Source organism: Urocitellus parryii, chromosome 11 (assembly GCF_045843805.1).
Source record: "Urocitellus parryii isolate mUroPar1 chromosome 11, mUroPar1.hap1, whole genome shotgun sequence".
Lineage (NCBI taxonomy): Eukaryota > Metazoa > Chordata > Mammalia > Rodentia > Sciuridae > Urocitellus > Urocitellus parryii.
Genome location: NC_135541.1, coordinates 31,116,521 through 31,242,342, shown reverse-complemented (window position 1 = coordinate 31,242,342; position 125,822 = coordinate 31,116,521). Strand labels below are relative to the sequence as shown.

The window sequence follows — 125,822 nt, the reverse complement described above, 5'->3', positions numbered from 1 at the left end:
TCTACTTAAATGGGTGTGCAATCTAACAACAATTTTTATTTGCTTTGGATAATTATCTCTTATTATCTAGCCTATAAAATTGTGCCTTCCTTGTTCTGTGCTTATAAAGCCCTTTCATTTCCCCATACTGTCTAACACAAAGTTTAGTGTGCAGTAGGTCCTTGGTACAACATTTGTAGAGTTTTCTTCATTAAAGTTGCTCTTACAAATTTAACAGATCAGTTCCCTTTAAATCTCTTTGAATGTAGAGCAGTGTCTTTCTCATTTATTAAAAATGTCAATTTCAGTACACCTAGACTAATAATAATATCTGGACAGCTTTCAAGTAATTTTCAATTAACTTTCACATCCCTTATGCATTAATTTTTTCATGAAACTGTACAATATGCAAATTATATCATAATTTCAAAAATATTTTAAATATCTAGAGAGATACAAGGTTTTTTGTTTGTTCATTTCTTTGGTACTAAGGATTGAACCCAGGGCTGCTTAACCACTGAGCTATATCCACAGTCCTTTTTTTTTGAGACAGGGTCTCCTAAATTGCTTAGGGCCTCACTAAGTTGCTGAGGCTGGCTTTGAACTGGCAATCCTTATGCTTTAGCCTCCCCAGCCACTGGAATTACAGGCATGAGCCACCATGCTCAGCTGAGACACAAGCTTTTTAGTCACCTCCAAGCTCTTCTAACTATAAAGCTATCATTTCAGTCCCAAAGTGAAGTTGAAATGAAGTTTTTTATTCTGATAAAAGTGTTTACTTAATGCATCACATTAAGTATATACATCCTTTGTAAAAGCCCAGTAATAATAAAGTGTTCAACTGAAATCTTTCTGGTATTTGAGTTATTAAGCAAAAACAAAGACATGTTATTTTAGTTATTAAAAGAATTAGTATCTATATTGTTCAGAAATAGTGGCCAATAAACTTTGAGGCCAGCCTCAGCAACTCAGCAATTTAGTGAGAACTTGTCTCAAAAACAATAAAAAAATAAAAATAAAAAACAAGAACTAGGGATGTAGCTCAGTGGCAAAGCACCTAGGTTCAATCACCCACCCCACCCCACCCCCCAAAAAAGCGTAGTATAAGCTAATAGGTTTTATTTTAAAAAACAGCTTGAATTTTTGTTGGGTACTGTGGATTGAATCCAGAGGGGCTTTACCACTGAGCTACATCCCCAGCCCTTTTTACTTTGAGACAGGGCTGTGTTAAGTTGCTGAGGCTGGCCTGAAACTTGCAATCCTCCTGCCTCAACCTTCCAAAGTTGCTGGGATTATAAGCATGCACCACCATGCTGGCTAGAACAGCTTAATTTTAAATATTTATTTATTTACTCATTTATTTCTTATTTTGTAGTGCTGGGGATCAAACCCAGGTCCTCATGCATGCTAGGCAAATGCTGTACCAGTGTTTAAGCCCCCCAGAACAGTTGTGGATTTTCAGAAAAACTGAGACTATAGTACAAAGTTCTGATACCCTACACTTGATTTTCTCTCTCTTTTAACATCTTATATTAGTATGTACATTTCTTAAAATTAATAAGCCAATATTGATACATTACTACTAACTTAAGTCAATAATTTATTTTGACTGTTTTAATTTTTACTTTGCATCCTTTTTTTAAATTTCATGACCCCGTCCATGATATCACATTAAATTTAGTTGTCATATCTTTTTTAGGCTTCTCTTAACTTTCCCTGGGTTTGATGAAGTTAACTTTTTTTTTTAAGATATAGGAGTTACTTGCAATATTACCCAGGCTGGCAAGTGAAATTATCAGTTCAGTCTCCCAAGTAGCTGGAACTTCAAATGTACAACACCATGCCTGACAAGTTTAATTGTTTTGAAGAGTCCAGGTTAGGTATTTTTTTTAATTATATTTTTAGTTATAGATGAACACAATATGTTTATTTATTTATTTTATGTGGTGCTGAGGATCGAACCCAGTGCCTTACATGTACTAGGCAAGTGTTCTACCACTGAGCCACAATCCCAGCCCAGGTCAGCTATTTTTATAGGATTGCTCATTATTGGAATTTGTCGGATGCGTGTCTTGTGATAAGACAGAGCTATAGACAGAACTATAGGGTATTGGGAAGAAGATCATATAGGAAGTGCCATTTAAAATCACAATTCCCGGGCTGGGGTTGTAGCTCAGTGGTTCGATCCTCAGAACCACATAAAAACAAATAAATAAAGGTATTGTGTCCAACTACAACTAAAAAAAAAATAAATATTTTTTAAAAATCACAATTAACAATAGCTAAATTGTGGAACCAACCTAGATGCCATTCAATAGATGAATGGATAAAAAAAAATGTGGCATATATACACAATGGAATATTACTCAGCAATAAAAGAGAATAAAATCATGGCATTTGCAGGTAAATGGATGGAGTTGGAGAAGATAATGCTAAGTGAAGTTATCCAATCCCCAAAACCAAATGCCGAATGTTTTCTCTGATATAAGGAGGCTGATTCATAGTGGGGTAGGGAGGGAGAGCATGGGAGGAATAGACAAATTCTCAATAGAGCAGAGGAATGGGAGGGGAAGGGAGGGGGCATGGGGTTAATGATGGTGGAATGTGATGGGCATTATTATCCAAAGTACATGTATGAATACATGAGTTGGTGTGACTATACTTTGTGTATAACCAGAGATACGAAAAATTGTGCTCTATATGTGTAATAAAAATTGTAATCCATTCTGTTATCATATAAATTAAAAAAATAATTTAAAAAAGAATTGGAAAAAAATAAATAAAATCACATCACATTAAGCATACATACTACCAACATGACTTAGGACTATTGATTAACTGGAGAAAGGAGTGTTAGGTTTCTCCATTGTAAAATTACCTTTATACCCTTCCTACCCACTTTTCACCTTCTCCCTTTCCATATTGTACACTTTGAGAGAATGTCTTTATGTGCAGCCAACACCTAAGGAATGGAGAATTATATGTTATGCTTATCCTTTCCTTTTTTTAATATTTATTTTTCAGTTTTCGGTGGACACAACATCTTTATTTTATTTTTCATTATTTTTTTTTTTTGGTGGGGTTCTTTTTTTGTCTTTTTTGGAACTGGGGGTTGAACCCAGGGCTTTGCGAATGCAAGGCAGACGCTTTAGCCACTGAGCTACATCCCAGCTTTATTTTATTTTTTATGTGATGCTGAGGATCGAACCCAGTGCCCTGTGCATGCCAGGCGAGCGCATTACCGCTTGAGCCACATCCCCAGCCCATTATCCTTTCCTTTTTATATAATCCATATCATTCTTCCATTTCTTTTCCACATACCTTAAAGTAGCTTTAAAAAATTAAGTAGCAAAGGGCTGGGGATGTGGCTAAAGCGGTATCGCGCTCGCCTGGCATGCGTGCGGCCCGGGTTCGATCCTCAGCACCACATACAAACATGTTGTGTCCGCCAATAACTGAAAAATAAAAAAAAAATTCTCTCTCTCTCTCCCTCTCTCTCTTAAAAAAAAATTAAGTAGCATAAATCATGAGAGGCCTGCACACAGTTCTTGTCTTCTACATCCTAAATTCAATCTGTAATCAAACCCTACTGAGTCTATCTTCAAAATAGAATCCCAACAACTCCCCCCCCACACACACACTCTGTTGCTACCGTTCTGGTTCAAGCCATCATCAATCTCTCTCTCTCTCCTAGGGTATTGTAGTAACTTTCTAACTGGTTTCCTTGCTTCTGCCCTCATCTAAATTATTTTCAATGTAGCAACTAATGATCCTTTTAAAACCTAAAATTAGTTCATTTCAATCCCCTATTTACATTCTCCAATGGCCATAACTTAGGAGTACAGGCAAGTCCTCATCATGGCCTATAGAGCTATTTGTAGTCTGTCAACCCTATTAATCACCTCCATCTCAATTCTTTCTTTTCTTTTTTCTTTTTTTTTTTTTGGTACTGGGGATTGAACCCAGGGCACTTAACCACTGAGACAATCCCCAGCGTTTTAAAAATATTCTATTTTGAGACACTGTCTTGCTAAATTGCTTAGGCCTTGCTAAATTGCTGAGGCTGAGTTTGAACTCGTGATCCTCCTGCCTCAGTGTTGGAATAACTTTCGGTTCACAGCTAGTAGCTATGAGCAGTTCAGAGTGCTAGGAAAACCTATGCTTGTACAGGCCTGACAGGAACACCTGCAGGACAGGGCACTCTGCTCTAGGGAGCCATCCGTGAAACCACATCCTCAGCACTTGTGGTCAGCGTTGCCAAGCTACCAAACTACCAGGTCAGGAAACTGAGAGTCAAATGCTTCAGGGCATGTAACCCCCCAACTCATAACCTCCCTTCCTTAGGGACAAAGACCCTTCCAGACTGCCTTCCATCATGACAGCAATATTCAGTGCTTCCTCATATTGCGGTTACATTAAGCATAAGATGATTGGCTTATAGATGCTAAGGTGCTTATGTGTGATTGGTGGGCATGCCCTCTCTGAGCCCTATAACAGCTCTACGCATTCCAAAAATAAACCAGCTTCCTTGGAGGTCGACTGAGGTTGTCACCTGCCAGCTCTCACCAGCTCCCGGTGTCCATGTGTTGCTCTGACACCACATCTCTACCCCCCACGACTGAGGTAGCCGAATGACCATCGACCACCAGGGACATAGGAACACATACATCTCAGCCTCCCCAGGCGCCTGACCCATCTCGATTCTTTTTTTTTTTTTTTTTTAGTTGTAGATAGACACAATGCCTTTTATTTTATTTATTTTTTAAAAAATACTTATTCTTAAGTTTTAGGTGAACACATTATCTTTATTTTACATTTATGTGGTGCTGAGGATCAAACCCAGTGCGTAGTGCATGCTAGATAAGTGCTCTACTACTAAGCCACAATCCCAGCCCCTGTTTTTTGAATTTTTTTTATGTGGTGCCTGGGATCAAACCCAGTGCCTCACTCATGCTAGGCAAGCACTCTACCACTGAGCCACAACCCTGGCCTTCCACCTCAGTTCTTTTTTTTTTTTTTTTTAAGTTGTAGATGGATTCAATATCTTTATTTTATTTGTATGTGGTGCCTGGAATTGAACCCAGTGCCTCACACATGCTAGACAAGTGCTCTACCACTGAACTACAATCTTGGCCCCCACCTCAGTTCTTATACACTTTTTCTCACTTGCTTTGCTCAAGATATACTGGGCTTCTGCTTTTTCTTGAAGATGCCTGGACACTCCTACCTCAGGACCTTTGCACTTCATATACCCATGGCAAACACTGAGATGTGTACATAAGATCTCTCTCTAAAAAGAACTTGCTGATCAGTTGCAAAATAGGAAGTTGGGCGATAGCCTCTTGCTTGTTGCCTTTGGGATTTGCCTTATCTTTGGTGTTTGTTCTTTTGGGGAAGCTACACATGGTCATCCAGCTCATCAAGAGTTTGGGGCCGCCAGGCGCAGTGGAGTATGCCTGTAATCCCAGTGGCTCTGGAGGATTGCGAGTTCAAAGCCACCCTCAGCAATTTAGTGAGGCCCTAAGCAACTCAGTGAGACCCTGTCTCTAAATAAAAGACAAAAAAGGGCTGGGGCTGGGGCTCAGTGGTTAAGTGACCCTGGGTTCAATCCCCAGTACCAAAAAATAAATAAATAAATAAAAATTTGGAGGGCCTAGCCAATTCTGCCTATTACAGGATTCCTCAAACGGGCAGTCCTTGTTCTGGAGATCATCACTGGTTTGGCCAACAGTTTGTCAGATATACACTGATGTCTGACAAAAAAATTCATAAGGCTCTTTCTGCTGTCACAACAAGAAAGAACACACTAATGTTTTCCCTAGTTTTCAGGAACTTTTCCAGGAAAGCAGAGAATGATACTTTATAAAGCATATATTTCTTGGCTGGGTTGATGCATTTTCTAGGTGAGCGTTCTTGCAAAAGGGTGGATGTTTATTCCACACAGCATAGCATACAGATGTAGCTCAGACTTGAAGACATACCCATGTTATTCAGGAAACTAAAAAAAGTAGAGTTTTGGACTGGGAGTGTAGCTCAGTGGTAGAGTGCTTGCTTAGAATACTCAAGGCCCTGGATTTGATCCCCAGTACTGCCAAACAAAAAAATCTTAAGTCAGCAAAGTATGTGGCATTTATACTTCTGACTCTGTACTAACAGATTAATGGATCTTTAATGTTTTGTCCCTTGTTGAATACATTTGTCTACTTTGTCTGTTAGGAAATCATGTATTGCTAGCCCTTGGTATTCACAGGTTCCACATGCATAAGTTCAAACAACTAATGATTGAAAATATTCTGAAGACAAAATTGCATGTATTGACCATGTTCAAACTTTTGTCATTAATTCCAAACAATACAGTATAACAACTTGCATAGAATTTACATTGTACTAGGTATTATATTTAATTTAGAGATGATTTAAAGCATATATACAGGATGTGCATAGACTATATGCAAACACTACACCATTTTGTATAAGGGACTTTGTGCATAGACTATATGCAAACACTACACCATTTTGTATAAGGGACTTGTGCATCTTCAGATTTTGGAATGGGGGAAAGGGTTTGGGAACCAATCCCTCACCATACTAGCGAGGGCACAATTATCACCTTAGTAATCTGGCTGAGTGACACAGGTCTATAGTCTGTGCTGTTCGAGAGACTGAAGCGGGTGGACCACTTGAGCCTTGGAAACCCAAACCAGCTTGGATAACTTAAAGAACCAGTCACACACACACACAAAAAAAAAAAAAAAAAGAAAAGAAAAAAGAAAAAGAAAAATGAAAGAAAGAAAAGAAAACCGACATTAGCTTTGGAAACAATTATAAATAACCATACCACTATAATACTACCTATAACATGAAAGATCAGTACTATATATAATAACGATATTAGTTGTGCAGACAAGTATAAATGGCTTATAAATTTATCACTTTCTTTTCTGCTCAATGGGAAAATTTTTTAAAATCTGCTATAGAGGAGAGGAGCTTTAAAAAAGAAACTGGAAGAAATCCAATTTCCCCTTTCTTTTCTCCATTCAAGTAAAAGTTGTGGGATCCGTTTTTAGGTTACAGGGCTGCGACCCTCTCGGTGACGATCCGGCTGGCGAACACTTCCGGCTTTCTCGGCTCACAGCCAGCCTGCAGGGTTTTTGATTGCGCGTGCGCAACCACTCCCCCCCCCCCCCAACCTAACCGTTCATAAAATGAAGGTTTAAAATATTCGGAGTACTCTTCCTGGAGCGCCGGTGGCGCCTTCGGTACTCCAAAGAGCCTTGGGATTGGTGGAGCGCGGAACAGTTTCTGGGCTCTGATTGGGTGGCACACCAGCACGTCGCGGCGACTTTGCGTGACGCCTCCAGCACCGCCCCTGCTCCCTGACTGGCCGGACTTCTGACCAGTCAGTAGGCGCAGCGCGCCCTTTGGTTTCGCGAGCTAGTGTTTGCCGCCTCAGTTCCCGCGACCCCAACGTCCCAGAGGCGGGGCCCGGAATCAGCGGAGGCTCTCCTTGGAGTAGCCTCGGTTCTGGCCCAACAAACACACCTCAGTTTTGCAGAGATTGCGGTAAGTGGGGTTTCGTGCTCCTAGTTCCTTTCATGCAGCGGGGAGGGACGGTGGGTAATGTTCCGGGCCCTGTAGTGGGTGGTTTCTGTTCTTGAGGAGCCTGGGGCAGATGACGAAAAGAAATAGGGGGAGAAATTAAATGGACTAGGAATTCTGAGTTCTCGCCTTTGCATTCTTTGCAATATCCGGCCGAGACTCTGATACATATAATAAGGGATCAGTTAATGTTCGAAGTTCGTGGTCTACTGGAAATACTATGTTAACAGCAAGGTGTAAACCATGCTATGTGTGTGAGAGGACACCGTGGTGTCCAGAATATTTCGCAGAGATGTTCGAGTTGGATGATGAAGGGTGACGCGTTTACCAGTGCATTCCAAGTCAAGGGGCAGACTTCGGAAACTGGAGGGCTGCAAGTAGTTCTGTTTCGGATGTAGAATGAGTGGATGGGAACGTGGTTGTAATAATAGGATAGAGTCCCATTGCGAAGGTCCTTTATTCTGTATATAAAGAAGAGCCATGAACTCCTCCCCCCACATGTTTTTATTGGTGCATTCTAGTTGTACATATTGATGGGATTTGTTGTTACATACTCGTAGAAGCACACACTACAACAATATCATATGGCCAGTATCCCTCCCCAGCACTTCTCCCTTCTCTCCGCACCTCCCACTCCTTGCTTGGTCCCTTTCCTCTACTGATCTTCCTTGATTTTTAAGAGATCTACTCCCACTTTTGTTTGCCTTTTTCCTCTCTAGCTTCCATATATGAGAGAAGGATACGAACGACTCTTAACCCTCTGAGTTTAACTTATTTCCTTTAACATAATCGTCTCTCATTCCATCGTTTTTTTTCTGCAGATGCCATAATTTCATTATTATTTAGAGCCATAGACTTTTTAAGCATGAAAATAACTTGATCTGATTTATTCAGATAAACTTCTAACAACAGTGGGAAACTTTTCAGTAAAACTAGTGAAAGCTGATGAAGGGTGGTATGGAAAAGTAATTTATATGGGAAAAGACGGAGAAGACATGAGGATGACTTGATGGTTCTCTTTGATACATGATGGTACCATTTACCAGGGAAGAATATGTTTTGCTAGGAATAGGTGTTTGTGGTTTTAGTTTCAATTTCTTATGTAATACTGTTGGAATAAACTACTTTATGTATGTTTTTTAGAAATTTTTTTTAGTGATATATGGGCACAATACCTCTATTTTATTTGTTTTTATGTGGTGCTGAGGATTGAACCCAGTGCCTCACATTGTGCTAGGCAAGTGCTAAATCACTGAGCTATAACCCCAGCTACTGTATATTGTTTTAAAATGAGAATTGGATCAATAATTTCCATCTTTTCACCCTCATGCACAAAGGAAGAAGAAACAAATATGGAATTTTAAAACACTTCTGTTTAATGAAGGAAATAGAAGCTATTTTGTATACTTTAGAAAGTTATTTTTATTACTCTATATACTGTTATCCATGACAACCAAGTGCTATAGAAGGGTTGTGGTGGGGGGAATATTATAAATATGGTGGGAAGGTCAGTAAAGTATGAGGAGATTTTGAGGAGGAGAGAGGAGGGACAGGAAAGGAGAGGAAATAGGAACTAAACTGGACAAAACTATGCTATGTGCATGTATAACTATACTATAGTGAATTCCACCTTTATGTATACCTATAAAGCACTAATAAATAAATAAGTGGAAGGTAAACCAGTAGTGTAGAGAAAGGAGAAGAAGAGAGCAGGGAGGGAGAATGAGGAACTGGGAACTGAAATGGAATCAATTAAATTCTATGCATGTATGATTATGTCAAAATAAACCCAACTATTATATGCAACTATAATGCACTAATAAAAGAAAAAAACATTAAAAAAAATTTAAAATAAGGGCTGTAGAATTAAAATCTTGCATTCCATAGACATTGCAGATATCTCTAATAGGGACTTTTTAGCCAACCTTACAAGGGTCAATAGGATTTTATTCTTATAGATATTTCCAGCCTCAGATTTTATTAAAAAAGAAAAAAAAGTCTTTTCTAAATGGTTTTTGCACTTATATTAGTAACCCTTCCCTACCTTATCTTGCTTCAGACAATTCCTGTTTGTGGAATTGGAATAATGCACAAAACCTAAAAAAGTATAAGACTTAAAAATATATGGAAAATACTGAACTATAAAGAAAGGGCTATAAGGTCTGTATTTTACTTCAGAAATATTTATTTATTTATTTAAATTTTTTTGGTTCTGGGAATTGAATCCAGGGGTAATTAATAACTGAGCCACATCCCCAGCCCTTTTAAAAAATATTTTATTTAGAGATAGGCCCTCACTAAGTTGCTTAGGGCCTCACTAAGTTGCTGAGACTGACTTTGAACTTGTGATACTCCTGAGCTTCTGGGATTACAGGTGTGCACCTCCACGCCGTGCGCATACTTCAGAGATATTTAGAAGAAGCTATTCAGTGAGCAATTAGAAATGTAGGTTTGAAACTCAGGAAAGATGTGGAAGCTGAAGGTTTGCACACATGGGAGTGAATTAGAATACTAAGAGGGGGCATGCATATGGATCCAAAAAAAGAACACTAATTTTTTTTCAAAGGTATAAGTCAGTTTCTGGGGATACAATATTTATCTTTTATTGCCACAGGACTGAAGGTTCCTTGATGACTTTGTTATAGGCTCGTAAGTTTTCCTCTCTGTAGTAGACTAATAAGGCTTTTGCTAAAAATTTCTTGTATTAAATACTACTTATTCTGTCCAGCTCAAAGCTGAAGTTGATAAAAGATTTTGTGGAAAAATCTGTACTTTCCTTAGTGAATAGATAGATTTTCTTGCCTAACATAAATATTAAAGATTTTGTTGCCTAAAATAAATATTAACACTATTTTATAGGCAGAATGTCTCCACAGAATGAAAATGATCAGCAGAATCTACAAGCGTTTAATTTTATAACTACATAGTTATACTTAGTTAATATAAATAACCTAATTTTGCCTGCAATTTTGTTAAAGTATGGTTAAATCATATTTCTTATTTCTTTAGGATACTGAAGATTTGAAGTTAAGTACATCATTTACAAATGTTATGGAGCCTACATATCCTCTTGCAAGACCCCAGATGAATACCAGGTATAGAAATATTTTTACAAAATGTTTTTTCTTAACTGTTCACATTAACTTAAGAAGATAAGCTGCAAGAGAAGAAAGAATATAATCCTTATCATAAAAATCTGGGTATATAATCCCAGCTCTACCACTTATTAAGTGACTGACCCAAGTTCATTAATTTAAGCCTCTGTTTCTCAGTTGTATAATGGGGATGATAATTGCAAAACAAGAATATTGAGAAGGGATAAATAAGATTACTAAAAGCATCTGGCACATAGTAGGTACTCGGTAAATTATTAGTTACACTCTCTCCATTTATTTCAGTTCCATAAGATATCTCTTATTGATAGGAAATAGTACTTGAACTCCTGAGGCTAAAAATTATATTAGTGTTTGTTTATATCCTAAACAAATGGGAAAGTGGTTGGGTTCTTTTCCTTTTCTAAACACTAATTCCTTGTTTGGAATTATTTCATATTGAATATTCCAGGTTTCCTCAGACTTCTCTATGCCTTTACTAGTAATGTATAGTGAGAAGGAGGAGCTTGCCACCTGTCTTCTGGTTTTCTCAATCTGTCATTACTTTGGGGGTTCAGGCAAATTGGCTTATATTTTCTGGCTCTTTGAATCATTTATTGCTCTTTTTCCCCTAGGGAAGAGTAATTAATGCTGACTTGAATTTTTTTTCTTTCAAACTACACTTATACCCATGGGGTACCTTTATTCTCTGTATTATCTTCCTTTGTGCCAGGTTTTCTTGAAAGACAATAGGAAATATGACCCAAGAAAGCTATCAGATATCTGCCTTAATTTTGGCCCTTCTGTTCTATCCCACTGCCACCTCTTATTCTTTGAATGTTTGTCAACTGCTGTTCTTTGAAAGGTACAGTTGTGTAACAAGGGTCAAATTCATTCCTTATATTCTACATAAGATATTTAATCATATGATTTAAACTCGCTAGTCCTTAACTTTTATTTATTTACTGACCTCTGGTTTTCTGTGATCTCTGGAATTTAGAGTAGCAGTTCTAATTTGTATATGTGTTTAGGAGGGGAGTTAGAGCCCCCTTTTGAGTTTTGATAAAAGCCATGTATCTTATTTCCTAAGAAAAAGCTGTTACATACATACATGCAAATGTTTGCACCCAGTTTCAGGCTGCAAGGTTCAGTTTGTGTCTCTCCTCCCTCCAAAGTCTACCTACAGACTCCAGAGTAAGAAAAAGATTAATAACAACATTTATTGAAGTCTTACTATATATCTGGTGCCAAGCTAAGTGCTTTGCATGCATTATTCTTTTTTTGGAGGGGGGCAGTACTGGGAATTGAACCCCCGGGGCACCCTTCCACTGAGCTACTTCCCCGGCCCTTTTTATTTTATTTTGAGACAGTACCTTGCTAAGTTCAGGCTGGCCTTGAACTTGCAATCCTCCAGCCTTAGCCTCCTGAGTGGCTGGCTTTATAGGAATGTGCCGCCAAGTCCAGTGCATGTATTATTCTTTAATCTTCACAAGAAAACTATGAGATGAGTATCATTATTACCCATACTTTTTTCCCCCCTTAAATGAGAAAAGTGTGGCATAGAGAAACTAGTCAACCCAAAGTCATACAGTTAGTAAGTAATATAGTCAGGATTTAAACCTGACTTCACTTCTTCCCTGTGCTCTGAGTAAGTAAACCTGAATATCATAGGTTGGGCATTAAAGGTACTGTGGACTCCTAAAAGTGAAAAAGAAAGAGCTAAGGCTAAGAGTACTTACAATAAAATAAGAATTATTTTAAGCACTTTATATATATTGACTTATTTAATATTTAGTGTAATGGTAAAGAAGCATTGATACCCCAGTTTAATAAATGAGGAAATTGAGTCAAAGAGAGGTAATTAACTTGAGCAAGGTCACATAGCTTACAAATTTAGACTCCAAGAAGTTAGTTGGTAGACTTCTTGTTTTTTTTCCTCCTCCTTTATTCCCTTACCTTCCTTTCCCAACCAGCCTCCATTTTATGTATTTATTTAGTTTTTTAGCTTTATTTTATTTTTAATTGATATATAATAACTGTACATGTTTATGGAATACAATGTGATGTTTTGAATAATATGTATATATTTCGTATGATTAGCAAATCACAGTATTTAGTATATCCATTACCTCGAACATCTTTTCTTTTTGGTGAGAACATTAAAAATTCTCTCCTAGTTATTTTGAAATATATGCTACAATATTGTTGATAAGTTACCCAGCTGTGCTATAGAACCCCAGAATTTACTCCAACTAAATGTTATTTTGTAGTCATTGATTAATCTCTTCCTAGTCATCTCTTTCCTCCTACCTTTCCCAGCCTCTGATAATCATTACTCTACCAGGTAATTCTGTGAGATCGGCTTTTTCCATTCCACAAATGAGTAAGATCATGCAGTCTTTGTTTTTCTGTCTGGCTTATTTCACTTAAACATAGTGTTCTGCAGTTTCATCCATTTTAGGACAAATGACAGGATTTTTTTTCTTTTTTTTTTTTTTAAACAGTTAAGTAACGTTGCATACCACATTTTCTATATCTGTTGATGAATACTTAATTTGATTACAAATTTTAGTTATTGTGAATAGTACTGCAGTAAGCATAGGAATACAGATAATCTCTTTGAAAAACTGATTTCATTTTCTTTGGATAGTACCCAATAGATTGCTGGATCTTTTTAAATTTATTTATATATATATATATATATATATATATATTTAGTTGTAGTTAGTTGGACACAATATTTTTATTTTATTTATTTATTTTTATGTGGTGCTAAGGATCAGACCCAGCACCTCACACGTGCTAGGCGAGCGTTCTACCACCGCTCAGCCCCAGCCTCAGCCCCAAATTGCTGGCTCTTATGGTAGCTTTATTTTTAATATTTTGAGGAACTCCCCAGGTGTGGTGGCGAATGCCTGTAATCCCAGTGGCTCGGGAGGCTAAAACAGGAGATCTGCAATTCAAAGCCAAGCTCTAAGCAACTCAGTGAGACTCTGTCTCTAAATAAATAAAAAATAGGGTTGGGAATGTGGCCCAATAGTTGAGAGCCTCTGAGTTCAGTCCCTGGTACCAAAATAAAATTTTTTTTTGAGGAACTCCATGCTATTTTCCATAGTGGCCATACCAATTTACATTCCCAACAACCGTCTGTAGGAGTTCCCACTTCTCCATAACCATTATAACCATGCCAGCATTTATTTTTTGTATTATTCAGCACCTTTATCCTTTTTTTTTTTTTTTGATTGCCTCAAGCTCATCTTCCTGTCCCTGTAAGAGATGAATAACTGTTCTTTATAAAATTTCTACCAAGTTTGCTTTTCCTTGTGGTTTAATTATAAATTATTTTTTAAAAAGGTTTCCTTCAAGCAAGATAGTACCTTTCCACTTTCCTCCATCAAAGTATGCACTTTGGAACCCAATGCCAATTGGAGATTTCATCTACTTACATCTCAATCACTACAGGTATAAGATGTTTCTCTTTTAAAATCAAACTAGTATAAACATGAGTCATAAAAGGATATGCAAGTAAAGTTGATTACTATGACCAGGTGTAGGTTGAGTGTCCCTAATCCCCAAATCCAAAGTTCTGAATACTCCAAAATTTCCATGAATGCCAACATGGGAAAATTCCACATCTAACTCAAATGTGCCTTGTCACAATAAAAATGAAGACATACAACACAGTTGTATAAAATTGCCTTTATACTATGTGTATGAGACATGTATGAGACGTCTATGAAACAAATGAATTTCATGTTTAGACTTGGATCTCATCCTCACGATATCTCATCTATATGCAAATGGCTCAAAATCTGAAACACTCTGGTCCCAGACATTTTGGATAAGGGACACTCAATCTATATTCATTTTTCTTTACTTTTCCATTAAAAGCTCTTCATGGATAAAAATTTCATCTTTTTGAGGAGTAATCTTAATCTCATAGTTAAAATATTCTGCAAATTTAAAGTTTCGAGTATTGTAGGAGTTAAAAAAATGTGAAATATCATAAAAACAAAAAGTGTTTTTCCTCATACTAAAGCATGTTGTCTTTGGAGGATATTGAGAAGACTGAACTGATTTTAAGTAGATCACATTAGAAGGAATAAATATAAAATATGGTGGTTTTGTTCAGGACCTTAAACAAAAGACATAGAAGTTTATACTTAAAGTAATTGAAAATTGGTTCGTTGATATTTTATACATAAGCACCTACTTATTTAAAGCAGTAGTCTAAGAAGGATGGATTATACTGGGGAGAGCCTAGAGTCAGCTTAGTCATGAGATGGTTTTATATAATCATAGATTTATACCATAGTGGTTTAAGGTATTATAACTGGAATCAGACTGCCTTTAGTCTGAAATTCTGATTATACAACTGATTTATGTGACCTCAGTATATTAAGTATCAAGAATTTAGTTTCCTTATAAAATGGCTACAATACCTATTTCATAGTACCTTTGTTTTTTGTGATGGGTATTAAACCCAGGCCTCACACATGCTAGGCAAGTGCTCTACCACTCACCTATACCTCCAGCCCCTCATAGTTCTCTTATAAAGAATAAATAAGACAGGTTTTGTAAAGCAGCTGACACTGTGCTTACAATAGAAAGTATTCAATAAATGGTATCTATGAAAGTGTAGTAGTATTCAGATCAAGAGGAAAGAACAAAATAAGATGTTTTGAAAAGATTTTATGGCATTTGATGATTGACTGAATAGAGTGACTGAAGGAGAGATAAAAGTAAAAAAAAAGTATTTAGGTTCTAAACTAGTTGGCAGAGAATAGGGGAGAATCTTGTAGAAGTTTAATTAAATATTTGTTAGACTTGTTCATCCTTTTCTCCATGTTTGTTAACCTCTTTTTTCCCGCTGTATCTTTTATGTTTTGAGTAATTTGTTTCTCAACTGTATTAATGTTTTTTTTTTTTAAGATGTTGATGAACCTTTATTTTATTCATTTATTTATATGTGGTGCTGAGAATTGAACCCAGTGCCTCATAAATGCTAGGCAAGCACTCTACACTAGCCATAATCCCAGCCCTACTAATGTTTTTTTTAGCTGTGCTTAGCTGCCATCTAACCTGTTTATTTAGGGTTTAGTTTTTTATTTTTGCTTTTGTTTTTGTAGAACTGGGGATCAAACCCTGAGCCTCATATGTGCCAGATAAACACTCTACCACTGAGCTATACATTAGCCCGTTTAGGTTTTTTAAATGTAGAAGTACATACCATATATGTGAAAGAATGTTTATAATATATATAAACAATATTTTTATATATATCAGAATAACAACAAACAACTATGAATGGTAGGGTAGTACATACCTGTAATCCCATCAACTTGGGAGACAGAGGCTTCTAGGAGGATTACAAGTTTGAGGCCAGCCTCAGCAACTTAGTGAGAACCTGTCTCAAAATAAAAATAAGGGCTGGGGCTGGGGCTCAGTGGCAGAATGCTTACCTAGCATGTGTGAGCCATTGGGTTTTATTCTTAGCACCGCTTACAAAAAATAAATAAAATAAAGGTATGCTGTCCACCTATAACTCCAAAAAAATCGAAACAAAACAAAAATAAATAAAAAATAAAAAGGGCTCAGATGTGGCTTAGTGGCAAAGCACCTTGGGTTCAATTCCCAGTATCAAAACAAATAAACATTCGTGTATCTATACCCAGTTGATTATATAATCCATTGAAATTTTTAAAAATTTTATTTATGTGTTATTTTTATGTGGCACAGAAGATCAAACCCAGTGCTTCACACTTGCTAGGCAAGCATTCTACCACTGAGCTACAGCCCAAGCCCTAATCCATTTAGGTTTTAAGTGAATATATTTTTTACTTCTGTAAGGCTGAATCAGAACTAATTCTATATACTTCCTTTTCATCTGATCTTTTTTCATAGTTTCTTGTTCTTGAATCATATTTTGGTTTCCCTCTTGTATTTCTTTAAATATTTTAATCATTTTATTTTGTATTCAATAATGCTATTATCTGAAGTTCATAGATATTACTATTGTAAACAAATGGATATGACTGTTTCAATCAAACTTTATTTTGTTTACAATAGTATTGTAAGCAATGAGTATAACTTTCCATCAAAAAAAATGGCCTCATAGTTTTGTCAGTTCATGCTCTGGTTCATAAAGTTAACCAAATTCCTAAAGGACAAATACACCTTGTGTATCAGGTTATTATTATTTTAGTTTCCAGGTGGCCCTTTCTACTCCTTGCCTTTGTCCTTGGGATTTCCTGACAATGATCTTTCTGTACATTTTAAAAATTGTGCTTTATGTTTTAGACAGTATTTCACAATGAGGGTTATTTAAGGATATCAAATCCACTATTCATAAAAGACTTGTTATTTTTCAGAAATCCAAAGCTTGTGGTGACTGAAAAGACCCTTCGACTTGCTTACCGTCATGCTAAACAGAATAAAAAAAATGTGCCATGCTTTTTACTTGGTTCTCTCACAGTAGATGAAGGTAATATACTTTAGAAAATTATTTGATGCCTATAGTAGAATTTACATTTATTGATTCAGACAGCTATTGCATATGCTTTGTGTTTTTGTGGGTTTTTTTTTCCTGTATATCAAGGATATGAAGAAAATTGCTCTTCACAGTCTTTACAATCTAGTTGGGTAGAATATATAAACAAGTCATTTTTATATAAAATGATAATATGCTACTGGATGAGCAAAGTGCTTTGCTATAATTAGCAAAGTAGCCTTGTTAAGGTGATTTATGTGTTTAATTAGCATGCTGTAAATTATTATTTTTTTTCTTCAGATGAAGAAGGTGTTACATTGACAGTAGATCGCTTTGACCCTGGTCGAGAAGTACCTGAATGCTTAGAAAGAACCCCTACTGCTTCTCTTCCTGGAGACTTTGTGATCCTCTGCAAAGTTCATACTCAAGGATGTTGTTCAAGAGAATTGATAGTTCATGATGTAGATGACTTCAGTTCAACTTTTAAGGTGATATTGATAACTTTATTATTCTTAATTTAATGAGAATCACATTATATATAGTATGTAGTATTTTAATAAACCCATTAAAATATATTTCTGATTAAATTATTGAGGAGCTGGGCATGGTGGCACACACCTGTAATCCCAGTGACTTAGGAAGCTGATGCAGGAGGGATCACAAGTTCGTGGCCAGCCTCAGCAATTTAGTGAGATCTTAGGAAATTGGCCTTGTCTCAAAATAAAAAGGACTGGAGATGTAGTTCAGTAGTAAAGTGACCCTAGGTTCAAACCCTAGTACCAAAAAATTAAAAAATAAACTATTGTGGGGCTAAAATCCAATTAAATATGGGTTTCTGAGGGCAAGAGTCCTAGGTAGACAATATGGATAACATTCTGGAAGAGGAAGCAGTGGGACCAAGATAAAGTTTAGAATGTGCCCAGGCTAATAGTAAGGGTGTAGATTTTTTTTTTTAAATACCTTTATTTTATTTGTTTGTTTATTTTTTTTATGTAGTGCTGAGGATCGATCCCAGTGCCTCACGCATGCAAAGGATGTAGATTTTTGCTGAATTTGTGGGCAATCAAACTAGAGTATTAATTTGGAAAGTTTATAAAGAGCCTTGATGGTCATGTTAAGGAATTTAAACTTTGTCATATGGGCCATGTAGCCTTTGAAGGTTTCTGAAAAGAGGAAATACTGTACAATCAGGAACCGATTTAACCTGACAGGGCAAACTGACTGAAGTCAGAGAGAATAGTTAAACGGCCATTTCAGTTGCCAGTAAATCTATTAGAGAGGGATCTATTATCGTATAATAAAGCGGTAGCATTAAGACTAGAAAAGAACACAGTAGGCTTCAGCAAATACAGAGGAAGAACTGACTTGATAATTGGGATTACAAGAAAGGAATTGAAAAGAAATCATCTTGCGATTCTATAAAGCTGAATCAGAACTAATTTGCATCCATTTTTTTCCATGCAGTAAATATATATTGGGGGTAACATTACCCATCAAGAGTTTGAAGTGCTGCTAGGACATATAAGTTGGAAATCCATGATGGAGCTTAGAACAGAAGTCTTATTTGCTTTGATATAGTTATTTACTTTATCTTTTTTTTGGTACCAGTATTAAACCCAGGGGTGCTTACCACTGAGCAACATTGCCAGCCCTTTATTTTTTATTTTGAGACAGGATCTTGCTAAGTTGCTTAAGGCCTTGCTAAATTGATGAGGCTGGTTTTGAATTCAGGATCCTGCTCAGCCTCCTGAGCCACTGGGATTACAGGTGTGTGCCATTGCACCCAACTCACTTTTTCTTTTGATTGCTTAGAAGAAATGAGAATTGAAATGTTGCAAATCAAAATTAATTTTGGTTTGCAGGACCATTTTCTTCTTCTTTTTTATATGTGTATATGCACCAGTGTAAGACAAACTTTAAAAATATAAACACAAGGGGCTGGGGCTCAGTGGTAGAGCTCCTGCCTCGCATGTGTGAGGCCCTGGGTTTGATCCTCAGCACCCCATATAAATAAATAAATTAAAGTCCATCAACAACTAAAAATAAACAAGTAAAAAAACAAACACAATTCAGAATTTTTAAATAATTGTATAATATTGATTTTTTTTTAGGCTCTACAGCACCATGTATGTAGCAAAGATTCCTTGGACTGTGGTAAGCTGCTTTTCCTAAGAGCTCATATTACTTCCAGGGAGAATTTGGACAATGTGGATTTTGACTTGCACTGGACAGCTATAACTCTAGCAAATAACTTTAAATGTGTGCCTGTGAAGCCCATCCCCATTATTCCAACAGCTCTGGCAAGAAATTTGAGCAGTAACTGGAATATTTCTCAAGTTCAAGGGACATATAAATATGGGTAAGTAAAAGATATATTATTCTAAATATTTACATATTGATTGTATTAGTATTTTTTTTAACTGGTTTTATTTTTAAAATACATGACAGCAGAATTAATGACAATTCTTATTACACATATAGAACAATTTTTCATATCTCTGTTTGTATATAAAGTATGTTCACACCAATTCATGTCTTCATACATGTACTTTGGATAATGATGTCCATCACATTCCTCTATCATTGCTAACCCTGTATTAGTATTTTTTGAGGATCTCCACATACACAATATATGTGGAGTCAGGTATAATCTGTTAAAATGAAGTTGTTAATTGGTTGGTTTTGGGGGAGGGGTTGTTTTGTTTTTTAGAGTGGGGGGATTGAATCTAGGGCCTCACAAATAATAATAAGCACATGCTTTACTACCAAACTACAACCCCAACCAATTAAGTTTTGCTGAATATAATAAAGCTTTCTTTCAGAGTTGTGCCCACTATTCTACAAAAATTAGTAGTAAAAATCATATTAAAATTAGTTGTGGATCTGGGGATATGGCTCTGGTAGAATCACTTGCCTAACATTATCTAAATTATTTTGCCCAGGTTTTAGACAATTTTCTTTCTTCTTTTCTTTCTCTCTTATTTCCTTTCTTTCAACTATAACCTGACTATGAACCTAACAGAGTCTGTTGAATTTATTTGTAATATGCAGTCTTAACTATGAATAACAAGCAATGCAAGTTTAGAAAGAAGCAATTAAATAAAAATTTGTAGTACTCTGGCTTACCAAAATGTCAACTTCTTGAGGGTGGAGTTCCTTCACAAAACTGGAGCAGAAACCTCTCCAGCTTCCTATTCCTTAGTGTCTTAGAAAATGCAAGCCAAAACACAAGCAGAGCTGCTTCCCTGAATCCTCATTTCTTTTATTTATTGTCTACTGAACTAGGTTAGACAATGTAAGCACCCTGTGCTTTAAAGTTTGACCAGAGGTAGTTTGAAAGATTATATTTCTTGCTTCCTTTCCCACTACTCCACCCTAGTTCCTGTTAGGTCTATGGAGGCAAGAATGTTTGCCAAGGTATACTCAACTCCAAGTCTTATCCTCTAAAAATTCTGCTTCAAAAAAGGATGAAAAAAAAATTGTTATCTCTCAACAATTCTCTCTCTCAACAATTCTCAACAAAGTCCCTGAAGTAGCAAGAAAGGCCCCATTTTGACTCCCATATTCTTACCAGAGTGTGCTTGCTGATTGGAGTGGCATAAGTGTTACTGCATTACAAAGTCTTAGAATGATCAAATCGTAATGATCAAAAAATGTTACATTTAATTTCTTTGGAATAATGAAGTGCTTTTCTTTTGGAATTATTCATCTAGGATCCTTTAGCATGCTATTCAATTGCCTATTCCCCTTGCCATCTCCTGTTGAGAATTGTCTATTAAATTTGTGACATTTGTCCTTTTTCCAACCATATTCATTTTTTCCACTCTACTATTTATATTAGGATCCATTATAGAATAGGTATTTGTGTAGGAACTAAAAACAGATTTTTACTTGTACATTAAATGTATTGACATTTAAACACCATGTGCTATATTTAATAGAGGTTTATAAACAGTGCTAGGAAGGCAGTAAGGTATGTCTGAATTGCCTGGGAAAATCATAGAAAATTTAAATTAATTCTTTTAATAGGAATTGGAATTTATCAGGTGGACAAGGTAGGGGAGAATTTTTTTTTGAAGAGAGAGAGAGAATTTTTTTTAATATTTATTTTTTAATTATTGGTGAACACAACATCTTTGTTTGTATGTGGTGCTGAGGATTGAACCCGGGCTGCACGCATGCCAGGAGAGCGCACTACCACTTGAGCCACATCCCCAGCCCCGAGGGGGAGAATTTTTAAAGCACATGTGTCATTGTTGATACATAAGTTTAAACCAATTCCAACTTAATCATCATTGTTGATTAATTTATTATATTTGTGTTTTAGGGTTATTGTAGGAATAAAATATATTATCCCCAGATCCCTCCCCCCCAAATATATATATATATGTATATATTTCATATATATATATATAAAATCAGTGGTACTATTAAGATTTAATATCATTAATGCCATTGTTTTTATTTCTGTGATATAAAGCCATAATAGTAATGTTATCTCTCAACAATTCTGTCTCTCAACAATTCTCAACAATATAGAGATTAGAGATTGAACACAGGGGTGTTTTACCGCTGAACTATATCTCCAGGCCTTATTTTATTTTGAATTCTGGGGATTGAACTTGGCACTCAATCACTGAGCCACATTGCCATCCCTGTTTTGTGTTTTATTTAGAGACAGGCTCACTGAGTTACTTAGCACCTCACTATTGCTGAGACTGGCTTGGAACTCGTGTTCTTCTGCCTTAGCTTCCTGAGCCACTGGGATTACAGGCGTGTGCCATAGTATCTGGCTATAAGTTTTAAGTTACTAAATTTTCTTAATCTTTCCATCTTACCAGAGTCTTTTTTAGATTGAGTTTAACACTTAGAACTGTTTGTGTTTATATATGTGTAAGAGGCAGTTGTCATTTGAATTGTGTCCCCTATCTAAAATATGTTTCATAACTCGAATTGTTCTTTTTAGGTGAAAAGTACATACTTTTAATTATTTTTACATTAATGTCTTCTGTTTAGATATCTTACCATGGATGAAACACGCAAATTGTTACTTTTATTGGAATCTGATCCCAAGGTTTGTTCTCTACCATTAGTGGGAATGTAAGTAATTTACATTTATGAAAATCTTTTCAGCCAAATATGTGTCTAAAATGTATATGATAAGCATGTCAATCAAGTTATACTATGAGTATTTAGATCATCTTACAAAATCACAAAGGCCAGTGTTTTGTTTGTTTTTTGGTATTTAGGTTCACTTAACCACTGAGCTACAACCCCAATTCTTTAGTCCTTTTTATTTTTTGTATTTTGAGATGAGGTCTCACTAAGTTGCTGAGGCTGGCCTTGAACTCTGATCCTCCTGCTTTAGCCTTCTGAGTTGCTGGGATTACAGACATGTTCCACTGGGCACTCAAGCCAGTGGAAGTTCTCTTGTTTGTAGGATTAGCTAAAATAAGATTTTTCCTAGTCTTAGGAAGAATTTCATATATAAAACATGTAAAATTGAATTCTTCTGGTTGAAGTTGAAGACCTAGAAGCCCCATTTCTTCAACCTTCTCTTACTACTCATTGTCCTTAAGGTTCCTTGAAGAACCCAGGGATCAAAATAACACTACTTAAAATTCACTGCCAGGCAGTTTTGCAGAAATTCCCTTTAGTGTTAACGACTCTTTCATTAGAGTTAGTGGTTAATGGCATTTAGATAGACTATTCAAAAAGTTATATTCATTCATTATTTATTGAAAACTTTCCTTATACATAGCATTATATTTGCTACTGTGTTGGGGTTTAAAGCTCCTTCTTAAGTACTTTATAATTAAAGGGAGGTGGCAAACTATTCAAATATTCACACATAGAAAAATAATGATGAAATATATGATTTATTGTGAATTCAGTAGTATAGACAATGAATACCTATTAGTATTTGTAAGAGAAATGATGGGGGAGATTTTCTTATAAAAGGTAAATTCATGTTGGAATTTTACTTGTTTGGATAGTAGAAGAGAGGATTAGTAGGAAAGAGCATCCATGTGAAGGAATGGCATGTGCAAAATTAATGAGAATACACATATGTCTCTGGACCATGAAATCTACTTACAGTCTGTTTGCTACGGTTCTGGTGTAGGCTTTGGGTTATTGATGCCTGAGTACACATTTATTAAGAGCCTTCTATATTTTAAGGCTACCTATATGTGTTACAGCACTTGATTCTCTCAACAAAGTTTTCAGTTACAAATTTTGGTCTCCTCTAATTCAGCCCATTCTTTCCAATCTATACTAATTCATTCTTCCCTCCTCCTCACCTCTATGAACCCTTTTCTCTCTCACATCTCAGGTGGAAGAGGACAGAGAGAAAGAAACATGTACTTGTTTTTCTCTTTTTCTCTACATTTGTAGATACATTGCTACAGATGTCTATATATTCTCTAAGTTGTCAGTATTAATTATGAAGCCTTTAATGTATTGCTCGTAAATGTCAAGGGATCTGCCATATTGCCTTGAGAAGGATGTAATCTAAAGTATGTTAATTTGTAAATGATTATGGTTTTAATTTCTTTATTTTTTTCAGTTGGCTGGCTGGAATTATACATATCTACAGTCCTCAGGTTTGGGCTTGCTGCTTGCGATACATGTTCAGTTCTTCTATTCAAGAAAGGCAAGTGATAATTTATTCTGTCATATTTTACTTTGATCTTATCTTTGGTTATAATTTTATTGGTTTCACTTAAAATTCATGTACTGCTTTAATGACTTATAATACTTCTAAATAAGTACCTAAGGAAAACATACCTTATATTAAATGGGAATAAAGCTGAGCAAAAAAGATGAGGTGGCATTATACCTGGGAATTATGAGCAATTTTCTTGCCTCACCACAAAAGATACCATTTTTAGGGTAGGAAAACACCTAGAGATCATCTGTTATAGCATCCTACTTTACAAATAAAGACATTGACTTTCAGTTAGATGAAATGATTTCAGTTAGTTGATTAGAAAAGATTTTGGATTTGTTCCTTTGCAAGTGTTTTATTAAGTTACACTATGCTACTACTAGTACACTAAGAAAAAATACTTGAGATATTTAATTTTCTTCCTAGAACTTAAAGCATAAGTATTAGAATTAACAGGGAAACTTTATGTCTAAATTATCTTCTCTTTAATTTATTTTGTACATGATGCCACTATTTGCTTCTTAGTGTCTTTATCTTTTAATTGAGTCCGTTTGTTATTGTCTATCTGTTAATAGACACTTTTTTCTTGGTACTGGTGATTGAACCCAGAGGCACATTATCACTGAGCTGTATTCCCATTCCTTTTTTATATTTTGAGACAGGATCTTGCTAAGTTGCTTAGGGCCTTGCTAAGTTCTAGAGGCTGGCCTTGAACCTGAAATCCTCCTTTCTCAGCCATATGAGTCCTGTTTGTGCCACCATGCCTGGCTGAAATAGACTTTTTTAAAAATAACTTTTCATTGAAAAGTCAATCCAAGTACATGGCAATGAACTAGATGTATATAAAGATATACAGTAAAAGGAAATCTCCGCCAGACCTCATTTTTAGGGGCAATTATTGTTAAATGGTATCTTGACTTCCTTCCTGAAATATTTAACATGTAGACAAGTGTCACTTTCCCTCAGTCTATAAAAATTAAATCACAATTGAGAGTATTCCATTCTTCCTTTTCTAAATGTTGCTTTTTTTCCCCTATATCTTGGAGATCATTATATCTTAGCATATACAGACTTAATACACATATTTTAACAACTGAATGGTATAAAATATATGTTATGCTTCAAAAAACTGGTCCTTTTGCTTTTACAATAGTAGACTGAACACATTACTCATATCTTTTTGTTTGTTTGTTTTTGGGGATTAAACCCAGAGGCTCTTAATCACTGGACCACATCCCCAGTCCTTTTCATTTTTTATTTTGAGTTAGGGTCTTGCTAAGTTGCTTAGGGCCTCACAAAGTTGCTAAGGCTGGCCTTGAACTTTCAGTCCTTATGCCTCAGCCTCCCAAGTTGCTGGGATTATAGGTATGCACAACCACACCCAGCACTCATACATCTTTGTATGCATATAATAATATATCTGTAGGATAGATTCCTAAAAGTGTTTCTCTGGGCCAAAGAAGATTTTGATATATTTTTAAATTATTGGTAGATATTGTCAAATTCCCTTCTAAAAGACTCTCAATTTATAATTCTTCCAATAGTGTATGAGAATGCTTTTTTTGCCCCACAAATGTAGATATTCATGCAGTACCAACATTGTTCATGGTATTGGGGATAGCAGTAAACAAAATAAAGATCTTGCAGAAATAGGCACTAAACAAAATAAGTAAAACACATTTTTAAAGGTGGTGAGTGCTTTGAAGGAAAATAAAGCCAGAAAAGAGGAAGGATGTGTATATGAATAAAGGTGGCAGGTAGAGTTGCAGTTTGTTGTTGCTAGAGAGATGGGATGAGGGCAGGAGATGAGCTCAGAGATAAGCAGAGGCCATTGTTAAACTTTGATCTTTGCTAATCTAATAGATGGAAATGGTTTTTCCCAGTGTTTTATTACCTCTTATGGGAACTGACTATTGTCTTGAAATTTTTCTTGTAGATTGTTCATTTTTTTAATATTGCTTTGTATTATTGAACTTTTGCTCTTATTTTTCAAACATTCTGCACTTGCTCCCATGCACACATGTGTGTGCTCTCTGTATACATATTAGATATGCTATATATTATATGTGTGTGTATGTGCATAAAATATACATAGCAAAATTTTTCTCAGATTGTCATTTTTTTAAAAAATATTTTATTAGTTGTAGATGGACACAATACCTTTATCTTATTTATTTATTTTTATGTGTTGCTGAGGATCAAACCCAGTGCTTCATACATGCGAGGCAAGCACTGTACCATGAGCTAAAACCTCACCCCAGATTGTCATTCCATTCATTTTGGTTAACAGTATTTTGTCCCAGACTTTTGTTTTTGTTCCTGAGATCATACTTCTCAAATGTTCTACCTCTTAGCTTCACCCTCAGTGTCAGACTTTAAGTCAAATTTTTTTTGGCAGTGCTGGGGAATGAACCCAGGCCTTGTGCATGCAAGGCAAGCACTCTACCAGCTGAGCTACATCCCCAGCCTCGAGTCAAATTTATCAGTCTTTCATCTTTTGTAGAAAGGATTTGCCCTCTCTAAGAGTATTATTGAAATAAAAAATCTTTCCCATTTTTTTTTCAGATGATTTTATAGTTTCTACTTTTTACATTTTTATTTCACCTTTGCAAAAGAATTAGTTCTGTTTGCAGTAAAACAAATGTTTTCAATTTTTTGTTATGATTTAGTATAGCTAAATTTATTATCAATTACTGATCTTACTTTAAATTCATATTAATAGTAAATGCTCAGTAAAATTAATTTTGAATCTCTTTTTTTGTGTTTAGTCTAAAGCATTGGGCGATTTTTTATATCAGAACTCTTAATTACTGCTACAATTTAATTTGTAACTTTACAATATTCTGAATAGTGATTTTAACTGGCCTCAGAATAAGGAACTAAGCAGTACAGGCATTCTGCCTCTCTGTCCTCTGCATTATTTTGTTGGTAGTATAATATCCTCAAGTTATTTTTTTTAATTTTTTAATATTTGTTTTTTAGTTATAGGTGGACACTATATATAGTGTTCACCTATGTATTTATTTATTTATTTTAGTCTTTTATTTTTATGTGGTGCTGAGAATTGAACCCAGGGCCTTGCACATGCTAGGCGAGCGCTCTACTGCTGAGCCACAACCTCCCCCCCCAACAATATCTTTATTTTTATGTGGTGCTAGGAATTGAACCCAGAGCCTCACTCATGGTAGGTGAGCGTCCTGCCTCTAAGCCACAACCCTAGCCCCCAAGTTATTTCTTATTTATTATTTTACAAAGTAGAGATAACTAATAAATACAGTTTAGATGCTTTGGTTTAGTGTATATATATATATTTTTTAAAGAGAGAGTGAGAGAGAGTGAGAGAGAGAGAGACAGAATTTTTAATATTTATTTTTTTAGTATTTGGCGGATACAACATCTTTGTATGTGGTGCTGAGGATCGAACCTGGGCCGCATGCATGCCAGACGAGCGTGCTACCGCTTGAGCCACATCCCCAGCCCCAGTTTAGTGTATATTTTAAGAACCCTTGAGGACTTTACATACATTCATTGAATCATTTAGTGTGACTAATAAAATTAATGTCCATTTTATCAGGGTTTATAGTAGTGGAATATGGTAAACAAATATCCATTTTTAAATGTCTAGGTGAATTAATAATGGCATATCTATAAAATGTAATACTGGGCAATCACTGAAAAAATAAGGTCTGAGGTATAATATAGAATAGTGGCATAGAAAGAGGTACAAAATAGATTGTTTTTAAAAAATAGCATTTGCAATAGTTAGGCCTCATTTTTGTTAATTTATGTAAAATGTTTGTGAATGCCTAAGGTAAAATTCTGGGTGCTTTTTTTTTGAGATAGGGTCTCACTATATTGCTTAGATGGGTCTCTAACTCCTAGGCTCAAGTGGTCTTCCTACCTTAGCCTCCTGAGTAGCTGGCAGTACAGATGTTCACTGCACCCAAATTCAAAATGTATATGCATTAAGTTGAGTTCTGAAAGTTTGCACACCAAATTGGAGAAGGGCAAGGAGGAGTTTTCATTTTATACATTTGTTTTGTTTGATGTTTTTATAAGAAATAGGTATTTCATAATCAAATATATCTTAAATTAAAAATTGATAATATTGGGGTTGGGGCTGTGGCTCAGTGGCAGAGCACTTGCCTGGCATGTGTGAGGCACTGGGTTCAATCCTTAGCAACAAATACAAAAATATGCAAATAAAATAAAGGCATGCTGTCCATCTACAACTTCAAGAAAATAATAATAATAAGTAAAAAAAATTGATAATATTAAAATGGGCATAAGTTTGTTTCCCAGTTCTCTTTAAAAAATTGGACTCCAGGGCTGGGGATGTGGCTCAAGCAGTAGCGTGCTCACCTGGCATGCACAGAGCGCTGGGTTCAATCCTCAGCACCACATAAAAATAAAATAAAGATGTTGTGTCCTCCGAAAACTAAAATATAAATACTAAAAAATTCTCTCTCTCAGCATAATCTGCTCTAATGCCATCCATTTGCCTGCAAATGCCATGATCTTGTTATTTTTTAGTGCTGAGTAATATTCCATTGTGTATAAATGCCACATTTTTTAATCCATTCATCTATTGGAGGGCATCTAGGTTGGTTCCACATTCTAGCTATTGTGAATTGTGCTGCTATAAACATTGATGTGGCTGTGTCCCTGTAGTATGCTCTTTTTAGGTCTTTGGGGTATAGTCCAAGAAGGGGAATAGCTGGGTCAAATGGTGGTTCTATTCCCAGCTTTCCAAGGAATCTCCATACTGCTTTCCAAATTGGCTGCACCAATTTGCAGTCCCACCAGCAATGTATGAGTGTACCTTTTTCCCCCGCATCCTCGCCAGCACTTATTGTTGTTTGACTTCATAATGGCTGCCATTCTTATTGGAGTGAGATGGTATCTTAGAGTAGTTTTAATTTGCATTTCTCTGATTGCTAGAGATGATGAGCATTTTTTCATGTACTTGTTGATTGATTATATGTCCTCTTCTGAGAAGTTTCTGTTCAAGTCCTTGGCCCATTTGTTGATTGGGTTATTTGCTTTTTTGTTGTTTAACTTTTTGAGTTCTTTGTATACTCTAGAGATCAGAGCTCTATCTGATGTTTGAGAGGTAAAAATTAAAAGTTAGCCAGTCCCTAAAAAACAAATGTTGACTGTCTTCTCTGATATAAGGGGGGTGACTCAAAATGGGATAGGGAAGAAGAGCATGAGAAGAAGACTACCACTAAATAGGGAAGAGAGGTGGGAGGGAAAAAGAGGGAGAAGGGGAGTTGCATGGAAGATGGAAGGAGAACTTCATTATTATACAGAATACATATATGATGTTGTAATGAGAAAAAGAAAAAAAAGTGTGTCACATTAGATTGGATAGAGAGAAAGGATGGGAGAGGAGGGGAGGAGTAAGGAGGATAGGAAGGGCAGCAGAATAGAATTGATAATATGATTGATGTATGTACATTCCATGTATGTATCATATGTCAAAATTCATTCTGTTGTCATGTATGACAAGAAAGAAAGAAAGAAAGAAAGAAAGAAAGAAAGAAAGAAAGAAAGAAAGAAAGAAGAAAGAAAGAAAGAATTTAAAAAAAATTCTCTGTCTCTCTCTCTTAAAAAAAAACTACTAGGGCTGGGGATGTGGCTCAAGTGGTAGCGCGCTCGCCTGGCATGCGTGCGGCTCGGGTTCGATCCTCAGCACCACATACAAAACAAAATGTTGTGTCCGCCGATAACTAGAAAATAAATATTAAAGAAATATTCTCTCTCTCTCTCTCTCTCTCTCTCTCTCTCTCTCTCTCTCCCTCTCTCTTTAAAAAAAAAAAAAACTACTAAAAAAAACTGGACTCTGTACTTAATCTAATAATTAGATTGGGAGACTTACCTCAGAGTTCTTTGAGTATAATCTTACTATCATTATTAAATTTTAACTAAATGTTTTTTGTTTGTTTGTTTGTTTTGTCCAGGGTTTTTTCACAATCTGGAAATTTCATCATAGTTCTTTATTCTTTGACACATAAGGAACCTGAGTTTTATGAATGCCTCCCTTGTGATGACAAAGTACCTGAGCTTCGATTTCATTTACTGACCAGCAAGGAAACATTACATCTTTTCAATGTAAGTGATTTGATCACTCACCTACATTGATGACTGTTTCCAATTGCATTTTGGCAGTTTAAGCCCAATGGTCTTTACCCTTTAAAATAATAATTTCATCAATCATTGAATATTAACTTTTCATTTATGGTTAATTTTTGTTCAGTAAATCTTAGACCGTATGTCTAGAACCAAATTATAATAGAAGATAAAAGATTATCCACAGATACCTAGCTTGGGTTTTTCTAAAATTTTTGAGGAATATGTCAATAATTTTTATATTTGTATCATTTTGTACTGGTGAGAATTAATTTTGTGATTTTAGTGTTTTCTTTGCCTTGACTGTTATTTTAAAAATATGTATATAACTAATATATAAAGTTTTCACACTTAAAAGTCGGTGTTTATATAATCCAAGAAGTTGTATCTATTAAAATATATAGAAAAAAATAAAATACATAGAAATTCATTAAGGATGATCAAAGAAAAAGTAGATTTTTTTAAAGTACAGGTGTCATATAAAATTAAATTTAGCCAGCATGGTGGCACATGCCTGTAATCCCAATGACTTGAGAGACTGAGGCAAGAGGATTGCATATTTAAAGCCAGCCTCAATAATTTATCTAGGCCCTAACAATAGTGAGACCTTGTCTCAAAATAAAAAAATAAAAAGGACTGGGGATATGGTACAGTGGTAATGTGTCCCTGGGCTCAATCTCCAGTACCAAATTTTAAAAACTGCTTTTCTTTTTTTTAAGTTTTGATTTTTCTTTTTTGAAACAAAGGTCTTGCTTCTGGGTCTGTAGCCAAGTGCCACTACACCCACCTAAAGACCACTTTTTTTTGTTTGTTTGTTTGGCTATACTGGTAATTGGATATGGTACCACTGAGCTATGTCCTGGTCTCACCACCCCCACCGTCCACCCCTGACTCCGCACATCTTTTTTTTTTTTTTTTTTTGAGATAGTTCCTTGCTAAGTTGTTGAGGCAGTCTCAAACTTGTGATACGCCTGCCTCAGTCTCCCAAATCACTGGGATTACAGGTGTGCACCACTGCACACCTTGTTTAAAAATCATTTTTTAATGAAATTCTTGGTTAGGTCTTAGATCAATAATAAATAAAAATATTCTTTATTTTATTAAAAAAAGTTGAATACCTCTAAATAACCATGTATATCCATTCTGATCTTTTGAGTTCATTTATAGGTTATAGCAGTTCTCATATTGTAGTTATTATTGTCTTAAATGATCTCTGATAATTTGTTTCTACTTTAGAGACATATGTCATTTATCATTTTTCTTTAGATGTCATCCTCAGTTTATAGTTATTTTATATTCATTGAAGTCCTGGTTACTGAGTAAATTACATAATACAGGTGATTGAGTTTTAACTTTCACTTATAGATCTGGGAAATGGACATTTTACAAAAGAAGGTTAGAGTTACAGAAATCAGAAGTTCTCCCACCAATTTACCCAGTATTTCAGAGCTACTTTTTATCTAAATTGAATTCTCTGGTGTTTTTATTTAAGTCACATCTCAAAGTATGACCTACTTCATTTCAGAATGTTGAACCTTCTGACAAAAGTCAAATCCATTTTGAACTGAGCACTGAAAGCCAAGATACAGAAACAGAATTTTTCAGCAAGTTTTCCAAGAGTCTTTCAACTAAGAGGTAAGAGATAACTTTTTATTGTCATATATACTTTATTATATTTATTATTTTTGGGTAATTAAAATAACTAATTATTTTTGATAAAACTGTCTTTGCTTTAAATGTATCCTTTCATAGTCTCTAGAAAGCTGGCTGATAATTTTAATAAAAAGAAAACTCTAATATAATTTTCTTTTGAGTTGATTTATTATGTAGGAAACAAAAAAGGCATTTGTCAAAAAATTATCTTGCCTAAGAAGTAGCATTCTATTTCTTTCCCCACATTTTTTTATTGGTGTGTTATAGTTATACATACTGATGGGATTTGTTGTTATATATTTGTACATGCACACAGTACACAATATAACAATATAGTTTGGCCAATATCACTCAGTGTATTCTATTTTTAATGTCTTTTGTTTGTTCTTCCCTGCCTTATAATTTTAAACCTGGCTCTGTCAGATAAAATACTATTAAAATAACTCCTCTACCTAAAAAATAAATGGTTTGTTTAAAATTTTTCAAAGCAAATACACTTGGAGAATATTAAATAAGGGCTTGTGACTCTTTGTGTCATTGTATCCTACTTTTGTGGTAAAGAGGATACACCCTTGTATTAATGAGGGTTCTCCAGAGAACAGAAACAGTAGGATGTGTATATGTAGAGTGAGATCTTTATATTAAAGAATTGGCTGCTGTAATTATGGAATTTTGGCAAGTCCAAAATCTGCTGAGTAGGCTGGTAAACTGAGATTCAGGGAAGAGTTGTAATTTGATTCCAAAGGCTATCAGCTGGCAGAATTCTCTCTCCTGGGAGATTAGTCTTTCTGTTAAGGTGTTCAGTTGATTGGAGGATGCCCACCCATATTATGGAGAGTAAAATAACATCTACAGAAACATCTAGAACAATGTTTGAGCAAATAGCTGGGTATTCTGGCCTAACCAAATTGACAAATAAAATTAACCATTACATCCCTAACCCAGCTTTATCATTTATTCTACTTATGTGCCAGGTGATGTGATAAGGGTTAGGGACATGATGTTATTAGTTTATTCTTTGATTCCTTAGTTTAGAAACAATTGTTATTTTTAATGCATCATAGCAATTGACTTTTCTGTTAGTCAACTTTTTTACTATAACTCAGATCTATCTTTGGACCTTTAGTGCTATCTGTTTATTAGAATGATAAATAAACAAACAAAAAAATCTTTCTACTGAGTTATAGAAACCAAATTTCAGTCAAATCAAGGCCTTTTCATCCCTTTTCCTCTTTTTTTAAAAAATTTTTTTTTTTAGTTGTAGATGGATGCAGTACCTTTATTTTATTTATTATATGTTGCTGAGGATCAAACCCAGTGCTTTACACATGCGAGACGAGCACTCTACCACTGAGCCACAACCCCAGCCCTCTGGGTTTTGTGTAAAGGATTGTAATGGTGTACCAATACTTGGAATAAGAGTTGACATGATTCTCATCCATCTGTACTGCTGTATATTGAGATGTTATCATTAGCAGCTGATCTTAAGCAGACTTGTGCACATTCCTGCAGTGAAACTCCTATGACCTTATTCTGGTTCCTGGCTCTCTCTGTCATGTCTGTGCTATTCTGAGCACTTGGGATATCATTCTGTATTTCACTTGTCCTTTGACTTGATGGGAGAGCTTTGTGGGTTGGTACAGAACCGTCTGCTTAATCACACTATGCAGATATTCTTGTTGCTTCATTGCAGTACCTTGCAGAGAAAGATCTTTGTGTCTGTCTCTCCAGACTATCAGTTTGGGGGAAAGTTCTCGTCTGCTATTAGAATTTCAAGTCTGCTTTGGAGTTACTTGTTCTATTATCTTCTACAAGAAAGAATTCAACTTGTATAAAACAGGATGCAGGGTCCTTTCTGTTATTTATTTACTTTTGTTTGCTCTGAGATTTTGACTTGTTATAAAGGGAGTGTATAACAAGTGTATTTTGACTTATTATACATAAAGAGAGTATAACTTATTCTAGTTAGGATCCCATTTTTGTGGTTGTACGTGATATGGTGTTATATGCATATCATTTCCCTTTGTCTAATCCAGTGAACTTCTAGTCTTCCCTCCCCACCCCTTATTGTGTGTTAGTATTCACATATCAGAGAGGATATTTGGCATTTGGTTTTTGGGGGGATTGGCTTATTTTGCTTAGCATGATAGTTCCATCCATTTACTAACAAATGCCAGTATTTCATTCTTCTTTATGTCTGAGTAATATTCCATTGCACATACATTCCACATTTTCTTTATCCATTCATCTCATCTATTGGAGGGCACCTAGGTTGGTTCCATAGCTTAGCTATTGTGAATTGAGCTGCTATAAACATTAATGTGGCCACATCACTATAGTATGCTGATTTTAAGTTCTTTGAGTATATACTATGGAGTGGGAGAACTGGGTCAAATGTGGTTCCAGGACTGGGATGTAACTCAGCAGCAAAGTGTTTGCCTTGCATTCATAAAGCCCTGGGTTTGATCCCAGTTCCAGTTAAAAAAAAGAAAAAGAAAAAGTGGTTCCATTCCAAGTTTTCTGCGGAATTTCCATATTGCTTTGCAGAGTGGTTGCAACGGTTTGCAGTCCCACCAGCAGTGTATGAATGTACCTTTTCCCTTACATCCTCACCAATATTTACTGTTACTTGTATTCTTGCTAATTGCCATTCTGATTGGAGTGAGGTGAATTCTCAGTGTAGTCTTCATTCAACTTACTATAATTGCTACAAATATAGAACATTCTTTCATATATTTGTTGACCATGCCTATTTCTTCTTCTGTTCAGTTCCTTTGCCCATTGGAGTTTTTTTGTTGTTTGTTTGGTGTTAAGTTTTTTGGAGTTCTTCATATACAGGATCCTTTCTTAAGAGCCTCTTTAGTTCTAAGCTCTCTTTTAGCTTCCTTTTTTTTGTTGGTTCTTTTTTTGGTACTGGGAAATGAACCTAAGGGGACTTAACCACTGAGCCCCATGCTCAGCCCTTTTTTATTTTGAAATAGGGTCTCACTAAGTTGCTAAGAGGCTGACTTTGAACTTGTGATTCTCCTGCCTCAGCCTCCTGAGTTGTTGGGATTATAGGTGTGTGCCACTGCATCCTGTTCTTAGCTTCCTTTTGACTTTACTTTCCCCTAAAGCATCCTATTGAAACTTTATCTAGTTTAGACAAAAACATGATACATATAGTATTTCAAATCTTTAGTCTTAAACCCTAATTTCAGCTTTTGAAACTTAGTAGTAACACCCAAAATTGTTCTATATTCTGCAGAAGTATGCCATCTGTGATATAATAACCATAGCTAACTAAATGAGAGGTGATACCTCAGTGTATTTTCCCATCACAGATATAACTTCATAGGAAAATGTAATTCTTTAATTATTTTCCTTTTTAGCCTAGTGTTTGTGTCAATGTGCATGCCTATCAACAGATTATAATTTTTTATATTAAGTATACTTGTAGACTCCCTGCATAATCAATCAGAAGGTGCTCAGTTACTATTGATTTATTGTGATGTTAACAACATAGGGATAAACTTGCCATGATCAGGTAAACAAGGTAATCAATTAAATAAGAACTTGAATAGATCAGCTTTCCTGTTCAACTAATATTGATCTGAAAAAAAATCTGTAGTGTTAGATACTAAATTAAATGATCCAAATACTACTTTTTAAGGTCTTCTTCACTCAGTTTAAACTAGAATGAAGTATACTAGGTTGCTGAAATTTTTTCTTGTCTCCTTTTCTGTGCCTTAGTTCTTCCCAGAAGTTATCTCTTGGAAAAATACCAGTAAATGATCATGACTCTGGTGTTGAAGATGAAGATTTTTCTCCAAGACCAATTCCTAGTCCTCATCCAGTGAGTCAGAAGGTATCCCTGATCTTAGTATGAATTCACCTTTGTGATTAGAGATCAAAAAGCCTCTTTTTGTTAAAGCACTAAATAGGACCTAAAATTTATTTATTATTCTAGCTATATATCTCTATATGATTTTACACATATAAACACACACACCCTCAGGGTACATATAATTATTATTACAAGTAATAATGCATATACATATTCTTTATACTTTTTACATATGTGTAATTATATATATATAATGATTATATATAATTGTTATTCTCGGAGAAAAGTGAGGCATAGATTTGTTAAGTTACCTGTCCAAAATCAAACAGTGAGTAGTAAGGCTGGGATTGTTAATTCAGGAGGTTTGGTTTTAGAATCTGACAGAGATTTGTTTGGGGTTTGGTTTTGTTTTGTTTTCTAAGACAGGGTCTTGTTAAATTTCCCAGGCTGTCCTTGAACTTGTGATTCTCCTGCTTCAGCCTCCCTATTAGCTAAGATTATAGGCATGTGCCACCACATTCAGCCCAGAATCTGGTGCATTAAACAACCATATAGCCAGGAACAGTGGCTCAGGAGGCTGAGTGAGGCAAGAGAATCATATGTTTGAAGCCAGCCTTAGCAATTTATTGAGGCCCTGAGAAACTTAGAAAGACCCTGACTTTAAAAAAATAAAAAAGAAAAGATAGAAAGAAAAACTAAAAAGGACTGGGGATGTCGCTAGTTGTTAAAGGCCCCTGGGTTTAATTCCTGGTACCAAAAAAAACAAAACAAAACAAATACAGCCATATAGACTCAACATTCTATACTATTAGCAAAGCTTGATTTTTTTTTTTTTGTTACCATATTCAGAAAAAACATCTTACTTGCAATCAGAGGTTAATTTTCTGATTCCATCATAATTTTTTGTGCTGCCAACGAGTGGATTCTTTTAGAATTGTTGTATACCTCACATGGATTTGTTACTTATTTTATTTATTTATTTATTTTATTGATAATGGGATTGAGCCCAGGGGTGCTGTGTCACTGAGCTACATCCCCCAGCCCTTTTTAGTTTTTTGTTTTGTTACTTATGTTAGAAGAGAAAGGTATGGGAAAGATTTTTTAAATGAATATCAAGGTATAACCAAATTTCCCACAAGGAGCATTTTGTTTAGTCTTCCCTGCTCTTTTTCCAGCCCTTTTAGCTGACATCAGTAAAAGGAATAACAGAATAACATAATTTAGTGGAAAAATATTTTGAAATATTTATTGGAAAATCCCTTGTTATTTGAGATACATAAACATTTGCTACTAGGTCTCTTGAAACATTGTACTTGTGATAACTTCTTTACAGAGTGAAGATGTAAAACTAGTGTATAAAAGTTTCTCATATCCTATGATCTAAGCAACATTAATTAGTGGTCCAATAAAAGAAGTTCCATTATTAAATAAGTCTGGGAGATGCTTAGCTATATTCTTTCAGAACAAAGACCTTGTTTATTTTGCTTACAATTATATTCGTCCTGCCTAACATACAAGATATCCAGAAAATATTTATTGATGGTATAAATTATGAATAATATTTAAATTGCTAATATTAGAGAAATACTAATCTAAGGAAAGTAATGCATATATCTTTTCCTAAGAATTTCTTTTTTCTTTTCCATTTGTAGATTTCCAAGATCCAACCATTAGTTCCTGAACTTTCACTTGTTTTAGATGGCAATTCTATAGAATCAAATCATATGTTGAATCCATTGGAAACGGTGAACACTGAAAATTCTCCTTTGTTGATTCAGCACTCTGAACACTTGAAGGCAATGAAACCTGAGCTTTATGATGAGAAACACAGCCCAGAAGCTGAACCTGGAGAGTCTTCCTTAAAAGGGATATCAAGTCAGTTTAATCAGGACGGTGCTTCTTTGAGGAGCAAGAGTAAGACAGACAGCAAAGTAAGACAGCCAACTACCTGTAACATAGGGAACTCTCATTTTAGGAATAAGAGTGTTCCGCCATCTTCTTTTAATGTTTCACCTCCTAATATAACTGAGAAACTTCAAGCAGTTTCTGCTGGAAATGTACAGAAAGAAGAGTATCCTCTAAGACCCTCCACATTTAATTCAAGACAGTCTTCTCTTGCTCCACAGTCCCATCCACACAATTTTGTTTTTTCACCTCATAATTCAGGAAGACCAATAGAAGTTCAGGTACCTGCTCCCCCACTACCAACTTATTATTCCACAAATGTCTGCAGCTGTTATCAGCATCATGGCCATATTCAATATAGTCCAATAAATTCTTGGCAAGGAGTAAATACAGTTGGATCCATTCAAGACCTCCAGTCTGAAGCCCTTCAGAAACATTCATTGATTCATCCAAGTGGATGTCCAGCTCTATGTCATAAAGCATTCTATTCTTCAAGTAGCCCTGTAGCCTTGAGACCTCAGGGAGGCATGGATAGTTGTTCTCCCCACAACAATGTAGAACCATCACCTGTGGCAAGACCTTCATATATAGACTCTTGTAACCCACATCCTTGTGCAGTGTGTATGCACACAACCAAGACTGAGTCAGATAATGGAATGATGGGACTGTCTCCAGATGCTTATCGGTTCGTCACAGAGCAAGACAGACAGCTGAGGCTACTTCAGGCACAGGTTTGCTTGAAGATTTCTTAATTTTGTTCAATTCTTTGTATTGATATGGTTTCTTAAAAACTGGTTTTATTACTCTTCAGTAATTACGTTTTTATGAATAGAGTTGTCAGAATTAAAAGAAACCTTCGAAACTGAATTCTAGTACCTCTCATTTTATAGATAAGCTGAAATGAGGATTAGAAAGAATAATTTAACCCAGTTCCTCATTCCTAGTTAATAGTAGAACCAGAAAAGAAAGCAAGCCTTCTTTCACACTATCTTGTGATATCCTAACCTACAAGACTATTGCATTTTTCTTTGCTTTTTTGCTCCTATAAAAATGATTGTATAATTCTTCTAAACATTTATATACAACTAAACATTGACACATCTTTACTTTTTCAATAATTTATTATGTATACCGACCTTTAGCCAGTGTACCTTCAGAGAATAGACTAAAACTTGACTTGTTCCGCTCAGTTTGTTCTGAAATGTTCTGTTCCTTAAGGGATTTTATTGCAGAGTTCTTTTTTATTTTTTGTGGTGCCAGGGATCAAATCCAGGACCTCACATATGCCACATCTCCAGCCCTGTGCTTAGTTTAATTTATAAGTATTATGTCTTTATTCATTGACATCCTTCCTGCATATACCCACCCCAAACCAATTGTTCCTCATTTTCATATAGCTATATAGAATATATAATATGTATTTATGTGTGTATGTATATAGTATGCATAAATACATGTGCTTTATAAAATTGGAGGCATCTTGTTTGCAGTTTGGAAAAAAAAAGCAATTTGAAATTGTGCTTAAAAATGCTTTGGATAGGAACACCTGGGAAAAATTCAGCTTTGCTCTTTCTTTCTTTTTCTCTTCTTTTTTTTTTTTTTTTCTTCTTTTTTGTTATTTTTATTTTGAGACAGGGTCTTGCCAAGTTGCTGAGGCTGGCTTCGAACTTGGAGCCCTCCTGTCTCAGCCTCCCAAGTCTCTGAGATTACAGGTGTGTGCTAATACACCTGGCCAGGTTTGCTTTTTTTTGTTTGTTTGTTTTTAATATTTTTAGCTGTAGATTAACACAATACCTTTATTTTTAAAGTTTCATTTTTATGTAGTGTTGAGAGTTACACCCAGTGCTTCACACATGCTAGGTGAGCACTCCTACCATTGAGCTGCAATCCCAGCCCCAGCTTTGCTGTTTTTTTAAACCTAGGTCAAATTCTTTGAAATTATAAAATATACATTGGATTTTAACAAATTGTGATAAATATGTAGCAGAAATTTTAATTTAGTTAAATATTTCTATAATGAAAATAATTCTTTTTTGTCTTGTTCAAAAAAAGAATAATAGAGGCTAAAAGGCTTCTTCAAGCTGTTGAGAAATCTTAGTAACTTGGGACAGGTGCTATAACACATGCCTGTTAGCAGCAGCTTGGAAGGCTGAAACAGAAGGAATGTGAGTTCAAAGCCAGCCTCAGCCTAAGCAACTCAGTGACACCCTGTCTCTAAATAAAATATAAAATAGGGCTTGGGATGTGGCTCAGTGGTCGAGTGCCCCTGAATTCAATCCCCAGTAACCATCCCCCCCAAAATATATGATATAGGAAATCTTCTGTGGTTAAATATAGTATTCTCCTCGTACATGAAATTCTTTTTCTTTTTTAGCTTTTTGTAGGTTTTTTTTTTTTAATATTTTAGGAATTTTCCTTGTAAGTACATATAGAACTCTCATACTCTACATAGGAATTTGCTCTGCTGTACACAGAGTTTTCTAATTGTTCTACTGATTATATCAACAGTTTGAAGTACCTATTATTGCAAAAAATGAAGTGAGCAGTGAGCATCCTTGTATTTGCACCTAACTGCATATGTGTCAGGATCTGTGTACTATAGATTCCTAGAAGTAAAATTGTGAAATTAAGTTATATGACTTTGGACAAATAATCTTACTTCTGTGAATTCAGTTTTTTGTCTTTATGCTGTTGTTGTTTTTGAGTTTTTTTGTTGTGGTGGTTGGGATTGAATTTAGGGGCTTATATGTATGTTAGGCAAGTTTTCAACCCTGAGCCATCCCCCAGCCCTGAATTCAATTTTCTCTTATACAAAATAGGGATATACATGAGTTGTATGGAGTTCTAAGGATTGAATGAGTTACTAAGTAAGGGCTTAGATTCATGCCTGGTATGAAGTTAATGCTCAATAAATGTTAACTGTTACTATTATTTTTATTATCATTATTGTCTCAGTTAATGATCTCATCTGTCATCCAGGCACTCTGGCCAAATTTAAAAAACAAAAAACACCTCCGCTCTTGGATCTGGGGATATTGCCATGATAGAGCACCTGCCTAGCATGCATGAGGCCCTGGGTTCAATCCCCAGCACTACAAAAAATAAAAACAAAAAACTTAGGCTCTACTTTATAGATGCATCCTAAATTTAACTACTCTGTACTGTCTTTCCTGCTATACCCCAGGTCAAACCATTCTTTAATCATGCCCAGTACTGTTCCATATTTCCTGCCCTTGAAAACTCCACAAAAATCTTTTAAAGCACAGATCAGATCATGGCCTTCTTCCTTAAAGCCCTCCAGAGATTTTCCATTACAACTAGAATAAATTCCACATTCTTTACTTTGGCTCTCAAAGACCTTTGTGATTCTGTGTCTGTCTCTCTCTTCCAAATCATCTCTTAACACTCTCTTCTATGTTCACTACATTTCAGCCACAGTGTTACGCTTTTTGTTCTTCAAACATGCCACAACGTGCTTACATTTAATTCTTAAATTTGCATCTCCCTTTGACTGAAATATGCCTCGTTTGGTTCTTATAATGGCTAGTTCCTTTACGTCATTCACGCCTTAATTATATGTTGGTGGTTTTTTTGTTTTTGGGCTGAGATATAAAGTAGCTCTAAGGAGGCAGCTACTTATCATCACTGTTTTAGCACCTTTATTAGTACTTGACTTGTAATTGTTGCTTAATACATGTTTTGTTACTTGAATGAATGAAAGTGACTGCCAGAGAGGTTATACCAGTGTTTTTTTTCTCTCTCTCTCTCTCTCTCTTTTTTTCTTTTTAAATAAGGGGTAGGAAGGAGTCTCTTCCCTTGTCTTTAATAAAAAGAATTAAACCTCTCTATATATTATTTATTTATTATTGTAGTATTGGGAATTGAACCCATGGCCTCACATGATAGGTAAGCACTCTACCACTGAGCTATACCCTCAGCCCAGGTTATTCCAGTTTAATACCTTGTATCTGCAATGTTAGCCATATCAAACTCTAAAATTATCAGGGTTATAATTAGAAACTTTTAATTTGCATTATATTATTATAAGTAACATGAATTATTATGGCCATTTGTATTCCTTTGGTTAAAAATCTGTTATTTAAGCATTCTGTACTAAGTCCTTTTCTAACTAATTTATAAGAGATTATATACTAAGAAAATTTATTCTTTATCACACATGGAATTTTTTACAGTTTGTCTTAAGTGTTTTGCATTTTGGCCATTTGTTTCATGCATAATTATCTAGCTTATCTAAAGTTAAATATTACTCATTGTCTTTCTGAGTTGTATATTATGTTTAGAAAAGTCTTCTTCCCTTCAAGATTATAAAAAAATTTACTCTCCATCCATCCCTCCCCTCTGGGATTGTTGCTTTTATTTTATTTTGTTTGGATGTGGAGATAAGATTTTTTTTTTAATCAGATGACTAGCCCCACATATTTATTGAATAATATATCTTTGTGTGTGTGTGTGTGTGTGTGTGTGTGTGTGTGTGTGTGTGTATGTAGTATGGTATTTAACTCGGGGGCACTCCACCACTGAACCACTTCCCCAGCTGTATTTTGTTTTTATTTAGAGACAGGGTCTCACTGAGTTGCTTAGCACCTTACCTTTGCTTAGGGTGGCTTTGAACTGATGATCCTCCTGCCTCAGCCTCCTAAGCCACTGGTATGTACCACCAAGCCCAGTGTAAAATTTTATTTTGAGACAGGTTCTCTCACTAAGTTGCTCAGGATGGCCTGGAACTTGTGATCCTCCTATCTCAGCCCCCGACCCTGAATATTTGAGATTATAGTATGCACCTCTGCATCTGCTGAGAAAGCACATTGTTAAAGCATACTTACTGATTAACTTTAGGCCCTGAATATGTATAAAAAGTCTCTTATTGAGTGTTTCCTATGTGTTTTTTCTAAATCTCACTTTTCTCATTGTAAAATAGGAGAGATGATTGGTGTATTATCTGTAGATTTGAAGGTTAAATATGTTTATTATAAAATACTTTAGTGTAGGACCTGGCTGTGGTGAGCATTCAACAAGTTAAACTATTTTATTCATCTCTTTTAATATTCACAACAACCTTAGTTTTGGGTGATATTGAAGCTTATAATATCCCAAAGGTAGCAGAGTATAATTTAAACTTATGTCTTCATGACACCAAAGCCCATGCTCAAAACCACTATAAATACATATGCCATTTTATGTTGACTCAGCCTTTATTTCTTCTGATCTTAATAATTTGTTGATAATATTTATACTAAAAATGTTAATCCACTAAAAATTTTTTTTTAGAGTGAGAGAGGAGAGAGAGAGAGAGAGAGAGAGAGAGAGAGAATTTTTAATATTTATTTTTTAGTTCTTGGCGGACACAACATCTTTGTTGGTATGTGGTGCTGAGGATCGAACCCGGGCCGCACACATACCAGGCAAGCGCGCTACCACTTGAGCCACATCCCCAGCCCTAATCCACTAAAATTAATGAGATTAGTTAAATACAGTGTACCATTTGTAGGAAATAGAAAAAAAATCACAGTATTTAAAATCACAGTCCAGGGTTGGGCTGGGGATATGATTCAGTTGAAGGGTTTTTGCCTAGCACCTGTGAGGCCCTGGGTTTGATTTCCAGTACCTCCAGAAAATAAAGGGAAGCTCTTCTGGTATACCCAAGAGAAATGAAAAAAATATTTCCATACAAAAACCTACATATAAATGTTCAAAGCAATATTATTCATGATAGCTTAAACTAAATAATCCAATTGTCCACTAGCTAATGAATAAACAGGGTTTGACATATATTCATAAAATGGAATATTCAGCAATAAAAATTATTAGTAAATGCTATAATATTGTTGAACCTTGAAAAAATGAAAGAAGTCAGACACAAGGCTATATACTGTGTGTTTTTACAAAATGACCGGAGTAGGCAAATTCATAAAGATAGAAAGTATTTTAGTGGTTGCCAAGGATTGGGGGTAACTGTTAATGGTATGGAGTCTATTGGAGTTTGATAAAAATGTTCTGGAATTAGGTAATAGTGATGGCTGCAAACTTTGTGAATATACTAAAACTAATGAATTTTTTAAAGTGGTAAATTCTGTGGTATGTGCATTATATCTCAATTTTTTATAACTTTTTTTTTTTTTATGTGATGCTGAGGATTGAACCCAGGGTCTTGTATGTGCAAGGAGAGTGCTCTACCTCTGACCATAACCTCAGCCCCTATCTCTCAATTTTTAAAGGAAGAGGAGGAGGGGCTATTTGTCTTTAAGCCTCAGTTTTGCTACTTATTAGTTATGTGATCTGGGCAAGAAACTTAAATTTTCAATGCCTTATGTTTTCTTGTTGGTAAAGTGTATTTTATGGTAGTATATTTTTATAGGGTTTTTATAAAAATCATTCATAAAAATTTATGGTATCTTGTCTTGTAAACAAGAAACACCCAAAAGGTGATGGCTATTATTTATTACCGTTTCCAGTTTCAGCATGGCCAAATGTGGGCAACTCTGATTAACATTATTAAGAAAATTTTGTGTAAAATGTTCCATATTTGGTACATGGATTCACAGTATACCATTCTTCCTTGATTTATTAGTGAAGTAGGAATAAAATGTTGAAGTATTAACCATTCAGACTTTTCTATATGAGTGTCAGTTTACAAATGCTAATCTAAACACTTTTATGTTTCACTTTTAAATTTTTACTTAGCTTAAAGTGTTCTTAATAACTAATGATAATGATTCTACACAGAGTTTCATGGTATGTTCTAATTGGAATGTGAGAAAATATAGTTAAAAGTCAGCTCTTTATGTCTGGGACACTTTGTAATTCATTATTAAACTCTCCTGCCAATTTTGTTGATAACTTCACTGTCAATTTAAAGTATGTTTTTAATTGATACAGATTCAGCGTTTGCTGGAAGCACAGTCTCTGAAGCCTGGTTCCCCTAAGACAACTATTGTTGAAGACACTGTGCAAGCTACAAAGCAAATGGAGCTGGTTTCCATGGAAGCACAGTCTTCCCCTGGCTCGAACATGAAAAAAAGTGTAAGCATTGCTGTGAGCACAGGTAATTTCATTTTTTTTTAATTGTAAGAAATTTTTAAGAAATGCTTTTTTATATCTGGCTTTTGGATTTTTATACTAAAATTGGTGCACAGTACAATAGAATAAAACCAAGGTGATGAAAATATAACTTCAGTCTGTTATTTTACTCTTTTTTTAGAAATGTATATACATATATTTTATTTGTAAGTGGACATAGTACCTTTATTTTATTTTAATGTGGTGCCTCATGGGTGCCAGGGGAGTGTTCTACCACTGAGCCCCAGCCCCAGCCCCTGTTATTTTACTCTTTATGAAAGAAAAATGCACCGAAGAACACATAAGAAACCACATAACATGATACATTGTTAGGTTTTACTACTTTTCTAGGTTGGACCTAATTCTTTTTGTTTGCTTTGGTTTGTTTGTTTTAAGGTCTTAGGGATTGAACCCAGGGCCCTCATGCATGCTAAGGCCTGGCTATATCCCCAGCCTTTTTTTTTTTTTTTTTTTTTTAAACTCTGGAGTGCTCTACCACTGAATTATATCCCCAGTCCTTTTTTATTTTGAGATAGGGTCTCAATAAGTAGCTCAGGCTATCCTTGAACTTGGCAATTCTCTTGTCTCAGTCTCCCAAATAGCTAAAATTAGACGAAGTTCTAATAAGATAAATCATCAGTGCTTTGAGGGATCAGGGTAAGGTTTTATCTATGCATTATTATTGAGTGTGGGTATTAGAAGTTATGCAAGATTTCAGTAAGTAGAGTTGAGAAATGGCCGAACAAACTGGGTAAGAAAAATAGTATGGACTCTATGAGAAAACATGGGGCTCTGAATTGTATTTCTGGTGATTAAGAATGAGCAGGAGGGGCTAGGGTTGTGGCTCAAGTGGTAGCGCGCTCGCCTAGCACGCGTGAGGCACTGGGTTCGATTCTTGGCACCACATAAAAATAAATATATTGTGTCCATCTAAAACTAAAAAATAAATATTTTTTTAAAAAAAGAATGAGCAGGAAATGTCTTATAGGATGTTGATAAGATTAGGTAACTAACTGGATGTAGCAGTTGAGGAAGAATGAGGACTGATAAATTACTCCAGCTAAACCCAATGTAGTATCCTGAATTGCATTCTAGAACAGAAAAAGGATACTGGTGGAAAATTGGTGAAATCCAATTAAAGCCTGGAGTTTAGGTAATAGTAATGTACCAATGTTGGTTTTCTTGATTTTGACAAACGTATATTGGTAATTTAAGATGTTATCATTGGGGAAACTGGGTAAGGGGCATATGGGAGCTCTATTTTTTACTACAAATTCAGAATTAATTCTAAAGTAAAGTTTAATGAAAATAAAAGTTAACTCTAAGATTTTAAGTTTGGAATATGGGGGGATGGTAACATCAAGTATAAGGAGTGAAGTTAGAGAAGGCAGAGGAAAGATCATGAAATCATCCTAAATAGATGCAAGCTTGAGCTTGCATGCAAGTGGTTTGATAACAGACTTGCAAAAATAAAAGTTGAAGATTTGAAGCTGGAGAATAAAAATTTAAGAAAGAATAAAGAAGAAAAACAAATTTCTATATTTTTCTGAACCTATTTATTTTGTAGAAGGGAGAAAAGAGGGAGGGAAGCAAGAGCCACATGCATATTTTTAAGTCAAATTCAAAGAAGGGGAATTTTCTACAAGGTTATGAGAATGTTTCATGGAAGACAATGCCAAGGATTGAGCTGAACTTAAGGAAAAGAGAAACCATTGGACACTAGAATTACCATTAAGATAACTCAATTCCCTCTGCAGTCTGGCTTCCATTGTAAAAATGGTTGACTCAGAGCTTTTTAAATATTTTTTTAGATGTTGATGGACCTTTATCTTATTCACTTATTTATATGGGTGCTGAGGATCGAACCCAGTGCCTCACACTTGGTGGGCAAGTAGCTCTACCACTGAGCCACAATTCCAGCCCCTTGGAGCTTTTGTTACAGAAGCTGTTTGTATTATACAGTTCTAGCCATATGTGCAAATCATCTAACTATCCCTCAGTCACAGTTTGAAATTGAAGAAAACCTTAGTGGACTAGTTTGCATTAGGTTTTAATCCCTGGTCCAGTGATAAAGGGGTTGAAAGACACAATAGGAATTTAGCTGCTGGAGTCCCCCCTTTGTGGATTGCAAATGCAAGAGTTCCCAGGGAAAGTGTGTATGTAGGTGGGGTAGAAAAGGAGCTTGTGGGGGGCGGGGGCGGGAGTCGTGGCTCAGCGGTAGAGCGCTTGCCTAGCGCATGTGAGGCCCTGGGTTTGATTCTTAGCACCACATAAAAATAAATAAATAAACAAAGGTATTGTGTCCAACTACAACTAAAAAATAAATATCTTAAAAAAGAAAGAAAAGGAGCTTGTGGGTATTATGAACCAATAAATGTACCAAAGTGCAGTCTTCTACGTTCTTTTGTGAAATTCTGTGTTTACGATATTCCAGTTGCTTAACATCTATATCTATCACTAGACTGTAAGCTTTAGAGATCTGGACCACTGAAACAATGTCTGTTGAGTAAATAAACTGACAATTGAATGAAGTCATTCACATATTCAAAGTGATTATGAAATTGAGACATGTTTTCAGACATAATGTATGAATTCAAATATATTAAAACATCATAGATTCATATTTAGTTATTATTTATCTACATAAAATGAATTATTAATAGTCTTTTTAACCAAATGACTTTTCAAAGCACATTTATTCTACATGTGCTTTAATTCCCTAAAGGTATATATTGATACATAGAGTAAGCAGGACCTTTTTATCTTTTTCAAAATTGTCTTTAATAAAATAATGAATTCTAAGTTACCTCTTGCTTTTTTATTCATTTATTTTATTTATTTTTATGTGGTGCCGAGGATCAAACCCAGGGCCTCACACATGCAAGGCAAGCGCTCTACCACTGAGCTAAAGCCCCAGCCCTTATTCATTTATTTTCATAACACCTAAGTAGAAACCATTTCAACTTGGATTTACTTTTTGGTTTTAATCATATTTTTTAAATCATTATTTATAGCAGTGTTTCCCAAATTGTAGAATGCAGATCACTGATGATACAAAAGAAGATTTGGGATGATGAATATTTTACATTTTACAATGTATTTATTCTTTTTTTTTTAAGTTTTAAAATTTATTTTTATTTGTTCTTTTTAATTATATACAACAGTAGAATGTATTTTTACATATAATACATACATGGAGTATAACTTCCCATTCTTGGGATTATACATGATATGGAGTTATCATGGATCATGTATTCATATATGAACATAGGCAAGTTATATCCAATTCATTCTACTGTCTCCCCTATTCCCATCCCCTCTTCTTTCCCCATTCCTCTCTGTCCAGTTTGGTGAACCTTCACACACACACACTCCCCCACCCTTATTGTGAGTCAGCATCTGCACATTAGAGAGAACATTTTGTTTTGGGGGGATTGGCTTATTTCACTTAGTTTGACAGCCTCCAGTTCCATCCAGTAAATGTATTTATTGTTATAGAGCTATAACTAGCACAGCAAATGTACAACTTCACAGAAACGATGACACTAGGCAAAGGTAAAGTGGGTTAGCCGGTCATGGTAATGCATGCTTGTAATCCCAGCGACTTGAGAGGCTGAGACAGGAGGATTGAGGCGAGCCTGGGCAACCTACTAAGACTCTATCTCAAAATAAAAAGGGCTAGAAATGTAGCTTAGCAGTAGAACGGGGTTTAGGTAGGGTTTAATTCCCAGTAATAAAAAATAAAAATAAAAAAATAGTTAATTTAACAAAAAGTATAAGCAAATATGCAAAAAGCTCTGAAAATATATGCAGATGGTCCATAAATATTGGGGAGTATTTGATTTTTAAATACCTGCCCGTATTACATATGTCTGATGCCTCTCTAATATAGTTTCTTAAATATTCTATTTAAGGATGAAAACCAGAGATCCTAGGGTTTTGTATTTTATGTATTTTCTCCTGCTATTTAGAGCAGCAGTTTTCAACACACAAAGAACCTTAATATGTAAAACAGAGTCATTCCTCTAAAAGAGGCAGGACCCAGGATGTCCCCTTTCCCTTTGTCCCAGTTTTCTTCTTTCTACCTTTCACCTACCTTTTTGTGGCATTTCTGAGGAAATATAATCTGAAAACAGTTGTAGATAATTGTGTTAAAATAATATAGCTAATCATAACAAGCTTTTATTTTCATTATTTTTGTAATTGAATATTTATTTCAGTAGCTGTTAAATCACTTTACCTCCAGGTGCCAGCCTGTTTTGGAATGCAGCAGGCGATGATCAAGATTCTCAACTGAAGCAAGATGACACCAAGATTTCTAGTGAGGACATGAATTTTTCTGTCGATATTAATAATGAAGTCACAAGTCCTCCAGGTAGTGCATCTTCATTAAGAGAAGTTGATATTCCCAGTTTTGAAGAAAGCAACATTGCTGTAGAAGAATTTAATCAGCCAGTTAATGAATCCAGGTAAGGTTTCCTTTCTTCGTGTTTCATCCTATTTTTGTCTTTTTCTTTTTTCTTTTGTTTTCACATTTTATCTTTAAATTGACAATTTTATGGGATACATTTAGATGTTTACAGTGTAGAATGAGCAAATCAGGCTGTTCAACATATCTATCATGTCACATAGTTACCATTTTTTTTTTTGGTATGATGCAAACATTTAAAATACACTCTTAGCAATTTTGAAATATATCATGCATTGTTATTTACTATTATCACCATTCTGAGCAATTTTTTTTTTTTTGTACCGGGGATTGAACTCAGGGACACTCAACCACCGAGCCACATCCCTAGACCTATTTTGTATTTTATTTAGAGATAGGGTCTCACTGAGTTGCTTAGTGCCTCGCTGTTGTTGAGGCTGGCTTTGAACTAGCAATCCTGCCTCAGTCTCCCGAGCCACTGTGATTACAGGCGTGTGCCACTGCGCCTGGCTCTGTGCAATTCTTATTTAATATTTTTTTCAAAAAAAGGGGGGGTGTTCTGGGGATGTGACTCAGGGTTAAGTGCCATTGGGTTCAATCCCTAGTACCCGCACCCCCCACCAAAAAAAAAAAAAAAACTTATATTTTTTGTTACTCTAACATAAAACTATTTATTTTCTACATGGTATTTTCATTGATATATTTCCATAATATGGTGTCTGCATAACTGTCTTTTTTGAGCTTTCTTGAACCATTCCCAGATGTCAGTCACTGGAACAGCCTGAATAACTCAGAACAACTAAAGAAAACTTCAAATTACATACACTCACTCCTCACCTTTGAGATTCTTATAATACTAGGTTCTAGATGGAGATGGGGCTCAGAATTATAGATTTTTTTATGATTCCCTATTAAAATTACACAAAAAAGAATATTTTTGAAAGATAACAACCTGAATACTTATCTGAGATTTGTTTCAGAATAAGCTAATGGAAGATGAAATGGCTAAGAGTTTAAATGAAATAAAATTGTCTTATAATTGATAAGTTTTGAAACAGATGGTATGTGGTAGTTTATTAGATAATATCTTGTTTGAAACTTTTCATTGTGAAATTTTCTATTAAAAAATTCCAAAGTAGGGGCTGGAGATGTGGCTCAAGTGGTAGCACGCTTGCCTAGCATGCGTGAGGCACTGGGTTTGATTCTCAGCACCATATAAAAATAAAATAAAGATATTGTGTCCACCTAAAAATAAAAAATAAAAAAAAATCCAAAGTAATTCAGATCCTCAGTACATTTGGTAATAAATTCAGCAAATTTTCTTTGAACTTGTGATATGTGCTCCCACAGAACTTGGCACTAGAGATCAAGCAGTAGGTTAGACAAAACAACTAATTTTATGAAATATATCCTCATAAGCAACAAAATAATATAATTTCATATGGTGACAGCTACTGTGAAGAAAATGAATGGAGTGATCAAATGTGGTGTAACTAGGATGGTAGCATGAGAATGAGGTGTGATATATTAAATAGGGTGGGAAAGGAAGCCTCTTTGAGAGGTGACATTTGAGCAGTGATTTGAATAATGAGAAGGAACCAGTCATGACAGGATCTTTGGGAAGAGTGTTGTGGTTAGAAGAAATACCAAGTGTTAAGACCCTGAGTTGTGCATGAGCTTGACAGATCTAGAAACAAGCAGGAAAGGCAGTATGACTGGATACAGTGACTGATAAGGAAGAGTGTAAAAAATGAAGGCAGAGATCAAGGCAGGAGCCAAAGCATATAGGGCTTTGTAGGATGTAGAAAGGAGTTTTGGAGTTAATTCCCTATTCATTAAAGCCAGGGGAGGATTTCAGACAATGGTGTGGTATGATCTGATTTTCTTGTTCTTTTTTTTTTTTTTTTTAGTTGTTGATGGACCTTTATTTTATATATTTATATGTGGTGCTGAGAATCAAACCCAGTGCCTCATACATGCTATACAAGCACTCTACCGCTGAGCTACAACCCAGCCCCTGATTTTCTTTCTTTTTAATATTTTTTTTTTAGTTGTAGGTAGACATAATACCTTTATTTTATTTATTTGTATGTGGTGCTGGGGATTGAACCCGATGCCTCATATATTCTAGGCAAGTGATCCACCACTGAGCCACAACCCCAGCTCCCTGATTTTCATTTTTTTGAAGACTCTTTTTGTTGTTTTTTGAACAAATGAAAGAGATTTAAGAGAGGAAATTGGGAGACTGGTTAGAGGACTTAATAAGCAAGTAAGATGAGGATGGCTTGGACCTGTGGAAATCATGGAAAATATCAAATGTAGGATAAGTTTTGAAGGTAAAAGAATAATGTAGATATATAAAATACCTCAGGTAAAAGAGGTGAACTTGCTGGTAAGGTGACATGGGGCAGATAGAAAGTGGATGACCTATTTTTATCCTAAATCTTGTGATAATATTTGACATTTTAAATTGTTCTAATTACAGTGGTGGTTAATGCCCCTCCAGAAAACAACAGAGAACCACAGATCTCCTCATTTTAGTACACAGTGTTTTAATCTTATAAATCAATTAGGGACTCATTGATGTACCACAGTATATTGAAAAGATCTTTTGTGTATATCACCTTGGCCAGATTGAGTTCCTACAGGGTCATGATCATATTAATTTCTGTAATTTTTTCTGTAGATCCACATTTTATTTGGAATATTTACAGAAACTGAGGAGGACAAGGAATGAACTATGGTTATCTCTGTTTATTCTTCTTGACTTAGTTCTGTAAACTGAAGAATATTTTCAAGGATTATGGGAGTTTTCAAGTTAGAACTTTAAATATCTCTATTCCTTTGGTGGTTTTTAACTTTAGAAACACATCTGAGTTAACTGATAGAAAAAACTTAATTGCTTTTTCAGAGCAATTAATCACCTTCATTGATTCTAACATATAACTAGATGTAAATCTAGTCTTTTGTTCAGGAAATGTATTGAGTTGGATTAAATACTATCTCCATTGTTGTCTATGGAGGTTCTGGTGCTTCTCTGGACTCCTCCCAAACATCTGGTCTGACCTGTGCTGTAGTTCCCCTTGCTGAGTATTCATACATGTCACTCAGCTACCTGGGCTCTCAGTCTCCCTTGGATGCCTTACTGGATCAGTCTTTCTGATGTTGAAACAGTCTGTTAAAGATAAGTTTATTTGCCTTGCAGCTTAATTAGTTATTGATTGCTTTTTCCCCATGGAGAATAATGGTATGTGGTATTATAAAGATTTTCTTTTAATATGATTATTTTTTTCAGGAGCCACCCTTGGGAATACCTAATATTCTTTGGCATATAAGAGTCATCTTTTAAGGTTTTGTTTTAATCTTAAATCTTTTGAGAGATCTTTGTAATGTTTTGGTTCTTTTTTAGCTTTTGTTTTTTTCTTGCTAGGTTAGACATCAGGACATATATTTTCAAGTCCTTGAACATACAGTGTAACAGTGAATTAGAGCATGGTCTCTGGTGTTAGACTGCCAGATTTGAATCACAGCAGTATGATTATGGACAGGTCTTTTGATCTCTTGGGACTCTGTTTTCTCATTTATGAAGTGGGAATAATAAAAGTACCTATTTCATAAGATTGTTATGGGAATTAAATGAGTTCATATATGTAACATAATTAGAACAGTGCCTTAGCACCTAAATATTGTTAAGTTCTGGTGTTTTCATTAAAGTGAAATTGGTCAACATGGTTGAAGATAAAGGCTCAATCTGATGTTTGGGGCACAGGGAGAAGGCAGTAGTAGTTGAACTAATAATTACGGATCGCCCATTATGTACATCTGGTACTGTGCTAGGTTCTCTGCATCTCCATTGATTTTATCACAGTTTTTCAACCCAGGAAAGGAAACTGAGGTTCAGCGAGATAAAGAAATTTGCCCAAGGCATTATAAACACACAGATAGTTATAATATAAATAAACACAAATGCAACTTAAAACATAAAAAGAAGGTACTAATGGGAGTTAAAAGAAGCAAGAGAACATATCCAATTAGGGTGCTTCAATTTCTTTGTTAAATGGAGATGATATATAATATCTATCTCATAGACTTTTTTGGTAAGGTTTACATAAGATGATGCACTTGAGGGCTGGGGTTGTGGCTCAGTGGAAGAGCACTTGCCTTACAGACATGAGGCCCTGGGTTTGATCTTCAGCACCACATAAAAATAAATAAATAAAAATAAAGATAATGTGTCCATCTACAACTTAAAAAAAATGTTAAAAAGAAAAAAGATGATGCACTTTAAACTATGCCTGGACTAATAATAATGCTGCTTCTACTAGCTAACATTGTTGCTTTCCTCCATTTTCTATAATCCACAGATTACTGTTCTAATAAGAATATACTACTTCCGGCTGGGGTTGTGGCTCAGCAGTAGAGCACCTGCCTAGCACATGAGAGACCCTGGGTTTGATCCTCAGCACCACATAAAAATAAATAAATTAAATAAAGATATTGTGTCCAACTACAACTAAAAAATAAATATTAAAAAATAAAAAATAGGGCTGAGTTTGTGGCTCAGTGACAGAGCACTTGCCTGGCATTTGTGAGGTACTGAGTTTGATCCTCAGCACTACATATAAATAAGTAAAAAATAAAGGGTACATCAACAACTAAAAAATATTTTTTAATAATAACAATAATAATAATAAACAGAAATATACTACTACTTTCCCTAGTTACTTAAAATGTTTCATATTTTTTACTTTGAAAGTATGAATTATTACTGTATAAAATTGGAAAAAAATACACAAAAGCATAAAGAAAAGAAATACCATCAGCTATATGACTATCAATGGCAACTTATGAACTTTCATTTGACAAGGATCTTGACAATTATTTTAAAACTCAAAGTGAGCAAATTATATATTTTAAATTTTATTGCATCAGGTTTAGAAGAAATTAACAGGTTGTTTTCCAACTTTCAAAGAAAGTTGTCTGAAATCATTACACATAACATAACTTTAAAAGGTGTTATTGGACAAGCCAGGCACATCAGTATATACATGTAACCTCAGCTACTCAGGAAACTGAGGCAGGAGGATTGTAAGTTCAAGGCTAGCCCCAGCAACTTAGCAAGACTTTGTTTCAAAATAGCAAATAAAAAGGTGATGTAGATTAGTGGTAGAGTGCCCTTGGGTTCAATACCCAGTACTACCAAAAAAAAGAAAAGCTATTATTTTCCAGTTTATATGTAGCTTATCAATATGGTTTATTTATATATTCCACCAGCTGAAAATACAAACCAGATGCTGCTTGAGTCTTACCCTTTTCTTCCAAAGTTACTACATTTCAAATATACAGTTAAAGGTACTTTGATACTGAGATACTAACATTTACTTAAATGTCCTATCATGCAGCTCTTCTTCAGATGTGAGAAAAGAACCCGATGTGCCGATATTCTTTCCAAATGCCTTGCTGGCAGAGAGCATGAGCATGTGCTTACAGACCGGGCCAACAGAGGGTGCCAATACCAATACTGAAACGTCTGAGAAACCAAAAATTGAGCAAGTAATGCAACCTTTGTCTCATCAGCCATCAGATAACCAGAACATCTACCAGGATTTATTGGTAAGAACATGGGGAGCATTTCATCTTTTGTGAGATGGTTTTTTAATACAAGTAATATTAGTTAAACTTTCCCTAGATTTAAACTAATAGGGAATTTGAAATAAAAATATTTTTACCTAATGAACAGTATATCATGTATTTCTTTTAGCTTTTTATAAATTATGATAACTTAAATGTAAATATGCCAGTTATCAGATACTCAGCAAAAAAAAAGCTTATTTTTTAAATGTAAGTGTAAGTATTGATATTGTGCTAAATTCATACTAAAGTTAGTAACAACAACAACTAAAAGGCAAAGAGTTTGTAAAAAGCTTGAAAATTGAAAAGTTAGTGGAATATTTATGGTAATACTTATTGACTTCAGGTAAGCAGATGTTTATTCAATTTTTAGCTTAGTCTAAGAAAGGGGATTAAGAAAAGTGGATATATAAAGATGATTACGAGAACATAGGAGAAATAATAATACAAGAACACAAGCAACCACTCTATGACAAGTTGAAAAGTGGTGTAAAGCAAAAGGAGCACAGAATCAGTAGGGATAGCTTTAGTTGGAGTACCTCATTTTCTTAGAAAACTTAGAACATGAACTGGGACTTAAGATGACCCTGCCTATTACTTAGATCCAAAATTTTTGATCTAGGAACATTTGATTTCTCTATTTGTAATTGACAGCTAATTAAACATACTTCACTAGGACTCCATGTATTCATCAGTGAACACATATTTTTTATTTGCCTGCTAGGTCCTAGATTGGTGTTAACCCTGTATGCTCAGAGAATGAAATATGCTTTAATGCCAGGAATGCAGAGATAGTATCACAGGGCATTTTCATTTTTAGAAAGTGAAAAAAAAAAAGTAATTCTGAAAATAACATAAAAGTCTAATTTACAACCCTAAACATATTACTATTTTGTAAATGAAAGCATGGTTTAAAACTTGTTTATACAGAATTTATTATAGATCCTTAAAAACACTTGGAATATTACTCAATATATTTTTAAAATGTTGGTTTAAAAAATGAATATTTTGTTTTTTAAACAGAACAACTCTTCTCTTTCCTGTACGGACTGACAAATAATGAAGGTGGACTTCTTTTGTAAAAACCCCCTAATACTTTCAGATATACTAGATATTTTATAGAATTTGATAAGATAATGTAAATTTGCCTTCCCCTGGTCTTCCTTATGGTATTATTTAGGATCTTATCCTAAGATTGTTAATAGTAATTTTTAAATATGTAATTTTTCTTTTTATCAGGGTCAAGTGAACCATCTATTAAGTAACTCCTCCAAAGAAACTGAACAGTCATCTACTAAAGCAGTACTTATCAGCCATGAATGTACCAGAACCCAAAATGTTTACCATACAAAGAAAAAAAAACACAGTTCAGGACTGGTGGACAAAGATTGTGTTCTGAATGCAACTCTTAAGCAACTAAGAAGCCTGGGAGTAAAAATTGATTCTCCCACTAAAGTGAAGAAAAATTCACATAAAGTGGATCAGGCCAGGTAACCTTTTAAAATTTGTTCTAAAAGATGAATAAATTTTAGGTATATTGTAGCAGTCTCATGGGAGAAGATATAAATTTGTACCTTAATTGATTCATCATTTGTTCAGGGCCAGCTTACCTAGACTGAATGAGATCATCTTTATATTTTAGGTTTTTTTCATTTTTAGTAGGAGAGGTTACATACATAACATATAACATCTGTTATATACATATATGAGAGATATGTATATACTTTGGAGAAGAGAAATGAGATTTATTGACAGAGTTCTTCTGGAGGTGGCAAGGCGATACGCTAGCTAGTAGATGTATGGTTACATAGTTGTGTCATCTAAAAAGCAAAAACATTCCTTTTTCTAGAAGTGTGTCCAACTTATATACCCTGTTCAGATCCCTTTTTATTAAAAATAACCTCAGAATTGGGCATGGTGTTATATGCCTGTAATCCTAGTGACTTGGGTGACTCAAGCAGGAGAATCACAAGTTTAAGACCAGTCTCAGCAATTTAGTGAGGACTTAAGCAACTTTGCAAGATCCTATCTCAAAATAAAAAAAAATTTTAAAAAGGGCTTGGGGATGTTGCTCAGCACATTCAGTCCCTGGTACCCCAAAAAATGAAATAAAATAATACCTGGAAAGTTTTATTGTTAAGGCTAATATGTTTTCTGTTAATTATTTTTTGTTTTTAAAAATCTAATAAAATTTCCTGGTTTAAAAAATAAATAATATGGAAAAATATAAGGTAGAATACAAAAAAACCCTGCCCCCCAAATTTCTCAATCTGTCTCCTTTAGATTGCTTCTCTTAACCATTTCTTTTGTATTCTTCTAGAAATATTTTACATGTTAAAGTATATATATATATATATATATATATATATATATATATATGATAGGGTTTGTGATTTAATTTTTTTAAATTAACATTATTATATCTTTGATATAGTTCTTTCTCATGCATTTTAACAGCTGCATCATTTTCTATTGTACTCATTTACTATATCCAACCCCAGTCCTCTATTGATGGACTTTTTATCCAGATCTCTATTTGTTATTTTAGACAATGCTATGTGAACATCATCTACAGGTAATCATATAGTATCTTTGTTTTTTTGGTTTTTTTTGGGTTTTTTGCAGTGCTAGAAATTGAACCCAGTGACTTACCTAGGTAAGCACTATATCACTAAACTGCATCTCTAACCCCAGTGCAAGTATCTTTGTAAGATAAATTCCTAGGTAGGTAGGCAGGATCAAAGGGTTATATGCATTTGAAGTTTTAGTAGATATTTTTAGGCAATGTATTTTTTAACAGCAGCTATCCTATTTTTTTAAAATATTTTTTGTACTTGTACACAATAACTTTATTTATTTATTTATTTATTTATATGTGGTGCTGAGGATTGAACCCAGGGCCTTGCATGTGCAAGGTGAGCACTCTACCACTGAGCCATAACCCTAGCCCCAGCCATCCTATTTTAATGTCTTCGGTGTCTTGATTTTTTTTTTGATCTGGGAGTTAAACCCAGGGGCACCTTACCACCACTACACTATATCCCTTTCCCTTTCCTTTCCCTTTTTATTTTGAGACAGGATTTCACTAAATTGCTTAAGGCCTTGTTGAGTTCCTGAGGCTGGACTTGAACTTGCAATCCTCCTGCCTCGGTATCCCAAGTCACTGAGATTAGGCATGTACCACCACATGGGGCTTGATTTGTTTTTTAAATACCTCAAATGAAATGGAAAGTATAGCCTTTTTTGTATATCAGTGTGAGGTAGTCAGATTGTTTTTTTTTCTTTTTCTTTTTTTTTGAAGAGAGAGTGAGAGAGAATTTTAATATTTATTTTTTAGTTTTCAGAGGACACAACATCTTTGTTTGTATGTGGTGCTGAGGATCGAACCCGGGCCGCACGCATGCCAGGCAAGCATGCTACCACTTGAGCCCCATCCCCAGCCCTGTCAGATTGTTTTAATCAAGATTGTTCTCCTAATTTAAATTACAATGTGTATTATAAATTTACTATGAAAATAATTTATGTTTATGATTAAACTTTTAGAAAGTGAAAAAGTGTTCTCTGAACTAATAACTTTGCAAAGAAAATCAACTTTTTAGGAAACAGTTGGCTGTTTTATTATATATAGTTTTGTTTATTTTTCTTAACAGAAAACAGGCATTTCCGTTTAGTATTACAAGCAATACCCATTTTTAATTCAATTATCTATGTGTAAGTTAAAATTTCATAGATATGCTAGCTAGTAGATGTATAGTTTCATAGTTATGTCATCTGAAAAGCAAAAACATTCCTTTTTTTTGGAGTGTGTCCAACTGACTTTTTTTTTTTAAATGGGCCTCTCAATTTAATAGGATTTTTTATACCTTTATTTATTTATTTTTATGTGGTGCTGAGGATTGAACCCAATGCCTCACATGCTATGTGAGCACTGTACCACTGAGCCACAACCCAGCCCCCATAGACAGGTTTTTAGTTTCTAAAATTCTAATTAGATTTGTAAATTTACTTGCTCAAGGAAATGGAAACAAATGTGAAAAAATTAAATTCTCACTGGGCATGGTGTAATATGCCTGTAATCTCTGCTACCTCGAAGGCTGAGGCAGGAGGATCATATGTTCAAGGCTTACAAAGGCAACTTAGCAAGATCCTGTATCAAAATAAAATTTAAAAGACTGAGAGTGTAATTAAACGGTAGAGTGCTTCCCTGGTTCTGAGTTCAACCTCTAATACTGGAAAAAAGAAAATTCAATTTTCAGTTCAAAACAATAAATTAAATTAAGTGTCTCTATAAAGGAATCCGTTGGCAAACATTTTATAGCAACATTTAGCTATATCTTCATATGAAAAGTTTAAAAATTTTATAGTATAAACTATTGTATAAAATATTGTAGAATTTTGAACATAGTTTGACATTTGTTCCTGCTAAGTAATATAAACTTATTTTGGAAATGGAAAATTTAGAAGAGTAGACCAAAAAAAAAAATTCTCATATTTTTACCAACCAAACTCAACTATTAAAATTTTGCTTGTATATCTCCTTTCAGTCTTTTTTCTTTAATAATTTTAACAACTCTTAATTGAGTGGTAGACTGTTTGTCTTGAATTTAGTTTTTTAATATACTCTCCTCCTATCACTCCCTACCACATTCTAACTTATCCACCATTGTTACTTGCAGGTATATTTAAAATTAGACCAATTTTTTTTCTAAATATTTTAACATTTTGAATTAGAAGGTTGTATTTCCTTTTATCAAATTATTTACATAAGTATCTATAGACATTACACTTAAATATAATATGTATATGTTTTCTGATTTAAAATGCAAAATGTTTATTATTTTGAGGAATTAGGCAAAGAAAGTAGACTTATATTCACATTTTCACAAAGACATATTCACAAAGCATTTTCATGAAAAAATAATGCCTAAATAAATTGGTAGCATCTCTTCCATTTTATAAAATAGCCTCTGAAGCATTAAGTACCCAGAAGGTTGAGGGAGAATTCCAGGCTAGTTATAAAGATCAACATTAGGGCTGGGGTTGTGGCTTAGCAGTAGAGTGCTTGCTTAGCACGTGCGAGGCCCTGGGTTCAATACTCAGCACCACATAAAGATAAATAAAATAAAGATACTGTGTCTAACTTACAACTAAAAAAATACACACACACACACACACACACACACATTTTTAAAGAATAAAAAATAAAGATTAACATTATTGAGCACTATTCATTGTTTGGTGATGACACCACTGACTTGGGGGAGTATTAATGATTGGAAGTAGCTTCTTTGAAATTTCAGGTGCATATAAGAATGAAAGTACTTGATCATTATTTGGTTTTTGCTGGACTGTATATTTAAATAGTGGCTGGCACATGTAAAACAGCTGGATTTCTTTGTGGGATGACATGGAAAGTCATAGTATGTTCTTTGACCAGAAGTTAATATTTATCACAACAAACAGTGCATGAAGGACTCTCTTATAGCAAAATGCAAACTGCTGAACCCAGTGTAGTGAATCAGTTATTACAGAGCCCCAGAGAGTATGGCAGACATGAGTTTCATTCTCAACTTGCCACTTACTAACTTCAGCTTTTGGGGAAAAGATATGAAGGAAAGGGCAAATCAGTTAATACCAACAAAAGTTAGTTTTAGATTATATAATAAATATTTATGGGGTTGGGACTGTGGCTCAGCGGTAGCACACGTGCCTGGCATGTGAAGCACTGGATTTGATTCTCAGCACCACGTATAAATTAATAAAATAAAGATCTATCAACAACTAAGAAAAAAATTTTTTAAAAAAGTTTTTGTGTGGGGCTAGGGATGTGGCTCAAGCGGTAGCACGCTCGCCTGGCATGCGTGCGGCCCGGGTTCGATCCTCAGCACCACATACCAACAAAGATGTTGTGTCCGTTGAGAACTAAAAAATAAATATTAAAAAAAAAAAAAGTTTACGTGTGTATTTGTAAGGCTCTATCCAGAGACCAATTGATGATTTTATTTATTGCAAATGGAAATCTCTTCTACTATGAGCAATTTAATTTTCTGAGCTACTTACCAAAGCTTGTACTGTCAAATCATCAGATGTGTTTTGTGATTCATTTTACTTGTACATTTTACTTTACATTGAATATTAGCTGTTTAGGGTTAATGGTTGAAAATTAAATGACAGCAATATTGAATAACTTTTACATTTAGAGCCTTGTATTTGTTCTTAAAACCATGACTGATGTACATATATAAGAAAATCAGAGATTGAGGATGTAGCTCAGTGGTAGAGCAATTAATTGTCTGGTGTGCCCAAGGCCCTGGGTTTGATCTTTGGCACCAGAGTAAGTGAACAAACAAATAAACAAATTTAGGAAAATCAATTTGGGGCTGGGGATGTGGCTCAAGCGGTAGCGCGCTCACCTGGCATGCGTGCAGCCCGGGTTTGATCCTCAGCACCACATACAAAGATGTTGTGTCTGCCGAAAACTAAAAAATAAATATTAAAATTCTCTCTCTCTCTCTCTCTCTCTCTCTCTCTCTCTCTCTCTCTCTCTCTCTCTTAAAAAAAAAAAAAGAAAATCAATTTGTATTCCACTTTCAGTCTGTAAATCATGAATTTTACTTTCTAGGTTATCGTATTTATCCCTTGAATGGGCAGATAGGTCACGGAAACTTAAATGTCCGAGTAGTCAGATAAAAAGCACCATGCACTTAAAGCTGAAATCTTTTGTTACTTTCATAGACAGGAACGCATTTAGATGAAACTCTATTACTCAAAATGATGACTTATTATTTTGTGTCTTTCAGTGTGTTGGCATGCATCAGCCCAGAAGCAGTGATCTCTGGATTAAACTACATGTCTTTTGCTAATGTTGGCGTGAGTGGTTTAAGCCCCACTGGTGTGGATTTGAGCATGGAGGCAAATGCTATAGCACTGAAATATTTAAATGAAAATCAGCTGTCACAACTGTCTCTCACTAGATCAAACCAAAATAATTGTGATTCATCTTTTAGCCTTCTACATATTAATACAGACAAAAACACAGTGGGACTTAGCTTAATTTCACCAAGCAACATGTCATTTGCAACCAAAAAATACTTGAAGAGATATGGACTCATACAAAGCAGTGATAATAGTGGAGATGAAGAGGATCCTCCCACCTCTGCAGATAGTATGAGTAACCATTCATTGAATCAGACCCCTACTTCCATACCTGCACAAGTTGGTCATCAGAAAGAACCTTTGAGGAATACCTATGAAACAACTAATTGCTATAACTGTGAATCTATGGACACTAACACAGATGTACCAGTATTGAGAAATATCACAAATGAAGTTGTGCAGCCTAAAGTAACTCAGCAGTTGAAGGAAAACCCAGCTTTCTTATTAAAGAACCTCAGGCCTGGTCCTGCAGTGAACCTCCGGCCTGCAAAAGCCGAGTTTACTCAACATCCTGAGAAAGAAAATGAAAGGGATGTCCCAATTTTTCCTGAAAGTTTACAACCTTCTGAAACTTTAAAGCAAATGAATAGCATGAACTCAGTAGGTACTTTTTTAGATGTAAAACGTCTCAGACAGTTGCCAAAATTATTTTAAACCTTTAACTCTTTCTTTTCTGATACAAGAACTGGTGTCTTCTGAAGGTACTTAGAGAAGCCAGAGCCTTTGGGTAGTTTTGGATTCCTAATCACTGTAGGAGTCAATCTCTTTCTTGGTAACAGCTGATTACAAAGAGCTGAACAAATGACTTGATTGTCTGTGAGATAACTGGCTAATGAGGAGGCCAGATTCTTATTCAGCATCACTGAAACCTTTTAAAAAAGAAAAAACTCCTAATAGTTATTTCAACAAATTTAGATAAATAGATGCTCTTCAACTCTCTCAACTGCTGTTTTATGTTGTGTGTTTTAAAAAGTCCATTTTCCTAGCATGTTGCATTTAGGCATCTACCCAGTAGCAGTAAAAAACCATAAACTTACCCTGACCCTGGCTGAATTAGCAAAATCAGCCCTTCTTGAGTTTAAGGGGAAAGTTACTTTTTAAAATATTTTAAGATATTTCATATAAGGTGTGTATTTCCTCTTAAGTATATTAGTTAAACTCTGCAAGTAAAACTTGAGATCTGGTGGGTTGATGTTCAACATACAGCATTAGCTATTATTAAATAAGAAAATTATTGGGTATGAGTATGTTTTATAAACTTTGTGATTTTTTTCAACTGTCTTAATATTTTTAAATACAACAATAAAAATGTCTAAATTGACTGTTTTCCTTTGTCTTCTGCTATAGTTTTTCCTTTCCCACTTTTTTTTTTCAACTCCTGCAAGATACAAAAATTATACAGAGGCCAAATGCACACATGCAATCCAAGTGACTTCGGGGCTGAGGTGGGATGATCACAAGTTCTAGGTCAGCTTCAGCAATTCAGTGAGACCCTGTCTCAAATTTTTTAAAAAATTAGTCAAGTCATGCTGGATTCAATCCCTAGTATAAATAAATAAATAAAAATCACAGAATTCAGGAATACCCTTTACCTAGTGTCCCCCATGATAACATCTTACAGAATCATAGTAAACTATCAAAACCAAGAAATTGACAGTTGGTTCATTATTAATAAATAAACCACAGACCTTTTGAATCTCCTTTTTTTGTGTGGGGTAGGGGGCTGGTAATCAAACTCAGGACTTCAAGCATGCTAAGCATGTGTTCTGCTGAACTATACCCCCAGCCCACAAATTTTCATATGTACTCATTTAATATTTATAAAATTTTATCACTCAGATTCACACAACTATCTCTACCCTTTTGAAACATACTCTACCTCCAGCCCTTATCCTTCATCTGTTTTACTAGAATTTTATAATTTTAAGAATGTCCTATAAACAGAATCATACAGTGTATAACATTTTGAAATTAGCTGTTTTCACTCAGCATAATGTCTTGAGATCCATCCAAGTGTTATCAGTAATTATTGCCAACTTCCACCTGTTTAAAAATTAAGTTTTAAATTGTTATTTCTGAATATAAATGAAAAAGCCCTCATTCATTTCATAGATAATAAACCTTACTGAAGTTAAGATGTGATTGCTTTATATTAAAGTTTGATATGTAAACTGAAAGAAATAGACTTTGGATCTCTAAATTTCCAATCCAACTAAATCCAGGGATGCTCTACTACTGAGCTACATGCCTAGCCCTTTTATTTTGAGACAGGGTCTTGCTGAATTGCTGAGCTGGCCTCTAACTTGCAATGCTCTTATCCCGGCCTTCCAAGGCACTGGAATTTCAGATGTATGCCACCATGCCTGGCCAACTCTGGCTTTCTGGGACAATAGCATGGTAAAACAAAGTTTGCAAGCCCATATATAGTAACATGGTAATTCCCCACTGGAACCAGGGACTAGTTAGTGGGTCTTTCTCTACATTGTTGTTTTTACAACAATTCATAAAAGGTAATGTCTTTCCCTTTGGTTTCATGTGCATCATTCAGAGCTTTAATCATTTGAATAGTAGCAAAAAAAATCCACTTGCATGTTTCTTTGGAGTAAATTTAAGTAATGTCACTTTCAGATATGCTTTGTTTTAACTTTAGCACTCATCCAAGAAGTGAGTGTGGGTACCATTTGTTTTGCACACTATTGAAAAAACAGAGTGTTACTGAATTAACTGACAGCCTTATCATTTGTCTTACCTTTATTTCTGGGAACCCTGTAATTTTTATACTATATAAGAAGCTCTCTCTGTACAACAAAAACTGAGCCTGAGACTTAGGCAAAATTCAATTTGATCACTTATTACCACATCTAACTTAAGACCTCTGATAAAATATTTAAGCAGTTTTGGAGACTGAATTTAGACTGCAGATTAATTCAACAAAACACATCTTTTATTGTACATGCCAAGAAAAGAGATGATCAAAAAAGGCTACTCTAAGAAGAGTGTTTGCTATGGAAAGTTAACTGCTGTGATGGTCTTTAGGTATCTTTGGAAAACTCATCAGTACTGGGAAAATTGGATTAAAAATTGAGGTATTCTTCTCAAGTGATATTTCTCTGCATTTCTTGCTGAGGGCCATTGCCAAGTGGGAATGACGCATCGAAATTTCCTTGCCAGCGTACCCCATGTTAAATGGACTTGCCTTGGAAATCCGCTGTGACATTGCATGTGTGTTTGAGAAAGGTGACCCTGCTCAAGGACCAGGGTGGATCCAGGTTTAGGGAGTATCCTGCAGGTTTTGGGAAGTATCTCGCTCTTTGGGTTTAGGGCGTTCCCGGTTTAAGACAAATTTAAGGCATTCCCGGTTTAAGACAATCTGGGTTTAGGGAAGTTCCAGGTTTAAGGATATTGCTGCTGGGAATAGGGTGTTCCTGCTGCCTGAGTTCCCGTTGAGTTCTCGTGGAATTCAGAAAGTATTTGGGACGTGAATTGTGCGGGCAGAACTTGGATTTCCCCAGAACGTGTGTGTAGAGACCGGTGTGAGTTCGGGAATAAAGAATTGCTGTTTGAATCTACAAGGTGTGTGGTGGCTCGTGATTCTGTGCCCAGCCAAACTTCGGCAATTTCTGTCATCCAGTCCTGCAGCATCATAAGGTACATGAGTGCTTCTTCAAATGAAATAGGAAAATGATTGAGCTTCTCTTACCCAACATCTGAGAAATAAACCCATTAGTCTGGTTTTTGGCCAGCTGTCAACCTACCCCTTCCCCACTTCAGATGTCCCTCACTCTACTGGTCAATTGAAATCAACAATACTCCATGTTAATGTGCTCTTCCTTCCCTTGCCCTGTGCTAAGCCCCCACATAAGTGAATATAAACATTAGATAAGCCTTGTGAAGGCTCTGGAGCCTGGGGAAAGTTGCAAAAGTTATGAGAGTGTAGAATAAAAAGCCAATTGTGTGATATTTTAAGAAGCCTCAACAGAGTAATTGTGACAGCTTCCATCTTTTTAGAGGTTTATATGTGCTCACAAGGGCACTGTGCAGATCATTCCATGTGCAGTAGTTAGTTTAAGCTTCCTTGCTGACCACAGCTGGTAACATCTCCTTAAGGATAAGGGAATACCCAAGGGGAAAGAACTTACCCAAGTAGGTTGACTCAAGCTCATGTATAACTCCAGAACCCAAGAGTCTCTGAAGCCCCAAGTATTCAGGAAGAACTTCCTGCAAGAAATGGATCTGGAGCTGAATGAATGATTTCAAATACTATAGCCAGTGCTATTTTTCATTCCTGCACAGTCCTATAAACTGCCTCACATTCTTTTCCTTCAGCAAGGAGCCTCTTGCCCTATAACCTCAAGCACAAAACTAGTTATTTACTTCTATACCCTGAAGGAGGTAACTGCAGCTCTTTTAATGATCAAGGGTTCACTTAAATGACTATAGTGGAAAGTTAATACTGAGTCTGTACCATGAGGGCTCCTGGAAATTAGAGGAACAAAATCTGTTCTTTGCTCTTGTTTTCAAGTCATGGCTCACATGGGTAGAACTTTCCATAGCCTCCCAAATTAACTAAGAGGTCTTTACCTGTAATATAAATTTCACGGTAACATCTCGCATTTGCACTTTTCCAAGTGCTATCCCACATATTTTCTCATATAAGCCTAACAACAAAAACCCTACTGAAATATGTATGGCAGGCATAATTAACTCCTCTTTACAGATGATGAAACTGATACAATGTATAAACTGGGCCTAAGTCAGACAGTTGGAGTTAACCAGGCCGCCCACCTACTGTTCATCCACAGCTTTTAGCCCAATAGCAGCCACTCCCTCCATCTTTCCTCTCCATTCTGGCACCTTCCTTATACCTCAGTAATATCACATTGATCTTGCTGGGCACTGAGCTAAATGCTGAGCAAGACAACCTTACCTTCTGCTACTGAACTTAATGAGGGAGAAGCATGCAAACACTAGCAATAGTCAGATAAGTACTTGAAATAAAACTGCATAAAATGGAAGACTATGGTAAGAGAAATGAGGAAAGTTATTTTGAGAATGTTCTGCAAAGATGGTGACTTTTTTTTTTTTAACAGAATCAGGAACAATAGGAAAAGGGGGAAGAATGGATATTTGTGATAGAGGGAGAAGGCTTGTGCAAAAGCATGGAGATGTGAATAGCTATAAGTGCTGGAGGAGGGGGCTTTGGACAGGGAGCCAATGATAGGAAAGAAAAAATACAAGTAAAAAAAAATAGCATTACCCTAGATTAAGTAGAGAGAAGGGAGGGGAGGGGAGGGGAGGGGTTGGGGAGATACGAAGGATAGTAGAATGAAATAGACATTATTATTACTGTGTGTATATATGTGAATGCATGACCAATGTGATTCTGCAACCTGTATACTCAGAAAAATGAGAAATTATATCCCATCTGACTCAAATGTATGATATGTCAAGGTCATTGTGTACTGTCATGTGTAACTAATTAAAACAAATTTTAAAAAAAAGAAAACTCATGGACATTTCATCTCAAGATACCCCTTACTTTTTATATTTATGGAGGCTGTAGGCAACTATTATCAACTCTTTTTCTTTACAAAGTTTTTGGTAAAATAGGAAAAAAAATAAAAAATAAAAAATAGGATATAAATAAAGAAAATATAATAAAATGATAAAGGAAAAATAAAAAGGGGTTTCATTGTAAAAAAAAAAGAAAAAAGAAAAAAAAAAAGAAAAAGGAAAAAGAAAAAAGAAAGATCACCAAATTAGGAGTCAGCAAAAACTGAGTTCCTATCATCACTGTCATCCAAACTCAGACACTGGGCAAATCATGGGCTTTAGTTTTCCAGTTGTTGAAATTAAGTGTTACCACTGTGACCCCTGACATGCTGTGACTGCATGAAATGATGGTTCCAGAAATAGGGTTGAACAGTAGTTTTAAAGACCAGAGAAAGGAAAGTCTTGCTACCAGAGAGAGAAAGCTTTGTAGGTAGGCCCCGAGAAAGATCTTGAAGGAGTTCTACAAGCAGAGGTGAGGAAAGGATTTTCCTACTTTTTAAATTATGTTTAACATACTTCACAATTGAAAAGGAAAAAGGGACTTCTGTTCTCTCTACTGAGAGACTGAGCAATCATTTCTGTTTGAAGGGATACTGGCATGGCTTTCTCCAGTTCTGAATTATACCTTCCCTGTTTTTAAGGAGCTCAAGTCTGAGTGAAAAGAAAAGAAAAGAAAAAATCATAAAACATACCCCCCCCCCAAAAGGTGCTTTAGTGTTTGGAGGCATGGGGGATGCTCCCTATCTCTTCCTCCCCACTTTTGTAACCGGAACTGTCTGGGTCACAAAGAACATCCTCAGAGGAAATCCTGTTTTCCCACTTCCTGGTGGGGCTGAACTCCAGGAAAAGGATGGATTTGGGGAGGGCTCTGTGTCCTGCTTCTTCATGGGAGGTCTGGGGCCTCCAGGGCAAGGGGCATTAGTTGAAAACATAACAGAAAAGATGATATCAGGTATTCAGAGGACCTCAGAAGACCACTTGGCCCTCGTGGTACATGTGAGGACACAGGCCAAAGGAGAGAAGGGACTTGCTCCAGTGCACAGAGCTGGGACTTCACTCAGGACTCCAGCCAGCCTCCCAGAGCGCACTATTGCCTGCCATGGAATTCGAGTCAGCAAATTAGAAATGGAGCAATAAAACCCAGGCCCTCTCTGATCCCTGTACATACCACAGGAAAGGAAAGTCAGTCCACACATACCTACGCAGTCAGTTCCCAGCCTTCCTGCCTTGATCAGTATTGTTTCTTTGGCCTCCAAACTCTCCACAGGTTCAAAGCTCTTCAAAGCCCAGCTTAAATGCTCCCTCCCCAACTCCTGCATTGATTTCTCATCTGGAGCAAACCCTCTGGAATCTTCATGTGGAAGAAATATTTTTCTTCTTTGAAACTCCATAACCCAGGCTGGGGTTGTGGCTCAGCCTAACATGTAGAGCGCTCACCTAACATGCTCCAGGCTCTGAGTTCGATCCTCAACACCACATAAAAATAAATAAACAAAATAAAGGTATTGTTTCTAACAAAAAAATAAATATTAAAAAAAAGAAAGAAACTCCATAACCCTTTCTCCAGTCCTCTTCTTGAAGAATTCAATACAACCAGATTGTACGTTACTTACGTGTACCCAGGACTGGAAACTACAAGGGCAGGAACCATGCACAGTCACAATCCCTTTATCCAAAAGCAACATGAAAAAGGTCTGCTTCACTCTCCTGCTATGCTAGGGGCCTTGCACTAGACTCTGGGGAGCACAATGAAGAATGAAAAGACACCATTACACTCTGCCTTTACAGGTGTGCATTTAGTGCTCACTCCTATATGTGCAGAATTATATTCATCTATCACTGAGCAGAGTCCTACTCAGTACCTCATTCAGACTTCACAGCCCTCCAAGGTACACAAGCATTCAGCTTCACATGCAGATATAGAAGTGCACAAAATTACAGAGAACTGGGACAAAAGCAGGCGAAAAGACCTGCAACAAGTAAAAACGCCCTGGCTTAGGACAGTGGAATGAAGTTGAGATTGAGGGGAAGATGATGAAATTATTTTTAGAGGCCAGAAACTGCTCGCTAGGGGGCCCATTCTGTTTGCTTGCTGCATTGTGGATCCTAAGGAAAATACTATTTCATATATTCTCTCATCTAATTAGCATAACAACTCAATGTTATGATAATAAGTTACACACAACGGCTCTATGAGGTAGATATTATTATTGTTCCTGGTTTTATAGGGTAGAAAATAGAAGCAGGGATATTAAGTAAATTGCCCCAAGGTCCCACAGCCAATATAAGAAGCCAGGATTCAAGCCCAGTCGTCTGGCTCCAGAGCCCATGCTCGTCACCTCAGCAGCAGGTCAGGATTATTCCTGGGATGCAATAGAGTCTCAGGTACGAAGGTGATTCCTACCCCTGCCCCCACCGCTAGGTCACACAGGTAAAGTAAGTGGTCAAGTCAGAAGGTGAACTCGGGACTGTTGTTGAACTTCAGAGCCCATGTGGGCTGCTTCTCCTTTTTCTCCTTCTCCTTCTCATGGGTAGGGCAGAGAGACAGCTGAGGTAGGCATGTGCTTGGGTTCCATAAAGCCCGTGTCCTGCCTTGATAGGTGACATCAGGTCTTGGCCTTGGATGGAAGGCAGGGTGTACCACAGCTGAGTGGCTTCTGATGAGTGCTCCAGACCCCTAACCAGGCTCTGTAACTCTACCGGCCCTGCTTGCCATCCCCTTCCTGCCCAGCCCAGAGACTATCAGTGGAGATAGAATCTACCTCTCACCTCCAGGGAAGGGCTGCCCCAGCAAGGGCTGCTGCTCCACAGCGCCTGTAATCATGGAACCATTGATCTCTCCTCCCAGGCCATACAGGATGCACTTTCACACTTCTCTGTGGCTGGTTCTAGGACCCAGAGGGCTAGCTAGTTCCAATCAAAAGCCCAGGTTCTTACCTAGTGGTTTACCTCTCTCTCTCAGACAGAGATGTCCCTCCAATGTCTTCAACATACATCTGTGGTGTTCCTACTGCATCTGGGAATATGCTGGGTCAAAGTCAAACCATAGACATGGTCCCTTTCTGGGAGGGTTTTGGCACATAAGGCAAACACTCAAGTGTGGGGCAGCACCATGTTGTGGGGATGCTTAAGGGATACAGGAGTTTCTGCTCTGCCCCAAATACAAGGGCAACCAAACCCCTTGGCTCTCTCTGTTCCTGGAGCTTCACTTGGTCTTCACTCCTCTCCCTCCTGCCACCCAGTTCAGCTAGGCCCTATTCCCCCAAGACTCTGGGGAAGCAAGATAATGATGAGACTAACCTGGGAGAAAAAAAAAAGTCCATCCATGTGCCACCAGAGGCCTGAGTGCATGATGCAATTACATTCAATTCATTTTGATTCTCCTAGGCCTGTAGTGGGCTCCGAGTCCTCCCACATCCCCAGTAGGCAGCATGGGGCTCAGCACTGCTGCTCAAAATGTGTTTGTTTAAAAAGGACCAGTAAGCAGGGGCTGTGTCCACTGAGCAAATGAGGAAACCAAGTTCTAGAGAGGATAAGTGACTGTCCTCCCTCTCAGGTTTTAGGATCAAAGTTGGAAAAAAACCTCAGATTTGTTAACCTAGCACAGGGCATGCATTCCAAGGCAGGGAGCACAGATATTCATCTCTGATATCCAGGCACAGAGGATATTTTCTGGCACAAACTAGATCCTTAGTAAATGTGGAATAAAATGAATGGGTGAAGCTGGGTATGGTAAGCTGAGTACGCTTACCCCTAGTCTACACTCTCACCTCACCTACCAAGAGCCCCTTCATACAGCTGTTGAGCCTCAGCCTCACTGAGCTTCTCGCAGTCTCCACACGGGCCCTCCACTCCCACCACTGGACTTTTGCACTTGCTATATTTTTCTTTCCTACTATCTCCTCTTGCTATTCACAGTCTAAGGCAAATGATACCAGTTTCACAAAATCTTGTCTGCTCCTCCCCTCCGAAAATACACAGACACACACAGACACAGACGCACACACTACCTCTCTTAGACTCCAAAGCACTCTGCACATCCTTCTTTAGTAGAACAAATATTAAGCTGTACTGTGATTCTTTGCCTGTGCCTTTGTCTCCTCCATCTTGCTATCCCTAGGCCTGAATACAATGGGGCTTGGGATTGGGGGTGGGAGCAGAGGTTTATAATAAAAATTAATAACTTCTACATATTAAATGTTGCTGGGCACTGTGCTGAGCTCTTTGTATGTGTCTCATAATCTTTCCAACAACCCTGTGTTTTTTTTTTAACCCCTATTTTAGATATGAGGAAACTGAGACAGAGAAATTGTTTGGCGGGGGAGCGGTACTGGTGCTCCTCATGCTTTCTTCAACCATGTTATGAGGCTTTGTCCTACACAGCAGGTCCTGGGCTGCACACCCAGGACCTGGGCCATGTGGAAGAGAGGCTATTTGCTCTCTCTTTTCCCAGTGACCCATAGCTACCTGGCAGAGTCCTCTTGGCCCAATGCCTGTGAGTCTCCTTAAAGATGCTTTGGAAAATCTGCCCCCACCCTTTCTATCCTCGCTTTCATTTCCCGTTCTCCCCCACCCCACAGAGCCGATGACCAGCTGAGAGAAAGGTGACAAGGAGACCTGAAGGCTTGTTTCCGCAGGGTGCCTCTCTGAACTGGAGTTCTCCCTGAGAGCCTGAACAGAAGGCAGAAAGGAAGAGAGAGGCAAAGATGAGAGATTACAGACAGAGACAGAGAGGCAGGGCCAGGGGCAGGAAAGAGGAGAAGATTCAGCACCAGAGAGAACTCGTTCAAGCTTAAGATAGAGACAGCAGAGATGAGAGGCAGAGGGAAGAGATGATAAGAGATAAAAGGGTCCCCCACCTCATCCCTGTGACAGATAGGGAAACTGAGGGTCAGAGGAAGAAGGGACTCTACTTCCTGGAGGAAGTCCCTGTCACTCTTCTGAATACCTTCAGTTCAGTTCCTTTCTTATTCCCAGCTCCTACCTCATGTCTGTGTGCCTGGCTCTGAGCAGCACGAGTAGACGGAAGGGGCAGATTCAGGGCATGTGAATCAAGGGGGAGAGAGAGAAAGAAAGAGAGGGAGGATGGGAGAGAAAGGTGTCAATGCAGGCTAGGGCAGGGCAGGCTGATCAGGGAAGTTTTCCTGGAGGAGGTGGGATTGGAGCAAGGCTACAAAGAAGGTTTGTAGGCAACTTTATTGAGACATGATGTATATATATATATATATATTTCACTCATTTTAATGTTCAGTTTGCTGAGTTTTTTTTTTTTTTTTAATGTGGTGCTAAGGATTGAACCCAGGGCCTTGCTCATGCTAGGCGAGCGTTCTACCGCCGAGCCACAACCCCAGCCCCAAGTTTGCTGAGTTTTGACAAATATATATACTGCATAATCACCATCACAATCAAGATAGAATATTTCCTTTACCCAGAAAGTTCCCTTATGTCTCTTTGAAATCAATCCCCTCCACCATTGCCCCTGATCTGAACTCTGCCATTATAGATTCACTTTGCCTTTTCTAGAGTTTCATATAAATGGAGTCAGACACTCTATATAATGACTTCTTTCACGGAACATAATGTTTTTGAGGTCATTCTGTATTTTTGAATGTATCAGTAATTTGTTTCATTTTTACTTCTGAGTAGTATTGCATGAATGTACCACAATTTGTTTATCCATTTACATGTTGATAAACGTTTGAAGTATCTCTAGGTTTTTGGTATTATGAATAGAGCTTCTGTGACAATTTATGTCCAAGTGTCCTTGTGGACACACATTTCTTAATCTTCTCAATAAGCGTATATATGAACTCTATGTATGTAAGGAACTACCAGAGTTCTCCAAGGCAGTTGAAAGATTTTTGCATTCCCTTCAACAGTGCACATGAGAATTCCAGTTGATCTATATCCTCCTCAATTCTTGAAATTGTCTGTCATTTAAATATTACCATTATATCCAGGCATGATGGCACATACATATAATCCCAGCAATTTAAGAGGCTGATGCAGGAGGTTTACAAGTTTGAGGCCAGCCTCAGCAACTTAGCAAGACCCTGTCTCAAAGCAAAACCAAAAAAAGCTAGGGATGTAGCTCAGTGGCAGAACACCCTGGCTTCAATCCTTAGGATTAAAAAACAACAACAACAAAACAAAACAAAAACCCTCAACCATTTTAATGGGTGTGTCATGATAGCTCATTGTGGTTTTAACAATTTGCATTTCTCTAATGTAAGTCTGAGCATCTTTTCATGAAATTTTTGGCTGTTTGTCTTTCTTTAAGGATCACAGGGTCTTCAGCCAGAATCTATCACAATACTATACAAAGAGTTCAAGATTTTGAAGTAGTTCACCCAAAGTAACAAACACTTCCTAATAGCCAACAGGAGTCAAGGAAATATTGGCCAAGCAGGCTTGGGTGTATACCAACTTAGTGACTCTAGGTAACATGAGTCTGTTTCTTTATCTTCAAAGGGGGATCATACCAGCAGCCCTGAGTCCAGAATTCCAAGTGTGAGAGCCATCTCTATGCTTCCAAAGCCCAGCAGGATCTGTGCAGGATCAGATAACAAAAGTAGAGCAGAATAGGGGCTCACCAGGTACAGTCCCCTTCAGGGCTCATGGGTTCCTTTCACTGTCTTGATGTGTACATATGGGCCACAGCCCCACCTTGGTGACCATTAACAAGTATTTGTGAGCTAGAGAGTTAATGGCTGCGCACATGTTTTGTGACTCTCTTCGCAGCTGCGAGGAAAACCATTGGCGCACAGCTGTCTTGAGTTCTCTGTTCCTGAGGACAGACAAGTTGAAGTGGTATTCCTTTCACAAGGATGCAGCTTTGGTCTTCTGGACACTTCTGGAAGAAGCATGGGCTGGAGAAAGGGAAAGAGCTCTGAAACATCAGAAAGCGTAGTGCCGTCTTTCTTTTTCTTTGGAGCAAGGGGATACTGGGGATTGAATTCAGGGGCACTCGACCACTGAGCCACATCCCAAGCCCTATTTTGCATTTTATTCAGAGACTGTGTCTCACTGAGTTGCTTGCTGGCTTTGAACTCATGATCTTCTTGCCTTAGCCTCCTGAGATGCTTGGATTATAGGCATGCACTACCTTGCCTGGCACATATTGCTTTCTTCACATCCTCAATTACCTTACTTTAGCCTTTGTTACACATGGGGTTGTACACTAGAGCAGTGTTTCTCAAATTTTGTGTGCATCAGGGTTCACCTGGAATGCTGGTTAAAAGCAGATTGCTAGCCAAGCACAGTGGCACATGCCTGTAATCCCAGTGATTTTGGAGGCTGAGGCAGGAGGATTACAAGTTCAAAGCCAGGCACAGCAACTTAGTGAGGCTCTATGCAGTTTAGTGAGATCCTGTCTCGAAATTAAAGTGTAGGGGGGCTGGGGATGTGAATCAGTGGTTAAGTCCCTGGGTTCAATCCCTGGTACTAAACAAACAAACAAACAAAAATTGGATTGCTGGCTTCTTTCTCATAGTCTCTGATTTAATAGGCCTGGAGTGGGTCCATGAACTGACTTTTCTAACAAGATACAGAGCATTCTGACTGTCCTCCTTGAGAATCAGGAATTAAAATAAGGTCTTTCCATCCCTGAAACTTCTGGTGGCCCGGCTGGGATTTGGAAGTAGAAAGATGACTCTCATGCTTGGAATTTTGGGTTCAGGCCTGCTAACTGGTAGGGTAAGGGTACTTTCTAGGTAAGAGAACAAAAATGAAGAGAACAGTCACATGCAAGTGAAAGGAGGAAATAATGACATCTCCTTAGATTGAAGTTTTCACCATTAACAATAATCCTTATAAACCCCAGAATGCTGTGTGGACAATTATCACCTCCCTCTACAGACAAGGAAAGTGAAACTCAGATTAACTTGCTTTGAATCCTACAGCTGGCCAGTGGGGAGAAGGACAGAAGCTCAGGTGGGCCTACCTATTGGATTGCTGCCTTGGAAGCACAGTGGCTGAAGCAAGACTAACCTAGATATGAATTCTCCTCCACTACTTACTAGCTGGGCATTCTCTGCAAGATGCTCAACCTCTCTGTGCTACTACAAAATGGAGGTCCTAGGAGTCCCCAACTCATTGGGTTGCTGTCAGGATTAACTGAATTGAAACTCTGATGTGCTTAGGAGCAGTACCTGGCACATAGAAAGGCAATGTAAAATTTTGGTTTATTTAACCTTGTCGGCCATCAGACTGCACACACTGAGAGGAGAAAGTTCAGAGTCCAGTAGTACTCAGTGACAGGGTAGGCAGAAACACTTGAAAAACTATAAGAGCCTCGGGTGGAGGGAGCCTTGGCTTCATCGGTGGTGAGGGAATGGCCTCATTTAGAAGCCTAATTAAGCTGCTCTGCCCGCTGGGTCTTAACTCCAGGGCCAGACTCCAGACTTACCAGTGTGGGTCCCAAACCTCTCTCCCCACCCAGGCGCTCCGGGTTTCCTGCCCGTCTGAGGCCCCTGAGTGGGGCGGGTGGAGGAGGGGTGGCATTTCCTGGCCAGGCCGAGGGCCGCGTCACCCTCTCATGGACGCTCGGACAACTAGCTGACCGACAGGCACCAGATGCTATTTCGGGCGGCGCCTGGCTAAGCGCTCAGTTTCCGTTTTTCCACCCACTGTCGGAAACTGGGGAGGGGAGGGGTGTAGACGTCACGAGCCCCCAGCCCCAGGCAGCCCCAGGTGGGGGCTTGGGGACTTGGTCAGGGACAGCTGGCAGTCTGCTAGAGGAGAACGCGTTTGTGTGGAGGAGGGGGATGGCGAACGCCCGCTCCCAGCCCTGGAGACAGACGCCTGGACACACCCTCTGCGGTAGGGTGGACGAGCCTTTCCACCTGTCCCCACTTCTTCAAGAGGCTCTTCAATGTGTAGGGCAGGGTTCTTTCATGCCCTGTAAAATAACCCGACAGTCGACAGTCGGCAGGTGCCTCAAAGGCATCTACACTCAGGGAGTTCAAAACAAAAAGCAGAATCCCACCCCCTGCTCTCTGGTCTCCAGAACCCTCCCCCCATCTCAAGGAGGACTCACCTATCTCCAATATGACAGCCACATTCCTGGATTCCTCCCTCCTTCTTGCCTGCCAGACCCAATTCCTTCAAACCCTGTTTTAATTCCTACATAAATGCCATCTTCTGCCATCGCATAGAACAAGCTCTAATTCTCCCTCCCCAGACCACTTACAGGGCCCCAGAACTGGTCTTCCAGAATCCTTCCCATCCTAACTCCACACTGCAGCCAAACAGTCTTCTAGAAAAGCATATGTGATCCTATATAGGACACTGGACACCGGACAAAAGGTTCCAAACAATCCTTAAATTGTCCATAGGCTTGCTCCATTCCTATTGAATTCTTTTCTGTTCCTTTCATGAACTTATGGTCCTTTTGCTTCAGCCCTTGGTCCAGGCCTCATTTTCTTAGGGAAGCAGTCCCCAGCTGGATTCTCCAATATGGGATTGGCAAATCTCTTTTTGCAGGGGCTTGCATACATGAAATGCATACATGAAATGACTTACCCAGGAGTCCCATAGCCCAAGAGTGACAGATCTGGGTTTCTAACTCATAATTACATGGATCTCACTCTTTCTATTAAGTGTCACAGCCAAGGAAAGGTGTGTGTGTGTGTGTGTGTGTGTGTGTGTGTGTGTGTATCACAGATCACAGGTGGCCTTCCACTGTGGGGTTCTGTGAAAGTTACCTGTACCCACACAGTAGCTGACTTTCATCAGAGAGCACAGGAAGAGGAGACAGGCTGCACTGAAGTAACAGCACCTTCTCAGGGAGTCATCCACATGACCTTGGAGGGACCAGAACTCAGAGAGGGGTACAATTTGGGATCAGTCCTTGACTGGAACTCAACCTATGACTGGACAGATGAGGAGCTTTTCCCAGTTCTCACACTCCAAAAAGAGCCCAAACTGGAGACAGAAGAGAGACAAGCAGCCTGGCACGATGAGAAAAATTGTGACTGGGAGTTGGACAATGAGCTTGATTGCTGGCTTTTCTTCTGGGTCACTAAGTTTGGGCCAATTTACATCTCTTTTTGCCTTATTTTTCTTCTCCATGATGGTATCCAGATCTCCTATGCAAGTGCATACCATGTTTTCATGGGCTGTGGGTTGGTTAAATACATAGACTATCACCCACCACTGCCACCTTTTAAAGGTCATTGTATTTATTCTCACAACTTTGTGAGGCAGAAGTTATCTCCCTGTTTTAGGGAGGAAGAAAATGAGGTTTGGAGCTAAATGGCTAAAATTTGAGCCTGTACTCCTTCCACTCCGACATGAAAGAATAAATTCATATATTCTCCATAGGTTGAGCCCCAGTTACCCAGTTGGCACTGTACTCCACTTCCTGCTGTACATTATAGATCTTGTCTGGAGTACTAGACCACTGAGCCACATTCCCAGCCCTATTTTGTATTTTATTTAGAGACAGGGTCTCACTGAGTTGCTTAGTGCCTGCTGTTGCTGAGGCTGGCTTTGATCCTCCTGCCTCAGCCTCTGGAACTGCTGGGATTACAGGCATGCGACACCATGCCCAGCCCAAACTAAGTTCTTAACGCCCCATTTTAGCTGAGACTCCGGGGCCAAATTTCCTTCAAACCCAGGCTCCACCACTCACTAGAAATGTAACATTGGGAAACATTATATTTTACTCTGTGCCTCAGTTTCCTCATCTGTAAACTGAGAATAACAAAAGCACCCATTCCTCAGGACTGGTTATGAAAATTAAAAATATTTGTAGAGTACTTAGTACTTAGGTTAAAGTGTTTGTTAAAAATATTATGGGGGAGTGTTGATTGTGGGCACTGGGCTAAGCCTGAAATCAAGCAGAATGAATATTTTAATCCCCTATTGACTTCAATCACTCCAACCCTCTTAGAGCCCCCTTGGGTTTGTGCTACTGGCTCCATTTTAGAGCAGAAAGTGGTGGAAGGCCAGAGAGGAGTTGGGGGGCTTTCTGAGATAAGAGGAACTGTCCACTGAAATCCGGGTGACTAGGACACTGGAGAAAGAATGAAGGAAGGAAGAAGAGTCGGAAGGTGATGGTTTTGGGATGTCTTTGGTGGTCTTCAGAGGCACAGAGTGTTGGGATGAGAGTCGCCAAAGAAAGGTATCTGGAAGGCCGAAGGAATGAGTGAGGTTGTAGGGAGCCAGGATTCGTGAGAGGTCCCCGGGATGAGAAATGGGGCTGAACCCGCCCGGTCGTAGACAGCGCGCTCAGTTCTCTCGGTGGCGCATTCCGGAGCCGGTCCCAGCGCCGCGCAACCAGTCCCCACTCCCTCCGGTGAAATTGCCAAATTAAAATGAATCATTTGGCCCATAATGGCCGAGGCGCTTATCGGGGGCGGGCGGACCCGCGGCAGTGCCTTATCTCCGCGGCGCACACGGCCCCGGCGCGCCTCGGCCCATGCTAACGAGGCCTGGAACGTGAGCGGGATTAGAGCGCGGTGGGGCAGGAGCCGGGCGCGGGCGGGCGGGGGAGCGGACTGCGGAGGGGCCGGGCCTCCATAGCCAAGGAGCAGGCCTCAAAATGGCCACACGCGTCCCCCCGTACGGAAAAACGTGAGCATTCTGGCCTTTTTGTTGGGGAGAAGCGACCTCCCGCCTCCCACGGAATTCCTCGTCAGTTTCCTCCCTCGCTCCCCACACCCGCAGAAGATGCCTGCGCTCCCTTTCCTTCGGTTTCTTTAGACGGGGGGCATTTTCCACGGACACCCCCGCCCTCGCCGTCCCCCTCCCGCCTCGGAGACTCTCTTCCTTCCTTCCCCTTTTTCCTTACGCAATATACAGAAATGCGCGAGGCGGTGGTTGGTTTTCATTTCTTCTTCGTGGTTGTGTGCATGCGGTGGGATTGTGAGAGTGCGTGTGTGTGAGCTGTGGGCGATGTTGGCTGTTTCCGAATGTGGTCTTTTGGGCGATAGGTTGCGTGTCCCCGTGCAATGGTGCCTGCACTGTTTGGGTGTGTAGATTTGGAACCCTGGGAGACCCTACTGCCGTTTATTCGTTGTGTGTGTAATTACGCCCGTTTCCTTTCTCAACTGGAGTCGGGTTCTGCATGTTGGGTTTGTGTGGTCTTGGCGATTGTGTTTGGGTGGCTTCGTTGTTAGGTCGCGCCTGTGTGATCCTGTGTCGGGTTGTGTGTCCGTGAGTGACTGTGTTTAACCGATTTCGTTGTGTCATGTTGGGAAGCGTGCGGGTCTGACCATGTCGGCTTGTGGGGCAGTGTTTGGTTGTGTTTATTTGCTTCCCTCCTATGAGGCTGGACCTTGTGTGGCCCTGTCCACACCGAGCTGTGTGCGTGTATGCCTGTGTCCTTTAGAGGTGCATTTGCAAATCGCTGGGGGCGGGAGTGGGGGAGGGTGAGCGAGAGATCCAGGCGCTAGTGGGGACGTCGGCATGGGGGCGGGGAGCGGGATTTCACATTTTATTCCAAATTATGATGTATTCGGGAGCCAGTGTTGGCTTGGATGGGCGGACAGAGCCCAGTCGGCTGCTGCTCAGTCGGGAGGTCAATCTGCGCCTCGGTGTTTGAAGGGTTCGTTGGTGAGTGGGAGGCTCTTCCAAGCTCGAAGCTGAGCAGCGCTTGCAGAGGCCCGCGCCTTCCAGCCGGTAGCCGCGGGCTTGGGTTCGCGCCGCACTCCGGCTTCGCCCATTTCTGGTCAGTTTCGCGGGTGCGGCCGGCAGCGGTGGTCTAGAAGGGAGGCCCGGTAAGGACAATGGATGCATTTTTTCCAAAGCCTCGCGCCACGGGTGGGGGCCCTCGGGATCACCTCCGGGGGACATTTTCCTACCCTTTTCTTCATAAGCGACATTACCGTGAGGGTCAGATGCCTGTCGCATGGGTGACCACAGCCAAATTCGGGCTTCTTGGAAGAACGGGGTCAGTGCTGCCCTGGCTGGAGAAGAAAGGATTTTGTTTTGCCAGTTGTTGTGATTGCCAATGTCATCATCATTATGATCATCATCATTGGCATCCTATTTTAATTAAAAATAATCGTCCCAAAGCGCGGCAGCAAGTCCCTTTAGCTTCTTTGGAAGGAGAACAAAGCAGCGCAGTCCTGTTACCCCCCCCCCCCCCGCCCTCCAGTTTTGTTTTCAAGTTGTTGGGTTTGGGGTAGGGAGAGAAAATGGAGGGGTCAGACAGAGATTCAGTCATAAAGCAAACACAACCCCGAAATAACACGCCGGGGATGGGTGGGTTCCCCTCTTTCTTTCTTTCTCCATTTGGATTAGGAGAGGAGAAAGAAAATCGCCCGCATTGGATCAAAATTCGAGGAAGAATTATTCCTGTATTTCCACCAGAGCGCGGCAAAAGGAAGGAAGCCTTTGCAATTAATCCAAGACTTCGATGTGATCATAAACTGGACAATTTAGGCAAAACAAATTAAACAAAACCCACAGGGGGAAAAAATAAAAGCAAACTAAATCTGGCTACACCCCTGGAAGCAGTATCCGGTTGGTTTTTAACCCTCCTTCCCTTTTGCCTTATTTATTACTGCAACAAATTACTAGAATTCCCCCTATTCTGCCTGTCTAAACCCCGAAAAATCAAAAACCATTTTGTAGGGCTGGTGGAGGGAAAGATGAAGAATTTACCCCCTCTATTTCTCTCTCCCTTACTTTCTTTACTTATCCTAACTTACTTACTTACTTTCGTTCTTTCTTTTATTCTTTCAGTTAGAAGGGAGAGGGAAAAAGGACCTGAATTTATCAGACACCTACCCACCCCCACTTCGGACTCCATTCCTTAAGGGAAGTAGAGCCCTTGGAATCTGGTTCTGGTTTCGCTTTGGGCTGGAGGTGGGTAGATCGGGGTCAGGAGAGATCCTGGAGGAGGGGGTTGGACTTGGTGTTCTGCCCCACAGATCAGGGCCTGGAGAGACTGACTATTCACCTTCCTGGACACATACCCCCCACCCATCCACGTCTGGCCAGGGAGACCCTTATGTGCTGTGGCCAGGGCCTGGCTCCGGTTGCAGAGTAAACTGCGTAGACACGTCCATGCTTAGAAAACAAATTTGACCATACCAAACCAGTCCGATCCCATTTGGAGGGTACGAAAATGTTCTGGGCAGCCTGCCGGGAGGGGTTGTTGTTGTTGGACTAAATAGTTATTCCTGATTGGTTAGGCATAGTGTTCATTTTTAAGGGGAGTGGGGAAGGCTCCAAACACCTGCAGGTTGGGGGCGGAAAGCAGTTCGTGATTCTATGGGCTGGTTGGTGGGGGACATGAGGTAACTCCCAGCCATTGACCCCCATTTCTTTCTCGCCCTCCCTTTTTCTCTCCACCCCCATCGTTCCTGGAAACTCGGTTTGGGCGCGGCAGACCGGCCAGGACCACGCCGCAGTCCAACTAACTGCTAGTCTTTCTGCGAGAGAGGGGGAAAGCAAAGACCCCTGGCCACAACCTTGACCCCTCTCCTCCTGTGGAGGAGTGAAGGTCCTGTTCAGAGGGGCCAGTCTCTCTAAATATGCCCCAGGTGAGTTTTTTTTGGGGGGGTGAGGTGGGGTGAGGGTGAGTGTTAGAGGAAAGAGTATCCAGGAAGGCCTTGGGATTCCTGCTTGAGATGGGGAAAGCTCAGGAAGAGAAGAGCCCAGTCTTAGATTGGGACTGGACAGGACCAACACAAGGTTGGGAAATTCAGCTGCCTCTGGCATCCAGCAGGGCCCTTCCCTTTTTCCGGTCTCCAGTAAGACCAGCTGGTGGAATAAGTCCCCCGGCAGCTCTCATCCTTCTGGGTTCTGTGGACATTTCACAAGGCCAGTGACTCTGTAGAGGCTATATCCGGGTGGTTTAGACTATGCCTGGAGCTCCTGCAGGAAGAAGGCCCAAGCCATCCTGGCTGCTCTGGTGAGCCCTTGACACAGGGCCTGAGGCCTAGGGCCTGTAGTGCTGAACACCCCTCCATTCGGTAGCAGCAGATACTGGTGGATTTGGTTCTGATGTGGACTTTGGGCTCCTCCAGAGTGTCCTGCTGGTGCCGATGCAGTAGGAGGGATTGGAGGCCAGTATATGGTGGTGGCTCTAGCCCGGGCCCTTTTTTTTTAATCTAAGAAAGTCTTCATGCCAGAGAATGGAGGGTTGGGATCTGCTGGAGATGGGGTATCTCCTTGTTCAGGCACACACTGAAAGGCCCTGCTGTTTGGCAACTGGAGTGTGAGGATTTGGTGTTGAGGGCTGCAAGCTGGATTTCTACTGCACAAAGAGAAGAATTGTAATGGTAGAATAGTCTAGTGCCATTCAGTCCTAACCCTCCCTACTTCTGCATCCTCTCCAAATAAAAATCACTCAGGCTTTCCTTTCAGTAATCTTAACTGAAGCCAAGTGATGCAGTTTTGTCCTCAATGACTATAGGCGTTTGTGTCATCTGGTGGCTTTCTTCTGGGTATGGACCCCTGGCTGGGGTGATCCTGGGCTCAGAAGAGCTAGCTGGGTTTTTCTGAGGTCCAGGAGAGGGGGCAAGGAGAGGCCTCCCATAGACTCCCAAGGCCAATCTATGTCACTCACAGGAAAATTTGGATATATGGATATTTATAGGCATCTGGAGAGGACCACGGGGGGCCCAGGGTCAACTCATCTGGAATATTTGCTCCTTTTGCCTCTCAGGAACTTGCTTCTACTGCTTCAGGGCAGAATTAATCAGAGTATACATGTGTCATAAGAGAGTTTGAGCTCAATTGGTGATTGGAGTGCACACTATGTCATTCAGAAGCACATGTCATAGGGTATACACTGATGGTGGTGACTTTGAAGTAGGGAGCTAGCACCTCTGGGCTTGTATATTTCACCAAGGACTATATTTCTGTACTTCAGCAGGGGTGGGGTAGGGAAGCTAGGATGTCTGTTTTTTGCTTTTGGTTCATTTCCAGTGGCCTGAGTGTCTTGGTTGTGGCATTCTGTGGATACAAACCTTTATTTCCTTTGTAATCAAAAGTTACTTTCAATGAAGCATTGCAGATGCACTGCCATTGCTGCTTATGTACACAAAATCTTGGGGAATTTTGTCATTTCCAGGCTAAGTGGGGGACTGGCAGACCCAGCACAGGCATGCAGTCTGAATTTCAGTTCTCTGCCAGCTAGTGTGTGTGGTGGTAATTAAGCTGAATTCTGTAGGAAGTTTCAGTCTCCCTTCTAGGGTGGGAAGAATGGTTCCCAGATGATTCTGTCCAGAATATTGCAATGGCAGAATGGAGGAGTTTGATGGCTACCACAAATATTAGATGGACTTTGAGCTGAATTGGATTTTGATATATTTCTGTTCTGCTTTAAAATATCCCAATTACATAATTCTGAGAGCAGAAAACCTATTTAAGACAATTTATCAAGTCTGTTGAATATAGTTTTATTAAAACAATGCACAAACATGCCCAAACTCTGGATTCTGAGTCTCATGGTTTTTTTGTTTAGGTTCTTGTTGGGGTCTGTTTCTATCTGGGTGAAGCTGGGTGACAAAAGATCTTAGCATATTCATGGGAAATAGAGTGGCTGTGGTCATCTTGGAGTGTGGTTATGCAGAATAGAGGGGGTTTCTGGGCTCCAGTGTATATATGGGAGAGAAACACAAAGTGAAGTCAGAGTTCTATTTCTCAGGAACACCAAGATGGAGTGGGGACTGGAAGCATTCAAAGGCAGTCTTGATATCTCAACCTGATTTAAAAAAAATTTTTTTTTAGTTGTAGATGAGCACAATATATTTGTTTATTTACTTATTTATTTTTATGTGGTGCTAAGGATGAACCCAGGGTCTCATACCTGTGAACCAAGTGCTCTACCACTTAGCCCCAGCCCCAGCCCTCTCATCCTGATTTTGGAGGGGAACCCAGACCCTAAAGGCCTCAGGAGCACTCCTTAAATCCCTGGGCTTCATGCCGTCTCACCCAGTCTTCCCTTACAGACCTGGCCTTACTGCTGAGTCCCACTGAACTGAATAGAATGAAGATACAGGGCTGTAATGCCAGAATCATCTTAATCCCAGCACCATCTTTGTCTCTTGGTGACCTCTCTTCTCTGTATCTGGGTAGGAGCAACACAGTAGTGCACTGAATGCAAGGTGGATTTTCTTAGTACAGCCAAGCCAGGGGAGAGAGAGAGAGAGAGAGAGAGAGAGAGAGAGAGAGAGAGAGAGAGAGAGTGTGTGTGTGTGTGTGTGTGTGTGTGTGGTGGGGGGCAGTGGAAAAGACATCTTTGGATTTTTTTTTTTTTAAACTAGCATTGTAGGAGAGAACCCCAGTCCCTGTAGCTTTCATTCCCTACTTCCACCTCTACCAGGTTTCTGGGTGTATGTGTGAAGTGTGTGTGTGTGTGTGTGTGTGTGTGTGTGTGTGTGTCCTTCCACACACTGAGGGAGGGTGTTGCTGAGAGGTGAAGAATTGCTCCAAAAGCACCCCAACCCTGCATGACAGATTCCCCGCCAAAACCAAAAGTGGGGCGGGAAGAACACGGGTCGGGGATTTGTTCCCTCCTCTTCCCTTGCGGCTTGAGAAGGGGCACGGGGTGCTCTTTCACTCCTCTTTGTACATTTCCTTCCTCCTTTTATTCCCTTCGGTTTTCTTTGCCGTCTGTATTCCTTTTCTTCCAATGTATCTGCCGTCTTTCTCCATTTCTGTCCTTTTGGCCCACAGTCTTTGTGCCTCCCAGACACTCCCCCTCCTCCCAGTCCGGAGAAGCCCTTCTCCTTGGGCCGCAGGCCCGCCTGGCCTTCAGGCCCCCAGGGCTGAGGACTGGGGTGCGTGTCCTCTTGGCGCTAAGTTTGCTTCTCAGGTCTCAGTGCGCGAGTTCCTCTCTCTGTCCCTCAGCCCTCTGCGGCCGGGCCGGGGGCTGTTGTCAGAGCGGGCGTCCGCTTGTCTGTCTGTCTGCCCGCAGGATGACCGAGCGGCCGCCGAGCGAGGCGGCACGCAGTGACCCCCCGCTAGAGGGACGGGAAGCGGCCGAGGCCCGCATGGCCCCCCCGCACCTGGTCCTGCTGAACGGCGTCACCAAGGAGACAAGCCGCGCGGCCCCAGCCGAGCCCCCGGTCATCGATCTGGGTGCTCGCGGCGGCCCGGGGGGCGGCCCTGCCGGTGGGGGCGGCGCCACGAGAGACTTAAAGGGCCGAGACGCGGCGGCGGCCGAAGCGCGCCATCGGGTGCCCACCACCGAACTGTGCAGACCTCCCGGTCCCGCCCCGGCCCCCGCGCCCACCTCGGCCCCAGCGGAGCTGCCAGGCGACGGCCGCATGGTGCAGCTGAGCCCGCCCGCGCTGGCGGCCCCCGGCGGCCCCGGCCGCGCTCTGCTCTACAGCCTCAGCCAGCCGCTGGCTTCGCTCGGCAGGTGAGCAGCCCGCGGGAGGGCGGGGAGAGCGGCCGGCGCAGCCAGGCTCCCCTTCGGCACGTGGGAGGGACCCCTCTCCTGCCTGTGGGTCTCGGGAAGGGAGCGTGTGGTTGGAAACCTCTGGGCGTAGGAGCCAGAAGCTGGAGCCGGTGTGCGAAAGTGGGAAAGGAGCTCGGGAGCCTGAGTGACTGTGGAGACAGACGTGACCTGCGGCGTGCGGGTGTATGGAAGCCGAGGGGAGGAGTGCGCGCATTTGGGGGTGCAGGCTTGAGGCTGTGTGAGAGTGACTGCATTGTGTGCTGGGTGGTGGTGGTGTGGATAGGGGGGTGTCCCCTGTGTGTGAGTCCCTGGCAAATGTGTCTGGATGAGCCCCTGTGTGAGAGAGGAGGTGTTTGCTTTTAAGTTATGAAATTCTGGAAGGTGTAGCCCTAGGTGGACAGGCAAGAGAGAAGGATATGGAGTGGTTGTAGAGGGTACCCTTTTATGAGTCCTTGCTGGGGTCCACCCTAGCCCCCCTCCCCGCTGGCTGGGTCCGTACAGTGGGTGTAAGGGAACAGCCTTCCCTGCTGGGTTACTGTGAAGTTGCAGGGGGGATGCAGGGTCGGGATGGGGAGGGGAAGAGGAGGCGGGGTAGAGTGCAGGGCAGGCAGCTAGGAGAGAACCGCGGGGTAGAGTGCAGGGCAGGCAGCTAGGAGAGAACCGCGAGTGGATGATGGGGGAGAGCCACCGGTCGGGGAGCATGTTGGAGGCGATGAGTCAGGGTTTCCTGTGCGTGGTCGAGCATCGGAGGGTCGGGAGGAGGGAGCACGAGTGAAGGTGGAGTGAGTTTGGTGGGAGGGGACAGCATGCCTCTTTGTGGTGCTGGAGTTGCATATCATCAAGTGTGAAGGCCACAACTGCCTGTGTAGGCACCTGTTTGGGAGCGTCTGTGTGGTTTGTGTGCTTTCTAGGAGAGGAGAGTGTATTTCCTTGGTGTGTGTTGTGCGTTCATTTTTCGTGTTTGCTCTGTGAATTTACCTCTGTGTGCTTGTGTGTGTGTGATTCATCTTCTATCAAATTCAAGTGTGAAAGGAGCAGGGTATCCTTCCAGGGGTGAGGGGCTCCAGGACAGGTGGGGAAAATCCCTAAGGAGCCTCTTTCTCTCATCCACACAATGTGTCATCTTGTAATCTGCTTGCTTCCTCCACAGTGGGTTCTTTGGGGAGCCTGATGCCTTCCCCATGTTCACCACCAACAATCGAGTGAAGAGGAGACCCTCTCCCTATGAGATGGAGATTACAGATGGTGAGTCTCCCCTGCCCCCACCTCCATAACCACCCCCTTGCTAGACCTGTGGAGGAGGAAACCCTGGGACTATATAGGTGTCCCACATAGGTGGGATAGGCCACCTTGGAACCCCAAACCAGCAAAGCCCTTTTCCCTGAAACAGAGTTGGAGTGAAGCCATGGGTAAGGCTGGGAGGGTCCCACTCATAGTCCTAGAAAGAGAGTTTATAGGAGAGGGACTTACAGTGGTGCTCATCCCAAAGCTATAGAGTCAGTTCTAGTCCCCACTCCAGGCTCATTCCTACCTCTGGGAAGGATCCTGGGGAGGGCAGGAAGAATCTGCTATAACTCCTGACATCTCAGGGAACCCCTGCCCCTTCCCTCAATGCCTCTTTGGAGTCTGGAGTCTGCTCCTGCCTGAAATTGCAGCTTCAAGGGCCTGCTGCCAAGTCCCTACATTGTGTCCCATCACTATCTATCTCTTGTTCCACATTCTGGGCTGAGACCTGGTGTTCCCTGCCATCACAGATTCTACTCTGGTCCAGAGAGGCCTCAACACTTCTGTGAACTACCTGAGTATTCTTTGGCCCTAAACTTGAACGGTAGATTTGGAGGACCCCTTTCCTCCTTCCAAGGTTGACCTGATGTAACTGGGTCCTAGCACCAAGGTAGAAGAGTGGCCTCTTCAGAGCTTAGGGACTTTGAGCAAGTCACTGGAGTTTGAAAGGCTTCAGCCTGGCTGGGGCTCCTGGGAGAAGGGCACTAGGGCCTCAGGAGACCTGGGACTTATGCTGGGAGTTGGCAGATGGTGTGTGTGTGTGTGTGTGTGTGTGTGTAGAGCACTTGAACTTCATGGGTAGAGCACTCTGTGGGGTTCTGGAGAGGAGGGGGCCAGAACCTCAGAAGTCCAAGCCTTCCTGGGTCAAGGGCATGTGGGACCAAGAGGGAAGGGTGATGGGGCGCTGCTGGATTAGAGAGGGTTCTCCAGCCTGGGAGAACTGGGGGTACCAAATAGGAAGTAGCAAGACCAACCCTGAAGTTCCTCAGGGAAGAGGCAGAAGAACCAGATGAGAGGGTTTAGGGAACTGCAGGCGCGTAGGAAAGTCATTATCCATAAAAGTTACCAGTGTATACTAAGCACCTACTCAGTGTCAGGCCAGAGAGAGACAGAAGATGCTAGAAGGATGGACAGACTAAGGAAAGAGGAAGAAGTATTTGTGTGTATGTGTGTGTGTGTGTGTGTGTGTGTGTTGTGTGTGTCTCAGAAGAAGGAGAAGTTAGACATGTAGGTGAAGGGAAGGGTGTGGGGTGTGGGAGTGTAGGACATGTAGAAATCAGAGACTGAACCAAGAGTCCATAGAAGTGGAACCAGTATAAGCTCTAGAGTCAGGACTTGTGGATTCTTATTCTTTACATTTCTGAGCCACAGTTCCTTGTAAATGGAGTGAATAATAGTTGCCTTCCAGATTATTCATAGAGTGTGATGGAGAAAAGTGTTTTTAGGGCCTGGTTCAGAGCAGGTGCTGAGGACATGTGAAGGCTCACCCCTCCCCTCCCTTCCTTTGCTGGTCAGGAAAATTGTGGAGGGATTTCAGGGACAGTAAGCCCCCTCCATTGAAACTGGGACTGCCTAACACAAGGCAGACTTGAATATGGAGCACAGTGCTTTGCATATTGTAAGTGTTCCATATGTACCCTGTGGCTGCTTCTGTTCTGCAAGCCTTGGTACCAGGATGCTAATGACTCTTGGGTTAAGCTTTAAGCAGTGCATTGTAGACAGGGAGACTGAGGCAGTCCTTTAAAGCCTGTCTGAAGCCTAAGACCATGACTGTGCATGGCTGTCTCTCCTCACCTCTTCTGGGGAAGAAGCCCACAGGTTAATTCCTTTCCTTTCTGGTCTCTGCTCTACTTTCATCCCCCAGTCCCCTGCCATCTCTATGCTTAGTCACTCAGGAAACATGTACGAAAGCCCCTACTCTGTGCTTTCCATCACTTCTAAAATAAAATCCTCTTACATTTTACTACAGGGTCCTGCCTACTCCGACCCTGTGCCCACTATTCCAGCCATTCTAGCTTCAGCCCTTTCCCACCTCTGGGACTATGAACTTGACATCCCTCTGCTTGGGCACTATTCTTCCTTTCCATGCCTGTGCCTGGCTGGCTTTGTTTCAGCCTTAAGTTTTTTTACCTTATAAATGTCTTCACCTCAGGAGACCTTCGCCAGCTACCTTAGCAAAGAGTACTAGCTCTTTTTGTCTTTTACTTATCATTTGGCCTCCTACTTTTCTTTTTAATTACTTTTTCATTGTCTCTCATACCCTCTAAATGTAAGCCACAGGAGGGCATGAGTATATTTGTTCACCATTATTCCTTCGTGCCTAACACAGTACCTGGGTTGTTAGTAAAAAACTAATGGATGGCTAGCAATAACTAACACAGTGTGAATGTTTAAACTGAGACAGGCATTGTGTTAAGTACATCGCCTGTGTGAGGCATCAGACCCATGTAATGATCTTATGAATTTTCTTACCAGTATTCTCTCCATTTTATGGATGAAGAAGCTAAGGCACAGAGAGTTTAAGGGCCTTGCCCAGAGGGACTTGTCTAGGTTCAATTCAGGAATTGAAAACCTAAAGGTTCTGGCTCTAATTCTGTCTTGCTACATCATGCTCTTGGCACAAGTGAGATTGAATGATGTATGGTTCCTGTCCTCAAATTCTGCACAGCCCAGAGAGGGAGCCAAGCCCAGAAACATATATATAACAATCAAGAGTGATGGGGACAAAAGAGCAATAGGGTCATAGGGGTTGGTTAGATGGGTCTGGAGGGTTGAAGGAAGATCTCAGAGGAGGTGACAGGACCTGAACTTGGAACGAGTCTCCTGAGTAACAGCAACAACAAAGTGTTCTGGGTCTCTCAAGCCTTCCAGTGAATGGAGAGCCCTTTGGGAGGAATCTTAGCTTGTTCTCCTAACCCGAGTCCTCCTACCCTCCAGGTCCCCACACCAAAGTAGTGCGGCGGATATTCACCAACAGCCGGGAGCGATGGCGGCAGCAGAACGTGAATGGGGCATTTGCTGAGCTCCGAAAGCTGATCCCCACTCACCCCCCGGACAAGAAGCTCAGCAAAAATGAGATCCTCCGCCTGGCTATGAAGTACATCAACTTCCTGGCCAAGCTGCTTAATGACCAGGAGGAGGAGGGCACCCAGAGGGCCAAGCCTGGCAAGGACCCCGTCGTGGGGGCGGGTGGAGGCGGGGGTGGGACAGGGGTTGGTGCTCCTCCAGATGACCTCCTGCAGGACGTGCTTTCTCCCAACTCCAGCTGTGGCAGCTCCCTGGACGGGGCAGCCAGCCCGGACAGCTACACGGAGGAGCCGGCACCCAAGCACACGGCCCGCAGCCTCCATTCTGCCCTGCTGCCTGCCAGTGATGGGGCCGGCCCCCGGTGATGGGTCTGGGGTCACCCAGGACCAGCCGGGAGAGGGCCCCTAGGCCACTGGGATGGTGGGCTTTAGGGCAAGTGGGATGAGAAACAGGGCAATGGACTTTATGAAATTCCCTTGCGCTCTGAACTTTGGGAAGCCCCAAGGCTGGCTTTTCCGTTTCCTGCTCAGTAGAACAGGAAAACGGAGCAAAGTGGTAGGTACTTTTTTTCTGAAGATGGCACGGTCTTCCCCCTCCCTGAAACCCTAAGACTTCCTAAGAGAGAGGCTCAAATGTCACCGCTTTTGGCCTGGAGTTTGGAGCCCTGTCTTGGCTGACACCTGAAGTTGTCTGCTGTGTCATCTGGGGTATCCAGCAGTCTCTGCCTTGCCATTAGCCCCTCCCAAGCTGGTTGGATGGCTTTTGTGGCTGCTTCTGTCCAAATATATAGGTACCCAATGGCTGCCCATTTCTTGAGCCCTGTCTTCACCCAGGCCCATGTTGATCCATCCAGCTTGCCAGCTGCTGCGGAGAGTCACAAGCCTTGAGGTGCCTTCTTCATGGCCTGGTTGAAGAAGTTGGCCATTGGACAGCCTGCTCCTGACTAACTGGGCCAGAGGGTCAGGAAACCCAATAGCCCTTACTTCTTGCCCGGGGGATCAAAGTTCTTTCTCTCCACTGAGACTTGCCTTCCTATCCTGTGGATGTGGAGATGGAGTCTACAGCCTTGAGCATGCCCTGTTGGGCCTTGTGTGAAGGCAGAGAAAGGGAAAATGATAAGAGAGTGAAAATGAGCAAGAGATTTTGGGCATGTGGGCTTCAGCTCCTGCACGTTACTGTTTGAGCAAATGCCAGTGTGCTGATGGGCACCTGTTGGTGCTGAAAAGGGAAGTGCAGCCTCATGCACATTCTCCTAGATGCTTAGAGGGTGTTCCCTGCTGCAAGATGTCTGCTAAATGATCTGGTCTTTCTTCTGAATGAATTGAGCACAAACTGTCCTATGAATTATTTGTATTTAAGATTTTTTTCTTGATTCAGTTATTGGTGAAATCTTTAGGTCTGGATATGACCCAGGACACAGCCCCACTTCTAGGGCATGGGAAATCCAATCAGACACCAGGCCCTGGCTAAACATATGCATATTCATCTAGCAGAACTTTAAATACCATGTGATTGTGCAGCTTTTTGTCATTAAAGGCGTTCAGGGGAGGCTGGTTTAATACAATACGAGTGTCCCCTCCAAAAGTTGTACATGGCATTTTTGTAAATCAAATCCTTATTCTTCATCTTTTAAAGAAATAACTACTGCAAGTTCTTTTGTAAAGTGAAGAATCCTTTTGTAGTGTGAATGACTGCCCCTTTGTTTATCCCTGTGTCCATCCAGGTGGTGGGACATAGTTTTCTGCCTGTGATACATTTCTAAGCCCATGAAACAAACTGCACAGAAGTCCTCTGTATTTGTCATTGTACTTTAAGTCACCCCAGCCCTCTCCCACCAGGCTCTGCCTTTGAGGTCAGAGAAAATATCCTGTCATGTAAGAACCCATCAGTCTGGCTGTTGGAAATCGCCTTTCCTGTTCTGAGTTTCAGCCCAGCAGCTTGCCCCGTGCTGTGATGAGGCCCTATGCAGGAAAAAAAAAAAAATGATCCTGGCTCCCCTCCTTTCCTTTTAAGTTGTGAGGTCCAGTTCTTGGGCATGGGAACAGTATGGTTAATCATTGAAGCACTCTGACTCTCTATGTCATTCCAAACACCCCAAATCATATTTTGATAAACATTAGGGTTGGTTCTTTGCCAATGCTTAGAAGTTTCTGTGGGGAGTCTCACTCATGTAAAAATGGAGCAACTGTCCTGGGCTCTAAGACTGTGTTTGCTTCTCAGTGGATTAACTTGACGTGGGAATGAAAAGTGGTCATGTGTGGATGTGTGGTTGAACGATTGGGTTTTGTGAGATGGCTCACACATTCTATTGGGAACTCTTAAGAATCCAGTTCCCCTTTCTCTTAGACTTGCAGTGTGACTGGGACAAGGTACCCACGTGTCACTTTCTCATTAATACCCTGGCTTGGTCTGTCTCCTAGGGCAGCTGTGTGGATTGAATGCAGTTGTGAAACTGGAAGAGTTTTGAGACCACAAAGAGCTCTGTTGCCAGCTGGGGGTGTAGCTCAGTGGTAGAGCACTTGCTTAGCATGCTCAAGGTCTTGGGTTCCATCCCCAGAACTGGGGAAAAAAAAACCATCTCTGTTGCCCTCAGTACCAGTCCTTCTGTGGGGTTCCCAGCCTGAGTCTAGGCCTGGGCAGTGAACAAGTAGGTCATTTAAATTATACTCCACTTTTGCTTGAGTTATGCAGACCCTCTTCATTTCTCCAGATTGTCTGAATTTCTGTCTCATTCCAAGGAAAGGGACAGGACTGAGAGCAGAAAAGAGATTTGGGAGCATGGGCAGACTATGTAAAAATCTGACGGGGCTGCCCAAAGAGGCCTGGACAGGGGAGAGCATGGCTTTAGGTCTTTGTAAGAATTAAAGAAAACCTATATTTTCTGTTTCCATCTTCTGTTCTCCAGGCCCTTCTTTTTCTTTGCCTCCTTCTTGCCCATGAAGAAATAGCACACTCCAAGAATATCTGTATGAAAAGGAAAAAAAGTGTAAAGGTCAACATTTTGAGGAGAACAAAGATGAATGTAACTAGAGGGGATCCCATCTGTTAAGAACTCATACTGTTTTATTTGTAGTGGCAAATGACAAGATGGTACAACCTTTATCCTTTTCTAAAAATAAAGCAAAGGGCACAACATCTGTAGTCAGCCGACAGCTGTATCGGCTGTTTGGGCAGGTCTCTCCATACTTGTGATTTCAGTGGTACGTGACCCTCTGCGGCTTGCCCCTGCCCGTGTACATAGCGCAGTGTTTCTGTGGGCGGGCCCAGCACTTTTGGTCAATGTTGTACTGTATGTGATGAATTTCGTTGGTCTCTGCATTTTTCTGCAGAAGAGGAGTAACCACTCCGGGTACCTTGACCTTTTTGTACAGCCCAGAGGCCAACACTGTGGGTGTGTGACTAGCAAAAAAAAACAAAAAACAAAAAAAAAAAAACCCATGTGGTGATGATGATGTGTGTACATATATAAGGTTATATGGGGAAGATTTCTAAATAAAAGTTTTACAAAGGGGCTGGACTTTTTGCTTGCACTTTGCACCTCTAGGCCTGAGAATTGGGATATTAAGTGGAAAGGCATGGCAAGAAAGTGCTTCTTCTGAAATGGGGGAGCTTTCAGGACTCCGCTGTGCTCTTAGGAAGTGGGAGGCAGGGACAGGACTAGTGGGGAGGAGGGAGGCTCCCCACTGAGTGTTTCCATTCTCCTCCTGCTTGGGTTTAGCAGCATCTTGCACCTAGGTTGGAAGTACTGGGCAGCTCTGAAGATAGCCCCTCTGCTGGCTCAGCTTCCATAGCTGGGGCAGTAGCTTCTAGCATAGGTTCAGGACAAATTAAGGTGTTGCCATGGGAGGGCCCCAGTTTCCTGGTGACTGATAGGAAACTGCAGCTCTTACTCTTGGCTCTTGAGGACTGGGGTCTCAGGGACAGAGGCCAAAGACTTTGGAAGCCTCAAGTGAAGGCCCTGTGGTGGCATTCATATCACCTGGGAGGGCTGTCCTGGAGGCTTAGGAATGGGAATGTGGTTGGAGGCAGGGATTCTGAGTCTGGAGGAGATCACTGCATGTGGACTGTTCCATCCTTGAAGACTTCATTAGGGTGAGCTCATTCAACTAAATGTTCATCCTTCTCTCATTTGCTTTTTTTTTGTTGTTGTTGTTGTAGATGGACACAATGCTTTTATTTAATTAATTTATTTTCATGTGGTGCTGAGGATTGAACTCAGTGCCTCACATATGCTAGGCAAGTGCTCTACCACTGAGCTACAACAATAGCCCCTCTCATTTGATTTTAAAAAAGCATGTATTTATTTATTTACATTGGTTAGTGAACTCAGGGACATTCATTATATGTCTGAGTTATATTCCCACCTCTTTTTATTTTTAATTAAATACTTATTTATTTTTTGTACTGGGGATTGAACCAAATTGGTGGCACTTTACCACCAATTTACATCCTCAGCTCTTTTTTAAGTTTTTATTTTGAGACAGGGTCTCACTAAGTTGCTGAAGCTGACTTTGAACTTGCAATCTTCCTGCCTTAGCCTCCTGAGCCACTGGGATTACAGGCATGGTCATTGTGCCTGATTATTTTTTATTTTGAGACAAGGTCTTGCTAAGTTATCCAGGTTGGGCTGAAGCTTGCCACAGCCTCTTAAGTCCACTGTGCCTGACCAAAAAGCATTTATTGATCACTTGCTATATTCCAGGGGTTAGGAACCCAACACTGAACAAAACAAAGATTTCTATTTTGTGGAGCTTAAATTCTAGAAGAGGAGACAGTGAACACAGAGACACACACAACTATAATGATAGATTGGTTATATAATAAGTGAGAACAAGTAATCAGTATAAATGCAAAAGGCTGTGCTAACAAGGGAATTGAGGCCTTCACAGGTAACTCAGTGAGTCTTATTTATCTTGCTAGGCTTTGGTCTTAGCTGCCCCTGCCCTCAGGGAGCTTCTAACCATTGCCAGGAAAGCAGAGACAGGATTGGACTTGGGATCATGCCATATGCTCTGGCCTGTAGGGAAGCGCCTCAGTTTTTAAAAGACTCTCTGTGCTTCTCCCTGACTCAGGTGTGGAGGTTCCTGGGTAGATGAGATGGTGAGATTTGGCCCTGGGGTGGTAACTGGCTATGGATTTTGGGTTTATAGGCTTGAGAAGCAGCAGGATGGAGGGACCTGCCATGATGGGAGGGAGAAAGTAGTGTTCAAGACTAGTGTTCAGGGTGGAGGAAGTGGTGAGTCAAGTCCTCACCACTTGCAGTTGAGTGGTCATGCAAGCAAAGTTCTGAACATGTTGATTGAGTTTAGTGACATGAAGGATTCTGATGCCTGGAGTATCCCATATCCAGCACCACATATCCCATAATGTCAGATGGGGCAGGACCAGCCCACCTGCCTCCCAAGACAGTGCCATTCCTGAGGAAATGGGGGCCTGTATCCCATAGGGAAAGGGCCACACCTGGGGCCTGCCCGAAGTAGCCTGCTGGTCTACCCAGCCTCTTTCTCACCACTCCCTTGTTCTCTTGGCTGCTGCTCTACAATCCTTCCTTCTCTTCCAGACCATATTATTTTATTGTTTTATGACCTTCCATTTTGCACCTTTTGTTTGTTTCTTTCTTTTTTTTAACTTTTTTTAGTTGTCAATGGACTTTTATTTTTATTTATTTATATGTGGTGCTGAGAATTGAACCCGGTGCCTCACACATGCTAGGCAAGTGCTCTACCACTGAGCCACAACTCCAGCCCCTGCACCTTTTGTTTCATTTCCCCAGAACAGCTCACCTGTCCTCTCTTCCCATTCACCTTTCATTTGGTTGGCTTGTTCTCAACATCTGGGAAACCGTCCTGATTCCATGGGGCCAATGGCCTCCTGACCCCACTGTTCCTGTTTTACCATAGTCCTGTATTTGTACAAAAGTATACTGTTCTGCTTTCCCACTGAAACATGAGCCTTTTGAAAGCAAGACCAGGTCTGATTTATCCCTTTGCCCTCAGAGCCTCAGGGTACACCTGGCATAGGTTCCTTTCAATATTTGCCTGGTGAAGAGCTTCCCAGCTCAGTTCTGAGGCCAGCAGGGAAGGGATGTGGAGATGGGTGGGAAGTGAGCCGTTCCTATACGGAAACCACACCATTGGGCTGGTCAGGGCCAGGCGAAAGCTCTGCCCTGGGCAGGCAGAGGTGTTTGGGCTGCCTCTTCTGTTGGAGGAGGAGCTTTCTGGGACTGGGCTGCAGCAGTCTGGTTATCATAGGCCTAGTGGGGAGGTATGGAGGGATGAAGATGTGGGTATGGTGCTTATCTGATCCGCTCACAGCAGCAGCCCTGCCTTCTCTTGCTTTCCATGTTTGCAAACCAACTAACTGTTCCCCAGCAGCCAGCACTGCCCCTCCCACTGTACTGCTCTTGGGAGCCAGGCAACTTGGGGACACAGGTTCTGGTGCCTGGCAGTGTCAGCAACAGGGGCTTGGCAATCATGAATCCAAGTAAGGAAAGAGATCAGGATCATCTGGGTTGTGTGTGTGTGTGTGTGTGTGTGTGTGTGTGTGTGTGTGATGGCAGGAGGACATGAGGTCTAGAGAGGGAAAGGGGCTTGACCAAGGTGACCTGGGATGGAATTCTGGTCTGTGTCCAGAGCCAGTGCTCCAGAATCTTCAGGAAGGAAGGAGAGACAGCCAGTATAGTTGGTGTTCTTAGAACAGATGGATCAAGGCTTTGAAAGAGATGGCAGCTCAGCTTGTCCCAGCAGTCTGCTCAGGAGAAATCCAGGTGGACAGTGGAGAACTTGCCTGTAGTGACTGACAGGATAGGATTAGAGGTGGAGGACAGTTGATGTGGAACCAGTTCATGAAGGGTGGGGTCGGCACGGATGGGAGGGAGCAGGAAAGGCAGCTGGACCACAGGATGAGTCTGCTCTTTGGGATCAGAATCACCTGGGTTTAAGTTCCATCACTGCTACTTAATGTACTGGCTGTGTTACTTAAGTGAGTCACTTGACCTTTCTTTCCATTTCTTCACCTGTTAAATGATGATATGAACACTCATCATCCAGGGCTGTCATGGGATTTCAAAATGGTATTTGTCAAGTGCTGTATTTTATAGAAAGCAGCCATGATTATTCCTGGAAATGGGGTTGGGATAGAGCTATCCTTGGGAATGCCAGAAGAGAGAGAAGGAAGAGAGGACAGGATGCAGGAACACTAGTCATCCCCAGCAGCAGAACTTCCTCTGGGCCTGTCCCATGCTCAGTAATGCTGAGGATCCAGCAAGGGACCACCTTGCCCCTGTCCTCAGGGGCTCACAGGCTGGATAGAAGTGGGGTGTAGGGGAATGGATACAGAATATTAGAACTACTGGAGACAAGTACTGGGAGAGAGAGTGGCTGGGGGAGACAGCTGCGGCAGCAGAGGCCTTAAGTCAATGTTTGCTGAACTGAAGGGGCCTGAGGAGTAGGCTGTGGAAGGCTTCCTAGAGGAGTTGCCACCACCTGTCCTGAGTTCCAGCATCTCCCAATGATAGAGGCAAGCTGCTCCAAGGATGATATCTTCCTTCCTGGATCCCATACTCCTGCCCAGGCCACCTGGAGTCAGGCAGGGCTGGGCTTCTGGAACTAATGATGGCACTCTGACGTTGCTTCTGGCTCCTGCTTTCTCCCTCCACTTGCTTGGTCCGAGCCCTGCCTCCCTCCCCAGCTCCTGGCCTCCTCTGTCCACACAATAACAGGATGTGATCCGTTCGAAGAGAGGAAGTGGGGAGGACGGGCAGTGCTGATAGCGCCGTTCTGACTCTCCACTCTTCCCCTCCCCTGCGGACTAGCCCCTGGAGCTGCCTCCTCCTGCAGGCCTTGTTGGGCTTCCCCGTGGGTCCAGCAGGGGTGAGTGTGAGATCTTTAGGACCAGCAGGCTTGTTGAAGCCTACAGGGAGATATACACTGACTACACCCTCTGCAGGGCCTGCCTTACTGGACAAGTAATTTTGGAGCTTCTGGAACCTGGGGGTGTGCAGACAAATCCCTAAGCTTTCATGTTAGCAGGGCTCCACCTGCCCTACAGCTTCTCCAGGTTCACGTGGGACTGATCCAAATCAGTGGGTGATAGAATCCATCAAAAGGCTCTTGTCAAAGGCTGGGGAGTCTTGCACAGCATATGGGGGCAATCTGCACAGAGAGGCAAGGGACTTGTCTAAACTCAGCGTGGACTGGGAGCTAGGCAGGAGCTAGAATCTAGGTCTCCTGGTGCTCAATCACCCTCTATAGGCCATTGCTGTCTGTAAGAACTTTCTGGGATGATGGAAGATATATCTGCTTATCTAATATGGTAGCCACTAGCCACCTGTAGCATTTTAGTACTTGAAGTATGACTAGTGTAACTGAGTACTGAGCTTTTAATTTTGTTGAATTTGAATTAATGTAAATGCAAAAGGCCACATGTAGCTAGTGGCTGCCATATTGGACAGCACAGCTTTAGACTCTGATTCATTAAGTCATGTTCATTTCTTGTCACCTTTGCTGAACTGGGCAGTACTAGGGACACAGATCAGCTGGGTAGCTGCAGCCATGTATTAAGTACTGCCCTTGAGGTCGACCGGGGGGAATCTGACTCACCTAGGGGTCATGGAGCCTTGCCTTAGGAAGCTGGTTTTGAAGGCTAAGAAGGAATTGATCAGATGTGCAGAGAGCAATAGCATTTGGGTAGCAAGAGTAGCATGAACAGAGGCATAGCATTGGGAAGAGCGGGGTATGCTCCGAGGCTGCCAGCTGTGTGGCTGATGAGATGTGTGCGGTGGAAGCACTGGAGCTGGACAGGCCTTGGGGCCAGGTCACTGGAGGCCTTGACTGCCGTGAAGGTGATGGGGAGCCACTGAGTGTTGCTAGCAGGTAGGAGGATGGTCAGATCTATGTTTTGAGGACCTTGGGGGTAACGCCACTGGGGCCAGAGTGGAGTCAGGAAGACCAATGAGGAGTCAGAGAGCCACAGTCATCACAGTGTGGCAAGAGGCTGGGAAGAGCTTCCTGCTGCTGCCAAGTCATAGAGACTGGGCACACTTATTACCAGGACATAAAGGCAAGGGGCTCAGGAGAGCCTGAAATTGTCCTAGAACTAAGCCTCAATCAGCTCTTGCTTTTCCCAGCCCACTTTCCCAACCTGACTTCCCATTCCTGCATTCCTGTGAAAACCCACCAGTGCCCTAGGGGGGATAGAAGCCCAGGCGCTGGTGGGTCAGAAGAGATTTTATATGGATCTTTGATGAAGAGCAGGTTTTGGGAGAGTGGTGTTGAGGGCTCCTAGGTCCAAGACGTGGGAGGCTCAGACAGAGGACATGAGTCCCCAAGAGGGAGCCTATCCTGCACTCTGAATTGCAGTTTATGTCAAAGACTGACTCTTCCCAAGAACCCAGGACAGAGGACAGTACTTTCACTTTACAGATGAAGAACACTGAGGTCTTAGAGATGGAGTGATTTGTTCAAGATCAAATGTCTAAGTGAGAATCCTAGCTAGAATTCTACCCCTGGCTGTTTGGGGAGCCAGTTCCTTACTCTTACAGCAGGTGAACCCCTGAATACTGCTGTGGTCACTACTGGCACAGCCCAGCCCCAGTCATTAGGTTGGGACTCTTCTGAGGGCAAACCAGAGAATGACCCTCATATACTAAGGGACGATAGGTTTGTCGATATGTTATTTAATGAGTTTCCTGATCTCAGGGAGACTCAATGTCTCTGACTCTGTCTCAGTCAAACAGATGATGATCTGACCATAACATCACCTCTCTCTGCATGGCCCCCACCCCCTTGCCATCCCATGACAAAGTCCCACAAGACCCATGACTTTCTGAGACCCAGTGGAGCTATGAGACTGGGTTGGAAAATCCTTTCCCACCCTATGTCTGGGGATAGCATAGCCAGCTGAGCCCCAGGGCTCAGGGTCCTCAGTCAGCCCTTCCCAGCTTCTCTGCTGCAGCTTGAGACCTGTGGTGCTCCTGGGTCCCAGGCTCTCTGGGCTGGGCCTTCTGCCCTCTGGCTGTTCTCACACAGCCTGGCGGAGGCTCCTCTCTCAGAGCTCCCGCCCCTCTCTCCAGCAATCCTCTGGGAGCTGAGCGCTCAATGGGCTATCAGGCTTGCCCATCACTCTCACGCCCCCCTCCACTACCCCTGAATAGGTGGGATCCAGACAGATACAGGCACTCCCAGCCCCAAGTCCCCAGCCAATCTCTCCCAGGACCGCCTGGGACCTCCCAGCTCTGACGTGCTACCTGCCTTACCAGCTCAGAACCGCAGGTTTTGGTCACACTGACAGCCTGCCCTTCTATTGTCTGGCAATGCAGTCTAACCCAGGTACCAACATGCTAGGATTGCCTGGTCCATGCTGCTAGGATTCTGCTCTGTGAGTCCAGTCACAGGTGAAGGTTAAGCTCCCTAAGACCCACCGTGGGAGTGGATTTCAGTGACTGTGTGCTTCTCCCCCTCCCTTCGGCTTGGGTGACTGCAGCAGCTTTCTTGTGAAAATGCAAGGAGAGGCCTGGGGAGGGCAGGACAAGCTGGTGGTTGCCTGGCTTGGTTTTTTTTTTTTTTGGCAGGGGGTGGGGGGCTGGCCATAGGCCCCTTCAGGGTCCACATCTGCTGGGTTGGGGCTCCGCCAAGGCTGACTGGTTTAGTTGCAGGGGGCAGGGAGCTGGCTGGCAGGCTTTCTGCAGGATGCTAATGAGGGCAGTCTCAGGCGAGGGGGGAGGCACGCTTTTGTCCTGCACTTGTCCTTGGTGGAGGGTCCTCAGAGGGAGACAAGGGGCCCTCCTCAGACCCAAGTGTCCGTGATTAGCCTGCCATCACTCACTTTGATGGACCCCAGGGCTCTGGGGGGTGTGGACAGAGATGGGGAGGGACAGGGAGCAAGCCAATTCTGTGCCGACATCCCTGTGATTCCCAGTGAGTGTCCTTACAGAATCGCTGCTCAATCCTGTCTCCTCCACCTCTTCCTTTCCCACTGTAAGCCTTTGCTGTACCTGTGACGTCCTCTCCAGACTCACATTGCCAGGAGCGGATCTCTGGATGAGGTCATCTCGGAGCCTGCTTCTGCAGGAGTTTCTCCTCTTTCCAAACTCACAGAGCCATGTCTGGGTTTTCACCTGCTGCTTTCCATCTGCCCATATTTTGGTCCTGGTGGTCTCTTCCTATTTGTCTGTGATTTGCTTAGTGCTGGCATGGGGTGTCACTGATCACTAGTGGCCTCATCCTGCCCAGGGTGGGGCCCGCACCTAGGAAGTGCTCAGTAGATATTCACTGAATGATCTCATCAGCCTGCAGAGTGGTGGAACACAAATGGATCTCAAGCTTCATTTTGCAGATGGGGAAGGATGTGTGACTTGTGCAAGGTCACACAGAGCAATGAGTGACTCAGGCTCCCAGCCCCACTCAGGCCTCCTTGAGAGCAGGGCTTCTCAAATTTTGGTTCAGGGACACCCAAGGAAAGAGGAGAGGATGCAGGTAGGACATAAACATGAATGGGGAAAAATAAACCCTCTGTATTGCCACAACCTCTGACAGAAACTGAGCCTCTCATCCTTTGCTGATGTAGGCAAATCTCAGCACCCTGTGGCTGAGCCATGTCTGGTTTTTTGTTACCAGTAGAAATTGCGTCCTAGCTGTGGTAGGGAAACCTTAAGTATCATTTATGACGATTCCCAGTCTTTATGGTAGGTATTAGACTTGTTGCTAGATCTTGTTATTTAATCCATTAATAAAGGAGCACACATGGTCATTATGTTGTAAAATCTTAAAGACACTTTGACAGTTTCAGTACCATTGGTTTTCTATATGATTTTATGTATTTGGGAAATTTATTTTATTTTATTTGTGATGCTGGAGACTAAACCCAGGGCCTCTCACATACCAGGCAAGTGCTCTACCCTTGAGCCACACCCCCAATACTAAGGTATTCATTTTGAAAGGGATCACAGACTTTACCACTCTGCCCAAGAGGTCCATGGCATACAAAAGCTTAAAACCCCTGCACAAAGGAACACCTCTGATTGACTCTTCAGCCCAGAGACTGTGTCTTTGATCCACCTTTTGCAAAGAAGTTTGGAGGAGATGTAGACATCTGCTAGTGTGATCGGAAGAGGGAGGGGTCACCCCTCCAGCATCAACCCCTTGTCCTGTCACTTTTTAAATGTGGCTGCTATTTACTGAGTACCACACACATGCCCATCACTGTTCTTAACACTGGGAATAGAGCTCTGAACAAAACTTTCCTTTACAGAGGGTATCTTCTTGATGGAAAGGTAGAGAATAAACAACATAAATAAGTTAAATAAATAGCGGATTAGATGGGGATAAATGATAAGGAGAAAAATGAGACTAGTAAAGGGAGTTGGGAGTATGGGGGAGGGAGGAATTTGCAATTTTAGATTAGATAAACAGAAGGGCCTCAGCAATGAGGTAACACTGAGCCAAGACCTGAAGGCAATGAGGCAGCAAGCCACATAGTGTGGGGAAAGAGTATAATAGAGGAGAAACCAGCTAGTGCAAAGGCCCTGTGGCCCAAGTGTATCTGGCATGGATAGGAACTGGCTAGGAGGCATATGTGACTGGAGTAAGAGAGGAGTGGAAGATGGGTCTTAGAGGTACCATATAGGCACTCTGAGACATTGAGAGGACTTGGGCTTTTATTTTTCCACTGGAGGAGTTGGAGTAGGCCAGAGACATGCTCTGACTTAAATTTCTGGCTGCCATATTGAGAGCAGACTGACTAGGGGCATAGGCAGAAGTGGGGAGACCGGTGAGGGGGTTGTTGCAATAAGCCTGGTAGCAGATGAGGGGGCTTGGAGAGAGCACAACGATGGAGGTGGTGAGACCTGTTAGAAGTCGGGGTGTATTTAGAAATGCCAGGAGCATTTACTGAGCGTTTACATCCAGCGTGGGGTGTATCCGAGAGGGAGGGCAGAGCCAACTCTGAAGTCTTTGTGTGAACAGCTGGAGGAGGGGGTGCTGCACAGGAATGGGAGGCCCAGGAGCAGTTTAGCATCTTAGTTTTGAGGTGCCTGTCAGGGGAGTGGGGTGGGCTGGAAGTGTAGCCTCGGGAGGTATTAGTGTCGGGATGCCATGTGTCGTGTGAGATGGGCTTGGTCATGGGCCTTTCAGTGGACCCTAACAGTGCTGGACCCTGTACGGTGTCACCTTGCCCTCCCACCAACCCGGAGGGAGTGCTAGAATCACCCCCATTATACGGATAGGAACACTGAAACCCACGAGGGCCAGGGCCACACTACTGAAACACTGGCAGGAAAGAGCAGATTTGGGATGCCCACTTCATCTGTCTTATTTTAACCCTCGAGCTTTTAACCCACAGCACACTATTGCAACTTCTTTTAAGCCTCATGGTTTTTCCTCCTTCCTCCTTCCTTCATTCTTTCCTTTCTTTTTTATCTTCAAGATTCTTACTTTTGGCTTTCAGGTAAAAGCTTTGGGAGAGGTCTAACTGTAGTTGGAATTAACACTTGACCTTTAAAAAATTCTTAAATTTTTTTTGGGCTGGGCATATGGCTCAAGCGGTAACGTGCTTGCCTGGCATGCACGGGGCACAGGGTTCAATCCTCAGCATCACATAAAAATAAAATAAAGATGTTACTGAAAACTAAAAAAAAAAAATTAAAAAATTCTCTCTCTTTCTATCTTAAAAAAATTCTTAAATTTTTTATTATGAACATTTTTATACATGTGAAGAGTGGATAGTATGATAAATGATACCAATCCATCACCTCATTGTTTTTGTAGTAAAATGGGGATGCATTATCCAATTCATACTGGGAGGAATGAATAGGAAGTCCAGAGTTGTCCAGTGTCCACAACTGTCAGCATGTGGAAGATCGCCTTTCTTATATACCTCTACCCCTCCCCACACTCCTTGTCCCCACAATGGATCGTTATGAAACAAATCTCAAACATCATTGCTACTTCATCTTTAAATTCAGTTAATATCTTTATTACTTGATTTAATTAAAAATTATTACTCTGTCAGGTTGTGTGCTATGTTCTAGTAAATTCCTACTCATCTTGCAGAGCTCAGTTCAAATCTTACCCCTTCCTGGAAGCCCTCCAGGATCTTTTTTTCCCCCAGGAGTTCAATGGCTCCTTACTTGGGGTTCAGATTATATATCTCCCCCACAGCACTCACTTTTTTTAAAACTTGATTTCTTTTCATTTCCTTTTCTTTCTCTTTCTTTCTTTACTTTCCTTCTCCTCCCTCCCTCCCTTCCTCCCTCTCTCCCTCCCTCCTTCCCTCCTTTCTCCCTTTCCTTCCCTTCCTCCCTCCTTTCTTTCTTCTTTCTTTTTTTCTTTTTTGGTAGCAGAGATTGAACCTAGGGAGGCGTAACCACTGAGTCATATTCCAAGTCCTTTTTATTTTGAGGGCTCGATAAGTTGCTTCGGGCCTCACAAGGTTGCTGAGGCTGGCTTTGAACTTGTGACCCTCCTGCCTCAGTCTCCCGAGTTGTGGGGATTATAGGTGTGCACCAACATGCCCAGCTGATTTCTTTTGTTTTATATGAAGAGAAAATATAATGCAATGCTTAAGAGCTTTCGAATCAAATAAACTTGGATTAAAATTCTGGATCCACTTACATCCTGAGTTTAATTTCTTGAGATCTCATTGTTCTTGTAGTAAAATGGGGATGCAATACCCACTTCATACTGGGAGGAATGAGTAGGGAGTCCAGAGTTCTTTGCACACGACACACCGGGCACATAGTAGGTATTCCTTCTAGAAGTTACATGTCACACTCACCATGCTGAGCCAGAGGGCAGGGCAAAGATCACTTTCTATGTGTGTCCTGGTACCTGGAAGTCCTGGACAGAATGGTACGGAGGGTGGCCTCTAACTGGCCAGCAACCTGGCAGGCTGGACCCCATGGCCCTACCTGGCTAGAGAAGGTTCTCTGGTGAAGAGATGCTCTGGTTTTACTCTTGAGCTATTTAAGTACAGTAAAAAGTTTGCAAATGACTTGATTTTTGTCTTTTAATGCATATTTATTTCATTCATTTTTTAAGCTACAAGTTTATCCCTCCCTTTCCCATCATTAAACAATCCGCAATCCAGAAACTCTAGAAAGAATATAAAGAGAAGGAAAAAAAAAAATCACAAGGGGCTGGGGTTGTGGCTCAGTGGTAGAGCGCTTGTCTAGCATGTGTGAGGCACTGGGTTCAATTCTCATCACGGTATATAGATAGATAAAAATAAAGGTCCATTAACAACTAAAAAATATTTTACAAAATCATGAATTCAGCATAGGTGGCCAATTAATATTTTAATGTATTTTTTATGTTTTTTCTCATCTGTGAAATTCTAATTTCATTTTGTTTAATTTTTGCATCTGTCTTCAGTTTTTTAAGGTCATTTTAAAATTTAAATTCTGAGGGGCTTGGGGTATATCTCAGATAAGAGTGCTTGCCTATCATGGGCAAAGCCCTGGGTTCAATCCCCAACACTGCAAAAAAAAAAAAATTAAAAATGTAAGTAAATAAATAAAAACAAATAAATAAAGGACTGGGTGTGGCTTCTAGACTGATCCAGAGTGGTCAACATGTAGCTTGGCCCACACCCTGTTACACCTCTCACTGCCTGCTGGGGCTTCTGTCATGAGAAAGGACTGGCTGGGGACAGGGCAGTGTGGCTCAAACGCTTGATACCCTGTTTAGATTTGGGCGTTTCTTGCATTTACCAAGTATTCACTGCTGTGAGGCCTTCAGATGCATTATCCTCTGGCTGATCTGGTGGACTTCACTGGGAAACAGGCTCAGAGAAGGGAAGAGACTTGCTCAGGTAGCACAGCTAGTAGGGGTGGGGTGGGAACTTTGATCCCAGCTCCTTTCCTGGACTTCAGGGGCTCATCAGTGAGTCCATTCACCCCTCCTCTGGCCCTTGTCCTGCTTTACCTCCCTCTACAAGCTCAAAGCTCCTACTTGCATACCTCCAGTAGGGGGGAGCTCGCTACCTTTTGGAGACATCTCAACCATCACTAGACAGCCATGGGAGACATCTTTGTCTCCCTGAACACAATCCAGCTTCCCTGTGACTTTTCTTATCATGGACATGTGGTCACACAGTGAAAGTTCTCTCTCTAATCTGGAAAAGCTCCGAAGATATCTACAGAGATTCCTAAGGCTGCTCCTCTTTAGACTGAAAAATCTCAGCTCTTTCAAATATTGAATAGATTAGTGACAAAATTAATAGCAAGTGAAGAGAAGAGTTTTAGTTAGGATGAAATAAAATCAGTTCCCCGACTCTGGTGCCCTGTAATGAGAAGCAGCAACTCTGGGGGTTCCATTAGGAGAGGTATGAACTCTGTTGTTCTTCATTTTCCCTTCAGTTGAGATGGACTCAGTCCCCACCCACTTGAGGGTGAGTCCTGACCAAACTTCGCTCTTCCCTCTCCTGGGCTGTGTCATCTTTGTCCAAAGCCTTAATCTCTGTTCATAACGGTTGAATTCTAAGCCTCTATTTCCAGTTCAGATCTATCTCTCCCCTAAATGCCCAGTGGAAACACTAAGCTTTGTCCTGAGATGTCCCCAGGCTGCCCCTGGACCTGGCATCCTTGCCCCTTTGCTCCCTGCTTGTCTCCCCAGCTAAGTCACGCATCTCCCCAGGGCAGGGCTGTGGAGCTGTGCCTGGCACCGAGCAGAAGGAGAGAGGTTTGCTAAACACATGAACACCTGATGGCTTCTCACCCGGGGCCCCATGGGCCATTCTAGTTTTCTCCAGTTGATAAACCAGTACAGACATCCAGGTGCTGCCTGTCAGAGGACCAGGAGCCATCTTGACTCTGGACCTCTGAATCCCCTACTTCTTGTATGATCTGGAATATGAGGGAGAAGCCAAGGGGGACTCAGGGACTTAAGTCTGCTCAGCTAAATGAGCTTGTTGCTTGTCCTGATTGTGCCCCTTGCATGGTCTTTTCGTCCTCTAGTTATCTCCATGCATGGTTTTAATCCCAGGCGCCACCACCCCTCTCTTGGACTCCTTCCAGAGCCTGCTCCCTGCTTTCCAGTCTATTCTCCAAGCTGTGCCTGGAGACACCTTGCTGAAACGCATGGCTGCCCATGTCACGTCCTTGCCTACAACCTTACCGTAACCCTGCATTATCTGTAAGGTGACGATCACACCACCCCTCTCCGGCATCCCTTCTAGGGTCCATTCACTGCAAGGTCCTCAGATCCCTTCCGCTCTCTGCTCCCCAGCCGGGTCGTTCCCCATCATTGACAGCAGCCTTGCTTTCTGCTCCCCCCAGGCTGCTCTTCCCACCCTTCTTCCACCATGGAAGCTCTTCTCTCCCCAGGTCCCTCCCAAATCCACATCTTAGCCTGAGTCTGACCTCCAGACTCACCACCTCCAAACCAAACCAGGAATCCTGCCCCTCCTGCTCAGAAAAGCCTCCTCCTGCAGTTCCCCCATCTCATCTAGCTGAGCAGACTTAAGTCCTTGAGTCCCCCCTTGGCTTCTCTCTCATATTCCAGATCATATTGATCTTATCCTCAAAATAGGCCTAGACTCACCCCACACATCCCCAGCTCCATAGCTCCTCCCCGACCTGAGCTGCTGCAGTCTCTGGCTGAAGCTTGCATGAACCTCTTCCACGGGCCTCCCTGTCCTGCTCTCCTTGCTCCTCATAATCCCTTCTCAACCCAGCAGCCCAATCATGTCTCTTATGATCAAAACTCTCCAGTGGCTTCCTGGTCTCCATTGGATTAGAAGCTAAAGTCCTTACAGTCACCCACAGAATTCCAAAGGAGTGGACCTCTTGCAGCCTTCCCAACCCCACTCCCCACCTCCCTGCAGTCACCTCCCCCAGCCACACTGACACCCCCTCCATGATCCTTTCTCAGAGCCTTTGCACTTGCTGTTTTCCTTGCCTGGAATCCTCTCCCCTCCAAGAGCTGAACACCTTCCTCACCCTCAGTTCTGTTCCGAGGAGCCATCCCTGTGAATTTACATACGACAGCATGCCCTTCCTTGAGGACTCCCTGCTCCTGCTCCTGTCTGGGCTTTCCTGTACTGCCATTAGACCTGCTTCATCTACTTATTGTTTGTTTCCTGGCTCTAGAATTTGATTGCTCTAGAATTTCAGCCCCATGGGTGCAGGGGTTTTATTGTGCTGTTCCCTAGCGTTCTGAACAGTGCCTGGTCCTCAGGAGACTCAGTAAATATCTGTTGAATGAGTCGTAGACTTACCACTACCTTCTCCTGACCTCCCAGACTAGATGGTGTCCTCATTGATATATTCTTGGTGGCCATACACCTGTTTTGAAACATTTGGCACAACTGCAATTACATAGCTGTATGAGGTGAGCTTTACCTTACACCACTACTGGGTTTCCAGTCCTCTGGTGGACACTAAATAGGTGTTGTATGAATGAGTGAATTAAAGTAAGTCAGAGTGTTATTGGAGAAACTGATCAATAAGCAGGTGCTCCAGTCTTGGGCTGGTTGTGGGGATGCTGGGGGTTGGCCCTCTCCTTCCTCATTTAATGTGTGGCCTTCAGGTGGTCCCTTCACAGTTTCCCCAGGTGAAAAATAAGTATCAACATCACACTACTCAGGATGAGCTTTAAGGCCAGAAAAGACTGATTCTGGAAGCCAGTTTGGTTCTGATGCTGGCCTGGAGCCCTGGATGGGGGAGCAGGGGTGTGCTGGAATCACTGGGCAAAGATTTGGCCTTGGGACCTCTGCTGGCAGGCTGACTCCTGGCCAGGGGCCAGCCCTTTAGTTTCTTGGCTGGGTGAGTAGGTAATGGGAGGGGTTGATTGATCTTCTCCCACTGGGGGGTCCTGGCCATAAATCTCCCTGGCCCAGTGGGGTCGCCTAGGACCCAGGAGCCACAGCCAGTACATTCCTTGGCTTGGCTGGCTCCAGGCTGGTACTTTCTGCCCACTTCCAGCTCTTACCACTGGGGCTCTCTGTGGGGGTAAATACCCATCCAGTCATCTAGAGGGTAGAGAGAGACAAGGAGACAACTAGAGCTAACATGTCTGATTCATTCAACGACCAGCCTCTGAGCACTACTGTCTACCAGACCAGAGGAAGGCACTGCATATGCTGAGATCTAATTTCACAAAATATTTGTTGAGTGTGTGTGTAGTCACTGAGCTCAGGGCTAGGGGTGAGATGGGAGTTATTAATAGAGTAAATATATAAGTCAAGAAGGAATTGCAATTTGTGACTATGTCTGTGAAGAGATGAGCAGAGGAGACTCAGATGTGGGTGAAGGTAAGCCAAAGGAGTCTTCTTGGAAAAGTGACCTTTAAAGCAAGACAAGGAGGATTAGCTTACTGGGTAGATAGGAGGGGAAGAGTGCTCCAGGCAGAGGGCAGAGCAAGTAGGGAGCTGGCCCAGACGCAGGAGGTACTGGGGCCAGATGAGGCTGGAGAGAAGGGGAAGGGCAGATTGTCCCACTCCTCAGGACCAGGTCAAGAAGTCCAGACATTATTTTAAGGGCCACTGGAAGCTGTTAAAGTGTCTAAGCAGAATCTGTTTGAATGAGTACAGGTCCAGGAGCTCTCAGGCTTGCAGCAAAGACAGTAATGAGGTGAGGCATTGTAAGAAGGAGTGGAGGAAGCTTCTATCTGTGCTCTGAACATCCTTCTCGAAAGTAGCACCCTGCTTTTTCTCAGTCTGAGCTCTCTGCCTGGATTGCTTTCCCCACTCTGTCTTTCTGCCTAATCCAATGTCCAGTCAACTTTTCCCTTAGCATCACCTCTTCCAGGATGCCTTCCTTGACTTTTAGTGGTCAAGGGCAGATCTCCACTGCAGCCCTGGCTTGCCATGTGCACTGTCCAGCATCAAAGACTGCATCCACATCCACCTTCTCTTCTTCCAGATCACCCCACGAGAGGGTGAAAGTAGGGGGCAGGAGGGGAAGGAAGTTGGGGACTCCTCAGCTCTGTGCTGGTCCCCTACCTTCCCAACCAGTCTGGGATTGGCGCTGGATACTGCCACCTGCTGGCAACAAAAGGAATTAGTCCCGGTCCATTCAGGCTTTTCTAAAGAGGAATCATATAAGCTCTAACTAGATGCAGGGCTTGTCTAAGGGGCCTGATGATTTCAGGAGGCAGAGCTGGCCTGGGAGTAGGTGGGAGGGATTAAGCATCGATAGAACAGCTGCTCTAAGGTGAGGACTCAGGGTCCAACCCTGTTGGCTGCTGAGACCTGAGTCCAGACCCTGGGCCTAAGCCAGAGCGGTAGGGGGACCCACTTTGTTACCTCAGGGATCAGGAATGTCCACACAGCTGGGAAGATGACCTCCTCTCCTCTGTGAAGACCTCCAGGGAGCAGGGACCAGCCTCAAAGCCAAGTGACCACCCACACCCCCCTTTTCCGGGACAACTTGTTTTGCTTTAAAGCCTGGGACTTTGACCTGGGAGCTGGGCTTTCCGCCTGTTGGTCACCTGCTGTCTTTCCTGCTCATCCTCCCCCCACACTCCCCCAAAGCATGGCTCAGAGTCCTTGCCTTGCCTTTATCCAGGGAGTTTAGTGAGAAAAGGCAGAAACTGTGTCTTGCTTGCTGATGGCAGAAGCTGGGCTGCACTGGCTGGTAGGGCTGGGTGAGGACCTTGTCCACCTCCCCTTGAATCTCTCCACCCTTGGCTCATCGGATATTCAATTTTTCTGGGATTTCATCCTCTTGCTCCATCCTGCCTCCTCTTCTTTTTTTTTTAATATTTATTTTTCAGTTTTTGGCGGACACAACATCTTTGTTTGTATGTGGTGCTGAGGATCCAACCCGGGCCGCATGCATGCCAGGCGAGCGCACTACCGCTTGAGCCACATCCCCAGCCCCTGCCTCCTCTTCTTTTGAGACACTTGTGTCCTGGGGTTGCATCCTGGTCCCTGAAAACACACACACACACACACACACACACACACACACACACACACTCTAGGAAGGTCTTGCACTCCCATCCTGAATTACCATCACTGTTCACAAGTGTCCTTCGGATCTAACTCTCTCTTCTCCAGACCCAGGGATCCTGCTGCCTTCTAGATGCCTCCCTCTGGAGGGTCCGCAGGTACCACACACAGTACATCTAAGGCATCTGAGACACCACTATCCACTCAGCTATCCAAGCCAGAAACCTAACCAAGAGTCACCTCCTTCCTCACCCTGTCCAGCTAGTCACTGTTCTAGAAACCATGCCCAGGCTTTTCTACCAGGGCTCAGACCCACCCCCACTGCCATACCCCTGCTGCAGGCTAACGCTGACTGTGTGGCTCCTTGGTGGTCTCTCTAGATCTCCCTTTTCCATTTCTTATGCCCATTTCATTTTCTCAAATGCACCTCTGACCATGTGACTCCCCTGCTTAAAACCCTTGCTGCATGTTTGTGAAATTCAACTTCATTCCTTACATTCCAACCAGTGATTCTCTGGCTGTTCATTACCACTCTCCAGACTGTGCCCACAGATTCTGAACCCAAGTTGTTGTAGGAGGGGCAGCAGGACACACATGGACAGGAGGCATCACTCAATTTTACCCAAAGTTCTCCTAGAGCACTTTGAGGATTCCCAAGTTTTGTTTTATTTTATTTTTAAAATTTTCTTTGCTCTTTTTAGTTATACATGGCAGTAGAATGTATTTTGACATATCATACATATATGAAGTATAATTTCCCATTCTTGTGGTTGTACATGATGTGGAGGTACACTGGTCGTGTATTCATATATGATCATAGGAAAGTTATGTCCGATTCATTCTATTGTCTTTCCCAATCCCAATCCCCCTCCCTTCCCTCCATTCTCCCCATCTAATCTGGTGGAACACCCCCACCCCCACCCCCACCATTGTGAGTCAGCATCTGCATATCAGACAGAACATTCAATCTTTGGTTGTTTGGATTGATTTATTTCACTTAGAATGATAATCTCCAGTTTTATCCATTTACTGGCTAATGCCATAATTTCATTCTTCTTTATGGCTAAGTAATATTATATATATATATATATATATATATATATATATATATATATATATAATTTTCTTTACCCATTCATCTATTGTAGATCACCTAGGTTGGTTCCATAGCTTAGCTATTGTGAATTGAGCTGCTGTGAACATTGATGTGGCAGCATCACTCTAGTATGCTGATTTTAAATCCTTTGGGTATGTACTGAGGAGCAGGATAACTGGGTCAAATGGTGGTTTTGTTTCAGGTTTTCTGAGGAGTCTCCATACTGCTTTGCAGAGTGGTTGAACCAGTTTGCAGTCCCACCAGTGATGTCTGAGTGTACCTTTTTCCCCACAGAGGATACCCAAGTTTTGGATGGTAATGGGCCCACTGTGCTTGCATGCATGAGCATGCACACACACACACACACACACACACACACACACACACACACACACACATCAGGGACAAAACGTGATTCTGAGTGCTCCCAACTGACAGAACCATTTTGACATGGAAAAGGGTGCCCAGTGGGTCCTCTGAACAGCAGTTTGACTTCCTCTGGGCAGAGAGGCTATGCAGGAGACTCCTTAGGGACTTTGCTCCTGGTCCGCCAGCTTTGCCTAGCCTTCCCTTTCTTTATGGGCAGGAAGTAGGATTTATTGGTGAATGTGAGGAAGGAGGTGGTAACACGGTGGAAACCCTCACCAGTACAGGGTTTGCCATTTGTCTAGGAAACTATGGGATGTATTTGACAGCTGCCCACTTCTCTGCTACCATGTCTTCAAATCCATTCACCTCAAACTCTGTAAAGCCCCACTGTTTTGAGATATGGATTTTCTGGTGGCCAGGGAACTGAACTTAGCCCCATGTAGGGCCTCAATCCCACACTCCTTGTTCTGTACCCAGGTGCAGATGGACACTATGACTTGGTCAATATGAACCCTAGCCACTGCGCCCTGGGACTTTCCAAAGGCATCTTGAATATCTGTCTGGGACCCAGATCAAGGACGTGAAGAGCTCAGAGACATGTATATCCTTTGGGACGCACCATCTCCAAGGTCATACAAGTCATACAAGCAACAGGGTGCACACACTTTGTTCAGCCATTTCATACCAGGTTCCCATGAGGAGCGGAGCCCAGGCACAGCTCCCAGCACCTAAGCTTCCCATAGTCCTGCTGTGGCTTGGGGCAAGGAAGTCTAGCACGATCCCTGGCCTTGATAGGAACTTGGGTTATGCTTAGTCCCTGAGCTGGAGGGTAGACTGGATGCCATGTGATTCTAGAGGGATGTTTCGCCTCTTATGAGGAGTCTGGCTCCAGGATCAGGTGATAGTTGATAGGTGTCCCCGGTGGTAGGTGAACCTTCCTCAGGATTGCTCCTGAGTAAGCTTGGACCTCGGCACCTGGGGGTACCTTCTTTTCTCCCTCCACAGCAGCCTCTTCGTACCTACTTCTGCCTCCAAGGACTGCTGGAGCCAGACCTGAGGGTAGGTGCTGAGGCCTTTGATCTAGCTCAGATCTTGTCTGAGGGAGGCCTGCCACACCTCCAGGGACCACATGGGGCCACAAGGAGGAGGTGAACTGGGTCCAGGTCAGTTGGGCTGGGAAAATCGGGGACTGGGACCTCAGGCCCTCTGTTGTGATTTGTGGGAGGGAGTGGATTTAGGGAGCTACTGGGCTGGGCCAGGGGGTGGGGGAGCACCGAAGCTGGGCTGTATTCCCCGGAGTGGAACCCCAGGGTCCTGCTTGGTCAGGCAGGGACAGGTGACAGGGAGAACAGAAAACAGGCCAGGCTCTGGAGAAAGCTGTGAGCCTCCCTGCGCCTCTGGGGTTTTCCCCGAGGCCCTGAGCCAGGCGCAGATTTCTTCATTCCATTGTATCCTTCCAAGAAGCTCCACCCACTGGACTCATTCAGTGCAGAAGAGACAATGTGTCACTCTTCCCCAGAGCCCAGCCCCACTGCCAGGAATGTGGAGCCCAGGCAGGGACTGTGGGGGCAGTATGGGGCTCCAGGTGTTTGGGACTCTCCCCACACCTCCCAGGTCCTCAGACTCACCTCCTCTTCTGGTCTCTGAAGGAGGACCTCAAATGCCAGCTCAGTGGGCTGGGCACGGCCAGGGAAGCCAGGCCAGGGAAGCCAGTCCAGCCAGCTCATTTCCATGGGAGGGAGGGCAGTTTCTCTCCCCCGCCTGTCCTTCCCGCTCCTTCTCCCTCTCTGGCCCTCTTCCTCACTCGCTTCTCTCCTCCCCTCCAGGATCCGACTGTGCTCAGTGGATCTCAGGCAAACACCACCAACACCCCCAGCAGCTCCAGAAGCTCAGTCAGCAGCCGCGGAGGGAAGGCCCAGGAGCTACCTGCAGCCATGTCAGCCTTCAACCTGGTCATTCTGGGCCTGCTCACCTCAGTGCCACCTGCCAGCTGTCAACAAGGTAGCACAGGACAGGGGACAGCCTGGTGGCTGCAGAGAGGAGAGGGCTGGGCTGGGCACTGGTGATCCAGGGGTGGGTGGGATGTGTCCTGGCTTTACCCACCCCCCCCTCAGCAGGTACGGGATTAGCCAGAGGAAGCTCCAAAGGCACAGTTTTCTGAATCAGGTCCCTGTGATTTGCTTTCCACCTGTGAGAAGAGGTGACAAGCCAGGGAAATGGTGGGTCTAGGATTTGTGGGAGGAAGAGTGGTTAGACCTGAGCAGGCACTGCCCTAGTGACGGCTGCATTCTGAGGGCTGGGGGCTGGGCGCTCTGGGGAAGGTAGGAGTGGGGCCCACACCTCCTCAGGGCAGGCTTGCTCTAGGGGAGGGGCCGTGCTGTCAGGGGTTTGCCCAAGACTTTGACCTGGTCCTCATCTTCTCAGCTTCCTGGGCTTGGGTAGACAACAGTGCCCCTGAGTGGTCCCCACCATGTCCTGGACTCTGTCCAGCTGTCTTTTTTGCTGTGTGGCCTTGATGAAATCACTGCTCCTCTCCGAAACTCAGTTTTCTCACTCGTATAAGATGAGGATGGAAAACCCCACTCTGCCCACCTTCCAGGGCTGCTGCCAGGTCAGGGACGTGGAATAGCTTTGTACCCACTGAAGCATAACATCCCGAAGTCTGGGGTCCACCCTGCACTCTTAGGCTGCATCTGTGGCCAAAATCTGGTGACTTTGCAGTGGCCCTTGGTTCTAGTGGGAACTGACAAAGATGCTTCCAAGCTCTCCTGAACTCTCGTGTGTGTGTGTGTGTGTGTGTGTGTGTGTGTGCGTGCGCGCGCGCGTGTGTGCTCACACTCCAGCCCTGTCTCCCAGGTCCTGGAGGCCCTCTAGGGAACTGAAGAGACCGGAGGCTGAGTGACTTACATGGGTCGTAGAGCAGGGCAAGAAGGGACAGGATCCGGGCCATCTTTCTCCTGCCCCAGGTTCTGTCCCTTACTCTTTGTGCTTGCTCCAGAGTCACAGGGGAGGAGGAAGCAGAGGATTGTGGTCTCTCTTGTGTCTGAAGGGAGTTGGCTACAAGGTCTAGAGGAAGCAGGGAGGGGCCTCCCAGGGCTGCTCCCAATGCTTGAGCAATTATTTACCTGAGAGAGCAATGTGCTTGTTTCTCTTGGGAGGAACAACAAATTAAAAAAATGCTCATCTTTGTAGGATAACCACATTGTGTACCTTCTGCTATCCATGGAGCTAAGCAAGGTCTGACCTAGCCATAGGCCAAAGAGTTCCACACCTGCTAGGTTCAGAAAGAGTTCAAAGAAGAGGTGAAGCCTTCACTGCAGCAGGAGAGCTTTAGGGAGGTCTTTTGAGTGGCAGTAAGGTAGAAGGAATGTTATTGATGCCCAGACTGGTTTTAATATAGAATGGCTCTCAGAATATAAAATGGCTCAAGGATACAGACATTTTTTCATGGAGGCAGCAGCCCCCCACCCCCACCCCCAGAAATCCCCTGTTGACTTCTGTTCCCTCCTAGGACCTTTACCTACTAAGTATCTTTCCTCTGCAGGCCTGAGCTCCCTCTGGTTCATGTCACACAGTGATGCCCAGGAAAGAGAGGGGAGCTCTTTGGGGGCTCCCTGTGGCCTAAGGGTGGAGATTTCTGGGAATCTTGAGGGTAGGAGTTGTTGTTAACAGTCAAAAAGCATAGAACAGGGGCTGGGATCCTAGCTCAGTGGTAAGGCACTTGCCTTGCACATGTGAGGCACTGGGTTTGATCCTCGGCACCACGTTAACAACAACAACAAAATAAAGGTATTGTGTCTATCCACAACTAAAAATAAAAAACTAAAAAAAAAAAAAAGTGCATAGAACAGCATGGTTGGAGCGTTGACTGGTCTCTGGCCCCGCTCCCCTTGAACACCCAGCTGGAGGAATCCAAAGGGGCTCAGGGTGGGAAGCTTCCTTCCTGGTCCCCCTCATCTCAACTCTGTCACCGCTCTGTGCACCCTGACCTGAGCAGCTCGGCTGGCCCCATCTCACACCCTGGCAGCTCCTCCCAGCCTCTTGCCACGGAGCAGGATCTTCCAGATGCCCGCCCTTCTCTGGCAGTTTGGGGCCAGTTTCCAGCCTGATGGCAGTTGCACAGGAGGAGGGGCCACTCCTAGCTGGCAAGGCCTGGGCCAGCTGTCCAGGGGAACTGCCCTTTGGTCCCTGGGGCCCAGCACTCCCTGGGGGGCCTGCACGTGACCCCTGGGGGAGGGGATGGATGAGGCGCAGGGATCCAAATCTCAGACACAGCACCTTGAGCCCCACGGCCTTGTGGGCTGTCAGGCATCTGTCTCTCCCTGAGCCTCTGCCTTCTTTCCAACCACATCTCATGCTCAGTGGGGTCAGATGGGCCCTCATTGCCAGTCCTCTTACCCAGAATGTCCTTCGTGTTCCTGAAGTGGCTGGTGGCCCCCCACACAAGCACCAGCCCTTTCAGTGGGAGGCGCCTTCTGCCCCTGCTCTGCACTCAAAATCCCCCTTCCCTCTTCAGGTTTGGGGAACCTGCAGCCCTGGATGCAGGGCCTCATCGCAGTGGCCGTGTACCTGGTTCTTGTTGCAATTGCTTTTGCCGTTAACCACTTCTGGTGCCAGGAAGAGCCGTAAGTGCTACCTGAGGGCCCTGGGACTGGGGTCCTGAACAGGTAGGGTGGCCTCGGGACCACTGCTCTTGCTCTAGTAGTGGGGAGAAGGGCCTCAAAACTCTGGGTCAGGTCCTCTCACGGTGAGGAAGGGAAACTGAGGCTCGAGGTCACAGGGTGAGTTGGTGACTGTTGGAACTAGCCTCAGGCTTGCTGGCTCCCAGAAGTGGGCTCTATTGGCCAGCTCTGGTGGTCCCTCCCTGTGAGTATTGGGAAAATATCTTCTCTCCTTGGAGTCTTGAGGTTTCCTTTGTAGAGTTGGGAGAGCAGCCTGGTCTTCCTACTGGAAAGGAAGTTCCCATCCTTCTCCAGGGTCAGCTGTGGAGCTCTTGGATTGCAGACTGGACAGTAAACACAAGTGCACGTGCTGATGAAGGTCTGGGGGTGGTCAGGGAAGGCCTCCCTGATGGCATGTGCATCCTGGAGCCTGGGGGAGGCAGTTACAGGACAGGGAGGAGTACTCCTGGGTGGCCCTGAGTTAGAGGCCTGGCACCAGGGCCACTGGGTATGAAGGCACAAAGATCAAGAGTGCACTCTCATTTATCAGGTCAAGGCCCCCGGGGCGAGGGCACATCTTTCCCAGAGCATAATTTCCCACGCTCACAAAGGTGGCCCGGTGGCCAGGATGCCAGCCGCAGCCCTGCACAGCCTCAGAGGAAACACAAGCAGCTTAGTGGAGAGGGGACAGGGGAGGCCCAAGACGAGGCAGGCGAGGTGAGCAGGACCCAGGCCAAGAGAGCCCTTGGGCCTGAACTTTGGGCTTCATCTTGGTGCAGAGGAATTTTTAAAGCATGTTTTAAAGCCTGGGACACAGCCTTAGCAGCTACACGGTGCGTGGGGACAGTCTGCAGGCCTGGGGAGCAATGAGGAGCTGGGCATGAGGTTGGGATGATCTGGACTAGACGTGGCAGGCGTGATACTGAAAAGGGACTGAGTCTAAGAGCAGTCCAGGAGGTGGGCCCTTGGAGGCTGGTGGACAGAGACAGTAGTGGACCCAGGGGGATGAAGGACAAGGAAAATATCTGGGAACCTCACTGAGGCATAGGACATAAGTGGATGAACAGATCTGGAGGCAATTGATGAGTTTATTGGGGCCATGTTGAATCTGATCTCTGTGGGATGTCCAAGGAAAGATGAGCAGGTGTGAGGGTCCCTGTGACCCTCACGAGAGCAGTTTTAGGGGTGATGGAGCCCACACTGCTGTGAGTTTATGCTTGAATAAGAGGCTTTCTGTGGAGATGCTTCATTCCTCCACCGGCCAGCTCTCCTTCAGGGGCCACTGATCGACCACATCTGCTCCTGATTCCGGGCAGACGCTGAGTCTTGCTGTTCTGCTCTGAGGCCTGAGCTGAGGGTGGCTGGGAGGCAGTGGAAAGAGGCCTTGGACTCAGGGCAAATCTTGCAGATCTCTGGCCCCTACTGTGGAGCAGGAAGAAGAGTGTGAGTTTCCCTAGACAGGCTGATGGCAGGGCCTGCTAGACAGAGATGCTTGTCCTGCGCTTGTGAGAACCAGCATCCAGAATAGGGTCTGCTCGGATAGGGTGAGGTGGGGGGCTATCAGTGGATGTTACTAATGAGCCTTGTCCCCAGGGAGCCTGGAAACATGGTCATGACTGTTGGGAACAAGGCAGATGGGATCCTGGTGGGAATGGATGGAAGGTACTCCTCTACGGTGGCCAGCTTCAGGTGAGGTGCTGTACAGGGCTGCTTGCCCTAGGCTCCGGGGCCCAAAGGGAACCCCAGGAGGAGGTGCTGCTGGAGGTGGGGAAAGAGGGTGGGGACTCCCATGGGGAAGGGCTAATGAGGTGTCGGGGACTTTGTGGGGATCACCAGGCTCCATGGGCAGGTGAAGCCTCAGTTTGGTAAGAAGGCTAAGTTAGGGGAAGGCTACTAGAAAGGGGGGTTCAGTGGGTGGATGGGGACTCACAGGGCAGTGGGTACTATGGAGAAAAGGGATTCCATGAAGGGCTGACCCTGATGGGAGAGGGCTCAGCGGGGAGGGAGTTCAGCACGGGGAGATGGGCTCAATGGGTGACCATTGGAGGAGGATCCCAGGGAGGAGGACAATGGGATTCAGGGAGGTGGTGCTGAGAGGCTTCCTATCTACATGCCCCAGCCCAGGTGTGGTCAGGAGAAGCCCCTCCTGGGAGTCAAAAGTTTATTCTACAAGATACCACTCTCACCAGCACAGGATGGGCAGGGGGAAGCGATGCCAGGCCTGCTGACCACCAGGCCCTGCCTCTTCTTTCAGGTCCAGTGAGCACAAAAATGCCTATGAGAATGCCCTGGAGGAGGAGGAGAGCAAGGTTCGCAGCACCGCCATGTGACCTGGCTCACGGTGGCTCCCAGCCCTGAGATTGAGGTGGACACCACCACCTGGCCACTGCCTTCTCTGGGCAGGAATCTACAATCAAGGACTGACTGCCCAGCAGTTCTAGCCAGTCAAGGTTGGGGCTCAGACCATGTCCAGGTTGGGGTGCCCGTATGGCCCGTATGGCCCGTATGGCGTCTTCCTGGGTGCCTCCCACCCAATTCAGAAGAGTGGATGGAAGACGCAGTCAGTTTAGCTTCCCATGCTGCCTCCCTTTCTCCCCTATAACCATGGAAATGACCCTTATTTCTGTGAAATAAAGACTTTTTGTACTTCTGGGGCTGAGGCTCAGAAATAGCCCCTCTGGCTTCCAGGGACACCCTGTCTTGCTTTCTGAATCATGATAATCACCTGTCATGATGGCCTTGGAGGATTACCCAGGAAGTCTCTGGGCCAGGCCAGGAGAGGTGAGGGCCATGTTGTGAGCTTATGTCTATGTCCTGGTGACCAGGCAGAGTGCCCTCCAGGAATGTCAGATGAACGCCCTTGTGTGGGAGAGTTTGGGCCCATTCTGACCAGAGGATGGGCCTTGCTCCCTGGGGTTAAACCCTTCCTCTAAACCCTCCCCTGGGCTGGAGCAGTCAGGAGAGCTTCCCAGGCGGGGCAGGCCCTGTGCAAGCAGGATACCCCAGCCTTGTCAGTTTCAGGGTGTGTCCTAGGTTCTTTCCTGTACAAAAGGCAGAAAGAGGGGATCAGAGAGCTAAGGGCCAGGGAATCCACCCACTCTACCTTGTTCCAGGGAGAGCCCCTCCTTCAAGTCTCACCAGCAACCCATCCTTCCTTATGCAGCACCCCACCCTGCCTCCATGACGCCTGGCATTGTGATGGGTTCATTCTTCTCTCATCCGTCCAGCTCTACCTGCTTCCCCATTGCCCCTGTGTGCTGTGTGTCAGGCAAGGAACTGCCAGGAGAGTCCAGGAAGAACTCAAGGAAGCTCAGATTTGAGTTCTTGGCCCCCTGACAACTTGCTCTGTGACCTCAGGAGAGTGGCTGACTCCTCTGAGCTCAGTTTCTTCTCTGTGGAAGATTTGGCCAGTCTCATCGCAGACCTGGAGTAGAACTCAGTCCTCACCAAGGCCTGATTCCCAGTCCTGAAGTGGGTTGGGGGTCAGGTGATGGATATGAGGCCGAGGAGGGAGGAGGCATGACTCAGGGCCTGGCTGACCCTGGGCCCTTTCCTCTGTGACTGCCCAGGGAACGGCTTCTGGCTCTTTCTGTCTGGGGTAACAACCCAAGACAGACTCACCCAGGAGCATTCTCAGATCCAAGGTAGTGGGGCTAACAGTGTACTTTGTCCTAATGTCTCCCCTGCCACCTGTCTCATCCTGTCACAGCCATTCCTTTGTTGTTCCAAGGCTCACCCAAATGCCCCAGGGAAGACTCATCTTAAACCAGAATTAACCTTGTCATCTCACTGGGGTTTAGGATGTGGCCTGCAGCAGAGGGAGTGGGGTGCAGCCACTTTGTTCCAGGCCCACCCCTGCTTTGCTGTGCAACCTGAGCCAAGTTATGTCCTCTCTGGGCTTTAGCTGTATGAATTGTGGCTGTTGTTCCCATGATTCCTACTCTAGGCTTTTGCTCATGTGGCCTCTGCTGGTTTAAACTCTGCCTGTTTTTGTTTTTCCTGGTTGAGGCTCCTCCCGCTCTGGGCAGGGTTCCTTAGTAACCAGCCCAGCTTCTGACTCACTGAAGGAGCGACAGGTTCCTAGAGGGTTAGTCTCTGCTAAGGCACAAACACCCTCTTTTTCCTTTTCAGCCTTCTGGTGGGGACCTTCTGATGGATGTGATTTCCTTGCCTGGGGTCCTATTTCCTCCCTCCTCTGATCCCAGTTGTCCCTGGGAGGTGAAGGTGGGTCAGGTCTGGTTCTCCTCCTCGGAAGGCAGAGCCACCTGTGAGGCATTACCAGGAGGGGCCAGTTTCTGCCTGAACTCACCTTGGTCCCCAGCAGCCTAAGGGGACAGAACGGGCACTCTACTCTAAGAGCCTCCTTCGCCTCTTTCCTATTCTGTCTCTCTCAATTTGAGCAGGACCAGGATGGTGGGAACCCTGGGGACCCCCAAGGGGACTGGACTGGAACTGACCTTACAGCCCCCACCCCCACTCCATGCTCTGACCAGAACGGCCAAGACCCCCAGTCCTTATCGCTTGTTCCCACCTGCCAGCCTGGCCAGATCATGGAGGGAAAGGAGGCTGGGCCGGGGCCAGGGCGGCTGCTTAATGACCCTCCCGGGGCCTAATCTCAGACTGGCAGCCGCTGAGTGGCTCAGGCTCGTTCCTGGAGGAGGCTGATAACGCACCAGCTGGACCCCCCACCATCTACTGGGCGGTACAACCAGTCCCCGGGGGCGGCCTCTGAGGGCCTGGGGCGGGGCTGGAGGCGCGCTGCCCACCCCTGACCCTGGGGGAGGGGATTAGGAGCTGCGGGAGGGAGTGACAGGCAAGGGAGGGACCCGCGCGGAGCCCTGGGCCGCCTCCCCGGGCTGTGCTCCTCCCGTCTTGCAGGCTCTCTCCGTCCTTTCTCTTCCCAGTAGGCCCTCTCCCGCCGTCCTGTCCCCTCTTTGTCTCTGTCCGGCAGTCTCACGACCTCTTGTTTTCATTCCCACCTTCCTCTCTTAGTCCTGTCTCCAGTCTCCCTCCATGGCCTCTCCCCACTGGCATTTCTTCTGTTTCCAGCTGTTTTCCCCAGCTGTCCCCCTCACCAGCTTTTCCCAAACCCCAAGATTCCCGGAGGTCACTCACCCCTTTGCCTGCAGGTCGCATGACTCACTGTTGGCGTCTCTCACGGATCCCTTCCACCAATTCGAGGCCAGAACAAGCAGGTCTCCCAAACCTCGCTCTGGAACCAAGATGTCCTCATACTGTTGATGGCATGATCGCTTTTTCTGCTTCCGGGAACAGGGCTTGCATCTTTCTTTCCTCTGTCTTATCCCCAAAGTGTGACTTTCACAGGGTGACATTATAGGTCATACCCAAACTCAGGCAGGAAATGAAAGTCTCCACCCAAGCCCCGCACAGGTAGAGGGAGATTGCAGAATTGGGACTGAAACTTCAAGAGGAACTTCCAATCTGGACTTTTTTTTTTTTTTTTTAATGTTTTTAGATGTAGATGGACACAATACCTTAGTCTCATTAATTAATTAATTTTTATGTGATGCTGAGGATTGATCCCAGTTCCTCTTATGTGCAACACAAGGGCTTTACCACTGAGCTATAGCCCTGATCCTCTGGGCTTGGCTTTGACAAAGGCTCTTTGGTGTTCTACCTCCAGAGCTTCCCCATTGTGGGGCAAGCTTCCCCCATTGCGAGGTGGTCAAGAAGCTTCAGAATTACTTCCCTTGTGCTCAGGGTAACTTGCAGAAATACTATGTGCTTTCAGGAGCCATCAGATCAGAGCTGTGGCTGGGTAGCACCTCTTTCCCTTACCCAGGGGGACTGGTGGATACAGAGGGTACAGACATGGGCTGGAGCCTGAGTCACATGGTTCCCTGTCCAGGACCAACCTCACAAGTAAGTCAGTCTGGGGGAGCCATCTGGGACTAGTGTGGGGGGCATCTGCTCCCTACCCAGGTCTGGCTGGGGGTCTGGATTCCCCAGCTCGACTTTCCTCCCAGATTTCAGCCCCTGGCAGTATGCACAGTGGCCAAAAGCAAGAATCTGGGAGTCATACAGACTCTGGGTCAAATTCCAGGTCTGCATCTCACTACCTGTGGAACCTCCAAGACTTGCCAGTAAAATTGGATTGGTAATAGCTTCCTGCAGGGCTGCTGGGAGGAAGGAGAGATAACATATGTGTTATAATTACATCGGAGAGTTGCCAGAAAGCAAATAACCTATGGTCAGCTTTGGAGTCCAGCCCCTGCACTCCCCTTTATCTGGCACCTGTGCCACGCCCCTCTGCACTGTCTACTTGTTGGTGCTCACCTCTAGCTCCAGGTCTGGGAGCCCCTCAAGGGTAGGAATGGAGTCACAGCCCTCTGAGTCACTAGCATCCAGGATAGGGCTGAACAGGGGAAGGGAAGCCTAAAGAGGGGGGAAGTGAACAAAGGAAGGAGGCTAAACTCTAGTAGTCTGTTTAGCTGTATGTCTGTCCATACCCCTCCATGCCACACAGGCGCACACACGTAAGCACTTGTAACCTGATTGCACATACCTATGCTTGCTTTCTCCCTGGTTGAAGGTTCTGGGGTTAGTGATAGACTTTCCTGGTCACCTCTGCCCCATCTGGCCTGGAGTGGCTCTTGTTGTGTGTCTGTGGCCTCCGCTGCCACCTGGTGGCTGCACACTCCTTAGGAAGGGCAGATTCAGCAGAGCCTTTGAACTTGAGCTGGGGTAAGGGAGCAGAAGTGCTGGGGCCAGAGACCATCTCCTGGCACCGTCCCAGCACTCCCTCAGGTGATTCAAACATTCACTGGGTCTTCCTATGGGCCTGCTGGACAGCTGGGCTCCTGGCCCCAGTGACTGAATCGGTGAATGCCTCAGGCTCCATCTATACTGGTCAACCAAGCTTTTAGAGGCTTAGTCATCTTGGTTCTGCCTCCCCCCACCACACACACAAATTGTCTAAAGCATAGTAGCCTGTGCCCCTTTTTCAAAGTGAGTGAGGGATGACATCATTTCTTGGACTTTGTTTGTATGGAATGACCCTGATCTCCTAGAAAAGCAGACTAATGATAGTTCAATGAAAGAGAAAGAAAGTGTGTGTGTGGCAGGGGATCCGAGGGTACAGAGATGAGCTGGAGCCTGAGTCACATGGTTCCCGAGCATCTGTCCTGGGCAAGTTGGAAGACTGTGGGACCAGGGACACCGTACTGAATGACGCAGATGATTCCTCCACTGACCAGGTCCTGCAGCCTGATTTGGGCCCGAGTTACCTGGAAGGAGGGGTGCCTTTTTTTTTGGCACCATAGAGGACAGGGAATGGCACTGAGAATGGCAGATGCCAGGGGACCAGCAGAAGTGTGTGTTTATGGTAATTTGCATTTATGGTAATTTGGGATTTAGGAGCTTGTGGGGCAAGGATACAGGAAGTCTTGGAGGGACATTTGGAAATACATTTGAGGTCTGAGGCTCAGTTGAGCCATAGATTTTGCCCTACAGTCAGTCCCTGAGCAGCTAAGAGCCCAGGTCTGAGTCAGGCAGCCTGGGGGTAGTACTTAATACTGTGTGACCCTAGACAAATTACCTTCACTGTGCTCTAAATTGGGTGTCTATATAATAATAAATAAATAAATGGTGTCTATGTAATGAGGGACATTGTGAATATCAAAAGGAACAATGTGTAGAAAATACATGGAATAGTATCTAGCACACAGCTAGTGCACAATTTTAAGTTAATATTATTATTACAGAATGAGCTGAATTAGATGCAAGACAGAGCTAGCAGGATCCTTAGAATCATTTAGTCCAATGTATTAATATTATACTAAGGAATCCAAGCCCAAGGAAGGGACAGTACCTGCCTAAGCTTCCATAATGAGGTGGGTGAGAAGCAGTCTGGAGGCCCCGTGAGGCTGGTGGGTACAGAACATTCCAGGCCCATCTGTTCTCCTGTGTCTCTCGAGGTATCAGCGTACTAGAGCTGGTGAGGCCCATTTGTTCCACATCGCTGAGGCCCATGTAGTTCTCTGTGGTCTTTGTAAATGAATAACTGGACCTTTGGCTAGGTCCAGCTGTGGGCTTGGGGTATGGTGCAGACATAAGCTGGCATATGGGGTAAAGGTCAGGAGGAGGGAGGATGTTTCAGGCACCAAGGGATAGTGAGCTGGAGCAAGAGGCTGGAAAGGGCCTGTCCTCAAATCCAAGCCCAATGATGGTGGAGGTGATTTTTTTTTTGTTTTGTTTTTTTCAGGGAAGCTGAGGGTTCCTATGTGGTGTGTAGGGTGTTTTCTGATTGGAGCCTCATAGTGATCCTTCTGGGTGGTTGTAACTAAGGTTGTTTTTTAGAGGCAAGAATACAGATTCAGAGAGAGGGAGGTACTTGCTCAGGGTTACATAGCCAGTTAGTGACATTGAACTTGGTCTTTTGACTAATCCTACCCCAGTATAGGGATCTCTGGTGTGTGTGTGTGTGTGTGTGTGTGTGTGTGTGTGTGTTTGTGTATGAAATGAGTAGCCACAGTGTGCGCTGAACTTTCAGTCCTTTTGGAAAGTTGACTTTCCAAAAGGGTCCCTTCAAGAATCTAAGAATAGCTGTCAACATTTGCTGTTTTCACTTCCGTCTGTCACACTGCCCCCCTCAATGTCTGAGCCTTCTTTCCACCTGTACATTTCACCAAGACTGCTCTCATGGGGCTGGGGTTTTAGCTCAGTGGTAGAGCACTTGCCTGTCACATATGAGGCCCTGGATTCTATCCTCATCACCACATAAAAATAAATAAATAAAATAAAGGTATTGTGTCCATCTACAATTAAAAAATACTAAAAAAAGACTGCTCACCAGTTCCACCCCTTGTTGGAAGATGCAATGATCTCTCAGATTCTTCTAAGTTTACTGTATTAGATAGTACCCCATTTTCTCCAGGAAGATGTTCCTGAATCTTGGCTCCTCACGCTCTTCCTGGCTCATTGATGGTGCTCTCCCTGGATACATTGTGAATTTGGAGACAGAGTTATCTGAGCACAGGCCACATCCACTTGTTTATCATAATGTCCTAAGTGTCCAGCAAAGGCTTGATATAGTAAATATTTGTTGAATGATTGACATGGGGACCTTCACTCCATTCTGTTACATTACTTCCTGTGAAGTACAAACAGAAAAGCAGCACCTTCAGCCCCTTCCCTCCTG

General features: G+C 42.1%; 3 protein-coding genes across 7 annotated transcripts; all 3 read left to right on the top strand.

The window, feature by feature from the left end:
• The first annotated feature begins 10,629 nt into the window (after positions 1 to 10,629).
• Stil (STIL centriolar assembly protein) lies at positions 10,630 to 62,073 on the top strand. Of its 5 annotated transcripts, XM_026410677.1 has the most exons (18): positions 10,630 to 10,673; positions 14,025 to 14,132; positions 17,042 to 17,154; positions 17,461 to 17,648; positions 19,272 to 19,314; positions 19,456 to 19,519; positions 22,177 to 22,260; positions 23,729 to 23,815; positions 29,794 to 29,944; positions 31,488 to 31,597; positions 35,348 to 35,462; positions 37,094 to 38,077; positions 44,244 to 44,409; positions 48,670 to 48,892; positions 51,231 to 51,244; positions 54,320 to 54,465; positions 55,723 to 55,973; positions 61,284 to 62,073. In XM_026410677.1, exons 1-18 carry the CDS (start codon positions 10,630 to 10,632, stop codon positions 62,071 to 62,073), a joined length of 3,681 nt encoding a protein of 1,226 aa, XP_026266462.1. The 5 variants fall into 5 exon arrangements, with proteins under 5 accessions (XP_026266462.1, XP_026266461.1, XP_026266460.1 ...); XM_026410676.1 differs by lacking the exon at positions 51,231 to 51,244 and having other exon boundaries at positions 54,255 to 54,465; XM_026410675.1 differs by having other exon boundaries at positions 19,272 to 19,519.
• A 17,342-nt stretch (positions 62,074 to 79,415) lies between these two features.
• Positions 79,416 to 91,551, top strand: Tal1 (TAL bHLH transcription factor 1, erythroid differentiation factor). The gene is made up of 6 exons (XM_026410682.2): positions 79,416 to 79,694; positions 80,665 to 81,041; positions 81,314 to 81,467; positions 84,851 to 85,297; positions 86,487 to 86,581; positions 89,558 to 91,551. Exons 4-6 carry the CDS (start codon positions 84,852 to 84,854, stop codon positions 90,010 to 90,012), a joined length of 996 nt encoding a protein of 331 aa, XP_026266467.1. The 5' UTR covers positions 79,416 to 79,694; positions 80,665 to 81,041; positions 81,314 to 81,467; position 84,851; the 3' UTR covers positions 90,013 to 91,551.
• Positions 91,552 to 113,935: 22,384 nt separating this feature from the next.
• Positions 113,936 to 118,992, top strand: Pdzk1ip1 (PDZK1 interacting protein 1). Its single transcript, XM_026410683.2, has 4 exons — positions 113,936 to 114,002; positions 116,518 to 116,626; positions 118,256 to 118,351; positions 118,917 to 118,992. The coding sequence occupies exons 1-4, from the start codon at positions 113,936 to 113,938 to the stop codon at positions 118,990 to 118,992; spliced, it is 348 nt and encodes a 115-aa protein (XP_026266468.1).
• Positions 118,993 to 125,822: the final 6,830 nt, after the last annotated feature.

Excerpts from the sequence above, each read along its gene's own strand:
- Tal1 (XM_026410682.2), top strand. The coding sequence starts at position 84,852 with ATGACCGAGCGGCCGCCGAGCGAGGCGGCACGCAGTGACCCCCCGCTA. Across the intron at positions 85,298-86,486 it reads CCGCTGGCTTCGCTCGGCAG|TGGGTTCTTTGGGGAGCCTG; the intron begins GTGAGCAGCCCG and ends CTTCCTCCACAG. Across the intron at positions 86,582-89,557 it reads TGAGATGGAGATTACAGATG|GTCCCCACACCAAAGTAGTG; the intron begins GTGAGTCTCCCC and ends CCTACCCTCCAG.
- Stil (XM_026410674.1), top strand. The coding sequence starts at position 10,630 with ATGGAGCCTACATATCCTCTTGCAAGACCCCAGATGAATACCAG. Across the intron at positions 31,598-35,347 it reads AAGAGTCTTTCAACTAAGAG|TTCTTCCCAGAAGTTATCTC; the intron begins GTAAGAGATAAC and ends TCTGTGCCTTAG. Across the intron at positions 38,078-44,243 it reads TGAGGCTACTTCAGGCACAG|ATTCAGCGTTTGCTGGAAGC; the intron begins GTTTGCTTGAAG and ends TAATTGATACAG.
- Pdzk1ip1 (XM_026410683.2), top strand. The coding sequence starts at position 113,936 with ATGTCAGCCTTCAACCTGGTCATTCTGGGCCTGCTCACCTCAGTGCCA. Across the intron at positions 114,003-116,517 it reads ACCTGCCAGCTGTCAACAAG|GTTTGGGGAACCTGCAGCCC; the intron begins GTAGCACAGGAC and ends TTCCCTCTTCAG. Across the intron at positions 118,352-118,916 it reads TCTACGGTGGCCAGCTTCAG|GTCCAGTGAGCACAAAAATG; the intron begins GTGAGGTGCTGT and ends CTCTTCTTTCAG.